General features: G+C 38.6%; 2 protein-coding genes across 4 annotated transcripts; both read left to right on the forward strand.

Annotated features, from left to right (window-relative positions):
* The first annotated feature begins 18,653 nt into the window (after nucleotides 1-18,653).
* foxj3 (forkhead box J3) lies at nucleotides 18,654-86,327 on the forward strand. Of its 2 annotated transcripts, XM_038269350.1 has the most exons (11): nucleotides 18,656-19,205; nucleotides 53,140-53,214; nucleotides 58,362-58,445; nucleotides 61,733-61,834; nucleotides 69,938-70,066; nucleotides 74,449-74,623; nucleotides 77,608-78,045; nucleotides 78,559-78,660; nucleotides 80,183-80,374; nucleotides 81,349-81,450; nucleotides 81,638-86,327. In XM_038269350.1, the coding sequence occupies exons 1-11, from the start codon at nucleotides 18,885-18,887 to the stop codon at nucleotides 81,748-81,750; spliced, it is 1,833 nt and encodes a 610-aa protein (XP_038125278.1). In that variant the 5' UTR covers nucleotides 18,656-18,884; the 3' UTR covers nucleotides 81,751-86,327. The 2 variants fall into 2 exon arrangements, with proteins under 2 accessions (XP_038125279.1, XP_038125278.1); XM_038269351.1 differs by lacking the exon at nucleotides 69,938-70,066 and having other exon boundaries at nucleotides 18,654-19,205.
* An 11,184-nt stretch (nucleotides 86,328-97,511) lies between these two features.
* prdm2b (PR domain containing 2, with ZNF domain b) lies at nucleotides 97,512-119,693 on the forward strand. 2 transcript variants are annotated; one of them, XM_038269390.1, is made up of 8 exons: nucleotides 97,512-97,781; nucleotides 100,589-100,711; nucleotides 102,278-102,381; nucleotides 104,360-104,512; nucleotides 107,439-107,556; nucleotides 112,746-112,850; nucleotides 112,967-117,399; nucleotides 118,214-119,693. In XM_038269390.1, exons 2-8 carry the CDS (start codon nucleotides 100,597-100,599, stop codon nucleotides 118,229-118,231), a joined length of 5,046 nt encoding a protein of 1,681 aa, XP_038125318.1. In that variant the 5' UTR covers nucleotides 97,512-97,781; nucleotides 100,589-100,596; the 3' UTR covers nucleotides 118,232-119,693. The 2 variants fall into 2 exon arrangements, with proteins under 2 accessions (XP_038125318.1, XP_038125319.1); XM_038269391.1 differs by having other exon boundaries at nucleotides 97,512-97,736.
* Nucleotides 119,694-126,701: the final 7,008 nt, after the last annotated feature.

The raw sequence follows: 126,701 nt of genomic DNA on the forward strand, positions 1-126,701 counted from the left end.
GGGCTGTGGCCCGTTTATGTGCCTGCGTATCTTTGCTGCCTTGTCTGGGGCCCAGAGAGGAGCTCTCATTGTAAAAGGAGTGAAGCTCTGCAACGGCAGCCACTGGGAGTTCTATTTCATCTCCCCACATACTGCTCCAAATCAGACATGCAAATCGGCTGTAATGAGCACAGTCTGTGCAGGGGGGTAGTGGAGGGGGCTGGTGGTTACAGTTACAAAATTTAAACTGGATGAAGAAAAGGTGAGGGAAAAACGGGAAATGCAGACAGGCTTACACGTTAACAAAGCAGGAGAATTTAAGGGATTTAGAAGATGGTTATGTCATGATCATTGAACACAGCTGAATGTTGTTTTTTTTTTAGGCTTTGTACACTGCTGCTGTGGCACTGTTAAAACACAGAGGTAGAGATGCAAATGGTGCAACATTAATTAGCTTGGTCTTTTACACTACTGTGATATGTTGTGGGAAAGTACCACTGCAGTGTTGTCATTAATCAGGCTTTTGTTTTGATTCTGCTAAAAGTTTATCCCCTTAAAATTCTTTGTTGTTTCACTGGGGAATTATAGCAGAAATGTTAACCTGCCATAGCAGCGAGCCTTAAACACTAATTTATTTGTTCTGATTTCATCCTACTGCTTTTGAATAAAGGGTACAGCTTGAATATTTTAGCCGTAAGGCCCTAAACAGCATCTGGGGGTTTATCATAAAACTTGTCATTATACAGTATGAATATACACTATATTGCCAAAAGTATTTGCTCACCCATCCAAATTATTGGAATCAGGTGTTCCAATCACTTCCATGGCCACAGGTGTATAAATTCAAGCACCTAGGCATGCAGACTGTTTTTACAAACATTTGTGAAAGAATGGGTCGCTCTCAGGAGCTCAGTGAATTCCAGCGTGGAACTGTGATAGGATGCCACCTGTGCAACAAATCCAGTCGTGAAATTTCCTCGCTCCTAAATATTCCACAGTCAACTGTCAGCTGTATTATAAGAAAATGGAAGTGTTTGGGAACGACAGCAACTCAGCCACGAAGAGGTAGGCCACGTAAACTGACGGAGCGGGGTCAGCGGATGCTGACGCGCATAGTGCGAAGAGGTCGCCAACTTTCTGCAGAGTCAATCACTACAGACCTCCAAACTTCATGTGGCCTTCAGATTAGCTCAAGAACAGTGCGCAGAGAGCTTCATGGAATGGGTTTCCATGGTCGAGCAGCTGCATCCAAGCCATACATCACCAAGTGCAATGCAAAGCGTCGGATGCGGTGGTGTAAAGCACGCCGCCACTGGACTCTAGAGCAGTGGAGACGCGTTCTCTGGAGTGACGAATCGCGCTTCTCCATCTGGCAATCTGATGGACGGGTCTGGGTTTGGCGGTTGCCAGGAGAACGGTACTTGTCTGACTGCATTGTGCCAAGTGTAAAGTTTGGTGGAGGGGGGATTATGGTGTGAGGTTGTTTTTCAGGAGCTGGGCTTGGCCCCTTAGTTCCAGTGAAAGGAACTCTGAATGCTTCAGCATACCAAGACATTTTGGACAATTCCATGCTCCCAACTTTGTGGGAACAGGTTGGAGCTGGCCCCTTCCTCTTCCAACATGACTGTGCACCAGTGCACAAAGCAAGGTCCATAAAGACATGGATGACAGAGTCTGGTGTGGATGAACTTGACTGGCCTGCACAGAGTCCTGACCTCAACCCGATAGAACACCTTTAGGATGAATTAGAGCGGAGACTGAGAGCCAGGCCTTCTCGTCCAACATCAGTGTGCGACCTCACAAATGCGCTTCTGGAAGAATGGTCAAAAATTCCCATAAACACACTCCTAAACCTTGTGGACAGCCTTCCCAGAAGAGTTGAAGCTGTTCTAGCTGCAAAGGGTGGACCGACGTCATATTGAACCCTATGGATTAGGAACGGGATGTCACTTAAGCTCATATGTGAGTCAAGGCAGGTGAGCAAATACTTTTGGCAATATAGTGTATGCTGGAAGAATGCGAAAATCCAAAGGTAAAAATAATTATAATCAATTAAAAAAATTGAAGAAAAAAAAGTGAAATTCAAGGATTTGTTGCTGTTGAAGGAAAAATATTACCAGTAATAATCTTTTGAAGTATGAATTAAATGAAAACTAATAAACTATGCCCCTGAATTAACCCTCACTGCAGTCGAACACGGAGGGGACAGCATAAAAAATGTAGACCAAATCATACAGTCAGCGCCACAGCATTCAGATGTTCATGTTCACAGGTGTTAAAGTCTCTCCTGGATGGCCTGTTTCCTGCAAGTTTAAGATGTCTCTGACTCAACACACCTGAATCGCATCATTAGGTTGTTAACAGGACTCTGAGGCACTTAAGTGCATAAGGAGGTGATTAGTTATTTGACTCAGGCTCGATGGACTTGGGACAAATTCAAAAATTGCTCCTGAGGAATGGAATTTAGATGAAAGCATATTCATATGTTATAAAGGCCCAGTAATGGTGCACAACTGAAGGCCTTTGAAAATGTGTTTAAAGGCTCTATGCTCATGTTTACATGTTCTCATCCCATCTGCTTTGAGCATTGAGTAAATAATGACTGCAGAACATTTCAGTAGCTAGATGTGCAATGCTGGTAGATTAATTTCCGGAAATATTTGAACAGGTGGGATTTACTAAATGTTTAGTTTCTATTTCTTATTTGCATAACATGATCCTAAAACATGTTATTTTTCTTGCTCTTCAAGACTGTTCACCCCTTTGGCTTTGTTATAATATGCTGAAGTATGATAAAAATGTGAAAAAGATCGAAGAGACATGTTTAAAGGCTCTACATGTTGCATGTGCATTAAGCACTTAGCAGATGGTTAACAAGCTGACTCGATAAAGAACTGACTGGATTTGTATGGAAACTTTTTTTTTTGTTATACGTTTTGTGCAGATTCATCATTTGTAATGTCACACTGAGATGAAGTCAGCTCCCCACACAAGGTTCCCCATTGCAAATGTCAGAGTATTTTCTAATCACTGAATGGTACCTCCTACTGCGGAGTCCTCCTGCCTGATAGCTGCCTGGCGGCTTCTTCTCAGCAGAAGGGAGTTCCCCAGTTTCAAATGGATTTAAGCTGTCACTGGGAGTACTGGGTGTGGACGTCACCGGAGTTCCACAGGGTGTCTGAAACAGCTTTGACCTCAATTTGTCACTAGAGTTCAAGTGTCTGCTGAGAAATTTTGTTTTCAAAGTAATTGCTGAGTCTTACACATCGTCTTGTCTGCTTAGTTTTATGTGTGATTTACAGATTTGGAAAGAAAACTGGTTAAGTTTGGCTTTTTTAGAAGTTGTAAAGTTTGGCAGACTGTTAATTTAGGTTGCTAAAACGTATTTGTTGATAGATTTAAGGTTTCCCAGGTTTTATTATGGTGATGTTCCAGTTTTGTGATGAACTGGTGTGGCTCCCGTAACGAAGTGAGCTCACAGTTGATGGATCTATTTTCTGTCAGTAGGTATTTTGAATTCCTTGCTTAAAATAACAGTGATTGCTGTTACCTTCCCCCACCTTGCTGTCCACACCCCGATAAATACCAACATTGTCTCCAGGAAACCAAAATTAATTGAAATGATCTGCACTGGAGCATGGTACAAGGAGCAGATATAGACACCAACAGCTGTCTGTTCAAAGTGAAAACAAATTTCTGGTCAGTTATTCTAGGTCATGGTGTAAACACACTCATCCTCTGCTTCTCTGCCCTTAATCAGCAGCAGCTGAAAACCGAGCTGCTTCTAAATTACCACAGAAGTCATCTGGAGAATATCCAAGAAAACTATCTGGTTGTGTAGACGTGCACAATTCTTTGTGATGCAAGACAGCGTTGGATGACTTTTGCAGATAATTGGATTTTTTTATATGGTATTGTGCAGAATGACATTATCTTCTGTTTCTTCAGCTCTAAGACAGCTCTGACAGGTTGCGTTCAAAATATCAATGTTTCTGAACGTATGAGCTGTTAATGAATTTATGGCATGTGTATGATTGTGAAAAATAATATGATTTAGTGATTTAAAAAGCTAAACCAATCATTGTTATGGATGGCATCTTCTAGTTTTGAGAATAGACCTAAAAATGGTTTAAACCATTGAGCTTTGACTTAAATCCTACTAAGTGCTTGTGTGTTGTGCTCTTGTGCAACTTCTAAGGAATTGTGTACCATCATTTGGGAGGAAAGTGCAAAGCTTTATGGCTGCACCTGACCTCTCCCCAGATGTGGGCGGGACTCTGAGTTTATATTATCCCTCTTAACCTTGACCACATCCGACAAAGCTTAAGGGGTTTGGAACTCGACAGTGCAGCAGCAGTCACGTGGCATCAAAAAGGTCAAACATTAAGAAAAAGGAAATGGTTGTCTGTGTATACAAAAAAACTAACATCTTTACCCTCTCCTGCATGCTCAACATTTCCAAATCAAACAAGTTGTATAACAGCCTTCCTGTTGTCTCCTTTAGGTCTTGCTCTCTCCAGAAGACTTGCAGACAAGCCTCAACATGTCATGAAAATCACACCTTTTTAAAATACCTTCTTGGAACCCTTTGTGAACTCTGATCTGATTCAGTACATTGTAGTGGTTTACGTATGCTTTTGATGATTAGGAAATGTTTGGACATTTGAGTTTTCAATTGTTTGGCCATTCAGGATTATTCTGGTGCAGTCCTACTTCATTGCTAATACATTTTTATTTATTTTTTAAGACTACATCTTTTAACAAAACAGTTTTAAACTAAACAGCCAAAACCATCAGAGAGTAGAGATGTGGGCTGCTTTCATTTTCATTTTTCCAGGCTTGTATTGTTTCTAGGCAACTATGGTGGTGGATTTTCTTTTTCCTTTATTTTGTTTTTCTTTACCTCGTTATATAATCAAGCACGGGTGCTGTAATTATCAGCTTTGCAATTAGGTCTTAGGGTGGAGATTAAGCTAATGTTGTGCCCTTGGACACTACAACTGCAATCTGTGGCCAGCTTTATCACCTAGAGATGCCCTGAACACTTTTGACATAGTGTCTTTTATTATTATTATTTTTTTATTAAGCTCTTACACTTATTTTATGAAACCTCACATTTGTTACATAGCTCTTTCTTGTGTAGCATTTTGTTTAACTTGCTTAAAGAAAACATGCCATGCATATTATCAGTTAGCGGCATTATTATCTGCTGGTATGGTGCGACTCCAGGAGCTTTTTCACTCTCCTGTACAGAGGAGCAGTAAACCACTGAAATGGGACGGGAAGAGTCAAAGAGCAGTGCTTCAACAGCTTAATGATGTTGAGGCGTCCAGCTCTGTCAGGCAGTGAACTCTTTAATATGCTGTTAATTATATCTCAGAGATTGAGTATTGATTAAAATCCAAAATGGTTTTTAATTATAAGTCCAGCTTCAGTGCCTTCCTAAATAAAGATGATTTTCCCGGTTGTACGTGAGGGGAACGTCTGAACATCAGGTGGCATCATTTGAATTTGGTTTCGGCTTTGAACTTAGACCAACCCATCTTAGAATTATCTTACCATTTCTATTTGTTTTGTCTCCTATTCCCAGCTTTAAAATGCTATCTCCCCAGCTTCAATTTGTTTCTACATTTGAAATTTACCCGATTGTTTTGTTCACCAGTGATCCTCTTTAAACAGACTCTAGTAATTCAGTTAAATCAGGCTTTAGTGATTCTAGAATAGTTTTTTTTCAACACATATTTTTGCGTTTTGAAAAGTTCTCATGCATGTTTTCTCCAGGTGTCACACAAACTGAGCCATGTTACACTTCGACTGAATTCACAAGAAAGAGTGAAAGTCATCCCTAAGCTTAACAATCAGCTCAAAAATCAAGATTTAACTGCGTAGGAATAGTTGAATATGTTAATCATTTATTACTCCTCATTATTATTGATTTAGCAGAAAATAATATATATTATAACTTAAAATGGTTTGAAACAATTTTATGGATCATGATTTTTGTCTATTAAGAAAAAAAAAATCAAAAGCAATAGCTGTCCTGCCTTCAAACCCGGAATAGGCATTTAAAAATTTAGCATGTCCTCAAATAAAAAGAAAATCTGCATAATATCACATAAACTAGTAAGCAAAATTATGTGAAAAAACTGACTTTAAGATTAAATAGTTTGTCAAAGATGTCCCCAGCTTGTTCTCTCTCTGACTACACAATTTATTCCTCTACCAAAGAAAAGGAAGAGTTGATTGTTGCTGTTTATTAGCAAAACACAAAGCTTTCTATTTTTTGTTTCACTTGGTAATGAGATGTGGCATAAGCAAGGGAAAACCCCTCTGATGTAGATTAGAGTCACTGGTTAACGTTTTGAAATATATAATATGATATTTATGGTTAAAGTACTCGCAGCATATTTTCTGTGTTCCCATAAGCAGCCACAAATCAGTGCAGTATATCCCTGTTGCTGGTGAAAAATTTTGATTTATTCAGTTTAACATGTTCAAACCCTGTGTATTTCTTCCTCTTTAACTCAAGCAGATCTGTAAAACCCTTCGTCACCCTGCTTCTCAGCTCAGAGACCAGCTTAGGACTAAAATGGACAAAAAAATTCTGAGTAGAGCCAACATGGATGAAAGAGAGAAAGCCACCAAGCGCCACTTCCTTAAGTGGTCTAGTTGTGATTCAGCAGCAGGATCTTGCCGTCTGCCAGGCTGGCATGGAGTCAACCTCCCAGAGGGACTTTGTTAATGCGAGCCCCCAGGCTGTGGGACTGGGGTAATTGGGTTCACATGGTTGGTGTCAGGACACCCCTGCCACCTCCAAAACAAAGACCCCCTCCCAGTCAAGCTGTTTGGGATGTGGAGCCAATCCCCCACAGTCACTGCTCTGGTTCTCTGGAAAGGCTTATTCACTTACCGGCATGTAGAATGTGTGTTTTTTCTTTGCATCGACCTTAAAAAGATTGCACATCGAGCTGTAGTCCTAGCTGAGACCTCTGTCTATATACACTATATTGCCAAAAGTATTTGCTCACCTGCCTTGACTCACATATGAGCTTAAGTGACATCCCGTTCCTAATCCATAGGGTTCAATATGACGTCGGTCCACCCTTTGCAGCTAGAACAGCTTCAACTCTTCTGGGAAGGCTGTCCACAAGGTTTAGGAGTGTGTTTATGGGAATTTTTGACCATTCTTCCAGAAGCGCATTTGTGAGGTCGCACACTGATGTTGGACGAGAAGGCCTGGCTCTCAGTCTCCGCTCTAATTCATCCCAAAGGTGTTCTATCGGGTTGAGGTCAGGACTCTGTGCAGGCCAGTCAAGTTCATCCACACCAGACTCTGTCATCCATGTCTTTATGGACCTTGCTTTGTGCACTGGTGCACAGTCATGTTGGAAGAGGAAGGGGCCAGCTCCAAACTGTTCCCACAAAGTTGGGAGCATGGAATTGTCCAAAATGTCTTGGTATGCTGAAGCATTCAGAGTTCCTTTCACTGGAACTAAGGGGCCAAGCCCAGCTCCTGAAAAACAACCTCACACCATAATCCCCCCTCCACCAAACTTTACACTTGGCACAATGCAGTCAGACAAGTACCGTTCTCCTGGCAACCGCCAAACCCAGACCCGTCCATCAGATTGCCAGATGGAGAAGCGCGATTCGTCACTCCAGAGAACGCGTCTCCACTGCTCTAGAGTCCAGTGGCGGCGTGCTTTACACCACCGCATCCAACGCTTTGCATTGCACTTGGTGATGTATGGCTTGGATGCAGCTGCTCGACCATGGAAACCCATTCCATGAAGCTCTCTGCGCACTGTTCTTGAGCTAATCTGAAGGCCACATGAAGTTTGGAGGTCTGTAGTGATTGACTCTGCAGAAAGTTGGCGACCTCTTCGCACTATGCGCGTCAGCATCCGCTGACCCCGCTCCGTCAGTTTACGTGGCCTACCACTTCGTGGCTGAGTTGCTGTCGTTCCCAAACACTTCCATTTTCTTATAATACAGCTGACAGTTGACTGTGGAATATTTAGGAGCGAGGAAATTTCACGACTGGATTTGTTGCACAGGTGGCATCCTATCACAGTTCCACGCTGGAATTCACTGAGCTCCTGAGAGCGACCCATTCTTTCACAAATGTTTGTAAAAACAGTCTGCATGCCTAGGTGCTTGAATTTATACACCTGTGGCCATGGAAGTGATTGGAACACCTGATTCCAATAATTTGGATGGGTGAGCAAATACTTTTGGCAATATAGTGTATATCCTAAAGTCTATGACAAATCTATGTCAGCCATGAGCATAGATAACTGTAGAGACCACCCATCAGATGGCTTTGACTGCTACGTTTCTTTCCTTTTGCTGTGTGAATTCTGGGCTTATAAACCCTGCTGGTTGCACTGTGGCCTCTGCTGACAGCTCCTCAGTTGAGACGGCTGATCCACCTCTCCTACGTCTGCCCAGCTCATGCATCTGGTAGCGTCTGAGCACTTTCTCCCTTTGGTTTTTGATAAAGACTACCATGACCAGGCGACATGTTTGATTTTGTGGTTTTAAATATACGTCCATACTTTTCTTCCTACCTTTTATTAAATGTTTTTTTTTTTTGTTTTAGCTGTCGCACAAATCTGTACTGAGCATTTAGCAGCACAACAACTGGTGTTTCTCTTTAGGTCAACTGGCAGAACAAAGAGGGACCTGATTTGTTGAACCATAGGTGAAGGTGGAGGAAAGAGAGCATACATACCGTTTTTTGTTTTCAGAGAATGACGGCATCTTACCTTCATCCTAAAGGATCTAAGTAAACTAAACATTACTTTAGATACTCTGGAATGCATATTCCCTCTTGTACAGATTCTGTGAGAGGTGAAAGGGCTCAGTTCGTCTGCCGAACCTGTTTCACACAGCAATAAGATGAACAATGCGCTCAGCTGGGAAGCAGCGAAGCGATAATTGACACGTCCTAAAAATTCAAGTAAAGACTGAGTTATTAATGCTTTCTTCCTGGGGGTGGCTTTAACAGAACCATTAAGCCTTTAATTGAGGAGGAAAGCCGAGTTTAAAAGCTGTTGCCTTGGCATTGCTAGTACTTGTTTTTTTTTTTTTTATTATGGCGATGAAGCTTTAGGGCCGTCTGCTGCACCATTGCAGAGCTCACGTGCATATACAAAACAGAGGCTCTTCTCTATTTTATTTTGAGAGCTCTCAAAAATAACTCCTTAAGTCTTTTCCCTGCAGCGGTGGAAAAAGTGAGGAGTCACTCTTTTGACTGAAGGGCAGGTGAACAAAGTTCCCACCCGTCCTTGTTTATACCCTCTCCTATCGCTAGGAAAACAAGGGCTTTCTCCCACACTGGATATAAAACCATTGATATGGAAGGTATGACCCAGGTTTCGGTGGAGAACAAGTATGCCAAAGCCTTGTTACCAGGTTACATCACTGTTGTTGTTTTGAGTGCATGTGCCAAATCTTCAGGCATAACAGAAGGAGCATGCTTCACGTTTCCCCTCCTTTTTGCCAAGTTACCATCACACTATAAGAAGATTATTTTCACAAATTAGCTCTCCCTCGTCTGTGACTCTGGATTCTAGGCAGCATTTAACAATCGGTAGTGTAAATATTTATTGTGGCCTGTTTGATTTGCAGTGACACTGTTTTTAATACATCATTCATCAATGCTTGCAGTTCTGAAGAAGCAGATACAACAGAGCAGTCATCACGGGTCTTAATGGTTGCATCTCTGTGGTTGAGCAGACGCATGCTGTCGGAGCAGGGCTCTTGACGGATGCTTGACTGCAGTAAAAAGGGATTAATCTCGGAAATTGCAGATAAACGCAGGAGCTCGCTGGCCTGGTATGCATCAACAGTCCTCTGTCTGCTAGTGGGAGTAAGAATGTGAGCTGAATAGCCTAGTTTTCTCTGAGAGGAAATGATGACAGTCATACACAGGTATTTGAAAGGAAGTTGTTCTCTGTAGGCAACCAGATGTTCTTGGTATAGAGCAGATATACCTATCTCAACTACTATTAAGATTGTAAATATGTAATGATTTTAATCTTTGTAAGTTTGAACAGCTTTTGTGTATTTTTTTGACACACCGCTTTTACAAATGAACATATCATTAATAGATAAGTGACACATTATTAGGTGCTAAGAATCAGGAAGAACTTTAAGGATAACATATCAACAGATTCCCAAGCCATGTTTCCACTGCAGGCAAATTGTGGCTGAAATCTTTTTTTTTTTTTGGTGAAGTGAACTGGTCAGACTCTTAAGGACAAGTGCAGGCCCTCAATTTTGATCTTTTCAAGTCACATTTGAGACACTTTGTGGTCCTGGTTCCAGGTTAATTCTGATATTGATAGAGTGACTGTGGCAACAAGCACGGTTTGATGCATCTTTTATGTCTCTTTCCATATATATTTGTCACAGCTTCATTAATATGTGGGGTTTAACCCTCTATCAGTTGAAGTTTGGAGGCCCTGATCAGAATCATTTGGATGGGGGACGAGACCCATTGCCATGCAAAGTTTGAGTACAGTCCTGCAAACAGAGGATTTTGCAACCCTGAAGACGTCATCCAGCATGTAGTAATCTGCCCCCTGTTGCAGTGTGATACAATGGATTGCAATGAATTTCCTGCTTATAGAGTCGATAAGAGAGGCGCTCACATGCGTAATTAGCATATCCAGATGTTCTGAAGTGAAGTTGTGAATAAACCAACACTCTTTGCAGTTTTTGACATGCATGTGCTTCCACTCCTGGCTGCATCCTAGCTTCCAAACAGACCGCTATGCTGAGCTGGCAGATAAAGCCTCCATATGATCCCAGAATAGAGGGATCATCTCTTTTTATTCATATGTTTCATACAATTCCCACTGAAAGAGTGGCGGCCTAGTGGTTGGGGCATTGGGCTTTGAATCCTGAGGTTGTGGGTTCGATCCCCCACTCCCACAGACTGCCACTCTGGGTCCCTGAGCAAGTCCCTTAACCCCACACTGCTCCCCGGGCGCCTCACAATGGCAGCCCACTGCTCCCCAAGGGGATGGGTTAAATGCAGAGAAGTAATTTCCCTCTGGGATTATTAGAGTATACAAAAAAAAAGAAAAGAAAAAAAAATTATGTATGGATTTCCTTGGACACTTCAGACTATTTCCTCTGTGTCTCCTTGATCAAAGTTTGTAGGGGGAGACAGTGGTGGTGCTGTTCTTTTGTCCATGAGGTTCAGTTTAGAGCCAAAAGCAGTTTACACCGGAATCGGATATAGGCAACATTAACAGGACGTAAACAACCTGTCAAAAAAATCTGACTTTAGATGATCTATATATTTTTTTTAGCAAAATTAATACTAATAATTTTTTCTCTCTGAGTTGAGATACATTCACTCTGCAAAAGGACATTGACTTATAAAGCATAACTCAGCGTAACATTGAGTAAAAATACCACCGATATAAGATTTGAAGCAAAATATTTAACACTATCCAACAGTATATAGTATCTGAATATAGTAATTTGGCAAGCTAATCCCTCAAACAACCTAAAAATATTCTCAATGTGTAATATTTGGGTTATTGATTATAAATGTATCTATATTCCTAATAGACTCTCGATTTTGAGAGGGCATATTCCATGTTGAGATGGTACCTTTCTTCATGTTAAAAAATATATTTTTCGTGCCTTTAAATATTTTCCAGGGTCTCGATATAAAGTTTTATTTTCTAGTAATTTTACAACTGTAGGTCAAACTATGCAAATCTTAAATAGCAAAAACAAAAAATCCTCACCACACTTTCAGTCTATGCTCTAACCATACCCCTTATATGCTCTGACTGAACAGCCCCCCACATACTTGAGTGGACATGTCCGCTAATGTCTGTGCGCAGACTTTCGGCAGAACCTGCACAGACAGGTGCGCACAAATCTAAATTTTCCCAACCACGTACCGTACGTGGTGCCTCACTGCACTGCTTAGTGGGAATATACTCCTCCCCAGTAAAGAGTATTCATTCCCACCCGCTTCAAATGTAAGTGAGTTGACAAGACTTTATAGGCTATCGCTAGCAGCGAAGCCTGCCGAGAGCAGCCAGACTTAAGAACATGTAATATCTTGGCTGCTCTCTCCATCTCTCTGATGGGTGTGCTGTGTATAAGGAAACAGCGCAAGAGTTGGTTTATTATATTTTGGTAAAGCTAGAAGTTAACTTGTCTGATGATCCCCTGGCAGTATGGGAAATGAGCCATTTGTTATGAGAAACTTAGTAATAAGCACATTTGACTGTAAAACCAGCAAGTTGCTGAAGTCTGCCCAATTTGTTTACTACTTTTCCAGGAAGTAAAACTTTCTCTTTTAGAGTTGCACTTGTTCAATTCCTTTAACTCTACATTTCTGTTGATTTATTGTGTTTATTTGTCCTTAGGATTCATTTAGATGGTTCTAAAGAGAGTGCGTTCTTTTTATTAAGATGGCAATAAAGTAGCTTCTGTCTTAGAAAGGCTTAAATAACAATTGTTTTACTGATCAGTGTTTTTACCAGGCTTTCAGCTAGAAAAGCATACGGGTGTACATTGTGCACCCTTCACTAAAAATATTAGAAATTGTATGGCCTGTTTTTGGGATGTACAGCTTTGGTACACCTTAATTTCCCTGCGGAAGCTCAAATGTTCAAAATTTGCCAATCCGCATGACTTGCTTAACAGGAAGCAGATGCTAGAGTTGGAAAATCTTAATTTTTGCTGCTCGACGCACCACACCAAAAAATCCGCGAAGATGATCTCCATGCTGGCAGCGAGACAGACAGAGATGGAGAGCTATGATCACTCCAATAAAACTGTTTATTAATGCCGAAACTAACTTAAATTGTCGAATCCTGCCGGTAATATATGTTCCCTTTTATTATTCTGTGCTTTTACATTACTTGGTTCTTAAACATTACTATGTATTCTTTGATTTTATTAGTCTGTAATGCGGTGTAGTTTTAGCTTCATTTGGGTCAAAATTTTTTGCAACAAAAATGATAAAAAAAAAAACAAGCTTTTACTATGTGATGATTAATCTTAAAAATAGTTGGATTATTCAACTGGAAAACGAGTTAATTGTTTAGTACGAAATAACACAAATCTGGTCACTCGGATCTTTTCTGTTGCATCTTAAAGGGTTTTTTAAGGGTAGAAGCTGTGGGATACAAACATTTTACTAGTTAAAACCATAAAGTTTTAAAATTTAAGGCCCTGAGGTTTATTTAAAGCTTTAATGTATTTATCTAAATACTAAAAATCAGCAATGGTCCTAGTTAATGAGAAAAACAAGTAAAGTTGAAGGCAGCTCACACTAGCAGCACAATAAATGACCTGCACTGACTGTGGCGTCTGACACTCTTCAATTAACTACATGCAACTAGAGCTCCTGATGCACTTTCCAGCTTTCAACCAAACTGGTTTGCTATAGCCAGGCAGGTTGTCCATTGCTGTTTTTCTGCTTCATGTTCTTCTTTAACTCTTAAATTAAATCCTAAAATTAAATCTTAATTAAAATATATTACAGATATGAAGATAAATTGGTGTTTGTTCTTCTCAATATTCAAATGTCATATATTGGACAAAGAAATAAACGGTGTACGTTTTATTTTTGACTCTTTCATGGACTCAGTTTTTGCAGATGGGTTTGATAACAGACTCCAATCACGCTTTTGACAGCAATTTAAGATTTTTTTTGTCCTTAGGTAGTTTAACCTAGCAAAAAAAAGTAGTGAAGGAGGAACAGGAGTTAAAAAAAAAAAAAAAAAGATTTTGAGCAGGTGATAACTGATCAGAGCTAAACAAAGAAAACTTTCAGACTATAACCACAAACTGATTATTTACTGCAACTTTAACTTTCTTCACTGCTTTATACTAGAAAGGCTGCAATCACCAGGGGATCGGCTAACTTTCTTAGCAAAAAGATGAGAATTATTGAATCTTTACTTTTCAAAAGAAGAGTAACCGTGGACTACATCTGTGTAATGTATTTATTTTACAGAGAAGTGGAAGTGACTCAGTTGAACCAACAATCTAATTTGTTAAACGTCTTTTAACTGATGCACTGTTTATTTGTGCAGAATAAAACCACCATTGAAGGCTGATATTTTTGGCAAGGCCACTGTTATTCACAACTATGTGTCTCATTAGTGAACAGTTGTACCAATACTTCTATATATTGTCTACTCAAACTGATTAGAAACTTTAGAATGTGGTTTCAAACAAGGAAATTATCTCTGTTTCAGTAAAACCAATTTCATTGACGTACTTCCCTTTTAGTGGGACTCCTTTACTTTTGCTTAATTAAGTAGTTCCCGTTTTTTTTTTTTGTCAAAGGTTCGCCTTTTACCACAAAAGTTGTATCTGATGATAATGAAGCGTGCTCTGCGTGTGCCATCTTATAATTTGGAGGTTGTTCTTCATAAAATATGGTTTGTTATTGATGCTTGTTGGTCACAGAAATTGTTATGAATTATAACCTCTCAAAATCAAAAGCAATGATGGAGGATTATTTTTGCTGACGTTGTTTTTTTCTTAAACAATGATAGTTTTATTGTGTGGAAAATATTTGGGTGGTGCTATTATTTCACTTTATGACATGCAAATGTTGCAAAATGCAGGAATACAGACTTTAACCCATACTCTGCTCTGTCTGAAATAGTTTTTGGGTTTGTCCTCACACAATGTGCCAGTCACTGTTGCAGCTCTTCAGTTGAAATATTCATCTCAGCTGCGGCTGTGTGTTGTTATGGGTACTAAAATTTTAAGTACATGCTAAGTAGACACATCAATTTTGCAATAGCTGAGGGGGGGAGCAGCACTGATTTTTATGACGCAGTTGCTGACTCGCTTCCCCGGACATCCTTGCTTAACATGGTCAGGTTGATGTAATGTGCTGTGTTTAGTTGAGTAATCCCTGGTTGTTGCTCATCTTATTGCTTCATGGAGGAGTCTTTACTGACATGATCTGACACAGGTGAAGCAGCTATGCTCTGACCGAACCACTTTCAGGCTAGAACCCATTTGCGGTCAGGGTTTTTTTTTTTTTTTTTGGCCGCTGAGTTTTTGAGTTCCGTCAACAACTTGAACAGTGAAGAATTTTTAAAAGTTAGGTTGTTACTTGGAGCTAAATCTACCATCAAGCCCCTTAGGATTACCATTTCCCCCTCCCCTACTTTCAGTATATTTCACAGCTCCTTCCTGAAAACTAATTGGAGATTAAAAAAGATTTCTCCTTATAATTGCTGTGATGCAACCCATTCTCCTGAAGCCAGATCAATATGGTCTGGTCTGTGGTTCAGTGTCTGTTCCCATGGGCTCATGGTCTCCCCTCAGGAACTTGGATACAAACCTCTTTCTGCTCTCTGCCTGCTCAGATTTTTGCTAAACCCACACACCCTTGCAGCACTTGTAGTGATCTGTCACTTCTATCTTTAATTATCTTTCGACCTGCCTTCCAAGCGCTACTGTGGCCACCCACAAACCCACTGGTGAACATTCTTGGACCGTCCCTCCTGATGTAGCAGCAGGCCTGTGCCTGTTCCATCTCTGACTGTACCCCAGTCTGAGTAATGAAGGCAGCAGGGGGGCCTTCCAACTGCCTACTCGTGTCACGCCTTATCATTACTGCTATCCGCCCAAGGTTCTCTAATGAAGGCGGCATGTTGGCCCCATGGATTATGTAGCAGCTGGATCATTAGCATGAAGGACCCAATGGCATGTGGGTCCATGAATTGGACCTTTTCATCAATCCTTGTGCTAATCTCATCACCTACTGCGGGGTCCAGAAAGTCTAGTTTGCTGCTTTCTTGATCCTTTCATTCATACTGATCAGGTGATCAGGAATATATTTTACAATTATAGTATTTTATCACCGTAAAAAAAAAAAAGCAGTATAAAGAATCATAGATGAACGCATTGGCACTGCATGAATGCATGTGCAATTTTTAGTTTATAGATCTAAATGATAAAATACTAAATGGTAAATACATTGTCTGAAATGTAAGAACCAAACTTCTTGGAATGATGTTTACTAAATAAATTTTCATAGTAGGAAAATGGTTTCCATGGCATCTCATCATTTTAAATTTGTAAAATAAAACTGCACATTTAAATAACAATATTGAAAATGATGCATCTTATGAGCCAATGGAGAGAAAAATAAGGAATGATGCAATCATTCCATATTTTTCTCTCCCTCTGCAGCAGCATATTTTTATTGCCATCATAGCCTGCAATTATTACATATTTATAGTGTAGCTAAAATAACTAAACCTTGTTTTTCTCCAACATTATCTTGTATTTAGTAACTTTAACAATCATAATCATACAGTATTGAACTGGAACAAATGCAAAATGTAGGAGAAAACGATTATTTATTCAGAAAAAGTTGGCAGGGTCTTGAAGAAATTTTGTGTAACAGGAAGGATAAAGAACTTCCAAATTGGATAAACTCCTGTGGCAACATCAGAACATGAACGGTTTATGTTAATGCTTTTTATCTGATGTCTCTCAGCGGGGGGTTCCAAGGGCGCTGCAACCAATCCGTGGTCCTCTGTTAGTGCGGAATAGCAAAGTATATGATGAAGGCCTAATTTTTATTTTTTATTTTTTTGCAAAGCTGGACAAAATTCAAAGACAGGAAATACCCGATCAGACAGCTGGAGATCATTAACAGGGAAAAAAATATATTTTCCCCTTATGATCACAGCTAAATTTGATCAGATTTTTAACAAGAAGGAAGGTTTTCTATTTATTTCATTTCTAGACTAGTTTAAAGGGTAGATTTTTGTCCAAAGAGAGAAAAATGGAATATGTAATAAATGTAAACCATCATGATAATTTATATTCATTATTTCCTACATGCCATAGACAATGCCTAGTGTTTGAAAAAAGTAGTGCTAATTAGTTACAAAAAATTTGCAGAATGAATGTAATTTATTTGATTTTATTGTACGTTGGGGTTTATAGCATAGAAAAATCTAGAGCTGAAAATAATGTTTTAAGGCTAGAAATCTTATTTTCTTCCCCCTTTGATTGCTGGTTTTATGTTTTTGCAGTTTTTAATGATTTGCAATGTAACTAAGCCCCCTAGTTATTTAGACTCTGTGGCTCTGCTTTACTTTTTCAATGATCCAAAAATGTTTATAGTGCAACAGTTTTACCAAACTAAAGGAGGGCATGGAGTGAATGAGAACAGTGTAACCAGAGAGAAAATGAAGGCTGGAAATATGGAAGTTTCCATATATGACAGAGGGAAGCTTTGGTTATATGCAAATTCCCCTAAGATATAAATACCTGTAAGAAGGGAAATTAAACACCTCTTCTACCTACCGTTCAAATTATACAGGCAGGCTCAAAATACAGCCAGAGCTGCAAGAGTAATGTTTGGGATCGTCATGCTTTCTAAAAACAGCTGGAACAAAGCTGGACAAGTTGCTTAGAATGATCTCCTGTAAGCCCTGAATAATAAACTGTTAGCTGAAAGCCTTTGTTCACGTCATCATCCAGAATAGTTCACCTGTGTTACCTGCCAGCGCTGCACGTGAGGCCGTCGTCTGAGCCGTTACCAGGCTAACATAACATAACACTGCAGCCACTTCAAGATGCACTTAGAAACCACCCTCTCCTCTTCTCTTTGGTTTACACTGAGCTTCCTGTCTTTCATAGCTGATTTTATTTATTAGATTTTTTTTTATTGAATTTTTTATATATTGTTATTTTAGTTTATTTTCAGCTTTACTTGAAACAACAAAGTTTTGCTTTTACAGATTTTTTTAAGATCATACTAAGTAAATCTTAGAATATTTGGGTAGACATGCATGCTGCACAAAACAACTGAAACATTCAGGATTTGACCAGTGATCTGGTATCAAGACCCTTGCTATTCACAGCCAAGTGCTGCACTTGAATATGCTGAAGCTGACACTAACAAACAGGCACTTGTGAGCATGTTTAGTCAAGTGAGACAAAAAAAAAAATCCCAGAGCATAGTGGGGATTCCTCCGTCTCTAGAATGTTCCCTCCAACCCCCTTTCAGACAGACGGCAGTGTCATCCGCCCAGATTTTTCCTTTTTCTTTGTATCCTTTGATTCCCGCGTTCATAACTTTTAGCCTCTCTACATGGATCATCTATTTTGGGAGCAGCCTAGCAGTGAGCTGAGAGGGACAGTGAGACAGGTTGTCACTGGCTGTCTTCTGCACAACATGGCTAACAAACACACGTAGAGGACAGTTTGCAAGAGAGCTCTAGTTGGCTTGTTTACGCAGAAGCTCCGTTTGGAGGAGGCAGACACGCAGGCAGGCAGGCAGCGAGCGAGCAGCAGGGATAAAAATGTAGAAGGGGTTTACTACCCTCGAGAGAGTCGGAATTCCTCCAGAGCCATTTCCCCATTTGGCTGGCAGTTGAGAAAACAATTGCTTGGCATTTACTCTCTCCGTGCAGATGGAGTCCCAGCTATGAGTCAGCATTGAGAGCAGCGAGTGGTGGAGAAAGTTGTGGGCTTGTGATCTCTAGCGTGCAAAATATAAAGATACTTTATGAAGAGAGTTGGATGATATTGAAGTGGCAAAGCGGCTTAATTTTTTTTTTTTTTTTGGGGGGGGGCGTCCTGCACTACATTTAAAAAGGTGTTTTATTCTGAGATTTAATGTAATCCTTCAATCAAAACCTCAACTAATAAAGTTGTCTCTCTCCTGTTTCTCCAGGGGGCGCACAGGAGACGCTATGCTGACGACCTGAGCTGGACGAGTCCTGATTTCATCCCCTCTCTCCCCTATCGGTTCACACTTGGGCCGCTTTGAACCAGTCACCACACACCAACAGTAACCACCTCCTCCAGCCTTTTTTCTTCTCCCCCCCATCCCCCCACCCCCACTCCCTCCTGCCCAGCCTGCCGTCACCATGACGTCGGAGCTGGAGAGCAGCTTGACCTCCATGGACTGGCTACCACAGCTGACCATGCAGGCGGCCAGCCGCAAAACTGACACCCAGAATGCTCATGGGCCCAGCATGGGTAAGAAAAGCACCTTACTGGATCACAACACCACGCTGGATCAGGAGGAGGTGCAGCAGCACAAGGATGGCAAGCCTCCGTACAGCTATGCCAGCCTCATCACGTTCGCCATCAACAGCTCGCCAAAGAAGAAGATGACGCTGAGCGAGATCTACCAGTGGATCTGTGATAACTTTCCTTACTACAGGGAGGCGGGCAGTGGCTGGAAGGTAAGGACAAAGAATCCTGCAGATAAATGTCCTCATTGATGCACTTATAACATTTTTTTAAACATTGGATAAGTTTAGGTGAAAAGGTGGTCTTATATTTGAATGGTCCAATTAAAGTCTTTGTGATTTTCTCTTAACCTGTATGAGTTCACTTTTGAACTTAAATTTTGATGACCGCATTGCATAGAAAAGTGTATTTTCAGACTCAAATAATTGTAAGCAAAGTGCAGCTTTTCTGGTAATCACTATTGTCACCTCCTAGAAAGCTTAGAGGGGGAAAAAGTGTGCCAAATCACTCTAAGTGCTTTACTACTCTGAATGAAAAACGCTGCATCCCTAAGAGAACCATATGAAGTGCAAAACCCTGGATTAATATTCAGACAAGTGGCCCCTATCTGTGTGAACACAGACTAAATAGCCCATTCAGGGGTGGTATTATTCATTGCAGATGCCTTGATAGGAGAAGGCCATTATACAGGAGAAAGCCAGTGCTGTGTCATCATCTCAAGGAGCCCATGATATACCGAGATGAAGCTATGCTGATTGCCTTTTAAAGGGCCCAGATGGAAATTGATATTAGAATGAGTTTTCCAATCAGTCGACGTTTATTGGAAATAGAATCTTAGGCACTGCTTTATTGCAGTCAGACAAGATGTATGAAGCCCATTTCCTTGGGCGACAAGATCCGCTCTGTGGACCTGTGTGTGTGTGTGTAGGTTAGGCTGAGAGGAGAAAGCATGTGTTGTTATAGATGGATTGATTTTAGCTTTTGTGAAAATGCGTGTTGTAAGGAAATTAATTGTTTCATTTCACTGCCGTTGTTTCCTCTTTTGCCTTCATCATTACTTATTTAGTTGTCAGTTAACTGGCGCCATATCTATTGTCTTGATTTGAGTTAAAGCTATTTCTACCAAACACTGATTTGAGCTTTGTGCTTTGTGTACCACCTACCTTTGTGTGCAGTGGTTTGTTATATTTAGTCCTAAATTATTTCCTGTGTACCTTGGCCTGTTGACGCTCCCTTTTAAGAAACTGTTGTTGGTCAACAGAGCCTGGTGCAAAGCATTTGACACCCAGTTTTCAAACTTCCAAACCAAATCTTTACGTTTTATCCAGATCACAACTTGATAGTCAAGCCCACAAGTGATTAGGTCTTTAAAATATTGTGTTTACTGACACTGATCAACAACATTATGCATTAAATATTTCAGCCTCAGTGGGTATCCAAAGCTCTGCTGCTGGCCGTGACACTTTGCTCTCTGAACCGTGTTTCCTTTACTCTCTTTCTTACTGTTAGTAAGAATTGTTTGAACTCAGATGGGTTTTATGCAGATGACCAATTCATTGTTGATTAATAAGCTTATAAGTATTCTTCAGGACATGTTAAATATTGCATATGAGAAGTTAAAGTGCGCTGGAGAAAATCAGAACCAGCTGTTCAGATCTTAAAGGTTCTGTATGTCTCAATGCAACTTTTTCCACTTCTGGTATTATAAAAGATATTTGCGGCTTTAAGAATTTACCGATACAGATATTGACCCGATATAATCTTAGCATGACTCATGAATGACGAATCATGAAACCTTTCATCACTTATTTTGTACTATAATATGTTGGAAAACCTTTGTTTAAAAGATATTTTTAAAACTGAGAACAATATTAATAATAATAGGTATGCAAGCAATTGATTTATATGATATGAAACAACCACAGAGCTACAGAAACTTTAAATTAAAACACAGCGCTTTCATCAGAATGCCAATATCAGCGATTTTAGCAGGCTTTTGGATCACAATATAAGCTTTTAGGTGATTATTGGACTGATGTCTGATGTTGACTAATGTTATGATGACTGATGCTGATGTTGTTTACCTAGTACATTTTTAGCCTGAAAAGTTTTTATTTTTGGCACCAGCCGTGATCAGAAGACATAAGCCCTTTTGTACACAGTCATCTGTTTGCAGTTCTTAATCTATCATCCATCAACTAAGGAACTTCAGAAGCTTTATCTTCAGCATAAAAGTTATAGTTGAGGATTTTGCGAATTTTTGAAAAGACCCGCCCTAAAAAAAAAAAATGCACACACAGCCCTGTACCTGCTCCCGAGAGGAAGCGCCTATTAAACATGTACGAGTGCATGCAGGAGCCCATTTCTCCTTGTCCACGCTCTGTTTAAAAGTTGCTGTTCTCTTGGTTATTAGTTGCCGCTGTCAGGTAGCGACAACCTATGGCAACAGCAGGCTGCTGTGACAGCAAATCCCATAATGCTTTGTGAGGAGAGCTCTCCACGCAAATCATTCTGGGATACATCTGCCTCTTCTGAGGCCTTTCTTTTCTTCTCTTCTCATATACTTCATAGGAACTTTTTCTATTACGACCCTCGCCATTTTCCAAAAAACGCGGTGAGAAAGGTGAGCTTTAATGACTGTCTGATACCGTCGCTCACCATACATATACGGCTGAAAGTGCGCATGCACGTAGGATAGCCTAAGGTAAACATATCACTAGAATGATTGACAATTAGAAGGACCACTTATTTAGATGATTCTCCTGCAAATAAATGACAGTCCTCTCTAACTTTAATAATATTTCAAATTGTAGTCCGTCCGTAATCCACTTGGCCTCTAATATTAATTTGGTCTTTTTTAAACGTGATCGTGGATTTTTTTTTTTTACCTTTCTTTTCACTTTCATGGCTCCATCATTTCCTTTTTTTACTAAATAGTGAACCTCCAGTAATGTGATGTTGTGGTAAATATTCTAAATGTTTAGTTTACAAACAAATAGGCGTACAAACAAAGTGAAAACCACATAGATTAAATATAATATTGCAACATGATTAAATCAAAATCAAAGGTGAGATACTGGAATAGAAATGTGTAAATCCATGGTATGTGAAGGAACCTCATTGAGGAGAACCAAAATCTGGTTTGGGTCAGAGTTAACGGTGCTCGTCATCTTTGTGGCAGTAACTTAATGTTGGAGGCTAAATTGTCTGGTTGAAAGGCAGTTCCTCCCTCTCGAATACAGACAACAGCAGCCATGCTGGCAGTGAAAGAAATCATGATAACATTTATTCTCAGAAGGAAACATAAACACAGTCATCAGAGTAGATGATCTGGCTCTATGCAGCTGTTAAAAACATAGTGGACTTTGTAACAAGAATCTCCACCATTTCTGTCCTGCTCTTCGTTCTTTTTGCTAATTGCTGCTGAGCTATGACGTGCCATACAGCTCCGACAATGTGGTATTACTTTGGGTCATCTTTTATTTACATTTCATGAAAGCCGGGAAATTCCGACATGGAATTAGTAAAATTTTATCTTTTTCTAAGCACTTTAATTCTCACAACATTAACACTGCTTTATCATTTGTGTTTAGAGTCTTTAAAATTGACTTTGTGATGTTTTGGGTTTAATATTCACTCTGTTGTAGTAGCAAAAAAAAAAAAAAAAAAGAAAGCTTCTGTTAGATTGGTAAACTTTAGGGGGTCTACCATTGCATTCTCACCCACATATGTGTAATGCTGAAAGGAGGAGGTATTCTTTGCGCAGTCGGGTGTATATATACATCAGAAAGAACTGACGTAATTGGAATGAGGTCTTTTGCAAAAGTGTAAGTCACAAAATTAGTCAGTGGCGGTGGAGCTTGACGCTACTCCAGTGCTTTCTAGTTTAGTGATAGCTCGCTCAGATCGTCAGATTCTAGCCTACATGTGGGTTGCAAATGTAGAAATACCCCGCACATTAAGTGTGAAAAACCACATCACTCTAACCAGGATGCTGTACAGCTCAGGAAACTGAAAGAGCAGTTTGGAGGTGTGCTCATAAGGCTGCAGCCTGCGTCACCATTTTTTTTTCTTCTTAATTCTTGTTAATAGCGTGCTTTCCCTTTCAGTTATTCTGAGAAATCAATCAAGTGAAACCATGTGCGTGTCTGAAATGTGCATTGCTCTTCTCTGCACAGATATTTGAATGAAATCTGCTGAATGGGCTTCAGCTGCCATAAGTTTGTTCCTAGAGTCTCTTTTTCTCTTTGGCTCTAAAGATTTTCATCCAAACCTGAAGATATCCTCCCCTCCCAATCATCTGGAAATTACTTAGAGCTGGTACAGCTGCAAATGTTTGTGACATCATGCCTTTCTCATGCTCAGAGTTGTTAAAACAGTAGAGCATAATAATGCATTATAGTGCATTGCTTGTGTTGTATTAGCATTCTCCTTGCAGCTTTACATTGATATTACTCCAACAATTGCCAGACTGAGTGTGCATGTTAGTGTGTAATTATTTGAAAGTGAGCATGCCAGGATGGGGTGAATGTAGGTCGAATGTAGTCATCGCTCTTCTGTTCCCCTGGAGATGCCATTCGCAGCAATTTGAGACTCAACACACACACACACACACACACGAACGCACGCGTCTGTTCTGTATGATAATGCACGCCTGTGCCTGTGAGATGCGACCTGGCTAATCTGGACACCAGCAACCCATTTAATCGTCTCAACACCACTCCATTAGCATTCGCTTTTAAGAAATATCAATAAGTGCCGTCAATAAAAGCACATAATTCATCAAGGTCAAAAAAATTTTTTTTTTTTCTTTTTTTTACAAAAGCGAGGAAAATTTCCCTGGCACGTATGAGCGAGCAATTAGTCGCTGATGTTCCTCACACCCTCCCCAGCTCTCGGAAGCGCCTTTGAATGATGTTGTGCAGGTTAGTCTCGGCAGCCTCTTCCATGATTTAGCCCATACGCTGAAGCTTCAGTGGCCTTCATGTGAAGCACGTCTGCGCTGAAAATCTGCCAGATTACTTCAGTACTTTGCATGCTAGGATTTCTAAATACATGTTACAAAATGAAGCGTTTGGTTGTAGACATTTCCTGTATTGCAATATAGAGTGAAGTCTTTGTTACAGTAAATATTTGTAACCCTGTCTTTTCAATCTAAAAATTACATGCAAGAGAAAACTACACCGAGATTAACTTTTAGATCTTAGAAAAATAAGGTAATGCTATACTTGAATTTGCATTTATGAGTTTCTGCTTGAACTTATTTCCAAACAAGTTACAATTTCAAATGCAAAGAAAACCCCCAACAAACATTAGCTCTTGATATGAATTGAGGAGAGGGAATATGTGTTACTTAAAGTTTCAAAATGAGTTGGTAGTTTTTGTACTTGGTCTTTATCATCATAAATGGTATCTTGCCGTTCATAAATGGTAATCGGCATTTACTTACTTGAACTGTAACCATTCATGGGGAAAATGTTGCATAAAGCATCTGCAAGGGAGGGGGATCTACCTATACTTTGGCTATAGCTGCACGCTGCATGAAGGGAGATACGGAAAAGAAAAGGTAAAAGTAACACTTCAACTATGTTTGAAGTAAGATTGTTTCAGTGTTATTTTTTTCAAGCAGCTTCTTGATCTTTTAAAACCTTCTCTTATGGTGAAAACCTAAGTTTATATGAAAACAGAGAGCCTCTTTTTTAAAGATTCCATTTAAATTGAAACGCTGAATATAAAGCAGGAACTTTGTTGATTAGAACAATAAACAAAACACTGACTGACTGTGGTGTCCTGCTGACTAAAAAGTAAAATACATACTCATTTTAATTTTAAAAAGGGGTGGCATGTGACTTTTTTCTGCTATTTTTTTCTACCATGATAGAAATGGGGAAAAAAAAGCTCTTAAATCTTGACCTCTACAGTCATCTCAAAACTTCTTCTGACTCCTCGTGGGCTCACTCCTCATAAAGTGTGTAAATTCCTTTCTGCATGTCTACAGGTGAAGAATGCCAAAGCAAATTTAAAGCAATTCTTGGCCAGTTGGGAAAAAAATGCTTGAAATGTTTGCTCTTGAACTTGAACCGTTGAGATTTTTAGCTGCTGGCACGATTTCATTGTTATTTTTTCTCCATCATCGGCACCTGTGCACAGGAAAAAAAAATTAGTTGTTTGAGAATCTAGGTTGCTGTTGATTGTCTAACAAACTCTGAATTCTTTGCTTTTTCACCGAGGTCCACAGCTCATACATGATCTTGATAATAGGAAGGTCTGTAAGTAGTTGGGCTTGTAGATATGAGGCACAGAGCTGCTTTGGACCTGGACCTTCCTTTGATCTCATTATAAAATGCAAATACGTAGCACCCTAAACAGATCAAAGGTTCAGCTTCCTATTGGATCTGAGGCTTTAATATTAGTTGCCTGGGGCAGCTCTCTATTTTTCTAAAAAGAGATTTTTGGTCGCCACTGGTCCTCCAGGACATTATTTTCTCTGGAGATAATGTTGCAGCTTCTGACGGGTGGCTTGCTAGAGCTCAGAAAATCGTTGCTGCATATGCTTATTTTGGTAAGATTGGGAAGGTGTGAGCATTTATACCTTCTGCCTCTATCGCTCACCTCAAGCTCAGGTTTGTAGGGCCTAAAAATCTCAAAGTGTAAAATTACTTTAGTGCTCATGCTGACTCTTAGGTACCTCTTTCCGTTCAGGTGGAAAGGATCATCATCATTTGGAGCTTAAGGATTTACTGATATGGATTTTTCTTCTTCTTCTTTTTTTTTTTTTTAATGGACTTTATTTCTTACTTTGATCCAATATTGATGCCTAATGTGTTTTTATTAGTTAGTAAAAACCTAATATTTTACTGTAATTCATTTAACAAGAGGAAGACCATATTCATTGTTTTTATTCCCCATCATAATATTATGACTTATAGCTGATAAAGACCCAAAAACAGCTTAAAGGGTAAATTAGACCAATGCAAAAATATTCTTTATTCAAAAAACTGACCCAGTGAAAAGTATGCCCATGTACTGTATTGCATATGTACTTAGCTGGGGCTCCTTTTGCTTGAACTACTGCATCATTGCAGCATGAATAGCAGCCTGTGGCTCTGCTGATTCCAAATCCTCTGCTCCTATAACCGTCAGTTCGAGTGCAGAATGCTTCTGTGACTCCATGAAAAGTAACACCTACTACACCGTAAAGCTCCACTTGGAGTTCCTAGAGTCGTTGGACAATGACATTCAGAGTAGTCGAGGATAATGTGAAACTGTTCTTACTAATTAACATAATAGAGTTTCTTTTTTCTCATCTATGTGAGTGGAGTAAACACAGAGGATGTAGAACCTGTTTAAGCCCAGGTGGCAGCCTTCAGCACGTATTGTTGTTGCATCTTCCTTTTGAAAATAATTTATAGGTTCTCCATGGGTTTTATTTTTGACTAGGTTATCAGCCAGTCAGGAACATTGAAACCCTGACATTAAAGCCCATATTCTCTATAAAGCTCGTTAGCAGAGGATGCATAAGGAGCTCCCATAGTCTCTGCTAGATATCCACATTTACTCTGGATTTGATGAAACCCAGGCAGGGAGATAGACCCCAAACTGTTCCTGAGAGTTGAAGCTTCATGCTGGACCTCAAGAAACTTCATTTTAACTGGAAATCTAAATTAAATAAAATACTGACGTTGATCTGATAAGAGTACTTAACTAGTCAACAGCAGTAGTCTTGTCCTATTTCTTCTTACTTCAGTTAGGATGCTGCTAACATAAAGCTGTAGTTGTTTGCCCCGGATTCCCTGGTTTGTGGCAATGACCCCCTCCACAGTCAACTTCTGGCTCTTTCAAACTCTATACCCAACTTTGCTTATAAAATCCTTTAATGCCTTCACTTACTTTTCACTTGAGCTTCTTATTCTACCTCAGTTTTTCCTTCCACTCATCTTTCCATAAATATGCTTGGATACGGCACCTTGAACAATCTGCTTGTTTCTTCTTGTGGCCTACTTTTCCTGCAGAGGATATCTCTGACTTTCTACTGGAGTCAGCAGTTTTTCAAAGATTTTCTGGCACAAATTCAACCACTTCAAAGGTGAATGGAGAGGTTTACACTCCAGTGATGAAATACTGAGAAAGAAACTTGTATTAACAGACCAAAGCATTTCGACTTGTTGATCCTGATGAAAGCCAGAGGCCTGAAAAATGTTATTCTGTAAATGAAATGGGTTCTTGATTGTTTTTAAACCTCACCTTACCAAGTCAGCAGTCATCTTCATGAAAGTGTATACATTATATTTCATCATTCTGTTCATTAAGGAAATCATTTAATTAATCTTTTATAATATTTGTTTTACATTCATGTGAGACTGAATTCAAGCTGTCTTTAATTGTATGCCATTAAACAAAACACAGAGGAAAAAAAGTCTTTAGACAATGAATCTGAATAACAAGTTTCACTTTCTGAAATACACCTGGAAAAAAAAAATCAACCTTTGCCAAACTTTAGTCTGAGTTCCAAGCTTTCAAAGCTATATTTTTAGTTTTTGTCTCAGCCTAAAAGTGTCTGCTTGTTGGCCCGGCACCGACTCTTCAGTTTGTGGGAGAGGGAGTGATTCACTCAGCAGCTCGCTTGATCCTGCTGTGAGGCGGGTTCCCATGTCAGGAAGCTCCAGCCTGGCCACCCGCCCACCAGCCTCACCTTGCACCCGCCTACCGGCACCCCACCGCTCACGCTCTGGCCCTTAGAGTGGGTGGGGAGAGCAAGCTGGCAGGCCTTGGCATGGATAGATTTTGGCAGGAGCTGCTGTCCCCACACTGCGCCGAGTGAAGTGCTGACTGCAGTGCAGTACCTAAAAGGCCTGAGGCTTCTATTGGTTCCTCTGGTGGCCCACAGGCCTGTATAGAGATGTTTGCTACAGTTCTAGTTGAAACTGTAGCCGTCCCTTTGACATGCAGTGCTTAGGTTTCACTGCCCAGCAGATATATATATATATATATATATATATCTATAAAATAATATAACTTGTGTTATAATTTAAGGCAGTCATTAACTGTACGCAGCTCCCTTCCATCTGTTCTCGCTGCTCACTTTGAAGTGATATAACAACCAGTCATAAAAAGCTGTCCATCATGGTCATCAATCGATTTGGAGAACCTCCTCCCCTGTGATAATGAGATCTGCTGAAGTCAATGCAGACACGCTTGCTGTGATGCCGTTTCCCTCCCGCCACGCCCCCTCCAGTCATTTCTAGAAAACATTGACAGTGCACGCAAGGCAGGGACGTGATGATCCCTGTGCATGTTCCTGTTCAAAGGTCCAGACCTACGTTTTTTTTTTTTTTTTTTTTTTTTTTATAGAACCAAAAGAAATTGGCAAAATAACAAATGAGTAAAGGTGAATTTAACAGTTGGTTTTCTTAGGGATGTAAAGTCCAATGGCAAAATTGGAATCAATTAGTTGATTGGGAGAAGGTTTGAGACATTGATCTTTTTGGGGGTTTCTTAACCTTTTACTCTTTAATACTCTTAAAATGATTATTCTGTGTATTTTTTCTTTCCCCATTTTGCTGTTTTCCCCCTATTTGTTTGAAATTCCTAATACCATGAATATATATGTTAGTACATAGCAGAAAATAGTATTTAATTCAGAGTATCATTTTGCACTTATCCAAACTGTTATCTGTACATTTTAGGACAAAAATCACTGTGTTATATGGAAAAAATACCTTTTGAGGACTAATTGCTAGAAACAGTACTGTAAAATTAATTTCATGCTGCTTAGGTTTGAAGCATACAATATGATTAACCTTTTCTTGAATTATCAGTGTTGCCTGGAATATTTAAAGCACAATACTTGGCTTTGCGTGCATTTGTGCCTTTATAATGTATTTGTGTTTTTTGTTTCACTGCATCCAGCTGCAGATTTTAGAATTTTAAATAGCTGAGAGTGATCAAACTTGATGGATGACTTGTTTTTTTGAGAGATAAAATGGGATTATTTGAAATAAAGCAGACAAGCTCAGGCTCTATTTCTGTACATCACCCTAAATATTAGTCAGAATTATGATTTCAGTTATCGATTGGGAAAAATGACGTCCTCTCTTCCAGAGAATGGCTAATACAACCGCAATACCAGATTGAAAATAGCTTAGCAACGTAATGATTTCTCAGCTGCTAATATCACCCCACCTTTTGTTGACATTGGGATCACAGATGGTCCCTTTTGCCTCTTGCGTGCACACAGATTTTTTTTGTTCTGACAGGCATGGCTAGTAAGGAGGAAAGTACAGCAATGATTGTGATTTCTCTAAATAGAATGCAGTTGTTGAAATCTTATTTTAACACTGATTGATGAATCCAACATATGTCAGAGTAGCAAATGCTGCCACTGTGCTGGCCGTTGCACAAAATGCACAGATTATTTGCAATTCTCTGTAGAAGTAATCTTATTTGTAGCGTTTTTGTTCTTGAATTTAATTTCTCCAAATATTGTAAATATTATTCTTAGTTATGCCAGCCTGCTGTCCTTGAGGATCAGTTACCTCTTCCAAATCCTGCAGCTAATTGATCTGTCATCATCATTGCTTGCTCATAGCATTTATCCTTTGGAAATGAAAGGGATTACCACTGCAGGACTAATTAGCCTTCACTGTCAAGTCAAGCTCAGCCTTACACTGCATCTCTTTTTCTAAAGCTTTGACCTGCCGTTACAGATTTGACCAGATTCCTGTTGTTTTCCCTTTCAGAGCAACAAGAACAACAAGAAAAGCATTTAAGATTTTTTTCCCCAAGCTCTCTAGTCTAGGTTGGTCAGTAGTTAAGTTAGAAACAGAATTAAGTCATACCACTGTAAAAGAACAGCTTCTGCATAAAAGTGTAATATTCTAAAATGAAGATAAAATGATTTTGCTGCTGATTATATTAACCTATAGTTATGATGACTTAGGGCTGGGCGATAATTCAATAACGATATATATCAATCGATAGACGTGTGGCGCAATAGAAGTCCATTTATTTATTTATTTTGGTTACTTTTCTGGTCACTTTAGTTTATTCTTTGTCAGTATTTAATAACATAACTCAGGTCTCTTAAGTTATTTTTCTTTAAAACAATTCTTCTATGGTTAAAAAAGTTGGTTAAATAAATATTTAATTGGAAGTCTGTGTTTGTGTTCTTTATTAAAATTAAATCATTTAGCAATATCATAAAATGTCCAGGCAGAGCTGCACATAAAATATGGTTTCAAATCTTTTCAATAATTATCGATATCAATCAGTATGCATTTTTTTTTATCGATAAGCTTTTTTTCTATATTGCCCAGCCCTACAGTATGATGACTACACCAAAGGTGGTCTTGTGTAACTAGAGATTTTCTTAGATCTGCCAGTAGGTTCTATAACCGAAAACCCATAAGGGTTCAAGTGGATAAAACTGAGAAACGTTTCTGTACTCAGACTTCCTGTTATCTGCTGAAAAGTTCATTCTCTTAAGACCTCAATAAAACTAGAGTCAAACCTTGAGATGTATAAAGAAAATGTAGATGCCTATAAAATATTAGATATAATTAATTACTCACAACAAATACTAAATTTGAAATAATGCGTATTTATTTGCAGAATTTTACTTAAAATCACCTCATCATTTAAAAAAATAACAATAGAATTTATTTCAATAGATTTGTTTGTATTTAGATGTAAATCCAATGCAGTAAAAATACTTTAAGCTGGTGAATTTGATAAATTTAAATAAAGTATTGTCAGACGGCTGTCACCATTTGGTTACACTGCAATGCATTCTGGGTTAGTGACATATGTTGGGTCCTGTAGCGTTAGCACAGTTCAGCCAAAAGAGCAATGAGTAACGTTTAAACCTTTTCAGTTTGAACCAAGTGCATTGAAATTAAAAACGTAGAAATAACAATAGGAAATGAAGATGAGGAGGACCAAACAGAGAACAACAGATATCCCATGTATAACGGCTCATGAAAACTTTGAGGCAGCAAGGTTTTTTTCTTAAATTTACACCAAACATAATATATTAAAAAACAATTCTGCTATTTGAACCTTCCTGTGTTTACTAGGGACGTTCCAATCCAGTAAGACCTAACCACGTCATCAACCCATCATACTTTACACAGGTGAAAACTGGCAGCATCTAATTTTTGTAGTTATTATGAGAGTTTTTTCTCATATTTCAAATGGCAATTTGAAGTTAATTGGAAAATTACATCATATTTAGGCCAAAATGTTTAACTTGCTCTCCATTATCCAGTCAGGACCTCATTGGGTTTAAGGATGTGTGCTTGTACTGGAATTCAGCAGACCCTGGAATGGGAAGGTTTTCATGCATGTAAAGAGGCTTATTCAGAAAGAATTTGTCCTTCAGTTGTATTTTCTTTCTTGATACCCAAGACACCTGGTGTTAAAACAGTAAGAACTTCCACACCGAAGAGTGTTTTCTCATATGGTTCAGTGCTATGATGTGGTCTGTTCACTGAGTAAAAAAGGGACTGAATTTTAGAATTCAATTTCTGACTGACTGAAAATTGAGCTGGAAAATCCTCCAATTTTGGGCACCATCTGATTTCTCTGTGCATTTTAAACTCCAGTAATTATCCACTTGGAGGCAGTTGGAGCCTACTTATGTTGTCTGACATCCAGACACTGGGTCATTTACATCTGATAAGAATTTTTAAAAGTAGTCGATTAGGTTGGATGATTGGCATGTTGATGAAATCTGCATGGCAAGCAATTAACGTGGAAAACTGTCCAGCCTTGATTTCATCTGGTTTTCATTCACCCTCCTTCCTCTCCCTGGCAATTATTTAACACCTGTCACCTTCTCTGTCAGCCTCTTGCAGCTAATAGCTTTACTCCCCTCACCATAACCCCCATTTCTTTTCCTTCAAGGTAGAAATGTAATGCCAACCATTTCTCCAAAGTCTCTATTGAGAATTATTTCACCATGCAGGTGACTTGAAGGAAATATATATATTTTTTTGTACACTGCCTTGTTGGACAGCCATGTTGGCTCTCTGTTTTCCCAGAGTGTCATCTGATCATCCTGCTGCTGTGTCCTTAGCGGGGTCAGTGGCCCGTCAGAGCGGGGACAGTGACACAGCTGCGGCAGCAGAGCAGAACCAGTGATGGATGACGTGCCAGAAAAGGCCACGCTGGCTTGCCAGGCGCCTGTATTGACAGCCACATCTCTCACTACTCACATTTGGCATCAACAGGGCTAATCTCAGGTCATCGGAGCTACAAATGGGATGTATGAATATTGCTCCCGTAACTGCTCATTTATCGCTAGGGATGGGGATCGAAACCCGGTTCTATCAAGGACCCGGTTCCAGTTTTTTCAAAACCCGAAAATCAATAACGTTTGGGCTTATCGATACCACTATCGAGTCTGGTCTTTTTTTTTTTTTTCCCGGAGGTCCTGTAACATAATTGTGTGTCCCTCGAGTCGCGTCACAGCATTTAAATCTAATCAATCCAATCACTGCAGCATGTCTACCAATGTTTTGGAATGAAATTGTAAGCAAACAGATATTAAAAGTAAAACAAGTGAAGTCTGGCAGTTAACTTTGCTCGCAACTCGAGAATGGCTGAACGGAAAAGACTCCTCCTCCTCCTGCTGCTGCCCCGCCGCACCACAGTCGGGCCCGTCTTCATCATCCACTCAGAGAACCACTGGTTAGCGCGCACACAGACTTTGTAGCTTGTCTGGTCACTTAAAAATGGTAATTGTGAAATCCGTGTTGTAATCGGCAGCATACAAGCTAGTTAGCTTAAAAAGTAAATAAAGTTTCAGACGTGCTGCGTGATGATGTGTTCAGGTTGGCTCAGTAAAACGACAATTAGGTTATCATGATGCGTTCAAGTGTAACGTAAAGAAAAGGGAAATTGAGTTTTTGGCGAGAAACATGAGTAATACAGTTGTATATTGCTGTAATTATTTTACAATATATAATTAAACTACTGATGCCAACATTTATTAAAAATTACATTTAATTTAAAATAAAATTATTTATTTGATAAATATTTTCCTAATCTCTAAAAACCTGATGAAAAGTGACAGACATGTTAATTTTTCTGCAAAAAAATACCTGTTAATTTATGGGCTGATATTTTATTTCCTTTTTTTCTGACACAGCATATTATTCATTTAATTTATATACATTATGACATTTTATTTTTCATTTGGTGCTGCTGATATATTCTAGTTAGTTTTATGTCATTTAGAAGTGGCCTATTACATTAGCCATGTTTACTGAAGGCTAGAAACTTTTTTGTTATGCTCACTTGTTAAGCAATAAAAGCAATACCAGTTCTGTTAAAAACATATTGTCGCATCGTCTTTCCACCAAATAACAGAAAAGTATCGATAGTGGTATCGATAAAGACTCGGATCGATAAGGAGTATCGATAAAGGTATCGATATCAATAAATATTAACGATCCCCATCCCTATTTATCGCCGTCACATCTGAGTGGAAACAAGACTGGATTTTCACAGCAACATTATAGGTTAGATCCAGACTGTAAAGAAACACAAAGATAAAGATGAATTTAAATTTGCCATAAAATCAAACTGCCGTTGGATGTAGTTTAGTATTAAACGAAAAGCTCCTGTTTTTAATGTGTTTTGCTATTTTATTTAAGATGAATGAAAAGAAAGGACAAGATAAACTATTAAAATTAACAAGCTTTATCATTCTATGGTCTAATTTGACAGTCTTAGATCTTTACAGAAGTTTACGGAATCCTGAATAGCTAAATACTGCCAGAATTCTTAAACTCAGTATTTGTGTTTTTCTTTGTATTTGGATTTACATTTCCTCTTCATTGGGGTTTCAAGCTATTCTGCAATTAAAAACCTAAGATGAAAATGCCAACACTGCATAGGTTTCAGGATAATTTGGCAACCCAAAAAACATGCATGATATCAGCTCATTAAGAGAGGATCAAGGCATGCCTGAATAACCAGCTTTTTAGCTACCGACTACGTATTTTAGCTACAACTGGCTCATCCATCACACATCTGGAGTAGTTTATTATAAAAAGTTTTAAGTTTAAGACCCCCCAAAAAATTTCTTTTCACATAGAGTGAAGTGCATTGATGCAAATTAGTTCAGAAGACGGTACCTGTCTCTAAATGCCACAATAATGTTTTTTTGTGCAGGTTGGTAGAGTCCTTTATGCATATTACATCAAATTTTTATGTCAGTTTTATGATTCCTCTTCTGACCTGTCTCATAACTAGCTGAGGCAATACCAGCCTCGTTTGATTTTGTGAGATCCGTGTGCGAAAAGGAACAATATCCACAACCTCTGAAAATGTTTTTTTCCCGCTTATTAAAAAACTTAAGTGTGAATGTCAAAATTTAAATGTTCAGAAAGTCTTGGATGAAGTTAAATTATCCATATAGGGTCATTTTTACTACCACGACTCTAAGGAGCTGTTTAAAACCTGTTGGGAGATAGACTAACCATTATTGTGGTTTGGGGGGATGCTGCACTATGACAATAAATGGAAGGGGGTGTAAAAGCACTTTCATTATCATAGTTGTGCCTTAAACATGAAACCAAAAACTCTTAGCCACAGTTAATTTTTTTTCTTCATTGTATGCCAAATGATCTGTGGAGATAACGGACCATGTATGCTTTCAGACTATGCAGATGAGCTTGTGGAACCAAGGCACTGGGGCTTGCATTTAGCAGCATTCACCTTTAGCTCTGGGTCTTTGTTTATATTTGGGCTGTTTATGCACATTCAGTACTTTAGATATAAAGCACACTGGTATAATCCTTAACATGTAGTTCATATTAGATTCTGTGGATCAGCATATTTCTCAAATCAGACACTGAAAGATCATGTTATGCCTCTGCTCTTCATGCATCCACAGACTGTGGCGGCTGCTACTTTTACGTTTTTAATATCACTCTGCATCTTTTGATACCAGGGATGTAAATAGATAATCAATTTAAGCTTTTTGATTAATAGTTTATTAGATGTAATTTGTTTAATCCAATTAACTGATGAGGTCCTCTTGGAGGTAATTTCTTTCCCTTGTACTGTAGTATTGCCACCATCCATTAGACTACGCTGATGTTCATTCTTAAGCAAAACCTCTCTGATACTAGCAAGAGAAGTAAGTCTGGAGCAGAAGCATTTAAGAGCAGAAATAAAATCAAGAGAAAACTCAGAGTTTTAAGAAAATCACTGTTTATCAAATAATCTTTGTCGATTAATAAAATCATAAAACTTTAGATAAATTAATTAATTGATTCCCTATTTTTTACATTCTTGTATTACCAGTTACAGTTTGTCTATGGCTATCTCCAAAGTTAGATACAGTAGGGGAATAACTAGTATTTAGTCAATCAGAGTCGAGGTATTGTCAACTTAGTGTCAGGTAAAAAAAACATGTATAGATCATACAAGAAAAGGATAATTAGGCTACTGTGCAGTTAAAAAAACCTTGAGTTTATAGTTAAATTGATGAGTTTAAATAGTGTAACTCTTTTCATTTTAATTGTTTTATAAAGGCCCTAAAAAGTTAAGCTTAAATTGATAAAAAAGAAATATATTTTACACATTTTTTTATCTTAATTTTTAAATTTAGCATCCATGATGGCATCTGTCATGGCTTCTGAATTGTTAATTAAATTCAGACCTGGACATTAGAGTTTGGACCCCTCTGCAGCAGCAAGCAGAACAGGGTTCTCTATCTCCCAGGTGCACCTTAAAACCTGGTTGTTTTACTACTATTCCTACATTCCTGTTCTGATTTTTGTCTTATTTTTTTTTTCTCTACTGTTCCCATATCTTTGATCAGTCTTTACGACCCCCTCTCATAGATTAGAGGTCCAGTCTTTTCTTTGTTTATCCAGCTGCGTTTTTATTATAATAGTGCAATAGTTAAAACAAAATGCTCCCCATTGTGTTGCATTGCTAGTACTGAAGGTGATGAAAACATTTTGCAATTATCCTGGTTTAAAGAATGCCCAGGTACGTTTTTCCTTCTCCGTATTGAGTCATAAACGCTGCTTGAGGTCTTCCAACAGCTTGTTGAGGCTCTCCTCTAATGGTATGTAAATAGTTTTGTGACTGTGTGCTTCCGTGTGTTTGTTCAGTGATTATAATCCAAGTCTTGGCTTTAAGCCCTTCAACTCGCGCTCCACCAGCCGCAAGGCCATAGCCTCTCCTCACCAGTTAATTGCATCTGAATTAGTCCATTAATGTGGCCATGTAGAGGGATGAAAGGGTGCACAGAGGTGTCTGGCCTCTTTTGACCACTCCAATGTATTATTAATGGGTCAGCAAGTCTGGTAGCTCTGCATTAACTTGGCTAATGGACTATAGAGAGGGGCCGTGAATTGCTTTCAGAAGGAAATCAAATCTAATGCATATTATGTAGATTGTATGAGGTTTGGAGCCAGGACAGCTATGGCTGAATATAAAATATGTTTTAGGGTTATGAGGATTTTTTTTTTATTATTAAAAAGAAAAAATCTTCACAAAGTGTTTATTTTAACCCAAGAAAGAGGTGATTAGAAATTATTGATGAAATGCTTTCACCTTACAGAGGTGCTTTTAGTGAGGTTCAGTAATTCATTCCTCAATAATTACAAACAGCTGTCACCCTGTTTCAATTGTTTCAACTGCCTTTTACATTTTGTCCTTCAATTACTGATCTCTTCCATCTGATCTCTGATCCAATTAAAACACTATACATGATCATTCAAGATGTGGATGTCCTTGCAGGCCTTGTTTTGTTTGTGATTTTTTTAAAATCTAAAAATTAAGCACTATCAACAATACCTTAAACTCAGATGCCTACTACTCCCTTTTTTATTGATCAGAACTAAAGCTACTTGGTGCATAATTGTTGGACCAGTGCCAAAGGTTCTGAGGATGAGTACAGTTTCAGCTGCTGTCAATAAGGAGAACCGTAGAATGTAATAAAACGGCAAATGTGTGCATGTATGCACAAGTGACATGAAGTTATTTAAAGGTTTTTTTTTGGTGTTTAGAGCAGATCCAGTATTCTAAAGTTGAAATGTGTTCTCTAACATGTTACACAATACAGTTGAGGCTAATGACCATATCTTAAGAAAGTTTGTTAGCAGAGATACTGGGAGATAACATCTAAGTGATTGTTTCGAGGCACTCTTGATGCATTCTTTGTGATATTCCTGTAAGACGCAGCTCACACTGAATATAACTGGAGGAGCTATCCCCTATTTCCTGCATATTTCACATTTGAAGTGTAAAATAGGTGGAAAGTAAAAGGAAAGACTCTGCAGAAATGATTTTATTGAAATGCTATATTATTTCCTATAGAAATGGTTTATACTTTAAGGTGACTTTACTATCTAGTCACTTTGATAATTAAAATGGCAACACAGGTAATCTGGATGTTTTCATGCATGTCCAGTTGGGCTGCAACTAACGATTATTTTGCTAAGTGATTAATCTATCGATTCTTTTTTCTTTAGATTAATCAGTTGATACTCAGATGGAAAAGGGAAGCTTAAATGATGCCCTTTAAGGACTTCTGATCGCTGATATTGATGGACAAAAGAGTTTTTTCATCTTGAATGTTTAAGTTTTAATACCGATCCTTTTCCAATTTTAGTATTATAGTTGTTTTGAGTCTGGTTCTCTTTCAGCTAAAGGCATGTTTTAGAGTCTCTATAGTCAATTTAATGTTTTATCAAATACTAAATTAGTTCATTTAAATATTCAATTGCTCATGATTAATCCAATGAATCGTTAAACACACTGTACCCAGATGATGGAGCTTTGAATTTACAATTTTCTTTGAAAAAGTATTTTGGAATTTTCAGTGAGTGGTTTTTAAAAAAAAATGCAATGTTAGTCAATGTTTCAAAACTGGCTCAGATACGGAAATAATTTTTTTAGGCCTTTGCTAATATGATATGCTTTCTCAGATATAAAAGTTTTTATTAGTAGAGCATTGTATGTCTTATTTGGAAAGCTTGGCATGGCTGTGTCTAAAGGATTGGGTCAAACCTAGGGGTGTAAATCACATCCATCATGGCGATTCGATTCAGTATCGATTTCCTGAACCAACGATTCGATTATTTTCGATACTCAAGAATACACCACGATTCGATTCGATTAATCGATTAATCGGTTATTTTTTTTATTATTTTTTTTTTTTTTTTTTACACCTTACAGGCTAAAGAAAGTTTCAAGTTTGAAATAAATCAATGAAAGCTGTAATATCATTATGCATTTTCTTTAGAAACAACAGCAAATAACAGAAGTAGAAAAGTTGCATCAAAAAATACTGCAAAAATACTGCACAATATCAGTGTAATGAGTTCAATGCAATACCTCGGCTCCAGAGAAACTGTCCAACATATTTTTTTAGAATGTAATAAATATACTCAGGAAAGAGAGATGTTGCGTAGAGAGTTAGACAGGAATAAAAATAAACTAGATATAAGGAAATTGTTTCAAAGGTCATCTGGGGATGTAGTTTTTGGTAGTATTTTTAATTTTCTAAGAAGAACGGGTATTTTAGGGAGAATATAATAATTTGTCTGGTCCATACTCCATTCTGGAAGGTGGCGGTAATGCACCTATAAGTTGTTTGCCAACCGCCATTAAATAAAAGAAGAAGAAGAAGAAGGCTCCAGTGTCGACGTCACCGCCCCCTTGAGAGACGCTGCACCTCTCCCAGATTGTAGCTGATTGCAAACAGTGCACCAGACAGGAGGCCGGCTTGTTTTGTTTTTATGACCGAAATTGCGGAAAACAACTCGTGAAGTTCGACCCGCTAGAAGAGCGAGGTGCGCGAGACCGCTGGGACCCTTTTTCCAGCTGAATCTCCGCTCTTTTTGCCCCATTGTCCCTCTGTCGTCGGACTAAACTCGCCCCCACTTCCTCATCGCCTCGGCCGTATCTAGACCCACAGCGTGTAGCCCAGACCACGCTTCAATACTGAGCATAATTTAAAAATGTCTGTGTCAAGCTTGCTGCAACAAACTGCTGTAAGAGTATAACCAGGAAGCGCGGTAGGAGGGTAAAATAGGTTTAGCGGCACCGCAGCACGGGAGGGAGAATTACGCCCAGGAGCAAATGGATAAAAATAGACCGGAGGAAAAAAAAAACATGAATCGATTATCTTGCGGACATGTCGATGCATCGGATCGTCGGCTTTTGGATCGATGCATCGATACAAAACGATTATTATTTACACCCCTAGTCAAACCCACCGTTGATATGGAAACCATATCCATTCCTTAAATAATACTGTATCTCTGTTATAAGCCTAATAATTACAAGGTTACTATAGCAAATGGAGGGTTTTATTTTGGAGAGTATTGTCTTATTTGGAAAGTCTCGCAAATTTTTGTCTTAGTAATTTTACTAATGGGTCTGACCCAATGCTTAACCTCCTATTCTAAAATTACATGGTGTCCCTATTATTGGCTAACCCTGCAAGCAAGATGAATTGTTGCAAGATCTGTTTATAAACTCCCAAAAATACATATAACCAGAGAACAATGGATGCATTACGTACAGAAATGTTTCGGACCAATGAAATGCAAAAATGTGTTTGACGTCAACCAAAGGCAGAAGCCTGAAGCAAAACAAACTTGGCTGCGCCAGCTTTGCATGGAATACTCAAAATTGTTTCTCTTTTTGAAAAACAAGCATATGACAGAGAGCATGGCCTTACTGGATGAGAATGATGTCTGTGGGTTCCTCCCCACTGGATTTGGTAATAGTTAGATTTATCAGTTAAGTGCGCTAGTTGTAAAACAAAGCAAGAATGTGATCGTCACAGTTTGCTACTCCTGCATGGGAGGCAGGTGCCACTTAATTTATTCAGTCAGCTGGAAAAATTATACTGAATATCCATCCCTTTTGTGACCACTTTTTACAGGAGTCCTTTGAGATTGACACCCTTTCAAAATAATGGTATCAAGAAGCATTCCTCCATCGGGAAGGAAGGCTTTTATTTTTGATATCAAACTGTATTCCGTTATCTCTGTAGGTGGGAATTCCTGCACATGTTAGGATTAATCACTGAAAATGGTATTGGAAAGTTGTTTTCCTTTTTAGTGATTATGGTTATTTCCATGTCTGTAACTTATTCAAAAAAATAGTTTGGAATATGGACACAAAGTTTGTCACACCCTCATTCCTGCTCAATTCTCATTGAGAATCTTTGCTGGAGCCTTTTAATTCAGAGACTTTTTGGCAATTGGGAAACCATAAGACCAAGCGCAATTTTAGAAATGGTGTGAAAGCTGAGTCTTCAGTCTACAAACAGAATGAAATTTATTGCTGTGAGGGCGATCTAAAAAAATTATTTTTGCCTGACAAAAAATCCTTCCCTCTCCACTCAATTAAATGATGCACTCTAACTTTTGTTTCCCTCAAACTCTTTTGCCTGAATGATGATTTTTTGAGAAACCATAGCAGTTATCAATATGCCGTTTTCTGGTTTGAGATTAAGCTTTTTTCTAAAAACAGAGTAAAACTGTAAGCGAATGTATGACGACACAGCAAAATTGGAAAATAATGGAGTTTTACTATTCATTTTTCCCCATTAACAATTCAATCTTCTAAAATTTTTGGCTTGGTTCTTGGCAAATTAAGCCGCCTCTATTACTCAAAACAACAATAAATTCAGATGTGGATGTTTTCATACCTAGATTGTGGCGATGCATGTTAACATACAGAGAAATAAATACATTTTGCAAGGTGTAGAATAATTTGTGCCTCCATGCAACACATGGAGCATATAATACCATGATGAACACATATTGGCAAACTGGCCCCTTACAGACTGCCCATATCTGCACACAGATGCAAATTGAGTGTGAGCTCAGTGAGTGATGCGAGGTAGTCCTCCCTCATCCTCCACTGCAGAGGCAGCGTGAGGCCATAAAAGATTGGAAGCAAAGTGACGTCTTCTGGTTTATCCCCCTGAAAGCCTTCGCATGCTCTCAGTTCCACATGAGGGATCTGATGAAAGCCGTTTGTCAGTACAGCACTTAATTATCAGCCAGAAGAGGAGCATCTGATGCTATCCTCTGACGACGATCTTACAGCAGCCTGTCGTCTATGGGCCACACTAACAATGAGCAACTGACTAGCTCGTAATGATGACGGGACGGTGCCAACTGTCCACTTCAGAGTCCCACAAATTGGGAAGATAACAGTGCCTTTTTTTTAATCCAAAGTTTATTCTGGCTCATTAAAAGCTTGTGTAATGAAATGTTCTAGAGGACTTGATTTGCAACTTGAGTTCTCCTGAAAAAAAAAAACATTTCAACTGGATGATGTGTTGACCTTTAATTGTTTCTGCCTGTCTACACAAAGGTGTTCAATATGCATTGGAGCTATCATTATCAGTTTATAAGAAGAATCTTCATCTTTACTAAGTTAATATTCAATTATTTTTCATTCTTTTGTGACCAATTTGCAACATTAGCCCTAGAACTGCCAGAATAAAAATTCTAATAAGAAAAAAAAGGTTTTCTTCATTGGAACTTTCAGGTTTATGAAAAATGACATTTAAGAAAACAAAATGTTACTCTATGGCTGTATTTTGTTGTGTGGAAATCTTGGCTTAATATTGCAAAAGAAACGCCAAGGCATTTACATTTAAACTGCATCTCTCTGTAGCTTGGTATCGGTTCTCAAATCCCTCATCCTATGTTGAAACTTCTTTAAATACACAGCTAAAATTGAGCCTTTTAACAGAATTCAATTATTTGTCTGCTGTATTAGTCACTCCAGTTAGAGGAACATTGTTGAGGCTTTTTCGACCTGGGTCCGACCTGCTTGCTCACAGTTTGTCTTTCAGTTGCTCAGAGGAATTTAAAAATGGATGCAATAGTTTAAATATTGTCAATATGTGATATTAATTTTACTTTTATAACCAATGAGCGATATTTATCTATAATATATTATGAATACAGAGTGATTATTTTATTGCATGGCTAGGTTTAATTTAGTTCTTTTCAAGTGACAAGTGTTTTGTTTTTCAAAGTGTAAAGCACAATCTTAAATCTGTTTCATATATTTAACCAAGGTTACAGTTTGGTGCTGTGTGATTAATTTTTATAGTCGTAAGAAAATAAAACCCATGAACCATGAACTTTTACTGTTGTTTTATCAAGTGTTTCTTCTTACGCTTTTCATTTTAGTTTGTCCATATATTTGAACTGTTTGTTCTCACTAAACCTTCAGTTTTTCTGTTGATTGTCATGTCACTAGATAGATAGTGCCTCCCTCGCTCAGAGCTGCTTTTTCTGAAGTTGTCTGGATCGGCATCATGTTAAAGGTCAGGGACGTTCTGTAATAACCCACTTAATGGAATCATGCTACAATTCTGCACGCTGCACCATGCAATAGTGGAGCAAGTTTAACAACACCAGAGGTTGTACAAAGCATTTATATTCTGGGTGGCTTCATTTTGAGGGAGATGGGAGCAGAGGACATACAAAAATATATAAAAAAGCAGAGGAGACAAAGACTGATAGCTTTTTGAGTTACTTTTATCAAATAGGCCTGATGCGAGTGCCGCAGGGCTTTTGTGGTGGTGTGACCTGCCATTCAGTGTTGCATTAAGGGAATTTTCCCCACAGCTTTTTAAATCTACAGTGATCGACACCCAATTTAAAAGGGGAATGCTTGAATTTCAAATGTTGCATTCAAGTCAGCATTGTAACCTTGAGTGCAACTACAAAATAATGCACTGGTCTTTTTTTCCTCCCTCTCTAGAATTTCTCTAGGTTTATTTTTATTTCAAGGTTGACCTTAAATAAAATAAGAAAATAAATGTGTAAGAAAAAAGGAATCTGGATGCAGTGCCGTAGCGAAATTGAGTTCAGAGCATTTGTGCTAGAACTTTTGGTCTTTAACCCTGTTGCCTCTGTTGAAAAGGGAACATCCTTGGTGCAGAATTCATAAACTTCTTACAGGCCACGAGGGAGCTATGGGGCGTTTTGATAGTTCAGCCTATTGTTGGAGCTCAGTAAGTTGCAATATCCTTGAATTACCCTGAACATAATTACATGGAAAATGAAATTCGATCGCCTCACTTGCATGATGGTAAAGAACTATGGGCAATCAGGCATGGATTTTAACCTTTCTGCATTAAGTAAACATTTACATTGAGCCTGTTTTTTCAGCTCTTTATGGGATAGAGAAACAAAATGATGTTTAAATTTAGATTTTTATTATTATTTCACAAATTATAACCATTGCTCTGAAATTAGGCCCCACTTTTTATGAGCATTAACTGACATCCGGGTTCTTTCTTCTAGTGAACTGTCAAGCTCATTTTAGCCAACAGCTCGTTATGCTGAAAATTGTCAAAAATATGCTCAAATTTTGCCAGTCTGCAGTATCAAAAACATCCTTGTTACAACACTGAACACCAAGTTATTATTTTTAGGAATCAGTTAGCAAAACAGCTACTAGCTGTGAACTGCACATATTTGAAGAGTAGTTAGCAGAAAGCCCTCAGAAGTCCTGTTGTGGGCCAGGCACCTGGTTAACATGTATAAAAATAGGACAACTGAGACTGAGATTGAACCTTGTGACCTACATACAGAATGCTGTATGTGGAGGGGAACAGAAACTAGCACAGACTAATCCAAGCACCCCCATTGTTAAACATGGTGCTGTGAGCATCATGGTGTGAGTTTGGTTGCTTTCCTTAGCAAGGACTGTAAGGTTGGTCAGAGTAAATGAAAAGATGGATAAAGGAAAACAAAAAGGGAAATCTGCAAAGGATAACTATTATAGAGGCATTGAAAGATTTGAGACTTTGTTAAAGATGTTTACCTTCCAGCAACACATGTAACCTAACCATAGAGCCAGAGTGAACAGAGGTGCTTTTACTGTGCAAATATAGATTCAAGTTGTGCTAAATCCAAAGACGTATCACATTGTGTGTTAAAACAATTCATCATTTGCATTTACATTTAAATGTATGTTTCCTTCATGATAGATCCCAATGAAAAACATTTAGGGTTCAATGTGACACAAGTTTCAAGTGGATTGAATAATATAATTATTAGATTTGTTCCTCAGCTTTTACAAAACTCATAAACAGCTTATACTGTAGTTTTGCTTTCAACCTACTGTTTAGTTTTGGATAGAATTAGCCTTAAAGGAGAAGTTCGGTTTTTTACACTTTAAGCCCATTTTCTGTAGTGTCCAGGATGAAATCGAATGATCGACACCAAAAGTTTGACAATTGCTCCTGTCTCTGCTTTTTGGCTCATTTAGAATCACCCCCTGGCTGCTTTAGAATGGCTAGCATAGAGCATGTCCGATAATGTCCTTAAAACAACCTTAAACGTTCTTTTTTTAAAATATGCTACTCACCGTGTCGTCAGCGCTGTTCAATGACGTTCCAAAAAAAGTTTCGTGAAGAAAAAACGTTCCTGTAGTGTTTTATTTAGCATTTTGTAAATCCCATTGAGTTCTGTAGGAATAGTCAATATTCCGCTGCCACCGGAAACGGAAATGGGGCCTGTTTACACAGTTGTAGTCTTTTCGCTTCACTCTGTGTACTCCGACGTCGAGGTGCTAACGTCTCTGTTAAACACTTTAAAAAACTCTGAAAATGGAATACGAAAGGTGGATTCTTGATTCTCGACGTCGGAGTACACAGAGTGAAGCGAAAAGACTACAACTGTGTAAACAGGCCCCATTTCCGTTTCCGGTGGCAGCGGAATATTGACTATTCCAACAGAACTCAATGGGATTTACAAAATGCTAAATAAAACACTACAGGAACGTTTTTTCTTCACGAAACTTTTTTTGGAACGTCATTGAACAGCGCTGACGACACGGTGAGTAGCATATTTAAAAAAAAGAACGTTTAAGGTTGTTTTAAGGACATTATCGGACATGCTCTATGCTAGCCATTCTAAAGCAGCCAGGGGTTGATTCTAAATGAGCCAAAAAGCAGAGACAGGACCAATTGTCAAAATTTTGGTGTCGATCATTCGATTTCATCCTGGACACTACAGAAAATGGGCTTAAAGTGTAAAAAACCGAACTTCTCCTTTAAGCAGTACAGCTGAGAAAACTAATGCTAATCTTTAATATCTTGCTTTGATTTAATAATATTATCAGAGTATTTAACTGTTATTTCTAATCTAATGTTTACATGTCCCCTCACTACTTGGGCAAATACTAAAGTCCACATGTAATCACCAATCAGCCTTTCTTTCTTGCATGTATTGCCTTCATTGAATTAGACTTGCTTTGAAGAATGACTTTAATTTAGCCAAATGTTCACCGTTGAGGAGTTTGGGGGGAAATACAATTTCCCCATAGTGTCATGTACTCATGTAAAAGGAGCTGTTGAGTTTTAATTAGTATAATGCCTCAGAATGTGACAGTAGATACCAAAGGTACAGATGGTAAAATTCAGTCAGTAGTCTGGTTTCTTTAGTTTAATCTATTTGGATTAGTGTTCCAGTTTCTGACGACTTCGACACAGAGCACTGTTTGAACTAAGAAGTTGGTACGTTTGTGACAGATTTTACCCACATATAGATATATATGTATGAGTGTATTTTTTTTTTCGGCAGGTCTGCAAACACTTTATGTTTTATTAAATCAACGTAGAAGTGCGTAAAGATCAGACTGAGAAGTTTAAACCAGGAATGCCAGCACATAACTACTAGATGCCAAGGGAGGCAGATCAAATGCCTTTGAAGATGGATGGAGGAAAAAAAATGAAAGGTGAAAATCGTTATAGTTGACTTCATTGGTATTTTAGTGTGAGCTTTAGGTATCTACTCTTTGATAAACACAAGTTTTGTGGAACTCTGCGCAGCAAAGCTTGGCAGACATCTTCAGTTTGCATTGTGATGAAGGAAAAAGGGTGAGACTAAAAAAGGCTATGCTTTAAGTGCTAAGCTATAACAAACTATTCTTGCAGGGCACCATTTAAACCACTCTTTTAAAAAGGTTTCGAAAATAAGTACGGAAACAAACTTTTTAATCACCGTCTAGAGCTCTGGTTTGTATTTTGAGTTTTACCTGAACAAACCTTTACCTTTCTGTCTGAGCTTTTTTTTCACCAACCCTCGCTGAGTAAATGCTGTGGCATCCCACATGCCTTCCCACACCCACAACAAATAGACAGTGAAGGTGCTACATTCCGTGGCCCGGGTGCACATCCCCGAGGCTGAGGAGTACGTTTTGTGTTGGTGGGCATGTCACAGGGTCCTTACAAAATAACAAAGGCCTAAAAATACAGTCATCTACCTGTGTGCCTTTGTGTGTTACAGTGCACATACGCAGGCCTCACTGTATCTGTTCTGATTCACTCACTGGTGACTTCAGTGTGACTTTAGTGTTGCTCTCTACACTCAGTTTTCTATAGAGGCCCACACTCTTTTTCGTGAGGTGGGGGACATTTAGTGCTTTAAAAACATTCATACCTCTTTATTTTTCTTGACTTCATAGTCTTCTATTATAATTTTATTGGATTAACTTCCACTGGGTAGTACATTTTATTGGGTAAAAGAAAAATCTCTCTTTCCCAAAGAAATTCACCACACATTTAAAATGCAATCTGATTTAGTGTAAAGAGAAATCAGTTTAAGATATGACTATATTGGACTGCATATGCATTCTAATATATGGATATGCTATGTTCTACACAAGCCCATCATGGCTTTGGTTGCAAGTTTAGGGTAGTTATACTTCTAGAAGATTAACAGCTATATCAGTCCCAGGTCTTTCTACATGTTTTCTTTCTGAATTCCTCTTTATTTGGCTCCATCCAACTTCCTTTAATTTTTTTTCAAACCTTCGAATTGGATCCCAAGGCATTATCCCTCCATCAATATTCTCTGAGGTGGTTGACGGCCTTTTGGAGGTCATTATAAATGCAAAAGAGCTCCACAGAACTCTATTTCCATTTTACAAAAATTATGAATGATGTAATTCGCAATTAGGCTAGCTATGAAGTTTTAATGGTATGATAGCCTTAACCGCTCTATTCGCGGACTGATCATCAGCATTATCTCTGAAGTCATGGTTAAATTTTATGGTCGAAGGAAGACGTTTCTAAATCACAGCTGTTATCCCAAGATTTCACTTTTCACCCCTGCACAGTCTATCTGCTTTACGCACATTCATACTAAGAATTTTTGGCAACTTTATACACATTCTTACATGCAAAAAGAAGCAAAAGAAATGACAAGTATAAACAAAAGTGCAGAATGTGATGGGAAAACATCGGTTTTTTGAAGCCATGATTTTTCAGTGTTTACTGTGAACCCTCTAACCAGCCTGTACCAAGGATCAATTGAATATTTAGTTGTAGCATAATTATTGGACTGAGTGTGAAAATATGCCACACTGTAGAAAATTCTGTTTCTAAATTTTGTTTTTTTCAGTTCTCAATTTTGTCCCACGTTGTGTTGATCCAACCCAACAAATTGCAGTGAAGTGTGTTCTTCTTACTAGATGGCAGTATGTCGTTCATACGACTGTTATTCATCTTTGGATCAATTAGAAATTTCATTAAGTTTTATTTCAATACAGTTTCTGTTTTTCATTGACTCTGACATTTGAACTCTTACAAATATTTTTGAATACTTGAACTTTCATGTCTAATAAAGAAAAAGTTGATTGCCTTAGATGTGTTTGCTTTGTATTTTACTGCTCTGACTTTGGCATAAGTGACTCTTTTATTAAGTGCTTCATGTTTATCTAATTTCAGAAAGTATTAATTAAAATTGCTACCATCCTGTGATTTTTCTCGAGTTTTTGGTTTGTTGGACCTTACTTCCCCTTTTCTCCTTTCATTGACCTCATTTCATTGTCAGAACTGGCCTTGTCGGTTGTATTCAGATGCTCTTCAGTTTTGGACTAGTTTCAGTGAGGGGAATTGGCCAATTTCATATCAGGCACTATGCTGCTACAGTTTCCTTTCTGAAGGCCACAGGCCGCTTTTTCACTCTAAAAACTGGGATCTCACTCACTGAACAGTGCGTAACATGGCAAACTAAATGTCTGAAATGTAAACAGGGTAATCCTCCTATGTAACTAAATGTGTTATGTTTGTGGATAAGTTAAGTCCTTTCATATTGGAATAGATATGGTGTTGTTTCAATTGATTCCTCAGTGAAAGTTTGTCAGTAAACTTCAAAAGTTCTGTCCTTCAAACTTCACTTGTCTTAATCACTGGATATTGTCATTTCTACAATATTTTTTCTGCAAAAAGGTTTTTGCTTTTGTGAATAACAGCATCCTTTGCCTGATTATAGTGAGAGATTTCCATTCCTTATCATCCTTAATATGCATGCTTGATTCGGAGGGTGAGAATTAACAGATATTGTCAGATTCAATTGGTTTAAAACTTTGTATAACCTTGAAAAGCAAAAGATGTAGATGTATTTATATTTCATAGTTTTGTTGCTATAAAATGCAATATTTTTGCCCTGATGTTCACTTAGGGCCCTTTTCTTCACTCCTAGTTTGGCCTTAAAAATGTCTTGAGTAAACTTGCCGTTAGAGACTGCCTGTTAAATTTTCAACATCTAACTGAATAATATAGATGATTGATTAAATCTTTCTTCTCTCTAAGCTCTGTATGAAGGCATGAAGTTACAAATAGATGGTGGGAAACTGGCAAAATCTCAACTGTGGCATGGCATTGATTTATTGCCATTTGACCGCTACACAAGTCTCTCCTTCAGCTGGTCTTGGTTCCCTATACGTCCTGACTGGTATATTTGTTTATGCACTTGTCTGTATAAGTAGCATGCGGCGATCTCTCCTTTGGGTTCCTGGCCTGGTGCGCGGGGCGCCTCTTCCTCCCCAGCTGTGAGGAGCAGGGCTCTGACACGGCCTGTCCCTTCAGCTTCACTCTGAACGTTTGACACGCCAAGCTCAGAGGTCAGCCTGACCTACTTTTTCCCTGGCGGCCCTTCCACCGAGCTGTAGCGCTTCACAGCAGGAGAAAGAAGGAGGGGGGGTCCTGACTACGAGTGCAGAGCTGCCTATGCCTCTACTACTGTCCTGGTGAGTTAAATCACCGTCACTTGTTGGGAGACACGTTCCTGTGTGTGCACACGGTTTCTAAGGTGTGTAGGAGGTATCCCATATACACAGAAATGGATGTGCACACACTCACTCTCTGCCTTATGGATGCAGAGAGCTCTGTGGGGGTTGCAGGTAAGATGCTAGGCGGCATTGGGCAGAACCCCCTGCAGAGAGCTCTGTCTGGCTCACTCTGTGTACATCTGCTAACACCTTCTGACCTCTTCCTCCTACTTTATTTCCCTACGCCGTAGATCTGCATATTTGCTGATATCTGTGGTCTATGGTTTCCTACACAGGCTCAAAAACATACTGGAAACAATTTCCAGACTGTCTGTTTCAGGAGTTCATTCTTCATCCCGATTCTAAGGGTTCACACTCTGCCTGTCCTTCTTTACTTTCTTCCTCAGGTATTTTCTTCCCTTCTTCTCCCCTTACTTTCCTTCTATTTTTCCTACCCTTGTTCCTTTGTGTTCTTCCTTCCAAACTTACTTCTTTCCAGCTATTCTTCCTTTTTTCCTCTTTACCTATGTTTCCTTTCACCCCTTTTCTTATTAACTTTATGTCCTTCTGGCCATCATTTCCATCATGCTGAGTATTTCATACAGACCTACATGGTGTAACCTTGATTTTTCTCATTTTATGACCTCACAGTAGCACAGTGGAGCAGGAAAGCAAGGTTCATGAAAAAATAAACTTTAGATGTTGCAGCAAGCCGTTGCTGCTTGACTGCATCAATGATTTAGACCAAGCAGATGTTCCTTAATGGAACGAGCCACCTCTTTTCCCCTCTCGTCTTAATGCCATTATGTTGCCCCCACCTCTACAAGCTGACTTTGGAGCAAATTGTATGAAGGACTTATGGCTCTCAGGAATTGAGAAGCTTGTGTTAGAAACCATCCCGTCAGGCCATCTTTTGTTTCATACGTTTAAAGGATTGAAAGAAGTATGGGCTTACTAATTTGAGAATATCTTCTCTGTTTGTCACTCTTCCCTTTGCATGATGGTGCAGTATTCATCCAAGCCATCTCTTGACTAGTAAGTCTAAGGGAGGAAATGCAACCAGAATAACAAGATTTTGCCTTATTGCTGTTTTTCAAAAAGTAACCAGGATTGGTTTGAGCAGGCCCTATCAGCAAACGCACAACAATAAGGTGAACTAGTTACCTGAGGCGTTCAGGTTACTGGTATTGTGTCTAAGAAGATCAATTTTTAAAGTCTGCATGATATTTGAGATCTGATTCTTAAGGGTTGGATTTTTCTCTGCGTCACAACTGTGCACATCTCACTATGAAGAAAAGTGAGGCGCCTGTGGCTTAATTGCATTCAGACCACAGAAGAGTTCTAATCACAGAGCAAGCCTGAGCACTTCCTTATCTCGTTATGAAGCTCGGAGAGCAATGCTACCATAAAACATCATTCTGATCTGAGATAGGTTTTTATACAAGTCTATTTCCAGTAATGAATAGGATTTTTTTTTTTTTTTTTTTTTTTATAAATATGGTGGAAGAAATTGATCAGTTTACTAAATATAGAGATCCAGTCTAGAATGTATATATATATTTATATATATGTTTGTATGCAAAAATATTCATATGGGTCATTGTCAACTTCATAAATTTCAAAATGTTATAAATGATTATTTTTGTAACGTGTGTGTGTGTGGTCTTGTTTTACCTACAATGTGAAGGAAGTATTTTGTAAAATATCGTACATGTGAGGACTTACAGGTACATATGGGGACATTTTACTGGTCCCTATATGGTAAAGTTCTGTTCTTTGAGTTGGGGTTAGGTTTAGGACTAAGGTGTGAATTGAGTTTAGGTTAGGATTAGGTACATCTTGGTAATAGTTAGGTACAGGGTAAGGTTTAAGCCATATAAAATAAATGCAAGTCAATGGAATGTCCCCATATGTCATGAAAACAAAGCGGTGTGCGTCATTGCGCACCTGAAACCCAAGTTTTATTGCCTGATGAAACAAATGCCTTGCTCTGGTTCTGGGAAATTCAATATTCCAGTCACAAAAGCTAGAATCTTGAATAAGCTTATTTGGTGACAGATTAGTGAGCATCGAATCATTCAGAGTAGAGGATGGCTTTAGCTTGGAGGTGAAGAGGAACAACCTTTCTAATAGGGGTGTAAATAATAATCGTTTTGTATCGATGCATCGATCCAACAGCCGACGATCCGATGCATCGATACGTTCGCAAGAGTATCGATTCATTCCCCCCATTATGCTCAATATGGAAGCGTGGTCTGTGCTATACGCTGTGGGTCTAGATACGGCAGAGGTGGTGAGGAAGTGGGGGCGAGTTTGTCCGACAACGGAGGGACACGAGGGCCAAAAAGATTGCAGATCCAGGTGGAAAAAGGGTCCCAGCGTTCTCGCGCACCTCGCTCTTCTAGCTGATCCAACTTCAAGAGTTGTTTTCCGCAATTTAGGTCATAAAAACAAAACAAGGCGGCCTCCTGTCTACGGTCAGCTACAATTTGGGAGAGGTGCAGCGGAGCGTCTGTGGAGGGGGCGGGGACGTTGACACTCTGGAGCTGAGGTATTGAATTGCACTCATTGAACTGATTTTGTGCAGTATTTTTTTTTATGCAAGGCCTTTTAGAATATATAACGCAGGGGTATTATTATTTTACAGTGAATGAGGTTTTAATAGTAATAGGTCGAGTACAACTTTTCTATTTCTGTTATTTGCTGTTTCTAAAGAAAAAAAAGCATAATGTTATTGCAGCTTTTATTGATTTATTTCAAATTTGAAACATTGTCTAGCCTGTAAGGTGTAAAAAAAAAAAATAAATAATAGAACCAATTAATCGAATCGAATCGCATCGTGGTTTATTATTGAGTATCGAAAAATAATCGAATCGCCGGGTCAGGAAATCGATACTGAATCGAATCGCCATGATAGGTGTGATTTACACCCCTACTTTCTAACACGTCTTTATCTTGTGTGATTTCTATCCAGACATATTGAGGTATTTCAGTTCACAGGTTTGATCAGTGGGATGGAGATCATTATTTTTTCTAATGGGGGGATTGGCATCTGTGATCAACCAGTGGCTTCCATCCTTTGCACATGGGGGAGATGTAACTCTATCTAGAGTCTTTATTTTGTCTGGAAAATAATAACATTTCAGCATTTTTTCAGTACTGGATGAGTATTAAACAAAAATTAAAAAAGGCTTTAGAAAATGTTGTTTTTCAGACTTTATTTCCTGTCCCATTCCATTTATGCATTTGTTATTCATGCACATTTTAATATTTAAAGTCTGACCTTGATACCTGCAATAAGCATGGTATTCATACCAGAGGCTTTTTTTAAAGTCAGTAAAAGTGTGAAATTCTAACATGACAATGGTAAACCTGTCTGGTCAGTCTGTCATGGAGGGACTATCTGCGCAGAAATCTCTAGAGGACCCTACCCTTATTTTTATTTATTTTCTTATTGTGACCATCTGTCAATACTACTCCATAAAGTTGAGTGGATGTGAATCCATTTGCAATTGAAACACTCAGGTGGTCTGTCTGCAGCTGGCTCTTCGGGTAGAAGATGTGGGTGGATGTCTTTGCTGTTGCTGGTTAACCTAGTGTTTGTTATCTAATGTGTGGGGCTACTTAAGCCTACCTTCCCTTTTTATATCAGACAGCTGGATACATTTCCCAAACCACCACTGTGGACCAGATCGTAACACACTAATGAGTTAACTTTCAGAATGATCTACATAATTTATTTCTAGCCCCCACAGGAGACTGCTAGAGCATTAATTAATATCAGGCCTTACTATCAGCAGCCATCCCAGTGTGGGATTCCTTGTTGCTCCTATTTTTGGCACCCGTGGAATTTGATATGATGTGAAACCCAATTGGAGTTCATTGGACGAGATGTTTCATGTTCTTTAAGCTCTTTTCTGACTGTTAATCAATGCAAAAAGATGCCAGTGTTTGTAGCATTGTTGCTATGAGCACCAATGTTTGGCCCTGTTACAAACTTATTTCGTACAATCAGCGTTTTTGATGTTTACTTACCTCGACACCTTTCTCTCTCTTTGTTTTCCCTCACAGAACTCAATACGGCACAATCTGTCACTAAACAAATGTTTTCTCAAAGTGCCTCGCTCCAAAGATGACCCTGGAAAGGTAAGACTCAGATACACTATTTTGTTATGGTCAGTTAAGACATGCAAGTGGGAGGGAAAAAAATAAAGCAAAAAAATTTTTTTTAGAAAATGTGATAGATTTCAACTAAGCAGACTCAGGTGGCAGAATTCACAGCTGAAATATTTTTTGGGGTTGTGTCATGCTCTCCCTGGTAGAAAAATGTTAACTTTGAATGGCTGCCAGGTTTTTGACAGACTGAAAGCAGAAGGAATGTTTTTCATGAACATCCCAACCCCCTCACACATACATTTTAAATGTAAAGAAGTAGATGTCTTTTTTTTTAGTGTTGATCTTGTTTTTCTGTCTTTTAACCAACGCAGGCAATAGTTTGGGATTTGGAGAAGTCAGTTGAAGTAAAATGTTTGGACAGAAATATTTTTAAGGTCATTCGATCGTTTCCAGAAACTATCAACCCTGAAGTTTTTTTGGTTGGGGTCTGCCTTCATTTGTTTCCAGGTTAGCTCTCTGCCTCCTGTATTCCTCCTCTGCATTGGAATATATAGTCCATGTTAATTTGACATTCAAATCTCAATAGGACCACCTACAGCTGCTCTTTTTTAGCTCGATTTAACTCCCAATCTCAAGTGACATCAAGCTGGTGAGAAAGATTCCCAGATGAGCACCGCTGCTCCCTCAGAGGGAGTTTAAAAACCACTATTTACACAGGTGCGGCTCAGTTCAATGTGTATTATTACACATTCACAGACATTTTTATTTTATTTAATTTGTGTTAATACAGGTGTTTATGGATCCCAGCTAATAAAAGCCTCCAAACTTCTCAGAATATTATATTACATCAGACAAATAAAACAAATCTTATAATATGATATGATATAGGGCCGGGATACGATTCTCAATATATAGCTCACGATACAATACTATTCTAGATATAGCTCAGTGTGATTTGAGTTGACTCCAATATCGATATTTATTACTCTTAAAGTAATGATCAAGATCATTCAATCAACATAACCAGCCAAATATTATATATACGTTCAATATATTGAACACAGAAACAGTTAACAGAAAAATAAAGTGAAAAAAAAAAAAAAGGTTAAGAGTGTGGGCAAAGCACATGAAATGCAACATATAAACATACTGTGACTCTAAAATAAGTTATTCATTTGTGATATTGACTTCTGTCTTGTGATTTATCTTAAGTTTTTAACCTGTCAGGTTTTTTTTTTATTTTTAACATTACAATTTATATTTTTCCAAGCACACAACAGTTTAAAGCAAAGTTTAGTTTGAAAAGAATGTGTAGGAAGGAATGGAAAGCATGTTAACACAGTAATGTAGGCTTGAGTTCATTATCTGATGCATGCATATACACACCAGGAACCTGGAAACTTAAAAAATACTGAATTACAAAAAAACATTTAAAAAACAAACATGTTTCATTAATATATATACAAAAATGAATATTAGGAACTATATTTATCAAACATTATACTGGGCAAGTAAAAACTGTTTCTGGGCAAAGGAAATTTGAAAGTCAACCCCTGCATGGCTCGTGTTTGTAAAACAAACACCTTTTGCTACCAGTCCTCTGTAATTAAATGACCATGTAGCAAATCCAGGCAGCCAGTGAGTCCGTAATCCTAATGGCACAGGGTGAGGTAGATGGAAACCTATACGTGGTGTTGGATCTACAGGTTTCTGATGTGTCTTTGGTGCTGCTAGCTTGTCAGCATGGTGCCTCTGTAGGTGAGCCCACAAGTTGGTCGTGTTTCCAGTATAGCTTACTGCACCATTAAAATGCTTGCAAATGGCAGTTGTTTTGTCAAATCCTTGTCTCTTTTCATTGAATTCTTCTTTGCTGTGAACAGTAATAATGGGCTGTAATAATCCCCCCTAGGGGTAGGGAGGTATATCGATATTCAAAACCAGAATACCAATATTAAATTATTTAAAAAACATCAATATTAATCTTTATATCTATTTTTTAAGTACTGCCCTAATATAATATAACATAACATAACATATATCATCAGCCTACCAAAAAGCATTTCAGTGTCATTTGCAGTTCATGACCTAAACAACTGGTTGGGGCTCCATTGCATGACTGACTGCATCAATGTATAGTTATATGGAGAGCATCAGTTGTGGCTCTGCTGAGGTTTGAAAGAAATCCAGGTTGCATCATCCTTCTGGCCGTTGCCTCATAGATTATTTATGTTCAGGTCAGAAAAGTAATGCCATGGTCTTTTTTAGATGGCGTTGGTACTTTCTGGCCACGTTGGCGGTTACCGAATCAAGCTGGAAAAGGAAATCATCCCCTTCAATAAAGTTAGTCAGCAGAAGGAAACAGGAAGAGCTCTTCAACTTCCTGGTTTACATCTGTGGGGATTTTTGGTCTTTATAAAACACAGCAAACCAACAGCATTAAATTAAAATAGAAATAACAGAAAAAAAAGAGAGTGCAATAAAAATAAATAATACATAAAAAAATAGATATTAAAAAATCTGACAATTTAGAGTTTCTGGAGTTTTTATTTGATATTGGTTCCAGTTTATTGTTTTAAAAATTCTTATGACTAAAACCTTATCACCAACTATAAACGATTCGTTAAATGCCCACCCCTTAGAATCAAACATTGAACATCGCCACTGGTTAAGTAGCATCTTAATGCATGGAATGTGAAATGTGTGGTCCATGTATTGGACACACCTGATTTTGATAGCTATAGAAGCACTACTGCAGCACATGTCTGGTGAATCTCTCTTATGCTAATGAGGTTATTGTTTACAATCCTCTAAAAGCTGCACCTTTTGTTGCTCTTGGACCCTTTTTTAGCACATCTTTTCCTTCCACTAACTCTTCTGATGCATTCACTGTGAACAGTCAGCTTTTTTGGCAGTGACATATGTTTTTGGAGGGTATCAGTTGCTGTCTTCTGGTCATTTATCCTTTTTTTTTTTTTTATTCAGCATGATTTTGCACAATTTTTCATGTGTGCAATATTGCTAAGATGCACCTGCATGATGATGATAGTGAGTGTAGGTCCATCTACATGAAACCTAACTCAGATATCATCTGTGGCCTCCCAGAATACACCCTGCAACTCAGGCAACAACACATATAATTATATGCACACAAGCTCACGCACACACCAACACGCACACGTGAAGAGCTATGCCAGGCTGTGCAGAGGATGGGGACTGAATGCTAATTTCATGTTTTGCTGTAATCCTCTGATATTGACACTCCTGGGAGCTGCTCCACTAAATACAAAATAATCTATTGCAGTATGGATCCCATTCCAAATGCATGGCCAACATGTTTGCATCCTTAATGTTTAATTTGGAATTTTCCTCACTGCTCCCCCTCCCCACCCCACCCCGAAGACAACTTCAAAGAGCTGCTAGCCGGTCTTGATATGTTGCATCAATATTGTAATGTGGCAGGAATATGAGAACTGCTGGTTGCACGAGATAGGAGAGTCATGTCGCTCCCTGTCAGTGAGATTGTGTATGAGATGGTTGTCGGTATTGTGAACGTGAACCGCGGAGGTAGGGAAGGCAGCTGTGAAGTCGACCGGTAACTCGTGTAGTTTGGGCTTCATTATGATGTTATGTTTTGTTTTTTTTTTGTTTGGTGATCTGAACTTTATATTAAAAAGAGGAAGCAGTTGATGTAATTCATGATAATGCATATAAATATGCCGTGTCATTCTGATGTAGTTGTTGTAGTTTATCTCTTGTCAGGAGCTGTTTTTAATTAAGAAAACAAAATTTTGCTCTTTTTTCCCTATTATGTTTTCGACCACAAAATGGTCATTGCTCTGTTTTAGCCCAAGACTCCAAAGACACACCTGACTTGGCATTGCTACACTACACTGCTGTATTTGTGAACACTTTAATGAGTCTTTATGAGTTATTCTTTTTTTTTTTTTTTCTTCCCATAGTCTCTTGGGTTGAGTGGAGGGAAATGAAGAAGCTCTATTCCCGTTGGGGTTTGCTTATTCTTCCCTCTCCCTCAATTAAAAGAAACGGCAGCCAAGCCTATTCTGTGCGACTAAAAGCTGAAAACATTTGGGTCTGCATCGCAGTTTTCAACCCCTGCAGTTTAACGGAGAAGAGTAAATGTAGAAATTGTGTCAAAACTTAACATATCCTCTTTCGTTAGAGCTCTCATTAGTGTAAAACTAGGATGGTGCTTTAGTTAACCATGGCCTATATCTATATATGACTATCCATGTTTTTTGTTGATTGTAGTGTGAATATTTTATCCTTCTGAGGATAATGTTAATTGACCCCAAAGCTTCACACATTCTATATGTTGTAATTTGAACCACCAGATCCAGCTTTAGTCTTTGAGTGCTCTAAATAATCACATTAACTGGATTTAATCGGAGCAAGCTTTGGGTTTGCTGCTATTTTTTTGGGTCCTGCCGTTTCATCTGAGAATTTGGAAATGGAAGTGTCAATTATTCTCTCTGTAAAGGAAATCATTTTGGAAGTGATAATCTAATTCTCCCTCAACAGTTAAGATTTTAACAGTAATTATATGAAACATTGAAAACAAATTAACAAGCTTCCCACGATTTAGGGTGAGAATCTTGTTTTTTAAGAACTGAGCGCTTTTCCTATTGCCTTGGAGCAGGAACAGTGTTGAAAAATAAATTAATCGAGGGCAAATGGAAAGGTAAATAATGCAGCTGGTTGTGGTGTTCCCCCTTCTCCATTAGCCCTGCTCAGACCTTGAAAAGAGCAACAACCTTGAGCCGATTTTTTATCCTTGGCAGCAGCACTCACTTTGATTTCAGTACCTGAGGCCGAGGAAGTACAGCTCCAGGAAAGGCTTAACATTTTACCACCAGTAGCTGCCCTCAGCAGCCTCTCACTCAGGAGCAGCCGCTGAGGAGGAAAGCCCTGCTTCACTTCCTAACAAAGACCACCTACATGCGGCAAAACTCTGAACGCTGAGCTCTCATCTCCAATAAAGATGTAGTCCGATAGGGCTGACTTTAGCAGAGAGGAGACTGTGAAGGCAGAGGGGAAATTTCCTAATATTCTATTTCTTTTTGTTAGATTCCTGTCTGGTCTTAAGCAAAGTTGTGAATAGAGAAACATTATGAAAATAATCTATTGTATTGGCTAACAAATCGTGTGTTTATGTGCAGGGCTCCTACTGGGCCATTGACACCAACCCTAAGGAGGACGCTTTGCCTACTCGGCCAAAGAAGAGGCCACGGTCTGGAGAGCGGGTGAGTCTCCTAACGGTCTTAGAATGTAAATTACAAGCATAGTTATGTTTAAAAGATTAGAAAAAGGTTACATTTAACCAGGATTTTCTAGAATCCAAACAAGATCAAAAGTAAACATGTAGCTTTAGAGTATACTCACAGGTTTTAAATCTACAGTTTAGGAACATGTAAGAAGTTGTCGATGGCTGAAGAACTTATTTGGTTTCTCTCATCTCGTTTAAGGATGTCTATCCATAAATAAGTGGGGTTGGATGTATACACTTGAGCCTTTTGGTGTTGTTTATCCTCAGTGGAAAAAAATCCAAACTAAATAGAAAATCTGTGCAGGTGTTTTTTATCCTGAAAAAACCCTTTATATATTATATAATCTATGTCCATTCTTTCTGAGAAAAATCACAGCTAAATGCCTCACTAAAGACTAAAGGTAATGAAATCAATGACATTAGTATCTTATGAGCAGAACATCCTTATAACCATCCTTTATTAGAAGGGGTTTTTTACCAAGCATCGTCTCATACATTACATTTCAGTTTTAAGGTGCAAAGAATGCAAAATGACTGTCAGAATCCTAAATAGTCCTTAGAGTGAGACAGGCATACATTTTCTTTACTTCTGCAGCTAATTTGCTTGTACCTGGTGGTCATGGACCCTTTACATTAGCCTGACTGCTGTGCAGCCCTGAATTTCAAAAATAAGTCAGCTGAAGCTAATAAATCAGAAGATTGGGCTTATTAACCTTTTATAAGGCAAGTTACCGTTTTTCAGTGAGGTCTAGAAGCACAAGATTTACCGTATATGCAGTCATTGAGGAAACATACTACTACGTGGGAGTACACATCCTTTGGGGATTGACCAGTTAAATAAGCACATGGATGATATGTTACCTACTGTAGAATAAGTTAAAAGTTACGTTGAGTTAAAAAGGTAAAAAAAAGCTAAATGAAAAAGTAAAAAATGTATTGAAAAGTTAAGAAGTGGATAAGCAAATTCAAAAATGTAAGTGCCTTCATCAGCATTAATGATCTAAGGTTTATTTTACTCTGCATGTTTTTCATTAATTTCTTTTAGAAGACATTTTTTTTTCTTTTACATATTAGAATATTGAAAACAGAAACACTGAAAATTCAAAATTTCCCCCTAAAAAGTAAAAACATATAATAGTGTCATTTATATCTGCAGCATTTGTCTCACAGCGGAGTTCCTTCAGCTAAAGCCGGGCGTACGCTGTGCCATTATCGGGGCGATTTTACAGTCATGTGAGAATCTTTCAATCAGCCCGACTTTCAGCCTGACCGTGAGTCGTGTAGTGTACAGGGGGTTACGAGCGGTGATCAGCCTCTCACGTCCACCTCCTGATCAGGAATCGGGAGGTCGGGAGAATATCAAACGTTTGATTTTCTTCCGACCGTTGTGGGCAAATGGCTCAGGGCGCATGCGCAAAGAAGGATTCTTCTTATTATTCTTCTCTCAGATGTAAACACAGCAGCGTGGTGGGGGTGCAATGAGTGAAATGCAGCTCCGTCTGCAAAATTGACGGATTGACGGACTGCAGCAGCCACGCCTGCTCAGCCACGTCCTTTTTCCAAAGACGTCGTCGCCCTTTCTTTCTAGGACCCTCAGCACAAAATTGCACAACGTGCCAAGGTAGCGTGTTTTACTATAGTGAGCTTAATATCCCTTCTATTTGTTTGGCTTCAGGATAGAGAGCTACAGAGTAGCTCCATCTCACTGCGGAGCTGAGTCCAACGTGGTTTTTAGTCGTACAGTGTGAGCAGGTAGATCGCATCAGAGCGTCGGGCCGAACATAAATCGTGAGCTCTGACTCACACTCTACGGCTAAACGCAGGGTTTAGTCGAACAGTGTGAGCAGCAGATGCGTGCAACAATTGAAAAAAATCGCACAGTAAACGCCCGGCTTAAGCCGGTGCTTTTTTTGCTTTGAAGGGGAGCGGAGCTAAACTGAAGGCTACTTTATGCTTTGTCTATGCTTGACGCGTCTGCGAGATCCAAATTACATTATTTTGGGCTTCCACGCAGACTCCTAGAAAATTTGTAACTATGCGAAGTATCTGTGTGGAAATCATGGCGAGCGAGCAGCAGCTCATGCTGGCAAGAGTTTGCAAATGTAAATTTATAGAGACGGCCTGTGATTTAGTGGAATGAACAGGCTTAGATAAAGCTGTAAACGGCTGTTTTCTACTTCCTCGTCTAGTGGTGTTGTCGCCCCCCCCCCCCCCCCCCCCGAGGATGGTCATTCCATCCTCAGTCTTTTCTTTCCAGGACACACCAACTTTCTTAGGTATGCAGTGCGGAATTTCTGTCCACATAGATGCAGAGGGTCATGGAAGCTAAAAGATGTAATTTAACCACATGGACCTCATGGACTTGTTGAGCATAAATCACACTTTAGGCCTGAATCATTCATTCATTAATTCATAATCCATTCATTCATAAATTCCTTTTCATTCATTCACTTTCACATGAACTGAATAATGGAACCTATAGAGACACATGCAATAAACAGTAAATACAGGAAACGTTATTTTACATGTTGGACAATTTAAAGGACATTTTGAGGAAAGAAATTAGATCGTATTTACCTTTTTTAAACTTGTGCATTGCATCTTTAAGGACATTGGTATCCAAAAATCCCACATAAATTATCTGTGCTCTTTGTATATATTATAGGACCAGAGAAAACTACAGCTTTACCATCAGTTTTTAACAAAGCTCTCCTGACGCAGTTTTGTTCATCTCAGTGTAACACAAAAGAGGGAAAGTAGAGTGTTTTTTTCTAAAATACAATTGCTGTGTTCAAACCCCTCCCCCCCTAGGTACCGTCTCCCCTAAAGGCCTTACATGTAGATTGAGACATTATAAATTAGTTGTTTTTCAATCTCATAAATTTTTATTGTGAATTAAAAAAAACTGTATTGTTGGCAGCCAATCCTCTTATAGTAAGCTGTTTTAGGAGACGGGCATGGGGAGTTATCTCTGACAACAGTGTGTATATCCTGAAAGAAGAGGGCATGCATGTGCACACGGTCTGTTTGAAAGGGGGAGGTCTTCATCTTTCTTTCAAAGCTCAGTTCAAAGATGACCTAAATAAAGGTGCTCCTCCATTCTACTTTATAGGTTTAGTATTTTGCATCTGGTGGTGTTATATTTGTTCATACCTTAATATAGGTAGCTCCATTAACTATGGTGAGTTCCTGTGTATGCAATAATTGGATTGTTTTTTTGTTTTTTTTCTGTTCTACTACCTCCATCCCCACACACCTCCACAGGCTTCCACACCATACAGCCTGGATTCAGAGTCTTTGGGGATGGACTGTATGATCCCTGGAAGTGCCTCTCCAACGCTGGCAATCAACACTGTGACTAACAAGGTACTACAGCAAGCCATCCAGCCTCCAGCTCCAACACACACCTGGCTCCACGGCTGCACCCTGACCCCACCCACTTCTCCAACCACCTACAGCACTATTCCCCACAGAGAGAGGCACACTCTCATGGAGGGGAGATGCAGGCACTCACAAGCATCTGCTCATGTGCCTAAAGCTTCTCTTCTCTGCAACCCACACCAAAATACACAAGTAGCTGCCCCTGTTCTTCTTTTTATTTTCCTTCACTTTAACTGGGCGCCTGTTATGTTGTGTGCAGAAATCCAATGCTAACGCTGATACTTAGACCCTACAAAATCTTGCGCTATTGAAACGAAGCACTTCTTACGCTGTATATGGAGCTGAAGCTGATGCCCAGAGTCTTGTCTGACTTTTTGTGACTACCTACAGGTGACCACCCCCGCTGGTGGCTCTGTCTGCTCATTTTTTCTTTTTTTTTTTCTTTACATCTGTAAAAGCTTAGAAGCACTTAAACATCCCAGAGCAAAGCTGCAGGGACTGTTAGCTGTTAGCTGCAAATATCTGCCTCTCTCTGAAATTTAAATAGGCTTTTTAACCTTAAGCTCTCATCCTCTGGGCCCAATGGGGGCAGCTCTCAGGAGCACTTTAAAAAAAAAAAAAAAAAAACCTAAGAGAGTCGCTTATTCATTTGCTACAAGCACTACAAATAATAAAAAAAAAATGGTTTAACATCAACGCTAATAAAGCCTGAGCACATGTCATCTGTAATGTAGCGAGTGTGTACATGTAGGATAGACTATGTTATGTTTGAGCGAGTGTTTCAGCTGGTTTTGACAAGCATCAGACGGCTTGCTGCAGGCTGTGTCTTTGAAGAACTGAAATGGCAATATTTCATTTTTCTGTAACAGACATTTTCTCAGGCCCAAATATGCGCTGCCTTGCTAAACTATTCAAGGCCCTTAGACTTTACGGCACAATTTGGTTACAACCCAAAACCCAATTCGTTTATTTGGTAGTCTATCAGATAGACTAGTGACACTCAAAATGATAGAAGTAGCAGCTCTGAAGGATGTTTTTAGTAGGATTCATCAAAAATATTGTAGTAGTAAACACAGACAGATTTGCTACTTCAGCTGTTTTATTTACCTTTAAAAAGAAAACCTGGTTCCTGGTATAACTTAAGTCATACGTTAATGTCACTGTGTTTAAGTGGCAGGTTTTTTCACCACAGCTATGACTACATTTTTTCTGCAACAGGAGGTCATAGTTGATGTTGAAATCTGGATTGGTAAGACACGTCTAAAACAATAAGGACTTTAAGGGAAAATTTTTCTAGCAACTATGTTAAAAGTTTCAGTGTCTGATTTGATGAAGCACATAGATAAACTATATCGTTGATGACGTGTCTGTCACTTCATTTACAGCATGGTATTTAGTGCTGTTTTTGTCACCAACTAAGACAAACCACCTTGTTAACTGAAAGAAATATGACCTACTGATTGAACAAACCATACCCACTATAAACTGTAACCCAGAGTAGATAGGAAGAAGGAGGGAGCTAAATACTAGAGCCAGGCCAATATTAATATTGGGGGTTAAAAAAAACAAACAATATCCGATACATTAGTTGATATCTGTCATGTATTTGCCAGAGTAAAAAAAAAAAAAAAAACCTGAGAATGGACTTACAAAGGATTTGCACTGTCCAACTATAGTCCAACTCAAATTCTGACTAACTTTAATACTGCAAATGCTGCATCCAATAATGCTGCAGCTTTTAAAACATCCAAACAGGATTATAGCTAAATATATAAGTTGAAGCCTTTTAAAAATGTATTTAATGAAAAAATTAACCTCTGAATTTCTGGGCCTCGTTATAGCCTGCATGTCAACATGACGTGTAGTGGGACACAATATAATCTTAAATTATTTTATTATAACAATTTTTTATAAAATTATTTATATTTCACAATGCTAATACGTTTGCTAAAACTAGCACACATAAAACTCTGGGCCGGGGTCTTGCATTGTCAGGCAGACTTGCTCGGTTTTCAAAAGGCGCACAGGGCTTTTTTTCAATTATCAATCTTGCTTGTGTTGTCCAGCTTTTGCCCAATATGGTGCTTCATACAGAGGAGTAGAATCGGTGCCCCGCCGAAGTTTCTTTTTTTCAAAAATGTAATTTTATATTGCCCACATTTTAGCCAATGTTGATAATTTGGCCAGGCACTAAAATTAGCTCAATAAATCTCTACTAAATACTGGACAATCCTTTAGGACTGCGCAATAAAACATTATCAGTAAAAAAAAAAATGCACCTGATCAATATCAAGAGAAAATATGTTCCTTTCTCTATAATTTTAGTGAGCTCTGTTTGAAACTGCACAGAATTCTGGGAGATGTATGCTGAGGAAAAAATTTAGCCTCAGTGTCTAAGCTCAATAGACAAGTTGAGTAAGGTTGGTGTTAGAGCGGACTCATTTAAAAGTTATTTTTAAATAGTTTAGATTTTTTACCTTGCTTTTGAAATGGTTTAAAAGAAAAATTATTAATAATTTTTATTTTTTGTCATGACGCACAGCCTTTCAATCCTTTAGAAGACCTGTGAAAAGCCTGAGGCGGATGTTTACTTTACAGTGAGACATGCAGCCAGATCTACAACTGAATGGTTTGAATCATAATGCCATGCATACAGGTGCTGGTCATAAAATTAGAATATCATGAAAAAGTAGATTGATTTCAGTAATTCCATTTAAAAAGTGAAACTTGTATATTATATTCATACATTACATACAAACTCATATATTTCAGATGTTTATTTTGTTTAATTTTGATGATTACAAATGACAACAAATGAAAATCTCAAATTCATCATATCAGAAAATTAGAATATTACTGAAGACCAATAAAAACAAAGGATTTATAGAAATGTTGGCCAACTGAAAAGTATGAACATGAAAAGTATGAGCATGTACAGCACTCAGTATTTAGTTGGGCCTCCTTTGGCCTGTATTACTGCAGCAATGCGGCGTGGCATGGAGTCGATCAGTCTGTGGCACTGCTCAGGTGTTATGATAGCCCAGGTTGCTCTAATAGTGGCTTTTAGCTCGTCTGAATTGTTGGGTCTGGTGTATTGCATCTTGTTCTTCACAATACCCCATAGATTTTCTATGGGGTTAAGGTCAGGAGAGTTTGCTGGCCAATTAAGAACAGGGATACCATGGTCCTTCAACCAGGTACTGGTAGCTTTGGCACTGTGTGCAGGTGCCAAGTCCTGTTGGAAAATGAAATCTGCATCTCCAAAAAGTTGGTCAGCTGCAGGAAGCATGAAGTGCTCTAAAACTTCCTGGTATGTGGCTGCGTTGACCCTGGACCTCAGAAAACACAATGGACCAACACCAGCAGATGACATGGCACCCCAAACCATCACTGACTGTGGAAACTTTACACTGGACTTCAAGCAACGTGGATGAAGTGCCTCTCTTCTTTTCCTCCAGACTCTGGGACCTTGATTTCCAAAGGAAATGCAAAATTTACTTTCATCAGAGAACATGACTTTGGACCACTCACCAGCAGTCCAGTCCTGTTTCTCTTTAGCCCAGGCAAGACGCTTCTGACGCTGTCTGTGGTTCAAGAGTGGCTTGACACAAGGAATGCGACAGCAGAAACCCATGTCTTTCATACGTCTGTGTGTGGTGGTTCTTGAAGCACTCACTCCAGCTGCAGTCCACTCTTTGTGAATCTCCCCCACATTTTTGAAGGGGTTTTGTTTCACAATCCTCTCCAGGGTGCGGTTATCTCTCTTGCTTGTACACTTTTTTCGACCACATCTTTTCCTTCCCTTCGCCTCTCTATTAATGTGCTTGGACACTGAGCTCTGTGAACAGCCAGCCTCTTTAGCGATGACCTTTTGTGTCTTGCCCTCCTTGTGCAAGGTGTCGATGGTCGTCTTTTGGACAACTGTCAAGTCAGCAGTCTTCCCCATGATTGTGTAGCCTATAGAACTAGACTGAAAGACCATTTAAAGGCTTTTGCAGGTGGTTTGAGTTAATTAGCTGATTAGAGTGTGGCACCAGGGGCCATCAATTTTGAACCTTTTCACAATATTCTAATTTTCTGATATGATGAATTTGAGATTTTCATTTGTTGTCATTTGTAATCATCAAAATTAAACAAAATAAACATCTGAAATATATGAGTTTGTATGTAATGTATGAATATAATATACAAGTTTCACTTTTTAAATGGAATTACTGAAATCAATCTACTTTTTCATGATATTCTAATTTTATGACCAGCACCTGTATATGTCTTAGAATGGCCCAGTCAAAGCCCAGATCTCACTCATATTGAGAATCTGTGGGAAAACTTAAAAAAAATTGACCCTCAGGTATTTTCTCCATCCAAAATGACTGAGCTGTTTGGCAAAAATTGTAAAAATAGCTGGAAAGTTTTCTAGAGGTGTGAAACTTCTACCGAAATATCAACGTATTTGAAGCTGTGATTGCAGCAGTGGAAAACCTTTCTTTAATTTTTACACAATCTGTCCTCCCAGCTCCAAATATGCTCTACTTTTTGCTGATCTATCTCCAAAAGTCGCATTAAAATCTAAATTGTAATAGAATGTGGAAAGGTAAGATGTATGGATAGTTTTGCAAGGCACTGTAAAGGAAGATCACTCTTTTTTTTGGAGACCAGAACGCCAGCAGTGACCACATAATGGGGCCCTGATGTCAAGTGCTGACAGTTAAATCCATACTCTACCGCCACATGCAAAAACAGTGAAATAGCTTAGCTGAGCAACAATATGGTAAAATAACCAGACTTTCCCGCTTTGGTTCATTCAGTTGTTTCCGAAGCAGTTTTTTTTTTGTTTTTGTTTTTTTCCGGTGGTAAAATGAGCAGAGGACAGAGTAAAACAGTAACAGATCTGAGGGCCAAACTCCTAGGAGAGAGCTTGTTTCTAACTGCTTTACACTGTAAACACACCACTGGCCACGCCCCTTTCGGTGCACTGTGCCAAGCCACAGGAATTCCCTCTCTGTTTCTCTCTCTTCTATTCCAGTCTCTCTCTCATTCCCGCCTTCCCCAATAGACCAATGGGAGAGTCCTGCAGGGTGACTACTGAACCAGCAGTAACTTCTCTCTCTGTTGTCTGCAGGACGATCCATGCAAGATGATATCCATGAAGAGTTTTCTAGCCCTCATTTTAAAATTTAGATCTCTCTGGAAACCCACTGGTTGGAACGTGTTGACATTTCAGCACTGAGGTGTAATGATTGAGCAAAGGAAGGGATTGTTTTAATTAGGCTTATTTACAGATGAACACTCTTCTCCTTTTGGTCACGTTTTCTCTATTTCACGTTCAATTCTGCATGCAGGGATTGTGCTCAACACCAGCTGGCTTTGTCTGAGACACCTGGGCCAATCTTGCTTTGATTCCATAATCCATGTCTCACGCTCAAGATTAGCCCCCTCCATGTAAAAGACACCTTTGGCTTTTTACTTAATTCACTGCTAAGAATAGATCTCTGACTCAGTTGCTTAATAACCATGCATAGCATTTACTGCGGAGCTGCTCCTGCCTGTATAAACCTGTCTTCGTGTGTTTATGTGCACCATTCTACCTGTCTGTGCACACTTAATTATACTTAAGTGTTTTTGTCAAAAGTGCATGCTTGTACGTTTTGTGGGTAAGCTGCAACTCTGTTACTGTTGATGCATGCCTTAAGTGGGTGTCCTCACCCAGGGGACTGAGGGGCTTGGCTGAACCACAGAGCAGCGAGATTTTGAAATCCTCACACACAGGTTATGGTTGAGTAGAGTAAAAATAGCTTGTGGTGAGAGACTTAAGACATAAAAGCCTGTTTTATGACTTCATTAAACAACATTTATGTTACTCTGGCACTGTGTTTTTGATTAGCATTGTGGAGCTGATTACTTAGATATGCTTGAGTTTTTTTTCTTTCATAGCTGCCCATTGAGTGTCTTCTTCTGGCTAATGAACGCCGAGTGGAAGAAGGCCTAATGAGATTCTTTTTGCCCCCCCCCCTATTCTGGCCCCTCTGTGCCTCACCTCTCCTCCATGAACAGCCTTCCCTGGATTCAGACTATGCTCACTCATTTGTACAACGGAGCTGTGTACAACGGAGCTCCTACGCAGTCAGCAGAAGTTAGATTTTATTTTTTTCCAAGTCTGGGTAAAGAGCTAATTATCCAGCTAATTATCCACCCGTCAATGCATTCATCCATCCATCAGTCTTTTCATTGAAACATCCATTCAGTTATCTGGTCAATAATTTGCCCATTCAGCCATGCATTCATCCACCGTTTTATCCCTCGATCTGTCCACCCTTCTCTTTATCTATCCATTTTTCATCTATCCATTAGTTAATCTCTTTGTTTACCCATCTATCTATGCATTGTTCTGTCTTCTCCACGGTGTCCGGTAATTCATATTTAACGCCCAACCACTGTAGAAATAACCTTCCATACTTATGTTCTACTCTAAAAATGTCCAAACCCACAAAGAACACTCTTACAGGTCTGATAGCATACCTTTTTAAGCCTTCCCAATTCACCTATAGGTAAATAGATGCTGAATAATGGCCTTTAGCTCTATATGGGTATTGAAATATAGTTACATTATTATACAACTGTAATGAAATATATTTGTTTTCTTCCAACCCAGAAAACAAACACTTGACTTTCAAAAGAAGCTTCCTCTTCCCCTCTGAGTGTCTCTTGTTTCCTGATGTCACTATAACATGCCGCTTCTGGAGGCTAAGCAAAGCATGAAACCTTTGTAGGCTAAAACAGAAATTTCTACAAAGTAGACATTAGCTAAAAGAGAGCAGTTGCTGTTTATGAGCTAAAAGAGTCACATGGTCTCAACTTGAGCCAGAATAATTTCGCTCTACCTCACATTACGCCTCCCTGATTAGAAAAAGCGGGTATTTGTTTACAGTGCGGACACATCATGGTTAAGTTAGCTGCTTTCTTGAGGAGCTACTCTTACATAGTTATTCTATAACTTATTTTTCACAGAGGAGTGGATTAAAGGATAGTAATATATCATATTTAAATGGTCAAATAGTAAATTTTACGTTATTTAGGCCTTTATAAGTCTGTAAAACTATGAAACTTGACAAGAGAAATATGTGGGAACCCTGGTACCAGTGCAGGAGCCAAGCTCCATTCTAATGGCTTAATGCATCTGGGCACCAACTCTGCAGCCTGGATCTGAACCAGCATGTTTGTCAGCCGTCCAAACATCAGCCTGAGCAGAGAATGAAGTCTGAGCCGCCCAAGTTTCCCCACCTCCTGTGTAGGCTCTACGGCAGCTCGCTGTGTCTCTGCAGGAAGACAAGAGGCTTCAGTCCGCTGCGGCGAGGCAGGATGTTGGCAGGACCAGGTCGGCCTGAAGACTCCTGCTACTGCTGTCTGATTGTGCTGAACACAGAGCCTGCTCTGTTCCAATCACAGTGATGAGCAGAGGCCGCCATGCTGCACCCAGTCATGGATCAGCGCGCACATACAAGCTCACAAAGCCACACACCAGTCTTAAAATACCAGGCTCTTCTCTGGCGCGACAATCAGCAGTGCATTACTAGCATTTCCCTTCTCACAAAACAAACCTCAGCACTCAGTCTCTCTTCTTTGGGATTTATCACATTCATTATCTAGATTGTGCTTACTGTTGTCCTCAGTCTGTTGAGCTCTTTATTCGGCATAGATGGTGGGGCGAATAAACCTTCTTAGATGATAATTAAGATTGTCGTCCTGAAGTGCTTCAGCTAGTTTCGCTTCTACATTGAAAGGTCAGCGTCTCGACTGTGCTGAAATCCTTTGTTAGCTGTCCCAAGCCGATTTGCGCTTGGTGAGCAGATGTGGCTGACATCACCAGTGCCCTGACCTTTAGCGGTGGGAATGCCTCAGCTGTCTCTAGACCCCCTTTTACGCTCACATAGAAACCTTCAGTGACAGGGGAATGCAGCGGCACCCTCAGAAAAGAAAAATAATAATCAGTCAGTACACACACCTAAAGGCTTTATGATTTAACATGGATATAATGATTTGAAGATTTCTTTTTCCTAGTGGGTGAAAGCTTATGCACTTGTGTTTCAGGTGGCGTTGTACAACACAGACCAGGAAGGTAGTGATAGTCCGAGAAGCAGCCTTAACAACAGCCTGTCTGATCAGAGTCTAGCCTCCGTCAATCTCAACAGTGTGGGCAGTGTTCACAGCTACACACCGGTAAGAAATGCATCATATTTGTCTATTTGGGAAATGTATTAATAGAGGTGCAAAAAGATGCAAAATCCCAGCTTTTATATTGAACTGTTATTTCTTTTAACAGCCGTTCGAATTAACAATAGTATCACCATCAACTGTAGCAGCATAACCATGTGCCAACAGAGCCTTCACTATTTTTTTATGTTTTTTTTTTTTTGTTTTACGTTTGTTGTGTTGGTTGATTTCCTCAAAAATATGCTGTAGTTATCTACCAGAGAGATTGTCCAGCTTGCTTTGTTGATTTAAGGTACTTTTCTACATCCTGATCATAATCTCGCTTAAGGAAATGTGTTCAGGCCCGATATCTGTCATATTTTATGAGTCACTTGGTTAAAATAGTGATTTGAACCACATAAATACGGGTTATAGTATGTTCATAAAAGCTTTTATCACATAATAAATTATATATTGAAATTACCATTTCAATATGTTTTAGTGATCTTCGGATTTCAGAGAAAAATGCTTAAATCTAAATTGATATCAACAGCTCTTATGTGTTAATTCTTCTCAATTATCAGTGTTTTTATTTGTTCTGATGTTTCTATGCAGACGCTGCCAAAATATTGAGTCATCCCTTCTTTCTTAAAATTCCCCCCAAGCTGTCTTTATTTAGAGTTCAACGGCAGATCCTAAAAAGGTTTTTGAAGGGTTTTCAGGCAAGCAGTCTGACCAGTTGTAAGAAATACAGATTTTCCTTTTATTTTGAGGTCGGTTAACCTGAAACTTTCAGTTATTCAGAGTTAAAAGGTTCTTAAACACACCAGTTGAAACAGTGAGGACTATAGATATGATAAAAAAAATCACTAAGTAATTAATCTAAAAAAAAAAATGTATTATTACAACCTGTCTTCAAATACTGTTTTCTTTCCACGTGGTCAGTTAGACCTATAGAAACGATGCAATTTATCTGATTCAATGAGATATTTGAATCAATCAGGGAATAAGGTGACCACTGCCTGTGATTGACTGGTTGAGATGAATTAAAGAAGGATGCATTTCTCAGGTTTTGTAACAGGGCTGTTCTGAAGATGTGACATTCAGGTACTCCTAATCTGCTCTAGATCGATTTTTTTAGGCCCACTACTTTGATTGTTATCGTTTTATTTCTCCACAAGCTCATAATGCTAAAATCTGATAAAGAGCTGGGGGCCTAAAGTTAAAGGCGCCAATGAAAACCCGGCTGTATGCCTCATCATTTAATTGTTCTTTAAATTCTTAAACTTTTCAGCAAATCTCTGTTTGCAGTGCTGCTCGGGTGTCTGTCTGCTTCTGCCTCAGCTCCAGCCTAACAGCTGATTCAATAAGGAAAGGATCCAGTAGCACAAACTAAACTACAAGCTAACAACATCGTCAGCAGCAACGTGTTAACTGTTTGTATTCCGATATGTGTAAGAAGTATTTAATGAGAACTGAAAGATACATTTCCTTTTCTTTTTTAGTGATGTTGTTTTAATCATGTCAACATCTAAATTCTTTTATATTGTGATATATTATTTCAGACTTGGGGGTTGAAGTGTTTCAACTTAAAACAGATATCACTACATCTTATTGTTAATCTAATCACTTATTTCATTTATATATCTCTTTTCCACGTTTTACTATTTCAGTCTATCAGTTTAATTTTACTTGAAAGCCTACAGAGAAAAGGAAACATCCAACAGTAAATTGAAGTTAAATGAACATGAAATGATTAGATAAAAATGAAAATATGATTGCAGTCGTTTGAGCTTTTTAAAATGAATTACCTTGAAAAGTTACTTTTTCGTCCTATGTTTCTCAATCAAAACTTTATTTTAAAGATGAGGCTTTTTAAAGATGTCATTCCATCTGGTCAAGTGGAAATTCAGCTGATTTCTACTCCTTGTACTGTATGGAAACAAAGATCAAGAAAGCAGCTAGAGTCCAACAACCAACAGAAATATTTAAGGAATATCGATCATCACCTGTTTAATTAATAACTGGAAAAGGACTCTGAGAGAGCAGTTCTCCACCAAGCAGCACATTTCCCCCTATATTGTGACCTAAACCTATAGCTACAACTCGCACATGATCTAGATCTTTATGAAATTTTAATGAATTATTCCTTGACACGAGGTGCACCTCTGGTAAAAATTTTGTTAGAATCCAATCATGACTTTTCAAGTTATCCTCTACACAGACAGCCAAACACCCACGAACTATTCTAAAAACATAAACTCCATGAAAGCCTGGCTGCATAGAAGCAAAGTATTATTTAATTACACTTGGGAGATAAAATAAACTATAGTGTAAAACTTTCCAACCAAGTACTACATGAGAAATTCATAGGATTAAAAATGAACCCCTGCAAGACATGGAGAGTGTATTGTACTCAGTATTAGATTTGATGGGAAGCCCCAGGAGGCTTCCTTCAGAGGAACCAGCTGCAGACAGCAATAGTCTGAGGTTCATGGTGGACATGAGCGAGAGTACAACATCAGGAATGGGGTTAAGAGAAACAAAGAAAAATGTACTCGCTCCTGGAAGCCAGACAAAGAGAAGCGCTTCCTCTGATGTCCTCCCACCAGAGATGCCCCCTCTTTGGTGTGGTCCTCCCTGTATCCTGGAGTGCTCCCTGCTCCAGGCGCTGAGCATCGATCGCCTCAGCCTGATGGATGTGCTCACGCTCGCTTGCCTGCTCTCGCTTTCTCTTTTTCTCTCACAGCCAAAGCTGCAGCTCTCAGTAAACACTCTGGCTTTATTATCACCTCTTCACTCTTCCCCAAGCCGGTCCGTGAGCCACACACTTCAGCAACCTTTCTGTATTTTAGAAGAGGAAGATGTTAGGATTAAAAATTGAACATGGCCTCTCTTGTAAAGCGGTCACACGGTGGACAGGGGTCAGGTTACTGCTGTGTAAAATAGGACAGGTTGTGTTTTTTGCCCTTGCTGTGTTGAATCTCTCAGACAAACCCTTAGCTGGAGGGAGCAGAGCTCTCACACCCAGAGGCAGTGTGTTACATCAACTGCCCACACAAATACATGGATAAAATGGCTGCTTATTTGTTCAAGGTATTGCTATTGATTTTGTTTTAAATACATTTTGCCCGGCCACCAGAGTATTGGCTTTGTGTCCGTTCCAGTTGCTCTCTTAATGCTGTGTGAGCCAAGGCAGTAAGCACTGATCTGCATTGTTAGGATGCATGTTGCATGAGGGACACACCTTCAGGCTAAATCACAGCTTAAAAGAGTTGATCTATCCTTGAGTTTGATCACATATCTGCATAAAGGGGTTAGAGAAGCTCTCTGTTTCTGTAACACATCATGACAGGTATAGTGCCTGGGTAACTGAATACTTGATACTTCACCTTTTTAAAATGATGGATTTGATAAATGGAGACTTCAAAGTGCAGCCTAGCATGCATGTTTTTGGAGTGGTGGAGGGAGCCCAGTTATTCATGAGATGTGGATTCCCACCTGCAGATTTCTTGCAAACATTTAATGTCCTTCAAACTAGATGAGCTGTCCTGTGCTGGTGAGGAAGAGCATCCTCCTGATATGATGCTGATACCCCCATGTTTGGCAGTGGGGGTGGTGTGTTCAGGGTGTTGTTTCTGTCTCATCTGACCAAAGCACCTTCTTTCATGTCAGTTGTTTCTCCTACATGGCTTGTGGCTTCACATGGCTTGGTTTTTGCTGAAGATTTATGTTGGAATATCACTGAAGGTTATCATCTTACCAAATAACCCTACTGAGTTGTTGATCTCTGCAGCTCCTCCAAAGTTAGGATTGGATTAGTAACTTTTATGACTGGTGCTCCACTTCTCTGGCCTGTCAGTTCAAGTCATGTTTTGCTAGTTTTCAAACATGCCAATACTTTTTTTTTCAGCCAAATGATGAATTAAACAGCAATCTCTGAGTAGTCATTCCTAATCCTGTCTGAGCTTCTTGGTCTTCATGATGCAGTACCTTCACCAATGTTCATAAACGAACGTCTGAAAACTTTATGCAGCTACTAAAGGGAGCTGAATACATAAGCATGCTGTACTTGTGAAATAAGTTTTTGAAAAATGAAAAACATGTCAATTTATTTCCATTATAAAGTAATGCACAGCGTGATGATGCTTAACTGTAAACTGATGATATACAATATAGAATAAAACACATTGAAGTGGGCAGTTGTTTTGTGAAAAAATGTTGAGGTTGATATTTAAGCCTTTTGTAAGGCACCTTGTGAAAACACATCTGATTTATATATCTTTTAAAACATGATGGGCCTGTGTTTCCATCAATAGTTCCTGTTAAACATTAAACCTTTTTTCCCCAGTTTTCAGTAGCTCCACTGTATATCCTTATTGCTCCTTATCTGCCTTTATTTCCCAAAGGTGACCAGCCATCCAGAGCCTGTGTCCCAGTCGATGAGCCTGCAGCAGCCCCCCCAGTCCCAGTACAGCATACCAGACAGGGAAAAGCAGCTCCCCTTCTCAGACTTTGAAGATCTCAGTGCCTCCTTCCGCAGCCTTTACAAGTCTGTTTTTGAGCAGTCCTTCAGCCAACAAGGTGAGTGGCCTCCCGAGGGCACCGGGTGAAATCTATCAGCGAGCCTAGGCTTCAAGTTATCAAAGCAGCGGGAAGATCCTGAGAGCGATTTTCCTAATGTGGGCTTGTTCTGAACAGCTGGGGCTGCAGAGAGTCTTTAGACACTAATGAGCTTTACTGTAGGTGTGCAGGTATTCAGCTCCGCTTACTTGGCTTTCATCCAAATCTTTACAGAGGACTTTCATGGTGTTGCCAGCAAAATACTGAGACTTAGTTTTTCTATCTAAAGTGGAAGTCTCAGAGTTTGAGCTTTAAATATTTTATAACGGGCTATAAAGAGATATGACTGCGATTTATTGTTAATTCTTGACTTTTCATTTTTATTGCTACGTGCATCTGGTCGTGCTTCAAACGGTCTTTCAGCTATATACTATCAGAGGAATGGAGGAGTTTTTTTGCAGACCAATAGTTCCTACTACTTATAATTATGGGGCCTTTTTCTTATAAGGGAGAAAAAATCAGAACCCTGCATAACAAAGAGCAGTTTTGCTTGTAATCTGATTGACTGATGAACATGAAGCACTTAACAAGCGAGTCATGAGGAAGGCAGACTGAGCTTTCTGTGTATAGCCCACTTCCACAAATCAAATGCATTTCATGCTAATAGGAGTCTCTGCTTTAATCTATCATCTGTGATTTATTAGTAGAAAACTGTTACCTTTTTTTATATGAATAAAAGTGAAATCTCTGTCAGACAAGCTCTTGCAATTAAAGAGCGTAAATAATGGAGCTTGGAGGATTTCACTCGCTGCTGTTGTGGACAGTGAGCTAATTCACTGGCTTTGATAATAGGTAATGAGCTCGCATTATTATTCCGGTGCCGCGTTAATTGCTTTCTGTATTTCCCTGGTTGGACAATGGGCTTTCTGTACCGATAAGAGATGCACCTTTATCACCCCTACGGCGAGTGTTATGCACCGATTGTGGAGGTGCAGGGCCTGGAGTCGGCTCTAAAAGCACTCCAGTGGAATAGGTTTGCAGTGCCAAAACAGTGAAGGACAGGGCCTCTTAAGGCCCCTCCCCAGCACTCAGATGATTGCAGTTGGCTGTGCAGATGTTTATGCTCCAGTCATGCTGGTTGAAGAGCTGCACAGCGAGATAGCCAAAGACGATAGAGGACTCTTTGGAGGAAAGAGAACAGCAGCTTAAGAAACTTCAAATAACTGATGCTGAGTCATTCCCTGATGCAACAAAATGGTAACTGGTCTTTCTCAAATGTAGGTGCTCAGGCTGCAGCTCTGCAGGAAACTAATGTCTTTTCTCCATCAGGGCTTTGTCTCAATCATATCAGATATTTACTGAGTTGATGAGATGCCTGCAAATTACTTCGAATGAAATAAAATTAAAACACTCCATAAATTGAGTTTACATTGATGATGATTTTATGAAGGAATCAAATCCTTACTGCTCAGAAGTTGAAACGACTTAATGTAAACAATAAAAGAAAAGGTAACTCCATTACTATCCGTTTTTTTAAGATCTGCATTCCAATATATAATGTTTGCAATTACAACGCCTAGCAAAAAAAATTCATACCCCTCAAACTTTCTTTTTTTCACTTTAGAATCAGACTTGACTTTATGTGTGTGTATATATGAAGTAAAACAATAAATTGTGCATCGCATTATTTCTACTAATACTGCTGAAATTTTAAGTTTTAGTATTTACCAATGTTTTCATCTGCAGACTAAAATCTCTTTTCAAAGCTTTTCCAGCTCAGCTTGTAAGGAAGACAATTGTGAATATTGATTTTTGCCTCAAATTGTCTGTTGGATTTAGATCTTGACAATTTATAAATGTTTTCAATCAGGTTTGCTCCGGATTAGACAGCAGGTGGGTCCGAATCCGGACCGCGGTCCACTAATCAATAAAACAGGGCTGCCTTCTGTGTTGATATCCTCTAGCTTTGGATGCATTCATTCTTCAACACACCTAAAACTAAGGAATTACCTTACCTCTCCTGTTTTATGGCAGATTATGGGATAAGTACTGTTCACATTTCAAACAATACTGTACCCATCAATTTTGTACCATGCATAACCTTTCCTAAAACACTGAGTTTATTTACCTGAAGCAGACAAGGATGAGGATTAACAAATGCTCAGGGTGCCGAGTTGTAACCGAGGAACTGAGGCTGCTAATAACTGAAATCTTGTGAAAAACCTTTTGCATAGCCAGATTCTTCCTCCTTTGGAACATTCCCTCCCCTGGCTTTGTACTTTGCAACACAAATGTTGCAGTAAGTGTAATCTGCATTGCTTTTTGGAAGGTAGAGCCCTCCTCTCAAGTGTTTTGTATTAGCCATGCCTCCTTTGCTTACTGAAGATTCTGACATCACGCTCTTATAAATCTTTTTTCATGTCCGCCATGGAAAATCGACCACTCTTCAATCCCTCTGTATCACAATGATGCGTTAAGGTACTGAATCATGGTACCGTTTGAGTTAACCTGGATAGGAATTTGGTAGTACAGATGGAATTTAGTTTACCAACAAAAGCACCAAATTCAGTACTCATTCGTAGGCACATTTACTTGTCTGCTGTGTTCCTTGGTCTTGATGATGCTGTTAGTTCATCAATTTCCTCTAGCAAAGGCACTAAGGCATTTGAAGAAGCAGCTGGTAGAAAATCAGACTTAATTTAACACAAGTGTACGCTCTAATTTGGGTGATTTTTGAAGGCAATAGCAGCACTGTATTGTATTCAGTTATAAAGATTAAAGGCAAATGAATCAAAATGCAAACTACATTTTTCTAATTGTTTGAAAACATGTATTATTTTTTCTTTCAATGCCCCATTTTTGCTCTAGTGTGTTGAACCACCCCTTCAAATCTAGGAAAGAAATAAAAAGTTCTTATTATGTCACAAGATGTGGAGAAGTTTAAATATTTTGGAGTGCAGTGTATCTGTCCATAAGTCCCTGATTGTTTCTGTTGAATTTCTCAGGTCTGATGGGCATGCCATCGGATAACTCCCAGCAGACCCACACCTCTTGCTCCTATCAGCACTCCCCTAGTGGCACCATTAACACTCAGAATAGCTTGTCAAACAACCAACCCAACAACCACCACAACAACCACCCTGCCAACACGGGCCAAGTCCCCCTGTCTCACCCCGCCCAGGCCCACCCTGGCCATGGCTCTCCCCACGCACAGCACCTCTCGCAGCACAGCGGCACCCACAACCAACACGGCCAGCACAGCCAGCACCCTCAGCACCCCCAACACGCTGCTCACTCCCAGCACGGCCAGCACCCGACCCACGGCCAGCACCCGCAGCACACGGCTCACCCCTCCCAGCACACGCAGCACAGCCAGCACCCCTCCGCACATGGACAGCAGCACCAGAGCCTCTCCCACCAGCAACAGATGGCCTGCAACACAGGTAAGACCTTCTGTACTCAGTCTCCTATTGTTGTCTCTTTGTCTGAATTCATCACCTAAATGAATGTGTTCGGGTGCGATCCTGACCTGTTTACAGATGAATCAGGATGTGCACCTCCTTGTCCCGTCATAAAGCTCAATGAAAACACTTTAAAGTGCTAAACAGTAAATCATCTTCTAATTTATTACCTTTGGTGTGAAGAACAAAGCCACGCTGAAACCCTGACAGGCAGCAGCATTTATAGAGCCATTGTCTCCTCCTAGTGGCCGCTTTAAGGAACTGTTTTACAGTCAAATAAGGTGATGTCTGCTTTTTCTTTTGACTCCAGTTGAAATATAAAAACCCGACTGCAATGAAAATGCACTATCAGGCCATACTGCCCCAGCTCTCATTATCCATCTTTCTGTAGAAGACATGATGTCCACTAAACCTCTTTCTTCCAGAATTTATTTTGTTTGAACCTCTTTGCCCTTAATAAAGCTACAGATGAAGTGCTTTGTGTTTATGTTGCAGGTTTACTGTCTGAGTGGTACCCAAATCTGGATGCTCTGAAAGAAAGCTGTCGTATTGCCAGCAGCTATAACTGGGCCGACGTCGACCTTTCTCCTTTCCAAGGTGCGATCGGATAAATGAACACTTCTCGTTTTTAGTTTACATTTTAAGCTGGGGTCAGGATGTTATTATTTATGCTGTATTTTGCTGTAATGCCGGTGATCAGTTTTAAAATTATGACAAAGTCCCTTTGTTTTTATTCCAGTGTAAAAGGATTAGAAAAAAACATATTTTTGGTATTTTAGTTTGATGTCAAAAGTAAATCTAATCTTTTATAAATTTATGACACAGACTGATAGTTTTCAGGGGCTTATTTTTTGGTTAGTTTGGTTTTCAAAGAAAAAAATAAACTAATTCATTTTACCAGTCAGTTAAGACAAACCAAAACTTATTTTAATACAGAAAAGACCGCCTGTTGGCATTTTATCCATGTTCTGCAAAATATATGCTCTAAGAACTTGTCAGGCTATTTTCCATGAATCAGGGCAGCGTGGCTGGCTTTGCTAAGGTGTAAATGAACCCCAGGTTGTTTTATTAGCTTCCTTCAGGTGATTCTGGTTTCTCTTATCTTCCTTTGAACTCAACCCAATAGATTTTCTATAGAGTTAGGGTTAGGATTGTTCAGACTATATCATTTCAACATTAAAATTTAGGGTACTAATTAATTCCCTGGCGGGTATTTTATACATCATCTGACTTTAATTTACAATGGCTGACAAGTGCATGCATTGGCTGATTCATTGGTGCATTACAGCCGTGCCTTATTATCAGGTAAAAGGCATGCATTGCTGCTCTCTCTCCATTTTTCTATCTATTGTATATATGTTTTATTTCATTTGTTTCTTTTGTGTTTAAATTGAGACTTGAGCAAGCTTTATTATTGTTGTAGAGACTTTTACAAAATTTGTTGTTGTAATTTTTAGCGAGTATACGGAGGAATAAAAACATTTATATAATCCCGAAAAAACTGCCAAAACGGTCCATAGCACGCATCAGAGATCGGTTGCCATCAGCCTTAAAAAACCTATATCAGTCACTCTCTATTAAAATCAATTTAGGCTGATCTAATAAACTTTTCAAACAAATGCTTAATATAGTTATACTGATTCAATCTTCAATCTTTTAACCTCATGGTTAAAATAAACCTTTTTAGGATATTGTAGTTTTACCTGTATATGGTCTAGACTATTATTTCTATGCTACATTTCTCTGGTGTAGTTTTCATCTTCCTTTTCTGCGATGTTTAAACCAGAGGCTGAGCGTACCTCTCTGCTCCAGCCTGTGATTGAATGCTGATGTGTCGGCACTCCAGAGTTGATTACAACTTTAATTAAACTGAGCTCCTCAATTAAATAACACTGCCTTCAAGTTTAATTACCAAAACACCGAGCTCAGCAGGTCAGTTTATCCAATTAGAATGAAGGAATGCAGGGTAGGATGTTTTTTTTTTAACATCACCCACTGAAGGTTACTCACATGATAAATACTGCTGCAGAGTGTTGTTGTTGTAAACCTATTTATGTTCTTTGGACAACCTCTTTTTTTTTTTTTTTTTTTTATAAAAAAAACATGTTTGTCTTCATAGGTTTAAGAGAAAGCATGAGACAGGCTGAGCTGAACAATTGGTGCCTTGAACCCCGCCAGATTGCGGACCTCTGCTCGTCCATCGACCAGTTCTTTGCTCGCACCGGTGTAATTCAACAACAGGGGGCAGTGCAGAGTCCCGTGTGTCACAGCTCCATGCACACCAACAAGCCCAGCCAGCACCTAAACACAGGTCTGTAAACCTGCAGATTGGTTCAATTTTAAATAATCTGGGTTAAAAGAAGCAACGTTTTTCCTTTGTGCCCAAAAACAAACGTCTTTATGAAGATTTTCCTTAGCTTTTTAGATGACATCAATTAAATGTATATAATATTTCAAAGCACTGGTGTTTTTTTGTTGTTTTAAGTGTTAATGGCAGCAGTGCCTTCATCCCAGAGGGAGTCATGGCTAAACACAGACTCTCTGAGCCAACACTACTTTCTGCAGCACTAATAGTGAACAGTGTTAATGGCAGCAGTGTTGGCATATATTGTTTAACTTGAGAGTAGTAGGAATAAAAAGGAAGAGAAATGATCTGTGTGTGTGTTTGGCAGCTAGATTACCTTAAAGTAGAATGACTATTAAGTAAGTAAGTTTATTTATATAGCGCCTTTCACAGATGAGAACATCACCAATTGCTTTACAAATTAAATATTAAAATACAAGACAGGTAACAATACAGTAGAACAAGATCTAAAACTGTGATTTTAACATAAACGAAAATCTATTCAGATATTTATAGTTTTAAGTACAAATTCAAAGAACAATTTATATTCACTTTCAGCTGTTGCAAACAGCAAGGGGAAATCCCCGGGTGATTGGCTGGCGTGAGAGAGCTGTCACAGGGATTCCCAGTGAGACCGCCTGCCAATGCAGCAGGGTCTGCCCCTCCAAAAGAATACAGCATTTAAAAGTAGGATCATTATCCTGCTGAGCTGGTATTTTATAGAGGTGTACTATTCTTGGTTTTAAACATCTTGAAACTACTTTTTTCCCCTCCATTCATCACTGCTCTTCCTTTGTACGTAGAGAATCTGCACTCACTTTGCTAGATGGTGTCCAAAATGCTTCATTTTGCACAAGCTTCCTACATGAGACCTTTTAGGAACGCGTTCTGTGTTTTTGAATATCTGAGACTACCTCTTAATATTTATTTTTAATCATCAGGAAATCTCTACATGGACACAAGACAGAGCATGCCCCCTATGATGGGCCCTCCAGGATATCCCCACATGCCCCCCATGAGCAACACAGGACCCACAATGACAGGTACAACACAACAACATGGAATTCGTCTGCTTCTTAAGGAAAATATTTAAAAGATCTTCAGAAAGCTTAAGGAACTGTAGATTAAGATGTCCTTAAAAATAAAATTAAAAATTGGCTTCTTGGGAGCAAAATATAGAGAAGTGAGGAATAATGTTTTACTTTTTAACACTTGTGTCCCTGCTCTCAGGACACCATGCACAGATGAACCAGCAGCACATGATACCTTCCAGGACCTTTCAGATGCATCGCATGCAACCTGATGACATCCAAGATGACTTCGACTGGGACTCCATTGTTTAGCTGCTCCATCCCTCCACACCCCGTTAAAGCAAATAAAAGTGGATGGAGGAGGGGAGGTGTAACCCAGAGGAGGCTAGGCTGAGCTGACAGGCCGCAAGTTGTTTGATGCAGAGGAACGTTTGAAAAACTTTGGTGGAAACCAGCCTTTAGAGTCCTGACAATTCTACAAGCAGCAAACCATAACCAGAAAATGTTACTTTGAAGACAATCATCTTTAGTCAGACATGCTCTTGTGATTCATCACAAACTTGTCTCGAGACGAGTGGAACTCATTAACGAATCAACCACATGGTCCTCAGCTGCTCGGCCAGCCCTCTCCTCCTACTCTGACGATCATCCCTCCAAAGCTGAATTCCTCTCCCTGCCCCCCCCCCCCCCCCCCCCCCCCCGCCCCCCTGCTCCGTACCTGTCATGTGATTTGAGCGACGTGTTCAGCTTGTAATTCTTCTCGTGTCGTTAGGTCTCAGCTGGTTTCTCTCTCTAACTCTATCTCTTTCTCTCTCTTGTGTCTGTTTAATATTTTTGTTTGCTTATTTTAACTTTTATTTCTTGAGAAAAAACACAGGCCGTCTTTCTCGGAGGAACACGATGGTGCTTGATGGTGACTTGTGGGGTAAACTGCTCTGCTGTGGCAGAAGAGACAGCTAGCTTAGGTTTACAGGTGATGAACATCTGAACAGGGTGTTTCCCACCACTGGGTTGATTTTTAAACCAGGAGCTTAACTGGAGAGATATCCCACAAAATCTCTGCAGTTATGGGAGAGTTTGTTCTCATAAAATTCATCAGAAATGAATTTAAACATTGAGAATATCAAATCAGGTATGTGGAAAAAAAGTCTTGAATGAATCTTTATTTTCCAGTCTGAGATTGTTTGGGTTCTCAAGTTAGTATGTAGTTGATCCACCTGAAAGTTTTAGCAACTCTAAAAATTCAACAGAAACTTTTTTTCTTTAGTCTCCATTAATAATTAAACAATATCCTATCACTCTAAAGCAGCTGCAGAAAAGCTAGCTTATGTTTTAAGTAGTTTGAATAAATGCTAAAACTTTTATTTCAGAATATGGGATTTTTGTATTTACTAAAAATTGCAATTAATCATAAAGCCTGATTAAACAGACTTGAAAGATAATGCTGATAATAATAAAAGACAATATTTCTGTTTCTTTTTTGTAAGAGGGAGAGAATAATAGTAACATCTTTGCAGCCAGCTTATCAGCAGTGTGCAGCAATAGATGGAAGTGGGAAGCTGCACTTTGCTGTGCTCCATAAAGACCAAATTCTGCCCTTTGCCCCACAGGAACTTGTACCTATTTAGAACCCAGATATGCCCTGATACCAGCTACCGACCCGATTCTAGTTTGGGTTCCACCAGTAGCAAGAGCTTAACTGAACAGAAATCTCCTGATCTCCCTTCACGTCTAGATGAAAAGAAAGTCTTGCTGATCATTTGCTGATGGAAACAGCTTTTCAAAAATTATTAAACAATGTATCAGATGATTCATTTAGGGATAGAATAGACATGAGTGAGTTTTTGTTTGGTGATTAATGAGACATCCATTATGCATTGGTGTAATAAATTATAAAAAGGTCCAGTTTTTAACTTAAAACTGAATTGTTGATGCTACCTGCAGATTTTGTGGTTATAGTCCAAATCTACGTGGAGTCATTTTGTTTAAACTGCCAAATCTTATGACATAAAGATTAGATTTTTCTAAAATACAATAAGAACAGGAAGAAAATAATTCCCACATGTTGGTGGAACGTGTGTTGTGTGTGTTTGTGTGAGAGACTGGCTTTTTATTGTAATTTTAGGTTTAAGATTGATTGCTGCAATCATCTCTATGCTATCTGAGCATAAAGCAGAAGCACACAGTGAAGGGGAGAAAGGTTTTCTTCTCGCAGTTAGACGAAAAAGATTATCTAAAGCACAGAGCAGTAGAGAGGGATGGGAGATTCTGCAGACCTGGTCTCTACTTTACTGTAGTGGCTCCACATTCCGACTGGCACTGGCCGAAAGAGACATGGGCTAAAGGAATAGAAAAGCCCATTGCACATGGGTATCTTTTGTTTACTTGACCTGAAGATGCTAAACTCCTCCTTGCCCCAGTGAACTAATCATATTTTATCCTATGAGTCATTTCACTCAGAATATCTAATTGAGCCGCTCTTACTGGCGGCCAACCGTTTCCTCCTCTTCGTCAGGTTCTGGTGTTCTCCAGCTGCAACGCTGTCTCTGTTTAAAGGGGCAGTACATTATTTTTGGAATACTATTCTGGCTTTTAAACTGGGAGATGAGAAATTAATATGTCTAGAATGTTTAGATGAACTGTGAGGCTGCAGCTTCCTGTCAGCTGAGGTTAGCATAAAGACTGAAAACTATTAACTTTATAAAACCCGACAAACAGAACATCAGTTATATTCTCTGTTTAAAGGACTGAGAATAAATAAAAGACGTAGAGTAGGCTACTTAAAGACAAATCTAGTTGGTGTTTGGTCATTATCTTTATATCAGATTTTAATAAATCCATTTAATGCCGCTTGGAAATGGTTACCCTCATATTACTTTTACTAATAATGATGCTTTTACTAACCTCTAATAATGTGGCTGTAGTCTAAATGTATAAATAAGGATTTTCCAACCACTTCAATTTTTATAAATCAATTTTGTTGGTTTTCCTTTTTTTAAGTTAAGAGCTGTAACACAAAAAAGAAAACTGATTGCCTGTGAGATCCAATATTGTGCTTCTGCTTTTTAATCTATCGGAAGTTAAAATATCACAATATAACCCTAAATTATCTATTATTATTAGTTTTATTCAATTTAAAAAATGCATCAGTGCACTTGGAGTTGTTTAAAACATATATGGACAAAATGGAGTATTTGATAAGCCAGTCGTCAGTCAGTCGAGGAAATATTGGTCCATTTTGAATTTGATCCAGGCATCTCAGTAAGCAGCATCTTTATTAAGTGACCAACATTTATTTATATTATTCAATGAATTTGGATATTAGGAAATTATCTCAGGCACCAAATGTAGATTTTGCTTCATAATTAACATCCTCTCTAAGTCTCTTCATCCCTCCGTTTCCAGTCTTTATTCTAAGCAGACATCAAAACAAGATAACCTGAAAGTTTCCTATATTCTGTTTAAATTAAACAAGTTCTTCAGACAGTTATTTTCTTTTAAAGGTCCATTTTGTCCGTTTTTTTGCTTTCATATTTGACGAACAGTTATTGATACGTTTAGTTAGTGGAAACATGGCACTTTCAAATCCAATGGTTTCTTTTTTAAGTTGAACTTTACAGAACCACGCTTTCTAATGATGCAGCAAGGTATTAAGCCTGGTTTAGACTTTAGATCATCTTAAGCACTCAGAGCTGCACTGTGCAGAAGAAACCCAAGTTCTCCTCTAAGCTTATAAAACTGCCATTTATTGTCATTTCTTTATATATTCTTTTTTTTTTTTTTTTACTCCTGCCAAACGTGTGTGTTCACCTCTTCTCCTTTCTTGCTAACGTTTTGTGTATTTTTCAAGCGTCCTCTGTATAGGTGGATGTCGAGTTTTTAACTAAAGCTGATCAGGTTCTAGACTAATTTCTTGGAGAGAGGTAAACTGAGTCGTGAATGGTCTGGGAGGTGAGCAGGGGTCAAAGAGACTGCTGTCTGTGTGCTGATCAGGACTCTTGGAGAACGTTCTGCGTGTTGGCAAGAAGCTTTTCAGCTCTTCCAGGTGAAGACTGAGAAAACAAACTATTACAGGAACTCGTCGGCCAACAGGATATGAATTGAGTAAAGAGAGGGAAAAAAAGGGAAAAGGTGAAGAAATGACTGGATCCCAGTTTTGCATTTTGTCTCTGTGTGTATTTTCTTGTGGAGGTTTTTATTTTTCTTCCTTTTTTTAAATACAGCTGGACATGTACCTGCCAGAGAGATTATTGATGTTATTATTGGGGAGAGAAAAAAAAAACAATTGAAAAATGAATAAACCTTGTTACAACATTGGAGAGAACTGCCAACATCTACTGCTGATTGGGGCCTATTTTATTCAGTGCTGGTGTGTTGTTGTGCTTTGTACATAATGTGTCTTTTCAATCATCCCTTTTTTTCTCCTCTGCTGGGGTGGGGGGAGGGTATGCATAAAAGAGGCGGGGAAAGAATATTTTGTTATTTTTCCCATCAGACAGTATGTATATATCTATATTGTATATATGTGATGAAAATGCGTTGGCTTCTTGTGTGACACTACCTTTTACCTGTACCTATGGTTCTACATTCAGTGTTTTCAGTGTTGACAGTTTATATTTGGTTTGTGTTTTTATTTTGTAGTCCTTATTTTGTCTTTGTCATTTCTTGTACTTTCTTTCTCTTTTTTTTTTTTTGTCTCCTGTTTTTGTTTACTGCACGGTTTATTACTTTTGTCAAATGAGGTGACACAGCTACTCTTTGTATTCGTTTAGTGCTGTAAAATAACTCAAGTGTTATTAGAAAATTGTCGATACCAACGCCCACCCCCCCGCCAACCTTCCCCAATATGCATGAATGGCACTTAAATAAAATATTGTAACTTCACTGTGGATTATTGTGATATTTCTTTCTTATTTTTTCTTAAACAAGGGTTGTTGTTATAAAATGTTTACCATAAGGTATGACTGGGATGTTTCTCATGGATGATTTATGTTTTTGAAATATGTAAAAACATCACTGTGTCCCTATATTACGGTTTCAATTCTAAAGTTACTGGATAAAAGTGTTACTTTATGTTAAAAAGCAGGTAAAGGTCTTAGATATGTCTTATTTAATGGATTTGTTTGTTTCAATGACTATATTACAGATTCTCACATAAGGTATCAAACCTAAAAACGTACAGGAATAAGAAATATCTACATTATATATTCTTCAAAATCTCTCCCCGCAAAGTGTTGAAAGAACTTCCCAGATATGCTTTAAGAGGTGCTGAAAGTTAATAATTAAATTAAGCTTTTTCATACTAAATGATTCCATATTTGTTCATTTAATTTTAACACCTTCTGTGAGAATTTATGAACGGTATTAGTCATAAAAACAAAGTACTAAATCAGAAAGTGTGTTGTAAGGCTTCTGACCTGTGTAGCACATGCAAATAAAGATATTTTTATCTGACAAATCAGATATTTAATTAATTTAGTCGGTAAATGTAATTCACATTAGAAAGAGCAAGTCTGATTCATTAAATTCAATTATGTATTTCCATAAATTTTGATAAGTCTTACAGCCAAAAAAAAGCCTGTTAGGTTTCTCATAAATCATTATTACATAATGCTAGATTTTTTTTTTCTATGTAGGAATGCTGTTACAGGGAGCTTATAAGGTCAATGCTAAAGAAGCTTAATGTAATATCATTTCTCTACGCAGATTGATAAAGTTAAGTGGATGGAAAAGGTGTTTTCTTTAAAGGGCTGCACAAGTACTATACCAGGATAAACTGCAGCCCAGAGAGGATTTTTGAGCTAATTTCATTCTCGAGTTTATAGTAAATTCCTCATGTATGGGTGGCAGCCAGAGTCTGTGCTTCTGACACAAAATACTGAGAGATTGTATTAGTTGTCTAGAAAAATGATGAAATACCAGAACCAACAATACAGACGGGATGAAGGCAATTATCAGAACATGAATTCCAGTCGCAGTCTGATCGCCTCCATGTGTGACACATTAACTGATGCACTAATCGATGCCAAAGGGGGCCCAGCCAAGTATTTGGTGCCTACGTTCTACATGGACAGCATTTTAAAGAACTAAAGTGATACTTATTTAGTGTCTATTTCTACATTAAATTTGTATTATCTAATGCAATATTATTTTTATTAGAAAATAACAGAATGATAGAAATATTCTTCAAATGAATCATTTAGGCAAAGCTCTTGATACCGGTTGATCTACGCTCCCACCCTCATCTATGGTCATGAGCTTTGGGTCATGACCGTAAGAATGAGGTACCGGATACAAGCGGCTGAAACAAGTTTTTTCCATAGTGTGTCTGGGCTCTCCCTTAGAGATAGGGTGAGGAGCTCAGTCATCTGGGGAGGACTCAATGAGCCAGTTGAAGTGACTCAGGCATCTCATTAGGATGACTACTGGACGTCTCCCTGGTGAGGTGTTCCAGGCACGTCCCACTGGGAGGAGGCCCAGGGGGAGACCCAGGAAACGCTGGAGGGACTATGTTTCTCGGCTGGCCTGGGAGTGCCTTGGGATTCCCATGGAGGAGCTGGCCCAGATGGCTGGGGAAAGGGACGTCTGGGCCTCCCTACTGTAGCTGCTCCCCCCGCTACCCGACCCCAGACAAGTGGAAGAAGATGGATGGATGAATCGTTTAGCAACTAAATTTTCTCAATAATTGTGAAGGGGAAAACAATCCAACTTTCAACCGGCCACAAAAACGAGCTGAGAGTGAACCTTATTAGAAAAAGTTTGTTTCTTTATAGGTCTGTTTTATGGGATTTTTGATGGAAAGAATTTGGTTTTTATTAGAGTATTTTACTATGTATATGTAATTCTAATCATTTCAGTGCTTTGCAGTAAGATCAAAGACCGTAACTGAGAAACGGTCAAACAAGTTTTGCAATTTACAAGAGAAAAATGTTGAACCTTTTCCAGCAAATAGTTTTCTTAGAATATAAATATTTGATAAATATTTGAATATGTTAGCTGTTTATAAAAGCACTGAACCTGATGTGTGTTCTTTTAAATCATGTAAATGCATCTTAGGTTCCTCTATTTCCTCACTAAAGTCTCCAGCAGTCCCTCTTCCCGCCCCTGCAGCATGCTTCCCACCATGTGTCCAGGCTGAAACACGTTAGGGTGGTGAGGAGCTCTGACCCCTGAAGGATCGGGTATTCTCCTGAATGTTAAAAATGAACATGTCTAAGATCTCATTTGACTAATATTGACATTCAGGATTTTTGAAAGCTACATCTGTATTCTGTGCAATTATTTTAAAGTACTAAACAGATATGAAATCTGCTTTCATAATTTGAAACCAAGTATTTATAGATTTTAATAAAAAAAAAAAAAACGGTAGCTTGCCTTGCAAAGGTAAAATTTCACAGTGAAGTCTGTAGAAAGCTTTACCTCATAATTAACAATTCCCCAAAATGTCTAAAACAGGCTGTGAAAATGCAGTTAAATTGATTTAGATGCTGTTGTTGAGTCATCTAGAGCTTGAGTAAAGGCAGGGTCCCTCTGAGAAGGTAAAACAACTCATTTTAACCTGAGCATTTGAACATATTTACACTGAGCCAAAAAAGTATTTAGTCAGCCTCCGATGCAAGTTCTCCTACATGAAATCCCAGGACCAGGGTTAGGAAACCCTGATTCAAAGGTTTCTTAGTAAACAGTGACCATGTTGGTAAATTGGAACTTCTAGATTCGATTTTCTTCACAAAAGCTGCACATGTTTTTAAACTATTTAAATTTTATTTTGACAAGCTTCAATAGGCAGTGAATTAATAAGGATGATCCCGTCTAGAAAACTATGGTAGATGGAAACATGAGAATACTCCAGAAATCAACCAACTTTTCTTTCTCTTTTAATTGAATATGAATAGATTTTTGCTTTTAGTCATAATTCTTACATTATTCTGTGTCAAAGGGAAATAAACGAGGCTTTTCTGAATAAAAGATGTAGAAATAAAGGATTAAAGAATAAAGCTTCAGACGTCTGATCTAAGGATGTTCCCACGCTGGTTTCAGTTCCTGTGGTGTATGCCAGTCTGTAACGTAACCTGCCAAGGGCTGAAATTCAATGACAACCTGGCTACCAAAGCAGCACTAACCTACATGTATTTAACTCTTTATAGTTGAACTTTAGAAACAAGCTGGTGTAGTTAGCATGCTTGTTGGTAGAATAAACAGCCACCTGCATATTAGCTACTGAATCAGCATGCAGGGTTAGATTATTTTAAGAGCAGATAAAAGGGACTGAAAGTATAATCAAACTTTAAAACAGTCAAATTAGATATAGCATATTCTTTATTAATATATTGAGCTACTTTGTCTGCAATTGATAAAAAATAAAACATCTTTAATCATCTGCTTTGTCTGTAACCTTTAGCTACAGTTTAGGATTGATTCAGGTCATTATTTCTGAAATATTTACATTTGATAATGTTTAAATAAATAAATCAACACTATCAATAAATATAGTTTTAATAGCAACAATGGCATTTTGAGTTAATTAGCATATTACAGACCTTAGCTGGGATTGTATCAGGGCCTAGTTGTCTGCTCAGTGAGTCTCTCTGATGGTGTGATCTACCAGGTCTAACCTCATGTCCTCTCACCAATCAAGAGACTGCTTAAAATGAGAACTCTGACTAATACTGTACCTGCAGAATCTCGGTACCAAGTGCTTTTCTTCAGCACCTAATAACCACTTAGTTAAATAATTACATTCCTTAAAGGATCTGACTAAGTTATTTTCCACATTACGGTTCTAGATCTCTAGTTTTAGGGTTGAAATTATATAATATAACATTAATGTTAAATTAACATTTATGTTATAATGTTATAACAGGCACTTTGAGATCCAAGCATAAAAGTTGAGTGGCCTGGATTGAAGCTCTAGATTTAGGTTATATTTTACCAATCCAAATAAAACTTCCACTTATGAAGATCCATTTTCTGCTCAGTCGTAGCAAATCTTCATTGATCTTAACATGATTTTATTCATTATTAAAATACTTTCCTGCTGTATAAAATGGCTGAAATCATTCATAAAGGCGTTATCTATTGTGCTTCACTGTTTGGTGACTTTGTTTACATTTTTGCTCTCAAGGTCTTCCCTGCATCTTTTTTTTCTTCTCTTTTTTGTTGTTTATTGAGTTTTGTACATATAAAACTGACATTTTTGATAATTTTCAATGATTCATATATGACAGGGTTGCTTTTTTATGGTTTTAACTGGATTTTTCTGTTTTGCATTAGTAATTTTCTACTCATGGATATATTCATTCATCCTTGAAAACATGTCAGAAAATGAGCATTTTTCAATATAACAATTTTACGCAACCCACGTCTTATTGAAAATTCCTCCATCATTTGAATTTTAAATATAAACTTGTATCACCTTGTAACCATCAGCATTTTTTCACTTCCGTCTTCCATGAATTCAGCTTCTTAAATTAAATTAAATGTCCAGATTATTTGTAACAATACACAATACATTAACATGCACCTAATCTTCTTTAATTTAACTGATGCAGACAATTGTTCTTACCATTATGTCTTCATTAATTAAAAAACGTGTGCATTTTGTTTGCCGAATTATCTCAGTCTGACTAAACACATGATTAATAAAAGTCATTTAATAAAATGTTCATTCTTAAATGCTTTAATTGTACCAGTGTGATCTGATTGTTAAAGAGTGGAGCCTTAAAAGACTTCAGGAAGTACAGCGTGTAAAATGTAAGCTGTCACTCTGTACATGCTGTTAAACAGCAGGCAGGTGTCTTACGCGTCCAGCTGTGCTGCCTCAGAGAGGAGTAATCACACCGACAGGCTGCAACATCTGCGCATACAGAGGGTGTACTGTGTTTATAGGATGAGGGTCACAAATTGTTTTGTGTTCAAAACTACTGGTCTTTCACAACTGCATCCCATACATATCGGCCATCTGCTGGCAAAACATAAGTTGGTATGAATTAAAGAGTCATTTTATAGCATCATTGGCAGTTATAACCAGGTTAGATTTTATGCATTAGCTTTCATTTGTAAAGTCCCAAAGAGAGAAAAAAAAAACTTCTTTACTAGACTAGATTAGGTCATTTATATTAAACTGAGAACATTCAGTAACATAAAGGCAGTTATGAAATAAATTAGACTATGCATCAAATGTTTATAACAAGCCTACATTTTGTTTGACTAATTTTAAGTTATTTAAAAGAAAACAAAAAACACCAGTTCAAACAAGCTAATGCCATAAAAAAAAAAAAATGGGGGGAGTAATAGCCTTTATTTTCCTACGGTTGATTAATTTATGTGTCCCAGCAGCAAAAGAACATAATGGAAGAATGAAGATACACAAAAGGGTAAAAAAAAAAAACAATAATACCAGAATAGGAGACAGAGTGGCAAGAGCAGATTTGCAACATAAGATAAATGTTCTACATCTATTAGTATAACTAAAAAATAGAAATTTGCAAAAAAAAAAAAAAAAAAAAAAGTGGTGAACTGATTAGCTCAGCCACAAGACATGCTTAAATGCATGCATGCAAACTAATGCTTTAAAATATCAACAACTGATTTTTTATAAGAATAAAAAATATGCAAAAGCAACAAAAGAAATAAAAACCTATCAACTTAGTTTTCAACAATTACTGGTATAAAGCCTAACAGCTGCTAAGAGGAAGGATCTGTTATAACGTTTCCTTGGGCAACTTAGGTTCAGCAGTCTGTCACTGACATGTGAATAATTGGAGAGCAATTATGCACTAGATCAGGGGGGGAAAAAAACAATAAAAAGAGAAAACATTTTAGTTTAATTTCAATTTATGCTTTAAACTATTTTTAATCGATTGTAGAGTTAAGATGCTGAGATGCTGAGTTCTGATGTGAGAGAAAAGAATCCTGAGGATAAGAAGGAGATAAGAGATCTAAGTCCAGTTATAAGAACAAACTTTGGATCTTCTGAAAAGCTAACAGAGTTCCTAATCTGCAGAATACGTTTAATCTAATACATAAATTAATGACACTATAGCATTTAGTATATATTGTCAAACAGTTTTTAATCCTAACATATCAGCATTTTAATCTGAGATGTTATGACAATAAGCTGATAAATAAAAGAACATATAGAGACTTTTTTGATGCCCTAATCAGAAAAGCGAAATGGGTTTGAATGGGTAGATTTCTGAGGCTTTGTTGTCACAACAAAACACATCAGTGAATACACCAATAGGACAAGTTCTGGTGTCTTTATATGATATAAAGAGCACATCAATGCATACACTACAATTCTGTAAGAAAGAAAAAGATAAAAGGGATGAATGACCCTGGTTACATGAACTTTGAGATTCAGTCTCAGTGTTTATTCTACATTGGTAGGAATCTATAAGCCTCCCACATCTTCATCTGCCTTTTCTTTACCACAGCTTTCCTCGGATGATCCTGCAGATTCTCCCTCCATCCTATTTCTTCCACTTCACCAAAGATCCAACCTCTAATGAAAGTAGCTCATATTATGATGCTACCACTGCCGGACATTTTGCCTTATTTGCAGAAATGTTTAGAAAACTTTAGTAATAATTCAGTCAGCCAAATATGTTCCTTTGAGCAACAAACCTTTGTTTTAATCTCTTCTTTCTTAGACTGGCATGTTAAACACAACCAACACTTGAAAGTAATTTCTCTAGCATTGCTGTCTTGTAAACTATTTACTTTTTTAATGTTTCACTATGGGGGGTTAAGGTACATCATATTCAAAATATTAATGCTAGGGCTGCATCTAATAACCTAATCCAAAGCATCTTTTTTAGGATGGAACACCAACACAACCAGTTTATTCCAGCATTTCTATTAATCTAAAAATATGTGTTTTTCTTTTGATACGATCAGAATATGTGGCATATTTTGTAAGGTTTTGAAAAGATTGACCTGGACGTCTTTTTTTTGTTTTATTGGTGAGTACAGTATTCTTTAGAGAGTTCCAGGGTTCTGCAGGTTAGGAAATGTATTTAGTTCTAAATAAATGTTAAATCACAGAACAGGACTCTGGAAAACAGGTTTTATATCAACCCCACCTTTTTTTTTTATTTGTCAGAAATATAATGTGACAGCTACTAGGTGTTTTAGTGACCAAGAAATCATGAGATTTTTTAAATGGCTGTAGCTGATGTAAAGAAATATAGGTCTTAAATTAGCAAAGAACTAAAAAGGTGTCATAAAACAATGAGCTCCTGTAACCTCTTAGAACGGCACATTTTTTGAATTAACAATCAAATCATCCTGCATATCTGTGGTGTTTAAAAAAAAAAAGCAGAACTAAAGACTTAATTGTGACCCACAGTCTAAAACAATGAAAACAATAATCCACTAATATTATCTGACTGAGAATATATAGAACATGTTCAGGAAAGCATGTGTAATCTGGATCAAGGATTGTCCTAATCCCATCATTTGTAAAGGAGTAGCTGGCTGGACTAGGTTAGTTTACAGTGGTACAGCGGCCTCTAGCGGCCATAAACAGAACATGTGAGTCTATACTTGGAGCTGCAAAAACAACAGTGCTTGTTTAATCTAACAAAGAAAAAGGTTATAAATTGGGCTGTTTGAAGAGTGATTGTTATTATTTATGAAGGTCTTTATACAATAATATACAAGAGTACTAAAATAGAAACATCTAAAATGTATCACAACTTTATTTTATTATATCAAGTTCCTTTATATTTTTCCAAGCAGTAGTTCAGTTCAGTTTGTTTTCAGATATTATCAGGCTATCATCATGTTTTAATTGATGTGAAATACTTTTTCCACATAATGCTAGGTGGAATGAACATAGCTTGCTTTTTAGCACCATTTTGATGGAATATTGAGCCAATCCTCTTTGGATATTTATTGAAAAAAGGGTTTTAGACCATGACCTGCCTGCTGAAGATCCTGCCTCAGTATCTCAATTAGATCTTAGTCCAGACTTTGACTAGGCCACACCTGTTAATGATTTTTTTTATTTTTTATTTTATAATTTTTTTTTTTTTTTACTTTGATTTAGAATTGTATCTGTTGATATAGTTTGGAACATTTTATATATTCTAAAGTATATCAGCATGTCTAGAACATTTTATATGTTTATGCTTCAGCCGTTGTAAAACTAATAAAGTTTGAAAGGCAAAAAAAAAAAAAAAAATGCTTTCCAAACAGTCACACCTTTCTCTCATCAGTCCACTGAATATTTCCCCCCAAAATCTCCAAAATCAACCAATGTTTTGGAGAAATGTGAGGCCTGCAATGCTTTGGTTGTTCTGTTTTACTTGTGACCTTCTGGATAAAACAATAATGGGCTCTTGGAGTAATTTTAGCGGGATGACTTCTTTGTTTCGTGTCTTCTGCATTTACTGAATACTTAAAGCCTTAAACTAGCTTTGTAACCCTTTTCCAGGCAGATAGATGTCAGCTTTTGAGATTGATGTTGTTGTTTTATTCATTTTTACCTACTTCCTGTTCTCAGATAGTTACTAGTTCAGTGATGCAGTATCATCATAAAACTGAGTATGACAGAAAAACAACAGCTGAAAAAAACTGTAAGGGTTTAAATAATTGTTTAATAGTTCTGTATATTATGATTAACAAGCAAAAAATAAGTATGTAACCAATGTCCTAAGAAAATCTGTTTTTGAAAACTATTAGGCAGTGACATTTTAAATTAATTAAAGTCAAAATTCATTAAACAGTGATGGATCCTCTGCAGAGTACAGTAAGTGAGGAACTATGCCAAACATTCAAATGAAGCCACGTTTACAAAGTTACCTTAAAAAACATTTTTTCCATTTAAGAGAAGAAACATCAATTTATAGTTTCTAGGACCTCAAAGTAAAAATCATAATGGTATAAAGAGTAATAAACCTCCTTCACTGAACAAGTGAGACCTATTCCTCTATATCCTTATCAGTGAAGAAGAAGAAAAGACATCTGGATCTGATTCCAGATAAAACAAGCTGTAAAAAAACATGTAACACATGCTTCAGGGGGAACACGTAAAATAAAAACCAACAGTTTCATTCTGGATGAAAATAAATACCTGCTGGTGAGCACCAGGAACTCAGGTACATGCTGCTTTCATAACATTCTGCAAAGGACCAACTATGCAAACAAGCCGATTTCTGCAGGTAAGTTACAGAGGTATGTTGCCCAGGCCAAGTGAGTTTGAGGGTAAGTCATAGAAATGCAGAGTTTGAATACAGCTACAGCTTCAGCTGAACAGCACAAAGGAGTAAACTGATTCTAATAATAAAAAAGGTAGAGATGCATTTCATGAAAGACAACTACTTTTATGGAGCACTTTATAACACATCCATCATCAAATCCATCCATTTTCTGTCACACTTTCGCAAAAACGGATGGTAAATCTCCAGCTGACTACAGAAAAGAAAAGACAGGTCGCCAGTCCTTCGCAGGGCAACACAGAGACAAACAACAATTCATGCACACCTAAAGAGATTTTAGAGCAGCCAATTAGTTTTTGGACTGTGGGAGGAAGGTGGAGTACCCGGAGAGAACCCACCCATGCTCAGGGAGAACATGCAAACTCTATGCAGAAAGACCCCAGGCCAGGAATTAAAGTCGGAACCTTCTTGCTGCAAGGCAGCAGTGCTACCCACTGCTCCACTGAGCAGCCTAACACAGAACATGTTTTGATATATCTTCGACTTGTTTAAAGGTGTGCATGAATTGTTGTTTGTTTAAATGTGTGGGTTCTTACCAGGTACTCCAGCTTCCTCCAGCCAAAAAAAACCTGACTGCTAAATTAGTGTTAGTTATGTCCTGTAGTAAAATGGCGATCTGCCTTAGGGGCATCCCCTCCATCATTAAATGACAAGCGATCAATTCCATTCAATTCAGTTTATTTATATAGCACCAATTCACAACACATGTCATCTCAAGGCACTTAACAGTTCACCAGATCATACAGTCAAATTGATTCAAAGTTTTCTATCTAAGGAAAACCTGTTGATTGCATCGACTCATTGACTTAAATGCAATCCCTCACACTAAGCATGCTTGTAGCAACAGTGGAGAGGAAAAACTCCCTTTTAACAGGAAGAAACCTCCAGCAGAACCAGGCTCAGTGTGAGGGGCCATCTGCTGAGGCCGACTGGGGTTCAAGGAGACAGAAGCAGAGATACAAAAAGCAGCTGTAAAAGGCGGCCCCATCCAGGAAACACAGCCAGGCAGACGAGCTCCAAGCCAACTCCCATGTCAGAGGATGAAGAGAGCACATCCAGCCAGTCAGAGAAACAGGACTACACTGAAAAACAGGCCAATCTCCAGCATCTATAAACAAGGGTGTTGATGGAAGCAGCACAGCTGATATTTCTCTCCAGGATGGCGTCACAGCCAAACAGGAACAGACGAGGCAAAGCTACTCTGAGAAAAAGCAGAGAGAGCAGAAGGTTAGAGATTGAACTAATAAATTCTGCAGAGTAGGAGAATAGAGAGAGAATGAAGCAGATCAGCAACCAGTAACCCTTTAAGGATAAGCAGCTGTAGACAACAACTAGATCAATAAACCTGATTTAAGACAAATTGAGATCAATAAGAAAATCACAAAGAATGCATTGATTTGAAATATTTTTAATCTCCTCTCTCTGTCTATTGGACACTATACTTCCTAGTCTTTACAAGGCTTCATCAGGCATCACCAGCTACAACGCCTTTTTAAAACTAAATAATTTGAAATAATACTGCAGTTGATTTCCCTTTGGGATGGAGAAAATATTCTTCTCCCTTAAAGCAAACTAATCAAGCATTTAAATTTGTTCATTGAGCCTTTTTTTAAATTCTTCTATTAAAATGTGATGATTAATCAGAAAAGAAAACATGCTTAGAACTTTGTTTTAAAGGTTAAATAAAATGAATAGAGGATATGACTCTTCTGTTAATATAATAAGTTATGCTACAGACTTTGTGCCTCCTTTTCTTGAGTTTCTCTGGGCTATTCATGGAGGCACAGATGGCCCCATCCTACAGGCCCATTATGCTCACAGATGAATCTACTTAATTGGTCTGGTTTCTAGTTGTGGGGCTGCAGAGTGGACGGGACTTCCAGGGGAAAAGGAGCCTCCTGTCTTCTAGGGAAACTCATTTTCTCTCACTTTTCAACCGGACCTGATCCTCCCAGCTGCACCATCGCCTCTGACAGACTGCCTCTCCCAACTCCACCACACCGCGATCCGGACTTCACTGAAAAGCCTCCCGATTCAAGCCTCCATCCGCCATTTTCAGCGGATGGAAAGCAGGTAGAGCATTAAATAAAACCAAGTCCCCGGTCCCAATAAACGCAGGTAAGTGCGCGTCTGCGTCTCCTAAACCCCGTTTCCCCAAAAACCACCTTACGAGAGCGAACCTAGGGGGAGAAAAAGGCTGAATAAAGCACCTCACTTGGTAGCAGCAGCAGGATTAGGGGGAGTGAGAGGTGGGGGCAAACAGAGAGGATGCTTTCATACAGCCAGGGGTAACAATAAACTACATCTTTCAGCCCCCCGCTCCTCGGGATCTTTCAAACAGTCTCCTTTATTTAACTTTTATCCAAAGAAACGCGTTAAAACGCGCTTTACGCACTGCGCGCTGCGGCTGTGCAAAAACCGGTCCTTGATTGAACTTGGGCTGCAGGGGGAGGTTTAAAGATGTCCGATCGCAACTTCAGCAACAGTAAAAATAATCAATGAAGTGACATGGGTGGGTTTGCCAGTGAAAAAGTTGATTAATTTGCAGGGATCATTTCCAAGGCGAAGGGTTAGCACCTCAGATGGAGACAAAGGGAATAAGGTGCGCTTGTTCTGCCTACTTTCTGCTGTTTAATTCATTTTTTTATATAAATCATCACCTCATCATCATGTAAAGTAAAAGTGGTTAAGGTTTGGATGTTTGCATTGGGACTGATGGAGGTCTTTTAATGAGTCTGATTGGGATGCGTGTGAGAGCCCAGCCCACCAATGGCTCAGCAGCTTATTGTTGTCCTCAACAAACAGCTTTTCTGACAGTTAATATAAAGAGAAAACATGTTCATGTGCCTGAGATGAGGATAGAAGATGTTTGAACGACTACTGAGAAAGAGTTAAGATGATGGGAAGGAATTCTGAATCAGTTTCACACGAAAAAGGCTGACCATTGTGTACTTTTTTATATATGGGGGGACAAAAATGAATATTTGGCTAATATAGTGCCATATTTATTCTTTTTTCCTCTCATTAATGTTAAAATCAGTTCAATTTAATTCAGTTTATTTACATAGCACCAATTAACAATACATGTCATCTAAAGACACGTTACAGAATTCATGAGCTTGGTGATTCTAGACAGGGGCCCCTGTAGAAGTGATCCTAGCCTGTGTAATGGCCCCTGTAACAAAGACATAATAGAAAATACAATTATGGTAAAATAATTATTATATATATTGGAAAAGAAAGGCAAATGACTTTTTTTTTTTACCATTTTGTTTTATCTAGATGGGGTCACTGGTATCAACTGCTAGATCTGAGGTTTCCAGAGCTCTAAATCACTCATTATTTTACTTAATATATCAAACAATAAACTTTTGCCGTGTGCTTTGTTTAATTTACTTGTTTAGGAGCCCCATGTAAAAAATACTGACCACATCATGGCACCCCTGGTAAATCTAGTCTTAATTTGGTCTGTGGATGAGCATGTGGCCACCGTAGATATTCGCTTCGATTGTGTCATTGGTTTAAAAGTCATACAAGACTTGTGTCAAGTTAAAATTTAAAGATCAAAGCCCCCTACGTATTTTTTTGGGATTAAGAGCAACCTGAACTGATTCCTATTGGAGGAGTTTTTGATTTTTATTACTGTCAATAAAAAATATAAAAAGCCTAATTTACTCAAGTACCCTAAATAAAACCTGGTTGTCCTGTAGTAGTCAGTGCATCAGTAAATAGAGTCAAATTACTGTGTCTAATATATTATCTGCTCTTCTCCAGCTTCAGCCTCAGATTTATAAGTGAACTAACAGCATCATGAAAATCAAGGAATACACCACACAGGTCAGGCATGCATTTATAAAGGGTTGGAGCAGATTTATGTTATGAATCAAAATCCCAAACTACAACACTGACTTTAAGAAGCAGAAGAGAGAGTAATGGTAACTCTGGAAGAGCTGCATAGATCCAGAGCTCAGAGGGACCAGGACATCCTCAAATGTAGCCTGTATGAAAGAAGGTGCTCTGATTAGATAAGACCAACATGCAACTTTTATCTATGTGAAAAACAAACACAGCATGCATTTCTCTGAGGCTATAGGAATACAAGCCTAAAGCTGAGGTACACATACTTGGCAGAGAGGAATATTCCTGAGCTGAAGCTGTTTAGCAAAGAATAGGGAAGAATTTGTCATTTCTGTTTGCAAACCTGGTAGAAACATTCCCGAAAGGATTTGGAGCTGCAGTTGTTACTTCAATGAACTATTGTCCTGAGTGGTGATGGCTGTCTAAACATATACGCACTTTTTACAGTTGAATATACTACTTTAGAAAATGGACTTAATGCCTTAAGGGGCATTACATTCAGAGTTGTTGAGGTTTGCTTTCTGAAGATGTTTCTTCTTGGAAGTGCTTTTTTTTTTAAATAGTGTTACACAAGGTAGCGGTGTTTAAAGTGTTTCCTTAAAAAAGGGTCTAGTGTGTCTCTGTTTAACTCAAGTGTTGAAAAATAACCTGAAGCTTTGAAAGTAGTAAAATTATTCAGGGTTCTTCTAATATTTTCAAATAATTGGTGAGCCTGCATGAAAACTTCTTAATTTGGATAGAGTAATGAATATATTGGGAACAAAACTGAAATTTTTTCTCATGGATGTTAATATTAGGCTTTGACTATTAATGGTCTAAAATAATTGCAGATTTTTATCTTTGATCTTTATTTTTGATCTGTTAGAATGGCTGTGAAACAGATGAATGCACCCTGAAAATTTGTGTAAACTAACTTTTCTGTCGTGGCTCATGTAAAAAAGTTTGCCACCCTTTGCTCTTTAAACCTCTGCAGGTGAAACCTCTTACATTTAAAGTCTTATATCAAGATAAATTAGGTAAATTTAGATCTTTTCTTTTTTGCCCCCTTTCACTCTTGTATCATTTAGTGAGAATCATGGCTTTTACTGGGGAGTCAGTGGAGTGTCTGGAGGAAATTCCTGCTCATGTGTGGGATGGTTTGCCAGACTACCTGAATCTTGGACCATCAGCTGTAAATCCCAACCGCATTGGTGAGCTTTTGAACTCCTCCATGTTTTCATATAGTTCAGCATGTCTATAAATTCTGTTTGCATATGGATGCTGCATAGCAATTAAAGGAGTGCTTAAAGCAGTGACTGGTCAAGATTATTTTAAAAGCCAGAACTTTAAAAGAATCTAATGAATGAGAAATGTGTCAGAATTTACTGCAAGAAGTTCCATTGTTTAGGCCCAAATTATTCATATCTCTGATAAATCTGAATTAGAAATGATTTTCCTTCAGCCAATAATTTTGTTTCAGATTGCGAATTAGTAGAAATCAACTGATACAGTTATTTTCTTCTTTTAAAGTCTAATGTGATTATTTTGACATCAGTCAAACGATCGTCCGATATGTGTTGCCGGTAATTTTGAGCTGATTTTTGGACCCGATATTGCCTTTTTGCATCCATTTAATTAATGAAAAAGACACAATGATAACAAATGTGACACAACTCTCAACTTAAACAAAAAAAATAAAATTTAGTAAGAAATTAAACTAAACACAAACAACGTACAGCAAATGGAGGGAGCCGCAATACGTGAGCTTCACATGGTCTCAAGGCATGGCTGCTTACCAATGCAGTGGTTCGTACACTAACCATTTTGTTTACAATAAAGTTTTTGCTCCCCCGTCAATCTCTAATCCCACTCTAACCTTTTTCAATTTTTGAACAAAAAAAAACAACAAAGTCAACAGCAATAGATTAAATATTGTAATAAAATAAACTATCATCTGATCTAAATTGCTAAAACAACCGCATTGAACATGCAAATATTTTAAGCTTAACTGCTTATTCTATTGTATAAAATAATTCAACATTGCTATAAATAAAACATAAAAAAAAAAATCAATTTTGGGTCTTTTTGAGTCAATTCATTTTCTACCAGGCTCCTCTGCAGTTACACTACACCACCCATAGGGAGAGTGAATCCTAGTTTAAAAACCACTGCTCTTATGGATTAATCAACATATGAAGATATCGGCCAATACTGATGCAATAAACAACCAACAACATTCAGCCAAGAATTTTATCTGGCTTATGTATCAGTCTATCTTTACTTAGACAGATTTTAAAAAGATGTCAAAGTATCAGTTATTATTCACCCTCTTAAACAAAATTGTATCAAACTAATCAATGAAACAAATTTTTGCTTTTTCAAAGCAGTTAAAGCCTTCTGATAATTACTGAGCAGCGCTTCTCTTTTCCACTGGTATTCTGCCAATTTATCTTTGTCCAAGCTGTGGTGTTGGAAGGCCTCCCTGCCATCACCCTAATCAGCATCTCCTTTCACAGATTCTCAGTAGACTCTTAGTGTGTTTACGTCAACTTTTTCTTATGTGCATTTTGAAGTATTGCATCAGATAAGGCAAAATTCAAATAAACTCCCTAAAATTCACAAAGAAGCTTTTGGCTTTTTTCGAATTGCTCTGACGTAGCAAAATGTTACTCATATGACGCAACATCGCCATTACTAACTCACATGTTAACGTAAGAACAACATCTTTGATTAACACACATTCATTAAAACCAATCTTTATGATTTTGTATTTTTAGGTGTTTGGGCAACAAAGGTGATTCCAAAGGGGAAACGGTTTGGTCCGTTTCTTGGAGAGAAGAAAAAGAGGTGCCAGGTGACCAGTAATGTTTACATGTGGGAGGTATGTAACCACAGCATCAGTTTGTCGGGCCTCAACTGGGTTTGTAGGCATCCAAGTTATTTCTATAAGGATGTGCAACACCTTAGACCCACTGGTCTCTATTTATTCTCTGGATTGCTGATAGACCGTTGGTAGTACTGAGTGCTGTGAAGTCACCAGCCGCCATATTGGTACTCTCTAGATAAATTGGTCGGAATATAAGTAGTCAATGCACTACAGCATCAAACAATGATGATTGTCTCATTTTGGGGGGCTCAAGACTTTTAAACAAACATAAATGCGTTACTTTAACACACACTTGCTGTTTCATAGGATCGGTAGATTATGGTAAAGAAAAAATAGGCACATCACATTGAATTTTCAGTATGAAGTCCAAGTCTATAAATAATGTAATATAACATACAAATCCATCACAACAAAATCAGTGTGCTAATGGAACATAATAATACAGTGATCAGATATTAAAGGAATAGTACACCCAAAACATGATTAGCCTTCATTTTCTACTCACCCCCATGCTGAACAACACTCTGGAGTACTTTTTTGATAATCTCAAATGCATCTGGAGATCTGGGAGGCTTCTTGCTGTCTGCTGACATTCAAATAATGGAGGTCTATGGTGTCCGAGACAGAAAGGTCCATAAAAGTCCACAAAAAACGTGTCAATATTCCTCCATACTGCTCGTCCAATGTATTCCAAGTGTCCTGAGTGGGTAGCATCCAGAATTTACTCGAAACGAAGTCATTTAGAATGTTTTTAGAGCATAAACAGTAGTGTGTAGGATTTCCTGAAAGCGCGCGCCAGCGCGTTCACGACGCTACGGAAGCCGGCAGACCAAACCAGATGAAAGTGCGCATTCAGCGTCTGCTCTGCCGATAATGCAAGCGTAGAAGAAGAAATGTGCTGTTTACCTGTGCAAAGAAAGAAACAACGAAAGAAAAATGTCTGAGGACTTCAGTGTTGAGGAAGAACATGAGTTCTTTGCCGAGCTGAATGCGCACTTTCATCTGGTTTGGTCTGCCGCGGTTTCCGTAGCGTCGTGAACTCGCAGGCGCGCGCTTTCAGGAAATCCTATACACTACTGTTTATGCTCTAAAAACATTCTAAATGACTTCGTTTCGAGTAAATTCTGGATGCTACCCACTCAGGACACTTGGAATACATTGGACGAGCAGTATGTAGGAATATTGACACGTTTTTTGTGGACTTTTATGGACCTTTCTGTCTCAGACACCATAGACCTCCATTATTTTAATGTCAGCAGACAGCAAGAAGCCTCCCAGATCTCCAGATGCATTTGAGATATCAAAAAAGTACTCCAGAGTGTTGTTCAGCATGGGGGTGAGTAGAAAATGAAGGCTAATCATGTTTTGGGTGTACTATTCCTTTAAGAATATTACACTTACATACACACACACTATCTGATTATGTGTCACATGTGCTAAACTGATGATGTACACGTAATATGCATGTAATGATTACATTGTTATGGTAATTACATTACTTACTAAGATGGCGACAGATTACTTCATTTTTTTCAATCTATCAACAGTCTAGTGAATAAGTAGAGATCAGTGCCTAGGCCAGACATGTCTAAAGTCGGCCATCAAGGGCAGCTGTCCTGCGGGTTTTAGAGGTTTCCCTGCTTTAGCACAGCTGATTTCCATTGATGGCTGATCAACAGGTTTTTGCTGAACTGCCATAACCTGAATCAGCTGCACTAAAGCTGAGAAACATTAAAAACTAGTAGGACGGCTTCCTTGACAATGACAATCAAAATGACAATCAAGCTACAAGTCTCCATTTAGCTGTATTTCCTGAAGGTTAAATTATTACTTGTTCACACCCCCAAGACTACAACTTGGGGTTAAAGTCCTAAATAATGTTTCAGTTTCTACTATTCAAATGTTATTTTTATCTTTTATTTCCTCATGGTGGCCTTGCAGTAAACACAGTCATCTTGATGGTGTTCTGTAGGTCTATTTTCCAGCTCGGGGATGGATGTGCATTGATGCCACAGACCCCCTGAAGGGGAACTGGCTCCGATACGTGAACTGGGCCCATTCCAGTGAGGAGCAAAATCTGTTTCCACTGGAGATAAACAGAGCCATTTACTACAAAGTTTTGAGGGTAAGTTAAATCCATTTATACGTGTGTCTCGCCACACTGTAGATTCCTAAGTGAATTGATAAATTAAGCAATCCAGAAGCTTATTACATTAAAATGCATCCTTTAACCAAATAGATGCGTACTTTGTTTTGGGTCAGTTTGGGGAAAGATCACTTTCCCCAATTATATGGATGTATTAAAGCATTGCAAGACAGCAGCCTGAAAGTTAGAGCTTTGGGACAAATTCATTAGGAAGAAGCCTACAGGCAGTAAGGTCTGATTTTTTTTTTTTATTATATTTTTATTGTGACATCTCAGAATCATGCATGCAGAGCTGAAAAGTTGTGAATTGTAAGCAGATCTACAAAACTGACCCAGTTACACCAGTCCTGCCAGGAGGAAGGCGGTGTGCAAAGTTGTTCAGACCCCTTGAGTTAATACTGTGTAGCGCCACCTTTTGCTGCTATTACAACAGCAAGTCCCTTGGAGAATGTCTCTCTCAGTGAGGTTGGATGGAGAGCATTTGTGAACTGCAGTTTTCAGTTCTTTCCACAGATTCTCAATTAGATTCCAGTCTGTACTTTGACTTGCCATTTCTAAAATCTGGATATATTTATTTGTGAACAATTCCAATGTATATTTTCCATTATGCTTTGGATCATTGTAGCATTGGATTATACATTTCCATCCCAGTCTCAGATCTTTTGCAGACTCCAACAGGTTTTCTTCCAGAATGGTCCTGTATTTGGCCTCCCATCAATTTTAACCATCTTCCCTGTCCCTGCTGAGGAAAGCAGTGACATGTATTTATATATATATATATATATATATATATATATATATATATATATATATATATATATATATATATATATATATATATATATATATATATATATATATATATATATATATATATACTTTATTTTTTTTACATTAGATAGTTATTACAACTTTTACCAACATGATAATATAACCCCCGTTTTTCTACAATTTTGCAGCCCGTTAGAGAACAACTAGAAGAAAAAGCTTAAATAGTGCTATTTATAGTTTGCTGCAATCTATGTAGATTAAACAATGGGTATGCTCTTGTTTGATCAGAGGAGACCAAAACTAAACTGGACTTTTTGCAAAAACCTTACATGTGGTAGAAAATGCTGTAGGTCCCCTTGGGCATCTAATTCCATCTGAAAACATGGTGGAGACAGCATCATGATGTGTGAATACTTTTATTAGTTAAGAATGAAACAAAAACTTTAAATAGAGCATTATTGTTCACTGAGAATGGCCAAGTCAAAGTTCAGGTGGGAAATTGAAGAGGCAACGCTTAAAAACTAAGGTTTACAAATATCCTCCATCCTAAACTGCTGTGCAGTTCTAACCACAGCCAAATATGTTCCATGAAATGTGGACTGATTGTGGGTGACTACAAAAGCACATAATATTAGTTTTTAAATGTTTCTGAAAACTGTGCATGTTCTGTTTTAACACTGGGTAGTGCTTGGACACAATATAACATAAACCCCATTAGATCTGCTGCTATAAGGTGACAAAAAATGAAGTGCTCAAGCTTCCTAAATACTTTCACAAGACACTATATTCAGGGGCGGAGCTAGATGGGGGGTCAGGGGTGGCCATGGTCATTGGCCACCTCTTTGGCCACCCCTACCATTTATTTCCCTCTAATACAGATGCTGGCAGCAGTAATACTCTCAAGTGGAATATTCAAACATTTTAATTTTTCAAATATTAATAATTAATAATAATTAATTACTTTACAACAAAAACACTGTGGTTAATTGTGCACATCAATATAGTAACATTAAAGATAAGTACAGAATTCAAGCAGAAATAGATTTTGTGTTTTATTGGGTAAAGAGAAAATTATGTGTCTCTACAAGTCATCTAGGAGCCTTCAGTGAAATCATAGATAAATAACAATTTTAATAAAACTTATTACATAATCATTTTATGTAGATATTACTACTTGTAAATGTCAATTTTAGGCAGAATGTTTACTGATAAAAGTAGCTAAATAATGACAATGGAAAAGATCGCCCAAGATTCGCCCGGAAACTCAAACCTATCTACTTTGGCCAGGGGCGGAGCTAGATGGGGGGGCCAGAGGTGGCCCTTAGCCAATCATCGGCCAACCCCCCCCCCCCCCCCCCCCAATACAGACAGTAATGCTCTCAAGGGGAATGTTCAAACTTATTAAACATTTAAATTTTTCATTTATTAGCAATTACTTGACAACTAAAACACTGTGGTTAATTATGCACATCAAAATAGTAATATTAAAGTTGATATATACAAAATTCATGCTCTCTTCAGAACAAAATTTTGTGTTATATGGGGTAAATAGAAAATTATGCGTCTCTGCAAGTCATCTAGGAGTCTTCAGTGAAATCATAGATAAATAACTACTTTAATAATAACTTAATTTAGATATTAGTCCACGTAAATATTAATTTTATGCAGAACAATTTTAAGTAGGTACGTAATGACAATGGAAAAGATATTCAAGGGTATCCCTTGGATACCTTGGAGAAAATATGGATGTTGTGTTCGTTCCAGTTTAGATTGTCCCTGAGGTTCTGGCGCCTATCAGTTTTTGGCCACCCTTCAGTGTACATTGGTTATTGCCGTATAAAAATTTTCTGGCTACTCCTCTTACTATATTGTGTCCTAACTCTGCACTAACTTCCCTGTGTTTTTCTCACTCTAAATGAATTTAAACCTGTATGATAAAGTCTGAAATGCTCTGTTGTTGTTCATTCTAAGAACTATCTAGAGACATCAACAGCAGCTCTGGTGGGATCATTAATAACCTGGTTCCATAAGCGTTATAAGACAGATTAGATGCACAGCAGTCCTTAAGCGCGAGCGCTGCCTCCCAGCAAGCCGAGCTGTGATTGGTCGCCGGGCTCATCTCTCATCGTTGCAGCCTATCGGACCGGGAGAGGAGCTGTTGGTGTGGTACACAGTGGAAGACAACCCCGAGATAACAGCTGCACTGGAGGAAGAAAGAGCCAGCAGAAGGAGCTCACCCAGGTCGAAACGAGGTGAGGCCTGAGCACCGAGCCACGCTGAAGCTTCAACTCTTTGCTTGTTTAATCCGTAACTCATTTCAAAGTTAGAAATGACGAGCTAGCAGGCTAGAACAGAAAGGAAGCTAACGTACGATGTATGGGGCTTTCTCTACTTTTATACCTCACCTAAAAACTCGTCATTACAACCCGGTTTGGCCACCGTAGTCCAACAGAGTTGGTTTAATGGTCATATTTGACTGTTAGAAGAGTTTCTGAGGGTTTTTTTTTCCCTTAGCAGGATACAACGTTGTTGAGGATGTGACCTTCCTGGGTTCATCCATCGCTCTCTACTTGATGATGGCCTAGCGAGTTAGCTAACGAGCCAGCTTCCTTATCCGACTGTTTGGGCTCACGTATTCGGTTGCTGTTTTTTTTAAACAAAACGAAGGGCTGTGTAGTGAGTTCGGCTCGGTGCTGTCCGTGGTTTCGGTCCAGAATAAGCAGCTCATCGAGTTGTCAGAGTTGATTGCTAGCTTAAAGCTAAAATAAACGGCTAGGTCTGGACGCACGGACATCTCGGTGTGGAGGAGCAGATGGTAAACTGGGTGGATGAAGTCGCACTTAATTCAGTCAAAATCTACTCAATATGTCTCTAATCGGTTGATTTAGGTTCATTTTTTATAGCAATAGATTCAAGTTAGAGGAGACAAACAATGCCTCAGGTATGTAGGTCTATATATATGCATTTTAATATATATATTTTCGTTACGTCTGTTTATAACAGTTTCATGTTATTTAAGGAACTCGATCGAGGTTAGTGAAAATATGCGGGTTATGTTGTTAGCTCTGTTTCACATTTAGTGTAAACACATCCAACTTGGCTGTCATGTGCTACTACATTCACCAGTTTGAACTTTGAACATGTGTTTCCATAAAGCAAAGTAGTGTGTTAACTCGGAGAAGAAAGCTGGAACTGTGGAGCCTTTCTTCCCAATAAGTTGTCCTTCATCATTAGATTATTTCAGTCATACATTAGCCCTCTGTAGGTCAGCCTTTGCCCTACAGCTATTAGGATACCCGACTATCTGTGCTATCATGTAATTATATATATATTTAGTGATATAAATCCTGCTTTGTTGCCTTTAAAGCAAAAATAAATGCTGTTAAAGGGGATGTAATCATCCTTTTCCTAGACTCCTTTATGTATGTTTTCTTTCAAGTTAAAGTCCTATATATTAAAGAAGCTTCAAGAAAATAGTTTGTAAAAGTTTCACTATTATCTGCTATCTTCTAAATTCATTAAGATGTTTTTAAGCCTGTAGGTTATTTTAGGTGTAGGAATTTCTATGAATATAATGCAGAAATACTCAAACAAGGGAAAATAAGAATGTAGTCAGAATTATGTTAAAGAAGGGATTTTCTGGATTTGGGATGCTGAACATCAATCTAAGACCAAAGTAGTGATCTGAAGTGTTTAAATGGCAAGTTCTGTAGTGAGGAGGAGAAAATCTGGAACAATGTCTGATAAGAGCAGTTTGGAGACCTAACAAACGGGCACCCTTTGGAGGGATTGGAAAGCTCTTTGGCGAGCCTAGTTTGCTTTTAATACTGTACCTATCGTTTAATGCCATAGTAATGTTGGTACTTTTAGGAAAGCTGTAAATTAACCAGTAGTACAGTTCTGGTAGTGTTGAGATAGACGCAATTTATGCTTAATTTCTTACTAGTATTTTTATTCTTAAATGGGTTAAGCTTAATCTTAGAAAGCATGTGTCTGCACACCACAACCACCATCTTTGTCACCAGAATAGCCTTCAGCATTCTCGCTGGTTTCACACTTGTGTTATTTTTTTCCTCATTATACATTTATGATTTATTCTTGAATGTTTTTCTACTCTTTGGTAATGTAGCTGCCTAAACAACATTCGTTTCAGACACTCAAGCTCAAGTCCAATCGAGCTGGTTTCCTTACAGGAACATAATATTTGACCATGGATAGTCACTTCCAGTTAATGCTTCACATAATTGTGGAAGAATCGGACACTAGCTGGGATCAAACGCACTCATTTTCATTCGGCTCAGACATCGAGAAAAGAGCACAGCTATAATGAAGAGGGTTAAGCTAAGGAGAGCAGGTGTTTGTTTTTCTTGTTTTATGTCTCTTTTTAACTGAAAGAGGATGTTGTCTGAAAATGTTATTTTCAAATTTTGTCTCACAAGCAACAGCTTTGGTTGCCTCTGTGGTTTTGGATGTTTACTCTTGTTTCTTTTCCTAATCTCTGTCACAAAAGTCTGTACTCCACTATTTTCTGTCTTGTCAATAACCCCTAAACATCAGTAAGAAAGATTGAAATTAAGAAAGCAGATTCCTGTCCTATGAGTAACAATCTGTCATGTAGTTCAGATGAAAATTACATCACTGTTCAAACCTAGTACTCACTTCCTGTTTGTGAGAGAGGTGTGACTACAAGGCAAATTATTTTTGACAGCGCAGGTTTTTAAAATTGCTTATCTAGTTATAAAAGCAATAGAAACTGACCATGATTGGTTTTTCTTTTATTTTCTCTACCTTTTAGTGTTTTAGGCTTTATGGCTCTAAATTAACATATTTGCCCATTCAATCTAGGGACCAGCAGTTGTTTTTGATACCTCTCTCATTGCAGGACTCTTTCCCTAAAGCCCTGGAGGCAGTAAGCCCTTTCACGCAGTCATTTGATTGTAATGTAATATATTTTCAAGCTACTTCCTGCTCTCCTTATTCATCTAGTATGATGTAAATAATGTGAGGATACTTTCATGTTAACTTTTGGTTAAAGCTGCTAGGAAATATAAGTTGTCCTCACGCATCTTTTGACAAATATGTGCTGTAGCTAACGTGTTGTAGCTAAGTTTTGTTCTCTAATGTGATCCAACCACTGCAGAGAGGGGAGGTGTGAAAGGTGGCAACACTAAAGGAGCACACTTTTTTGTGTGAGTCCTGTTCTGCCATTATAGCTCTTTGAATAGATCTCCAAGAGCTAGATGATAACCAAACAGCTTTGCTTTCACAAGCAGACACTTTTGACTGTTGCCATAATGTTCCACTTGTTACTTGTAGATAAAAGTTTATTGAAAATGATTTAGGGAGTAAATTTTATACAACGGAGCTGAAGATGGGAAGGGGGGTGAGAAAGAAAGAGGGGATAAGAACTATGGGGAGAAAGGGGGAACGAGAGAAACTGGAAAGAGTGCATGAAAATGGAAAATAAAAGAGCAAAAATAGACAACACAGATGTTAAACAGTAACTCCTACAAGTCTGCTTCCACACCTGTATGAGATGAGAGGAAAGCATTACAAAAGCAAAAAGAAGACGGCAGATAACCAAAATAAACATCTGTAAAAAGCTTCCAGAGCAGCGGGTATCCCTTAGATATCCATGTGTGAGGAAAGCAAAACCTATGGTGACACAATATTATTCAGGGTGGTATGTACCTGTAGCTGCAACTTAGTATTTAGTATTAGAGTGCATCCCTGAAACTGAAAAACAGTCCCTGTGCATCCCTGTGCATCCCTGAAACTGTTAAACCGGAAACTGAAAAACAGGATGTGGGAATGTCGGTGGATATATTGCATTGGAATTGGCTTGTGCCTGGCAGTTTTTTCAACTATTCAGCATGAGCTCAGATAATCACCATTATAGATGCACTCACTTTCTTGCAACATTAATGCAAGGCTTAATACTACTCTATTTAAGATGAGAACTCCGGTTTCCTTTATTAGAATACAACAAATCACAAGTTTAAGTCTAGCTTCAATTATGTTATTTTAGTTATGTGTGGAGTGGGATAACTCTACTAGGATGGTGTCATAAGATCAAATATCACCTAAAGGATTGCAATGAATTACGGGAAGTTTTTTTTTAAAGTATAATCTCCAAAATCTCCCTATAGGTTAATTATAGACTCTGCCAAACGGGGTGCCACTGTATTGCCTGTGCATCTTAAAAGCTCTTATAAACTAAGATACTGAAAGTTTGCCCTGAAGTGTCCACGACACAGCAGGGATCAGCCTTCAGTCACTGTTGGTGACAAACAGTGAAATATTTAAGTGAATCTTGATGATGAACAGACCTGAAAAGTTTGTTTTAATAGAATAACCACTCACTGATCAATATGTGCAACACTGACATTTAATTATTGTTTTGTCACTCACCAAAATGACTCCTTGCTTTATTGTCATCACTGTTAGTCCTAATCTCTTGAAATATTTGACTATTGACTATCAAATGTCAGTTTGCCTCACAATAGGGATGGGCTCATATCGTTACTGTTAAAATGAGCCATCTTGTGATGTTGTTCGTAATTGATGCTTTAATGGTTTTAGTACCTGAGCTGTTCATTGAACATAAATAAAGGCTGCATTTTACCTTTCAAAATACGGATAAAAGCTATGAATAGTGCTTTAAGTCGCATTGTCACGCCTCTGAATTTAGTTTGCACTGTTTTAGGGTTGCAGCTAACGATTATTTTGCAAATCACTTAATCTATTGATTATTTTTTCGATTAATAATAGGATAGCCAAGGGTTCCTTAAAGAATATAATTTAATGAAATTAAACCATGATAAACTACAACATTTCCACTAGAGGAGTTCTGGATAGAGCATATTGAGGGATGAAAAGTGGGTCGCTCTGTTAAATAAAATCTTGTTTTAGACTCTCTATGCTCCATTTAATGATTAATCGATTATTAAATTAGTTGACGATTATTTCAATAATCGATTAATCACGATTAATCCGATTGTTTCATTCCTAGTCTGTTTTTTGTGAAACATACCATTCAGTAATGGTTAAGTTTTATTTTTAAAGCAGTACCTTGTTCTGAAGCTCTGACTATATGCAATATATTTGCATAAAATATTTCTTTAAATGTTTTCTGTAAATCCTGAAATGTTATGTATTCTAAATCCATACCACACATCTCCATTTACATATCCAGAAGCTGTAAGAGAAACCCACTTACATTTAGGGTGTTGTAAGGTTTGTGATGTTACAGTGACTGCAGAAAACTTTCTGCTTTTGGGTTATTGTAGGAATTTATCTTTGAATTACAAATATCTGTAAATTTAGTTAGAATCATTAAATGTATTTAGTTAAGGAAATAATTGAGGTCTTTTCTTTGATAACCTGTGTTATGATCATGACTCACACAGAGCGGTGTGTGTGTGTGTGTGTTCATTTGCAGCCAGAAAAAAGTTGGTGGAGAAAGCCAGACAGTCTGGTTTGGGTGGATTCAAGAAAGCAAGTGGAACCAAAACTACTGCCAGGGAAATGTGGGAGGGGGGAGACGGTAAGGATTCATTCATTCATTCATTCATTCATTATCCTAGCAATTGTTTGTTAATTATAACTTTACTACTGTCCTATATTTATTTACCAAACACCATTCTGACATGTTTAACGCAGGTCTGAAGGAGGAGGGTGAGAGACCATCAGGGAACTCTCAGGAACTCTATGAAGCCCATCCTTCAGAAAACACAAACCACAAGCTTTTGCAGGACACTTCAGCAGCAGGGATGGACCGGGAAAATGATGAGGAGGTGGAGGACGAGGAAGAAGAAGAAGAAGAGAATGATGACAATGCACATGAAATGCAGCACAAAACCTCCAAGCAATCATCGCAGCAGTCCAGCCCGGCACTATCCGCAAGCGGAGAAAGCCATAAAGAACCACAGGAAAGTCCTCTGCTCGCACAGGGGGATGGAGATCCAGAGCATGACCCCGATGGGGAGCTTGAGGAAGACCTACCTGGAGAATCATATCCCTGTGACCACTGTGAGCGCCACTTCACCTCCAGACAGGGTCTGGAGCGCCATATACACATTCATGGCATCAGCAACCAACAAGCACAACTCTATAAGTGCCGATACTGCAATAAGCCTTTCAGCTCACAAGTAGGGCGTCGACGGCATGAAAGGAGACATGAAAATGGATCAAAAAAGATACTCAGCTCCCAAGCTGGCCTCCCTGGCCTCCTCAGTCCTGCAGTGCAGGCCGATTTGAGTCCTGACTGCACTAGCCCAACCGGTCAGTATATAGCCATAGGGTCTCAGTTTACTGGAGGACAAGTACAAAACTCTGAAATGCAGAGAAAGGAGTTGGGACCCCATGCTGATCGTCCTTCAATGTTTGATGAAAACGGGGAGTCAAAGGAGCTCCATCCCTGCAAGTATTGTAATAAAGCCTTTGGTACGCACACCAACATGCGCAGACATCAACGCAGAATACACGAACGGCACTTACTACCCAAAGGAGTTCGTAGGAAAGGCATGCTGCTGCAGGAAGCATCAGTGCAGCAGGCAGGAGGGTCCCCCAGCACCAGCCCCCCTCCCGTCTACATGCCCAGTGCGGACACAGAGGACGAGGCAGACCGAGACGATTACGCCGTTGACATATCTAAAAACATTTCCGAAAATCTCAGCTTTTACATTGACGGCAAGATTGTGTCAACGAGTGCGGCGAGCAACTGTGAGGTGATAGAGGTGGACACGAGGTCAGCAGCTTTGTTTGGGCTGGACACAGTCATTATCAGCCCAAATCAGATTAGCCAAGCACTGAAGGTGGAGGCCAGAGGTGCCGCAAAGCCGGTCCCAAGCCATGAACAGCCTGCAGCAAAAAGGAGGACATCAACACCCCCTCTAGTTAGTGGTCTGAAAGTGGAGACAGAAATGGCTCTGTCACCTTCATCATCTACATCTTCCTCATCCAACTTGTTGATGGGAGGACTCTTCCACCAAGATTCCTCAACCCTTCAGAGAGAGAAAACCATTTATCTTTCACCTAAACTCAAACAGCTCCTTCAGACACAAGACTTCCAAAAATCAACAATAGCTCTTATTACAGAGAGCCACAGATTGGCTACGCTTTCAGGTGCTAAAGGAACGTATAAGAGGAGGACGGGTTCTCCGCCTTCATCCCCACAGCTCAGTCCTGCAGCAAAAAATGAAAGCTGTAATGCTGAGGCGACAGGTGGAAACATCCTCAAAGTGCCAAAGCTGGAAAGCCACAGTGTCCCGCCTCCTGAAAGCGTACTGGACGAGGATGGAGGGGATTCTCTGAGCTCCTTCGGAAATCAAGCCTCTGCTGGCGGTGGAGGAGGCTCCTTTAATCAGCTGCCCTTGGATCTGTCCAGCTCTGTCAGCAGGCGGAGCGAAGTTACGAACCAGGCCACCGGAGATTCAGCTCTGGATTTAAGCGTGCATCGGAAAGCGCCAGTAGAATCAGATTTAAAGGGAACTCCAGCAACGCAGTCCCTGATAAAAAAGAAAAAGCCAAACACTAGTATGTTGGAAAAAGTGCTAATGAATGAGTATGTGGGTCAAACCGTATCAGGAGAGGAGGGGCCTTCGAGTCTTGGAATCCTAAACTGTTTTCGTACTCAGTCACCAAATACTGCGTCAGAGTCCGCCCACCCATCTCCACCCTCCCTAACCCCGGTCACCATAAACCCCTCTTCGCCCAGCTCCTCCAGTGTAACCTCTCCAACGCCGCCTCCTCCAGTCCTCCCCACCATGCCATCTCCTCCAACGCTACCTGGCTCTCCGCAGCCTCCGGATTCCCCTGCACAGAGACCCCTTCCTATCCTCTCACCAAAAATGTCTCCAAAATCTGATGAACTTAAGGCTCCATCGCAAACTATTGAAATCTTCTCAGCTGAGGAAAACAAAGATGAAGAGGAGAGCCGTAATTCTGAACCACAGGATGACCTAAGCACTCCACTCATAACCCCAATGAGCCACTCGGTAGCACCAAGTCCTCCTAGGCCTACATCAGTAGATCTTCCTGCTGAGGAAGATGTTTACGTTCCTCCTCCTTCAGTTTGTGACAGTCTAACAAATGGCAGCTTAACCCAGGATACTGAAACAGAGACCTCTGTGCAAGCGGACATTGCTGCCGTCTCCCCTCAAGCAGAACTGCCATCATCTTCCAAAGCTGCTCCTCTTGCGTCACACAAGTCATCTCCAGCAGCAGATATGCAGCCTCTTTCTCAGATTAAAGTGAAAGAAGAACCTCTGCTCTCTGAGGACAACCTGTCAGTTGCCAACCACTCACCTCATGTGGCTGCTGACTCCTCACCTCAGCCTGCTGCTCTCAATAAACTGTCTGATAAATCCCCAGAGGCAGAGGAACCCGACTCGTCGTATTGTAAGACCTTCGTGTGCAACGTTTGTGAGGAGCCGTTTGACTCTATCAAAGAGCTCAGCGGCCACATCACGAATCACGCGGTGGACTGGCCCTTTAAATGCGAGTTTTGTGTCCAGCTGTTCAGAGACGAGGTAGATGTGCTAGCCCACAGGACCACGCTACATGGGGTGGGCCGGATCTTCCTGTGCTCTGTCTGTTCCAAAGAGTTTGCCTTCCTCTGTAACCTCCATCAGCACCAAAAAGACCTGCACCCCAATGAGTCGTGCACGCATACTACTGTAGAGAGCGGCAAGCTCAGGCCACAGAATTACACTGATCCATCCAGAGCCAAAGAGGAGAGTGCTCCCTCGACACCGGTGCCAGGAACCCCAAATGAAAATGAATCAATAGCGAAAGAGGAGGCTGATGTAAACGGTAATACCACGGAGGACCCCAACGTGGAGCTGTACACTACAATAAAGATCATGGCTTCAGAGGGAGGGAAGCCTAAAGGTCCAGACGTTCGACTTGGCATTAATCAACACTATCCCAGTTATAAGCCACCACCTTTCCCCTACCATAGCCGTTCCCACTCTGGCTCAGTGGCCTCTGCCACCAACTTCACTACTCACAACATCCCGCAAACCTTCAGCACCGCCATTCGCTGCACCAAGTGTGGCAACAGCTTTGACAACATGCCCGAGCTACACAAGCACATACTGGTCTGTGCCAACGCAAGCGATAAGAAGCGTTACACTCCCAAGAAAAACCCTATTCCTCTAAAACAAATAGTAAGGAGCCCAAACGGGGTGGTGTTGTCCGCAGCAGCAGCTGAACCGGCAGCAGAGGCCGTGGCTGTGGCAGGTCAGAGTACTTACCGTCGGATGGGGCAGCCGAAAAAGCTCAACTTCAATCAGGACACGGGGAAATCGAAAATGAGCGCCCTGAGTAAGAAGAAAAACCAATTGGTGCAGAAGGCGATCTCGCAGAAAAATAAATCCGTCAGCACCGCCAAGAAGGCTGCTGTCAAAGCGGAAGAGGAGGTGCTCTCTAACCTCTGCCCCCACTGTGGCCGGGAGTTCACATACACAGCCAGTCTGAACAAACACATGCTCATCAGCTGTCCGATGAAACCTGTCGCTCCTAAAAAGGGCAAGAAAGGTTTGGCAGAAGTTAAAAAAGAGGCAGTTTCTTTAGTGGATAAAAACGCAAACAAGAAGAAAGCTTCAGAGGATGATGGGCAAACGGTGCAAGAGGCTAAACCTCCAGGAAAGAGGAGAGCCCGTAGTTTGAATGCAGCAGAGCCTGAATCCAGCGAGGCAAGCAAAGGAAAACCCCCCACTGCGGTCGGACGATTAAAAAGGCCTGCCTCCCTCTCTGCGCCCATCTCTGCCCCCAGCAAAAAACCCAAAAAGGGCCAAGCTCAGGCTCTCCCTCCGCCTCCCCCAGCCCCAGACACTCCCAGTGACACAGCACAACGGCCAACATCGAGAATGCAGCGTGTGGGCAAAAAGCCAGGACCCAAGAGTGCATCTGAGGTCAAACCTCCACCAATACCCCCAACACCACAAGTGAAGAAGGAGGAGCGGGTCTCCCTCAGAAAGAGGGACAGAGCAGGTGGGCCGGTCACCAGAAGCTCACAGATGACCAACGCTGCTCCTCCTGCTGAGGTGAAGACTGAGGAGCAACCGGTGCAAGAAACAAAAGACCCTCAGGTAAAAGATCTGTCACTACATCATGTTATTAGTAATCAGTTGCTATATGTTTTTACTCTTAGATAAAACACTGACATACAGCCCTGAACATAATTTTCCTCATAATGGAAGCTTATTGATGCTTAAAATTTACAATTAAAAACATTTTCTAGTAGTAAGTTAACCAATCAGAATTCATCCTTGCCGGCACAACATCAAACCTTATTAGAAATAGACACCATGCAAACCCTATGTAGAGGCTGTCAAAATACCAGCTTAGCTGATTTCCAACTGAAAGAACAGTTAGATTGGTGAGGCACGACTAAAGATGTTTGGGTTGATAACAAAGAAACTCATCTCATTTAAAAAATGTACTTACTGTTGAATGAAAATAACTTTAAACCCCTCAGTGGCGAGAGGGATTTTACCTTCACTTTACTTTTCTGTCCTAGCTATATTTAAAGTTGCAGTCAGATTATTTTTTTAAAGAAGTAATAAAAACACCCTTTTTTAGTAATTCCACCTTATTGATTATCAAACAATCGATTTTTTTAAATATTTTTTTATTATTGTTTTTTTCTGTTTTCTGAACCAGCTGTCCCTGTTTAATGTCTTTTTCACAACATGTTTACTGTCTTGCCAGTTGCACAAATCTTAAAAAGGAAAAACGTTCTCACACACTAAGCATTCAGTACAGGCTCCCAGAAACAAAATACAATGAATAATGAAATGAATTTTATGTAATAAAATGTGGTAAAGTGATTTAATGCCCTTATGCATTATGCCTTCCGGTCAGGGCAGCTCTGAGGTGCTCATGGCTGTTTTTGTGTTGCAGGAGGTGCCGATGAAGTAAGCCATGGTGTCGAGATTCTTTCTGTGGATTCCAGAGTTCACTCATCAGACAAGCCCTCCAGACTCATCAAAGACACTGCGATGGTTTTTATCCATCGAAGTCAAGTCTGCCTTTTACTGGATTAAAAGAGAGGAACTCTCTCTATCTTCCACTTATCTTACGGACTAAACTGAGCCTTGAATTCTGCCAGCCTTGCAAAAAAAAAAGAAAGATGTAGATTGTGGTGTCATAATACGAACAATTTGTGTCCTACTTGACCCAAAACAGTAAAATTAGGGCTTTGTTTTATTTTGTAAGCAGATCTATTGCAAATGGCAATCATAAGTCACATAGGGTGAAGTCACCTTTTGTTTTTTTGTTTTTCCTTTATTTTTATTCCTATTTGGGTTGTTAAGGTCTTTGATTCTCCTAATGCATGTGCTGAGTAGAGGAAAACCTAGATTGAACCAGTCCTTATGCGTCTCCCCTGTGGGCAGTACTTATGTTTAAAAATGATTTGCTAAATATGTATGTTTTGATTTATTTCTATGTTTATAGCTTCTGTATTGTAGAGTGTATCTCATTTGCTATTTTCAGTTGGGGAAACATTAAGATGGCAGAAAACAATGTTTTTCTGCAGCAACTGGTCCTCAGGAACACTGTAAGGGTGTGGTAGATGTCGTTATGGTTGGATGTGCAGCCAGACCGCTCTTCATTTATGTCTACATCTCCATGTGTCATGATTTTTTTGGGGTTTTGCTTTATCCGATGTTAGCAAGAGATTTACACAGCAAAATTTGTTTTGATCTCCTTTAAAATATCCGTCATTCAAACAGCCCAATGTTCCTATAGCGCTTTAAAACAAACTGCCAAAACTTTAAGCTGCATCAGCAAGATGTCTGCTGTCAAGCTCTGTTTGATGCGCCGCGTCTGGTTTGCAGACGTTGGGAGTGTGCCCAAAACATGATGCAAAACTCATCTTAAGTGCAACTTCTGCAGCTTTTCTGTTAACACATTTCTAAACTGGTTTAAATGGCACATTTTAAACTCCATGACAAGCAAAAGAAAATTCCTTTAGATTGTTTTGATTTTGTTCAAGGGCCACACTCACTGCTTTAAGGAGAGAATTTTCTTAGTTCCCATATGTGTCCTGTGAGTGGAGATTTTACTTTTTAATTTTTGGGGTCTATGCTCAGCCTATTTTTTTCTATTGTAACTTCCAGGCGTACCACAGATGAAGCAAAAGAAAATAAATGAAAACCCAAGCAGTGCTTTAAAGCTTCTAGCATGTTATTGGAATTTAATTTGACTGTTAAGAACTGAAGCTAAATTATATTTCAGTTAAAATAATAATAAAATAATTTTTCCTCTCAGCATCAAGATGATGTATTTAAGGATGAACAAAGACAGAAATTTCAAATGACCTCAAGTAAAACATTGCTGTAATTCAAATGATGAATAATAAAAAGCATTTTTCAATTTGTGTTGTGCTTTTGGTTTGACTTATTCTGGTGGGGGATGGTTCTATGGCCATAATATATTTTTCACTAAAAATGACCATCACGCTCATAATTTAATACATTACTGTGAATGTGTGTTTAACCAATTTAAATTGTTCTATGTTGATATATTATTAATTTCAATAGATTAATTCTGGGCTGTAGTTCTCCCTGCACCTTAAACTAGAATATATTTGAAAGGGAAATTTTATTTGAATGTAAAGGTTCAGAAAGTTTTGGATTGTGGGTTAAAAGTAATAAATCAAAGTTCAGCTATTTAGTTTAAATTTGACATATTGCAATAAATATATATTGGTGGAAAGTGATTCTGAGTGCTTTAACCATGTAGCTATTGTTAAGGTATATGAAGGCGGCAGAAAAAAGGTTTTTTTTATCTTCTACCTGCTCCTTTTAAAAAAATTGTAAAATAGGCATGTTAAATAACATGTTTGTGTGTTTTCTAATTTTTTTTTTTTGTTTATTTTCATTGATTGTTAAAAAATAAAAATAAGATGTATATTAACAGAAATTGAGTGAAGAGAAAATATGTGCCCAGCTAAGAGGGGGTGAAGATATGTTGGGGTCTGGGGTTTTTCTGGTGTGAGTGAGCTTCCTGTCACATAGAGGATCTTTGCTGAGCCGACCTGAGTTGCTGCACACCTGGGAACATATCTCATTAAAAATGACTAGCATGTATCTAAGGAGGCGAAGGATCATCTCCACGCTGGATGATTACCCCTGATGGTATTCCAGCGAAAGACCAAAACCAATTTTCTTCTTGTTGATATTTGTTTTCTTGTGAATCTCTTTTAATTTTAACCATTATTTAGAAATATTGTTCCAGACAACCAGTGAACCTGTGTTTGTCTCTGATCTTCACGGAAAAGGTCTCACCTGTGTGCTGCAGTTCTCAGTCTTCATGGCCTGCCTGCTCCCTCTCCAGCACGACGCTTCTTCCAAGTATCAACGCTCTCGGATCTCACATTCTGCTGGACCAATAGGTATAGTCTGTAAACCCAGCTGCGTCAAACCCCTTCAGATCCATCACCCCCCCTTATCCCTGAATTAAGCAAATAAATCAGTCATCAATTGTTGGCAACCAACTCTTCCCTGATCAGTCTGCTTTCTCCACTCAGACTAACCAGAAAGTTCAACTGACTTCCTGAAGTTCTCCGCTTCGAGATTATTGTTGCTTTTCGTAAATAAAATGTTAAAATACAAAAACAATGGAGGGAAGTGCACTGCTTCCATACAGCTGTTCCAGTAGAGGACACAGTGGATCCCTTTTGATTTGCAGCACAGGCCCATTTCTATAGTAGAGACACAACATGGCTACTAAAACAACAAAAATAATCCAATGATCAATATGTGATGAAAATACTCAGCACTGTTCTGTTTTTTTTTATCTTTACAGTCAGTTACATTCATGTTACAATCAGTTACATTCATGTTGCCTGGGTAGAATATCAGTATATGTTGAGTTATTAGGATAATATTGTATCATGACCCAAGTATTGTCATGCGTATCGTATTGCAACATCCTGAGCAATACTGACCCATAATATATATAGTTGAGGGCAAAGTTTACCTGCCCTCCCAAATAAAGAAAATTAACAGTTCACACTATTAAATTTCAAAAATATCAGAAATTGTTAAATACAAATTTACTAAATGATAATTTAGTAAAATAAAATACCAATATGGAATTTTTGTTCTAAAAAAGCAAACTTTCCCAGACAAATTAAAGTACCTATACCCTCATGAACAGTGAACCAACATACATGTCAACAAGTGCTGAAGTTTTACAGAAAATGTCTTAAACATCACAGAAATTACCTGATTTTAGTGACTGCCTCAAAGTGTTCCTCAACAAAAGTTTAGTTCAGGAGCCACACACACACACATATATATATATATATAACTATATATATATATATATATATATATATATATATATATATATATTCACTGGAATAACTTGTTGATGATATGAATTTTATGAATTTAGGTGCAGCTGTCAACTTTCTCCTTACATACCCCACTTGGAGCAAATCTGTAACCTGTGTGTTATTGAAGTAGAACATTTCTATATCCAGGAGGTGGATTGACTCCTGAATCCTGTTAACTCGCTGCCTCTGCTTCTCAGGTCAGCAGCCTCCATGAGGAGGCTTTTGCTAACATCTTGTTGCTGACAGTTTTGTATCTATTTCGGGAGCAGTTTACTTGTCAGGAGGGTTGATATACGAGTCACCAAGTACCTGAAATTCTTGCTTTCGGCAGTTTCCTGTGGATCAGCAGTGAAATAAAGAGCAAATGGCTCCACAGTTGAAAGATTAATGGTGAGTTTATTTTGGCAAGCAATCTATAAATACATTTTTTATTCTGTGAGCTGCTCAAGGAAAAATGGTATGTAAACAACTTAATTACCCTAAATAGAAATTTAGGAATCATTAGCCTTTATTTCTCATCATGGCGCTATTTTTTTTTTTTTTTATAAATTAACTGTAATACACTGTTTTAGCAACAAAAACACACTGTGATGTCACATGGAAATTTTATATGCACATAAATCAGTATAAATTATTCAGTGAGCTTATGCATATTTGTGAGACTCGGTGGCAGCAGCATATTTGGAGAGTTAAGACTAGAGAGGGAAATTAAAACTGTAAATCTGGAATATGCATAAACATCTCAGCTGGATAGTCTAACATGAAAGTTAAAAAATTAAAGCATAAGTAAACATCCTGGTGTGACAGAGCATAATAATTCAGTCTAGTACCAGCTACCAACTTACTGCCCGCTTTACTGTTGCACACAAGTAATTATGTCTTTTTTGATTGCAGTAAACATTGTAGGTCTTTACTTTTATTTTATAATCATTATTTAAATACACACTAAGCCTATCCATTACAAAGATTTTTACTACAGCCATTAGGATTGTCACAATTTGAAGCTTTTGTTTGCATTGGTTGATTCCCCCAGTTGGGGCTTTTAGACAGCAGTTTATTACACTTCTAAGATGCTTGATTTATTCCCAATTCACCTTTAATGTGTTTATAATTTTATTTTTATATCTGGATTTGCAGCTGGCTTTCAAACTGCAAAAACTGTGCCAGCAATCACTTTCAAATTTGATATATCCCTTTAGTATTTTATTTACGGTATATTTTATTTGCATATTCTCCAGCTATAGATTTGAATATATTATGCATATTCGTGAAGGAACCTCACAAAAATAGTTTTCAACCACTAGACTATTAATTACACATGCACATTGCACCTTAATAAGCCTTATGTGTGTTAACAAGCAGTATGTGTTTTAATACATACAGGCTTGTTGAAGATCAGACCAAAGATGTTTTCTTTTTTTTCTTTTTGCTAATATTTTATTATTATAGGAAAATTAACTTGTACTAAAAAAAAAAAAAAAGTTGATACATTAGCTAAATGCAACAGCAAAAATAATCAATTTACCACTCTTGTTGCTGAGAGTATATACACATTTTTTCCCTAAAGTATTGTCCACAGAAAATTTGGAACATTTAACATTGACCATAAGCGTCGTTAGACCTATTTAAGGGTGGCTTCAGTCACCCTTTCTTTGGCATTAGCCACCCTATAATTATTTTGCGATTTAAAAAATTTTTTTTTTTTTTTCTGTATTTATTTTTTCCTCATATTTTCCCAAAACAAATGCAGTAAAGCACCGAATAAAAGCCATAAAGAAGACAAGTTAATCTGAACAATCATAGGCGTAACTTCCTTAAGGACTGGTGTGGACATGTCCCCACCAATATTTTGTACACGTATTTTGCTTTCGGTGCTGTGTATATCTGATTAAAACCCCATTCATGCCGCTCCTCAGAAAGAAAATAAAAAAAAGTTATCCCCGCTGCTCACCGTCCACAAACCCCGACAAAAAAACTCAGAAATAAGAATCTGTTGCCTCTCGCTTTCTCCCCATCACCCCCCTCCGTCCTCTCCCCATAACATTTGAATTGAAGATATCCGCGGGTGACAGGTCGGGTTCGGTCGTCATCCTAACGGGTTCGGGAGGGTGCGGGTTGGTAAAACTCGTCCCATGCAGGTCTCTAAGCTACACTACATTCAGTATCGTTGCCATAGAAACAGACAACAGCGCCAATATATCAGAATTATACTAAAACACACGCAAATAATTTCCCACATAAAAAACAGGACTTTCAGTCCATTACAGTTTTCCGTTTTTAGAGGGTTGATTATTTTGCGTTTATTAAGTGATGGCTGTGGTATATTAGCTTTCACTGCTATAAGCTTTCGCAGCAGTGATTGATTAATTTAAACACCTGCTCTACTGATGGTCTATCGGAGTTGGTGTTTAGGTTGAACATAAAGAACATCTTTTATTTGAAGCTTCTTGTAGCTACTGTTTTAATCGCGGCTTCACTTAAAACTTTTTCCTGACTTTGATAGTGTTGCCATTCAGTAGCAAGCACTGCGCCCCTTTTTCTTTTATATGTACACGTACATTTAAGATTTAGCGTGTTATGATGACAACTCATGAGCAAGCTGCTTTTTGCAATCTAGCAGGGAGGTGTGACGTCACTCTGCAGGGGGTCCAAAGATAAAAGATTTAAACAATTTTGGCATTGGAATTTCAGATTTAAGGGAGTCAGAAAGTTCACTTAGTAAAAGTGCAAATAATAAATCTGATTACCGATTACTTTTAAGCTGGTTGAACATACTGCGACAGACTGGTGACCTGTCCAGGGTGATCCCACCTCTCACCCAGAACGTGGCTGGAGATATGCACCAGCACCTCCTGATCCCACTGAGGGATAAGGTTAAAGAAAATGGATGGTTGAACATAGTCCGCTCTCCCAGATTCTATCAAATCAGTATTGATACCTTCAGGGGCGGATTTAGGAAATTTGGGGCCCTAGGCAAAGACAGGCAGGGGGCCCCCTGAGAAGTAAACCCATAAAACAGACCCATTCTACAGATAGAGAAATGTTAATAGAATAGACATCCATTATTTGTTCTAGGTTTTGTCCCTCTCTTCTTGTCCCTTTTTCCTCTCTATTTATCAGCGTTCTGATGGCATTTTAGCCAAAGGATTTTTATCAAAAACATAATTAATGTGCACAAATAAGGATTAGTTGTATTAACCATACATGGAAACAGAGTTTTATGGGGCCCCCAGAACTTGGGGCCCTGGGCAACTGCCTAGTATTGCCTAATGGTAAACCCCCCCCTGGATACCCTGCTGGTGGATGTTCTTGACAGAAAGACGGAGTTGCTTAATCATATTCTGCTTAAGGCCCCATAAGATCTTGTCCGAGTCCTGGTTTAAAAGTAAATTAATTTTAAAAAGTGACCCAAAATTGACTGTCAATAAATGTTCTACAAAATTGATATATTTATTTGATTTCTTTGATTTGTACTGTCTGTTTAGATTTATGTGATATTTTTTGCACAAAATATATAAGTGAATATTGTAACAGTTATGTTTTCAACTGTAAGCATTAAACTGATAAATGTTATTCGCATTTTTTTGGCTTTATCCTTTCCAACAATTAAAAAAAGGCGTCGCACAGGTAGCTCCCTTTCCTTATGAGCCGTCCCCACCAACTTTCAACAAAAAGTTACACCCTTGTCTTAGACAACACCTTAGCAGGTGCACTGAAAAAATTTGGCCCGCGCTTTGCGCGCGCTATATCTTCTAGGGGCTGAGCCACCCTTGTCTCTTAAACCTAGAGACGCCCCTGACATTGACCTCTCTTATATGGTTAGAATTTGTATTTCTTTAATTTTACTATGTTCGGACGTCTTGTTTGTTTCATTAAATAATTAATAAAACAGAATCCATCCATGTATAATTAAATGTCAGATTAAATCCAACTATTTCGTGGAGACTCAGTGAGAACATCAGGAAGAACATGGCTAATTTAATTTAAGCCAATCACACAAATTTATGACCTATTTTGATATAAATTTGGGAAAACATTCCTAATAGTCCCGAATACCCAGTCAAGGCAAAATCTAGCTGATTAATTTGAGGTGAAATTGAAATAATTTGAGCTGGCCCTTCTTAATCCACCTGTTTTGTGTAAGCAGGAAAACAGAGCCATAGCATGATGCAACCACCAACATGCTTCATAGTTGCTACAGTTTTCTTAGGCTTGGAAACCCACTGTTATTTCCTTTAAACATACTTTCTCTTTCCCTAATCTGGACATTTCATTTAACCTTTAGGTTCCTACTTGTGGGGCAGAATCCCTCTCTTGGTCCAAGACCCAAGCTCCTCTCACTGTGGGTGTGAGTCACTGTTCCTGTCGTCTCCAGGTTGTTTTTGATTGTTCCAGGCTACCTGCCTCAGATGGTGAAAGCTAAATCCTTCTAATGTAAGCATGATGAACTCTCTTAAACAAGCAGCACATCCCAGATATGTTCTTTAAAATAGATAAACTGCAGAACACAAACTTAGTATCATAATTTGTAAACAAATCAAAGTCAGATTATTCATCTCACATAAATTTGTTTATATTGAAACTTTTCTCTTCAATATTTATTTTAAACGCTATGTTCTAACATGAGTCTTACTTAGTTTTTGAGTTGATAAATCATAGCTAATGGTGATGAAATCGTACATCATGGAAAACTATGAGAAAAGATAGTTGGCAGTTTTTGAAGGGGGAAGTTGAGAGGAAGTGCAGCACAATGAAGCAAATTCACTGAATGAGTTCAAGCTTTGATGAATCAAAAGAAAATATCGCTTTCTTACTCTTTCAGCTACCAAAAACTCAGCTGGCCATCACTTTCTATTCTCACAGTTAAAGGTACGGTAGAATTACTCACAGCAAAGGCAGATTTACTTTTTATTCAACCTAGACGTTTCTGACAGGAAATGAGGCGGGCATATCTCAAAAGATAGAAACACGATATGGTAGGACGGTGGGTTCTGGAAGGAAATTAAAAATGTATCTGTTTTATTTACATTTTATAAAACATGA

Source organism: Cyprinodon tularosa, unplaced genomic scaffold (genome assembly GCF_016077235.1).
Source record: "Cyprinodon tularosa strain WSP-4 unplaced genomic scaffold, ASM1607723v1 ctg729, whole genome shotgun sequence".
Classification (NCBI taxonomy): Eukaryota; Metazoa; Chordata; class Actinopteri; order Cyprinodontiformes; family Cyprinodontidae; genus Cyprinodon; species Cyprinodon tularosa.

Bases quoted from the DNA above. Each gene is read 5' to 3' on its own strand.
- foxj3 (XM_038269350.1), top strand. From the start codon at position 18,885: ATGACGTCGGAGCTGGAGAGCAGCTTGACCTCCATGGACTGGCTACCA. The intron at 78,046-78,558 runs GTAAGACCTTCT...TTTATGTTGCAG, and splicing joins ACAGATGGCCTGCAACACAG to GTTTACTGTCTGAGTGGTAC. The intron at 81,451-81,637 runs GTACAACACAAC...CCCTGCTCTCAG, and splicing joins CACAGGACCCACAATGACAG to GACACCATGCACAGATGAAC.
- prdm2b (XM_038269390.1), top strand. From the start codon at position 100,597: ATGGCTTTTACTGGGGAGTCAGTGGAGTGTCTGGAGGAAATTCCTGCT. The intron at 100,712-102,277 runs GTGAGCTTTTGA...TTGTATTTTTAG, and splicing joins TGTAAATCCCAACCGCATTG to GTGTTTGGGCAACAAAGGTG. The intron at 104,513-107,438 runs GTAAGTTAAATC...TCATCGTTGCAG, and splicing joins TTTACTACAAAGTTTTGAGG to CCTATCGGACCGGGAGAGGA.